Source organism: Schistocerca nitens, chromosome 4 (assembly GCF_023898315.1).
Source record: "Schistocerca nitens isolate TAMUIC-IGC-003100 chromosome 4, iqSchNite1.1, whole genome shotgun sequence".
NCBI classification, from domain to species: Eukaryota; Metazoa; Arthropoda; class Insecta; order Orthoptera; family Acrididae; genus Schistocerca; species Schistocerca nitens.
Window position 1 is genome coordinate 34,371,895 of NC_064617.1, and position 144,179 is coordinate 34,516,073.

The following is a 144,179-nucleotide window of genomic DNA, read 5'->3' on the forward strand; positions in this document are numbered from 1 at the left end:
AGAATTACTTCGAGCAGATAGTTAGAGAACCAACTCGTGAAGCTAACGTTTTAGACCTCATAGCAACAAATAGACCGGAACTTTTCGACTCCGTGAATGTAGAAGAGGGTATCAGTGATCATAAGTCAGTGGTTGCATCAATGACTACAAGTGTAATAAGAAATGCCAAGAAAGGAAGGAAAATCTATTTGCTTAACAAGAGTGATAGGGCACAAATCGCAGAATATCTGAGTGACCACCATCAAACGTTCATTTCTGAGGAAGAGGATGTGGAACAAAAATGGAAAAAATTCAGAAACATCGTCCAGTACGCCTTAGATAAGTTCGTACCGACTAAGGTCCAAAGCGAGGGGAAAGATCCACCGTGGTATAACAATCATGTACGAAAGGTACTACGGAAACAAAGAAAGCTTCACCATAGGTTTAAGAGTAGTCGAATCATAGCTGATAAGGAAAAGCTGAACGAAGCGAAAAAGAGCGTAAAGAGAGCAATGAGAGAAGCATTCAACGAATTCGAACATAAAACATTGGCAAACAATCTAAACAAGAACCCTAAAAAGTTTTGGTCATATGTAAAATCGGTAAGCGGATCTAAATCCCCTATTCAGTCACTCGTTGACCACGATGGCACCGAAACAGAGGACGACCGAAGAAAGGCAGAAATACTGAATTCAGTGTTCCGAAACTGTTTCACTGCGGAAAATCGTAACACGGTCCCTGACTTCAGCCGTCACACGGACGCCAAAATGGAAAATATTGAAATAAACGATATCGGAATTGAAAAACAACTGCTATCACTTAGTAGCGGAAAAGCATCCGGACCAGACGAGATACCCTTAAGATTCTACAGTGATTATGCTAAAGAACTTGCCCCCTTTCTATCAGCAATTTATCGTAGATCTCTGGAAGAACGTAAAGTACCTAGCGACTGGAAGAAAGCACAGGTCGTTCCCATTTTCAAGAAGGGTCATAAATCAGATGCGAATAATTATAGGCCTATTTCACTTACGTCAATCTGTTGTAGAATAATGGAACATGTTTTGTGTTCTCGTATTATGACGTTCTTAGATAATACAAATCTCCTTCATCATAACCAACATGGATTCCGCAAACAGAGATCATGTGAAACCCAGCTCGCCCTATTTGCCCAAGAAATTCACAGTGCCGTAGACACTGGCGAGCAGATTGATGCCGTATTCCTGGACTTCAGGAAGGCATTTGATACGGTTCCGCACTTACGTTTAGTGAAAAAAATACGTGCTTACGGAATATCGGACCAGGTTTGTGATTGGATTCAGGATTTCCTAGAAGAAAGAACACAACATGTCATTCTTAACGGTTCAAAATCTGCAGATGTAGAGGTAATTTCGGGAGTACCGCAAGGAAGCGTGATAGGACCTTTATTGTTTACAATATACATAAATGACTTAGTTGACAACATCGGTAGCTCCGTGAGGCTATTTGCAGATGACACGGTTGTCTACAAGAAAGTAGCAACATCAGAAGACTCGTACGTACTCCAGGAAGACCTGCAGAGGATTAATGAATGGTGCGACAGCTGGCAGCTTTCCCTAAATGTAGATAAATGTAATATAATGCGCATACATAGGGGCAGAAATCCATTCCAGTACGATTATGCCATAGGTGGTAAATCATTGGAAGCGGTAACGACCGTAAAATACTTAGGAGTTACTATCCGGAGCGATCTGAAGTGGAATGATCACATAAAACAAATAGTGGGAAAAGCAGGCGCCAGGTTGAGATTCATAGGAAGAATTCTAAGAAAATGTGACTCATCGACGAAAGAAGTAGCTTACAAAACGCTTGTTCGTCCGATTCTTGAGTATTGCTCATCAGTATGGGACCCTTACCAGGTTGGATTAATAGAAGAGATAGACATGATCCAGCGAAAAGCAGCGCGATTCGTCATGGGGACATTTAGTCAGCGCGAGAGCGTTACGGAGATGCTGAACAAGCTCCAGTGGCAGACACTTCAAGAAAGGCGTTACGCAATACGGAGAGGTTTATTATCGAAATTACGAGAGAGCACATTCCGGGAAGAGATGGGCAACATATTACTACCGCCCACATATATCTCGCGTAATGATCACAACGAAAAGATCCGAGAAATTAGAGCAAATACGGAGACTTACAAGCAGTCGTTCTTCCCACGCACAATTCGTGAATGGAACAGGGAAGGGGGGATCAGATAGTGGTACAATAAGTACCCTCCGCCACACACCGTAAGGTGGCTCGCGGAGTATAGATGTAGATGTAGATGTAATAGAAAGTATTCTAATTTGATCACACAATGCTGAGGGATAAGGGATTAGATTAGGAAATGAGACACTTACAGTAAGTAGTAGGTGAGTTTTGCTACTTGGGCAGCAAAATGATGTCAGAAGTACTGAGGATATAAAATGTATACTGGCAAAGGCAAGAAAAGTGTTTCTGAAGATGAGGTATTTGTTAACACTGAATTTAGAGTTAAGCATTAGGAAGTCTGTAATGTAGGTATTTGTCTTGAGTGTAGTAATGTATGGCGGAAACATGGACAAGAACAGAGTAGAAGCTTTTGAAATGTGGTGCTACTGAAGAATGGTAAAGATTCAGAAGGGTAGATTGTGTACGTAATGAGGAGGTACTGAACAGAATTGGCAGAAGAAGAAATTTATGTTACAACTTGAGTAAATAAGAGAGAGGTTGGTAGAGCACATTATGAGGCATCAAGGGAACACTAGTTTAGGAGCAGAGGGCAGCGGTGGTGGTGGTGGTGGTGAAATTTGACTCTACAGAGAACTATCTTTGTGTGCTTGTCTGTCTCTGTTACACATCCTCCAAGAAGCTCTTCTAGTGCATCATTCGCAATCCATCTTAACTGTAGACCATGGTTAGTATAGCCTTATTGTAGGTTTGCTGTTTCAACATAAATGGATTTATTTAACATCAATTAAGTACAAATAAGTCACAGAAAATAACAGATCACTGCTCTTCTTAAACCAAACATAAACAAGATTTCCTAGAAGTAGATACATCTTGGAAGTTGAAGCACTCTCAAAATTTACCAATAACTCTAACATTAGTGCTGGAGAACACTAACTTTGTCAGGCAATGAATCCTCTAATACGGAACACACATTCCATGCACACAAAGCTGAGAGTGCACTCACAGTAGGCACTACATGCAGTTGAACAGAGGATGAGGACTGCCCCACATTAGGAAAACAGACATGTCCACATGCAAGCCAAACAGCAATGGCTGGGGGAAACAGAGTCCAAATCAGTGTTCACGAATAGCTAAATTTTTTAAGCTCACCGTAAATATGTCCTCCAGACACTACATAACACTCTTCAGCAAGTACATACAAGAGGAGCTGAGGTTGACTTTTGCAGCCCTTTCATCTGCTGTTGGTTTTTAGCCACTTGACCTGATGCTGACACATTTATCACTACATGCCATCCTCTGCTGTGCCTAGCGACCTCACTGGGTGTGTTTATAATCACTCTGATCGATCCATCTTACTTCCAGTGGAATTATAAGAAACCTCATTTAATAATTGAAGCAAGAGGTGCATCACAGATATTAGCCTAACCTACAAAGGCAACACAACAGGTCATTGTGCTGCTAAATCCCAATGAAACACAGACTAGTGTGAGCTGTTGCATGCTACAATCCATTCACGCCATTTTTAAAGCTGTGATTAATTTGTTAGCTAAAACACACTGTTCCTCCTCCTTTAAGCACCTGAACATTCCATTAGAGAAATTGCACAAGGCATGTTATTCTCTGAAACCTGGCTAAGTGTGACACTTTATTTCATGACAATTACATATATGGGACTCCACACCTTTTTTTTTTTCTCTGCTGTGTGTCTTGCACGTCTTCAGTGGTTGTTATCAAGCAGCGAGATTCATTTCTTTCTATTTTCTAACATTTATGACTAACATTAATGATATTCCAATGAGTCTGCTGCATCCCATTTTAACAAAGTTCATAGCCACTTATTCCAGGCAATAAGCCAAACTGTTTGTTAACCTGAATTTCTGATGTGATTTCTATATATATATTTTTTTTTCATTTTCCTTTTTACTTCTTACTCTTTCCCAGTTCCCATTATGTTTTCTTTTGGCAACCTTCCTAATTCTAGCTACATGATTACTAACTTCGCATGATGTACACTAATACTTGTCCTCTACTCTATCCTGCCTAACCCACAGCTGTGAGAGACCATCATCAAGCGCTTTATCCCTACTTGTGACCAAACTCACAACTTGATCCATAATCATTACGCACCTTATTGAAGAGGTGCCTATATTATACCAATAGCTACATTTAGCAAAGAACATTAATTTTATAGTAACAGAAAAAACACACAAACTGCCATGCAGGTAATATTACAACATTGCAAAGTCAAGCACTAAATAGCATTTAGAAATGCTGTGCGAACACCATTACGTGCATGTGGCCATGTTTTCATAGCTAGGAATATAAATACAAATGCCGGTAAGAATATACGATCTGCTAACGATCTTCGAACTGAGGAATGTGGTGCTGTGCTTAACATACTGTACACTCAGTCGAGATGACAGCAGTTTTCTGTCTGCCTGGCTATCCACACTTAAGTGTTCTATAACTTCCGCTAAATCACTCGAGGCAAGTACAAGACTGACTTTCTTGCCCATCCTCTATCAGTCCAAGATAGAGTTCCATTTCAAATGACCCCACTGGTGACAGGATATTCAACCCTAGTCTTCTTTCATTCCTTTCTCCCTCCCTTACTTTTTATCTTAACTGAATATCCACCTCTGACAATATGCCACTACTTACAGCAAACACTCACATGTCAGTCTTTCACACTTAAGGACTTTTTGGGGTTAAGATGCCTAGATGGTTAAATGAAGGGACTAAATCTTTGAACAATACCTGTCCAGTCTTTATATAACGATACCACGCTAGAAAAGTCCAAAGTTCGTGTCTCACTAAACTCAATAAAGTATGTTTAATAATGGAAGCAGCCAAACCACTATGTAAAGTACAGCAGCAAAATTCAGAAGAAACCAGAGGCCTTTTGAGCTCTACGGAAATTGTGTCCCAGTGGTGGGTTAAAAAAAATCTGCCCATATGTGGCATGTCATTCACTAAGTACAGAAATTCATGTCAAGTTTGAAATAAAATGTCACTGACAAGGTGTGACTCATACCTCAAGTCTCTTTCAGTTAGGATATTTTTACAACCACTGTTAACAAGCCGTGCTACAGAGCTATGAATGGTCAGCAGTCCAAGGAGATATTACAGAGGGTATACCCCTTTTAATGACTTTGCTTCAGAGAAAACTGTTTTTACTTCTCTTTATCTTCTATCAAATTTTTAAAACTGTGTACTAATTACTTGTACTAATTAGTATAAACACTCAAATCTGTTTTGAAATTTGTCTCAATCTTTCACATCCAATTATAAACAGGCACCTGACAATATTTCACTAAATACATGTAGTACAACTCATTTATAAAAGGATCACCACTAGTTGACTTGAATCATTGATTTACATGAAAAACACACTATACAGAAGTGCTCAACCTATGGTTTTTATTTTTATCTAAGACTGATGACCTCAAACAATAGTTTACAATGGTATCCAATGCCACTTAAGTCTTGTGTAGGCTTAGCTACAATTTTAAAATATGTTTTATTTATGAATGCATTAAGGGATGTGTATGCTTGATAATTAATATACCGTATTCAATTACAATTTTGTTGTAAACCATAAAATAGACTATTTTTTGGGAGTGTGTAACTTTATCCACACCATTCATATGTATAGATTTTTGTGTTGTTCCAAACTTTAATATTTTTAATATTTTGAATCACATATTTCATTACCTCCTTTATGATAATTGTGTACGGACTGCAAGGTGACTGTTATGCTACCAGCACAATGGCTTCACGCTGACAGTTTGCCTACCCTCAGCCCACAGATGTCTCTCTCCACTAGTGTGTACTTACGAATACCACAAGGACATCCATGTTGCGAACATGATGCAGTATGTAAACAGTTTGTTGATACGCGAATAGTTACATGTGCCACCAGGGGGCACTAGCCACATTTCTGCACAGTGCACTCATCAGGAAAGAGAGGGCAGTGCTATCAAGGAAACACATTCCATCTGCACATGATGTGGTAATGTACATTCAATTGATTTCTGAGTTCCACTCCAGGTGTTGGTTAAATCTCATAGCCACCAATCTCAACTAGCCAAGACCAGCACAGATGCTCCATTCTACACCACACTGCCACTGCACTGCATCGTACCTCTACCCCCCCCCCCCCCCCCTGGCTGGGCACACATAACAAATGGCATTCATATCTGCTGAGGAGAAGATCATGCCAGTGGTGCAGCTGTAGTTAGGCAGCTTCTGCATAGAGGCTCTCAATGGGACTATGTAAAGGTTGCCAGTGGCCTAACCTATTCCACTCTGGTGGATTGGGTTACATCCACATACAGTGGATGGATGTGTAGATTAATAAATCAGACACATGTAGTCTAGTTTCAAACAGACGAGAGATCAGTAAAAGTGGAGGAGGGTGATCTGATTTGCGCCCCAGGAAATACCGCTTTGGACATGTAGGACACTGATGGACTTGATGCAGTGTGTGGCCAAGTAAGATGTGTGGGAGGGCCAAAAAAGTTTCCTAACAAGCACAACTTCCAGGAATTTTGTAGTTTCAGTGAAACAAAGAGAAACGGGTCCAAGATGTAACGATGGTGGAAGGAACCCACTGCACCACTAGAAATTTGTACAAAATGTTTTTTCTTCAATGGAAAAGCAAAAGCCATTTTTGATGCTGCACAAGTAAAGAGAATCAAGACACCACCAAAGATGTCGCTCAAGGAGATGAGTCCAAGGAGAACTGCAATAGATTGCTAAGTCGTCAACTGAAAAGGAAGTCAGAGATACCTGGGGGAAAACGCCTTAGCAGGGTTTATGGCACTTAAGACAGAGCCTCGAGGCACCCTGTGCTTCTGGATAAAGGTATACGCTAAGGGTGAACTGACATGTACCTTGCAAATTTGTACACAATATGGGGCAGGCAGCATGGGAAGCCCCACGTGTATAGAGTACAAAGGGTACCAGTCCTCCAGCAGGTGTCACACGCTTTCTCTAAATCAAAAAGCCTGATCACAGTCTTAATTCTGCAGGAAGCCATTCATGACATGGGATGACAAAGTGATGAGATGGTCAGCTTCAGAGCAACATACATGAAGTCCGCACTGTGCAGTGGTTAGTAGATTGTGAGACTCCAGGCTCCACACCAGCTGGCCATGAATCATACATTCCATCATCCTGCAAACATGGCTGGTGAGGGTAATGGAGTGGCAGCTAGAAGAAAGGTATTTGTCCTTACCAGGCATACGGATAGGTACGACAGTGACTTCTGCCAGTGTCGGGAAAACATGACATCTGCCCAAAAGAGTGTGTTACTATGAAGGAGAAAGTGATTGCATTCTCTTGTGGGCAGACAGTGTCTGGCCCTGGGGTGGAGGATTGGGATGAGGTGAGAGCACATAAAGGCTACATTGTAGTATTCATAATTCTGAGAGGAGAAGTATATCATCCGAGCTGCCTCCACTCATTTCAAAAGGAGGAAGTTGGGGTGACAGTGAGTGTATCTCTAAATCTACAAAAAATAGTGGCCCACACTGTTTCAGACAGGTGTAGGGTCTACAATGATATCATCTGCTACAGTCAGAATGGTCATCTGTCAATAGACCTCCGTCACAGACAGACGTCGCAGGGTGCACCACGTGACAGATGATGAGGATGGAACTGTTGAAAGAATTAGTAAAAGAAATTCATTTAGTTTTCGTGCTACCCCAAAGAATGCAATGGCACTGAACATGCAACAGTTTATAATAATACATTTTTCCATCATGGGATGACAGTTAATAAAGGGGAGAGCACTTCTCTGCATGTAAATTGCATCACAACATGTCTCAGACCACCAGCTGAGCAGGACACAGTGTGGTAAAGAACATTCTGCAGCAGTAAAGATAATGTTCATAAGGTACTGTATCTGGTCATCTTAACTGGGCAGATGATGTCCGTTGAAGGTAGTCAGGGGCAACAAAGTCTCCAGTCGGCCTTGGGAAGCTGCTAATTGGGTTTACACATAGATGGAGGCATGAGTCGGCAAATGGATAGTGCACAGTAAATGGTTGCTCGAGTTTGTGTCAGAGAAATGACCACTGAAGATGACGGGGGCAAGCTGGGCAGCGCAGAACGAGACGTCCAAATGGGAAGAGGTGTGTATGGTGTCTGAAAGGAACTTGGGTGCTGCAGTGTTAAGGCAGATGAGGTTGAGTCAGTTGAGAAGGTCAGTCAAGACGGAACCTATCTGACAGGTTTTCAAAGAGCCCCAAACAGGATGGTGGACATTAAAGTCATTGAGCAGGAAAAAGGGGTGAGGGAGCTGACCATTAAGCTGCAATTGTGACAGCTAATGATGGAGGGACAGACCTTGCAAAGAGAAAAGGTGAAATAAAGAAGGAAAATGAGGACTGCAACAGCTTGCACCTGAGTGTTCAATAAGATTGTTTGGCTATGGTCACACCAAATGAGCAGCACGATGAGTGATGTCACTGTAATTTTCCCATAACTTTGTAAAATCCTGTGGAGATCTGCCCATACTGATATTGGTTTCCAGGAACTAATTAAGCTTGTTTTCAGATTACATAACAATTTGTGGACCTTTAGTCAATATTGCCAGTAGTTTTGGAAGTCATGGATAAAATATTGTAAGTAACAAAACAAATTGTTTCTACCCCACCGAACTCCATATCAGGACCCACAGGCAACTGGGACAATGCAATGGCATTAGCATACCCGGTGTTGGGCCAAAAATGGTTATCATCAAAATAATTGTTGAGAAATATTCCTCAGTGGTGTAGTGTGAGCCATCTTGTCAGGAAGGCTGGCCTTAGGTTTAAACAATGGTACTTCCTGTTTATGATCCGTGACCAACTGAGGTTTGGAGCCATACAGGGAAACTTACAAGCTTTTTAACACCACCTCTGTCAGGGAGTAATTCATTTTGGTGGGTGGAAGAGTCTTAGGCCCAAAGATAATTATCTGCTGTGATGCATCAGTAGCCAATATTAAGGTTTTCTTGGGATCAAGGGTAGTAAGGCAATGAACATCAACAATGTTTTAACCACAAAAAGACATTCTGACAAGTGTCTGACCAAACAAATTTTGCATCTTTCTTAAGGAGCTCATTGAGAGAGTGAGAGACCACAGATGCTTTTGGTTTGGATTTGTTATAATAGTTCCCCTTGGCAAGGAACAACAACAGCTCCTTCAAGTTCTGATGTACAGGCAGCTAATCAATTGGAACAAAGCAGTCATTTAAGGCATGGTGTTAATACTTGGCACGCAAAAATGTACAATTTCCCAACTTACAATGCAGACCACTTTCCTCCACACCTGAACCACCACCTGTAAGTACTGAAAACACTGGTAGCACCTCTGAAAAGTAGATCATCCAGATAAGATGCGCACTTCATGTTATGGTGAGCTCTCTGCTTGATGAAATTCTCAAACTGTAAGAACACCAAAAGGCAATCTGGTAAACTTATAGAAGTCAAATGTCATATTAGTAATGGGCAACTGCAGTTACGTGTATCTCTAATCAGTGTTTGAAAAATAATGTCCACCAGCCACCCTCATTAGTATCTCCTTGGTGCCAGGGATCGGATCAACTTCCACCTCACTCTGTGTTTTAATTGCGGCTTTAAAACTGCCACACGATCCAATTCCTGCACTGGTTTTTTTTAATCAACATTAACGGTATTGCCTACTGACTCAATGCTGCAGGCAAAATAACCCTTAATTCCTGTAGTTTGGCTAATTCAGTGTCAACTACAAAACTCATAGCAAATGGCAAAGTGCAACCACAGGAAAACTTCAGGTTCACAGGTCACTCTAGCTAAATGTGGGCCAGCAAATCCCTTGCTTTATCCAGTATTTGCTCAAAAGACTGTTTATGCAACTGTGAAAATGATTCAATGTCACAAAAGGAAATGACTGGTGACACTAAATTAATACAATCAACAACTTTGAAATCAAAATGTTGTGAAAGCAACTAATCAAAACAAATGTTGCCAAAGAGGGATCGACCACCAAGAATGTTACTCGGTGCTCCAAATTCTCATACTCTGCTGCCACAACCAGCCAACCTGTTAATGGAGCTATTTGGTAACTATAGGAGAGACTTTCTTTGTTAAATGCTACACAGCTCGTGATATGTATGGCACATTTACCAACAAGGCCACAGTGCCAATATCAAGCTGAAACACAACCGACCATCTCAAAATGGACAAGTGCATCATGAGATTGTGAGCTGTTTACCCGATTTGTGAGCTAGGCATGGAAAACGTGTTAATTGACAACTAGTCCGCACTGTAAACACTACAGTCCACAGCGTAGTGATGTGGCTACTGTGGTTGCACCTGACACCACCTTTGTTTACATGCAGACATTTCCAGCACTTATGTTGAGTGTGGCAACTGAGGCATGCCCTACAATCTAAGAAAGAAGCTTACCAGTGCCAAGGAGGTGGCCAGTATCTTCTCCTGTACTGGACCACGAATTGTGATACCACTGCACCTTTCATATGAAGACATGTCCACTAATAGGGAAAGCCTATTCCTACTGTCTGTCTTATTAAGTTGCTTAACAGAGCTGCAGCAAGACTTTTTGACAACTAATGGTGGCACATGCAGATCAGTCCCAAGGAATGAGACCCTGTTGTGTCATCTATCTGACACTGTACTACAGGAACAGCTACAATCATCTCACGCTATATGGCACTCGTCAACAAATGCTTCCCAGGTCTGTGCAGACAGCTTGTATGACCATACCAACTGTGCTATGTCATCTAAAGATAGATCAGTCAACTGAAGACTTCACTTTCAACAACTGATCGAAAACTAACCTCATACTTATATCACAGATAATGGCATCTACATAAGATATGCCACACTGATGACATTCAAACGTACAATTTCTAGGCATACCCTGCAATTCTGCTATCCACTCTGCATCCAATTTTTTAGCACACATCTATCACCAATTTACCTTAAGCTGCATTGCCACAACTTGCAATTTACATTCAACATTTGCAGTTATTGCTGTACACTAACCATCAAATTTCAGTAAGTAGGTTCACACCAAATTATAAAGAAAGGAACTAGAAGGACTGAAGTCTGCACTCGCATCCAGTTCAGGCAATTCTTCCACTTCGTACATGCATAAAAACATCTACAAAGTTGGATGGGTTAGGGAAACGGGAAAGGTGCCTGGTGTCAGTGACATGTGTTTCTATAGTTTCTCTCAAAATGACAACACTTGCAGAAGGTGAACATTTCAGCATGTTGTTACTATAGTTGCTCCTGCTGCTGCCGTTGCCACTGACATAGTTCTGTAAAGTGGCTGCCTGAGATGATGCGATTGAATCGATGGATGCATGATCCACAATTGTCACCACTTTTACAACTCACTCCCAGGGTACTCGTTCAGATACGCTAGGTCACAAACGAGGGTGGGGGGTGATGACATCACACCCTATCCAGCCTATACCAAGTTGTGAACAGCAAGAATTCGAACTTTCGAAGAACTGAACCAATTCAACACTAGCCAGAAAAGTGGGCGTAATACATCAAGAGAGGAAACATGTCACATTTATGAGTGGTAGAATATCAGCAGGCCTGACTTTTAAGCAACCACCCTACCAACAGCATCAAGTCAGTGGTTACCTTCCCTTCCCTTTATGCCTCATAAACCAGAGGCTTTTCCAACATACATGATTAAGTCATGCCCTGTCAGCAGACACTGTAACTGTAACCCATTTGCTGGCTGCTAGCATTGTTGGTTCTGATCTGAGAAGGGGCTAGGCAAGTGAAGGAAAATGACTAACGAACAAAGGTTGAGGCCAGGAGGGTTACAGAAATGTAGGGTACATTCTAGGGAGAGTTCACTACTGTGCAGTTCAGAAAAGCTGATGTTGGTAGGAAAAATGCAGAAGGCACAGGCTGTGAAGCAGTCTTTGAATGGAAGAATATGTCAGGCAGCTTGCCCGCCAACTGGGTGGTCTAGCTGTCTCTCAGCAACAGTATGTCAGTGGCCATTCATATGGAAATACAGCTTGCCAGTTGCCGTGCCCATGTAGAATGCAGCACAGTGATTGCAGCTTAGCTTGTGCATCATGTGACTTGTTGCATAGGTAGCCCTTCCTCTTGATGAGGTAGGTGATTTTGTGACCCGGACTGGAGTAGATGGTGGTGGGAGGAAGTACGGGCCAGGTCTTGCATCAAGGTCTATTACAGAGATATGGGCCAACAGACATGGGATTGGGAGCAGGGGTTGTGTAGGGATGGGTGAAGATATTGTGTAGGTTTGGTGGACAGCAGCATAACACAGTTTGAGAAGTGGGAAGGATAGTGGGTAGGACATTCTTCATTCCAGGCCACAATGAGTGGCAGTTGAAACCCTAGGAGAGTATGTGATTCAGTTGCTCCAGTCCTGGGTCATAATGAGTCGTGAGGGTAATACTCCTCTGCAGCTGGAGAGTGGGACTTTGGGAGATGGTGAGTGACTGGAGACATTGCAGGCCTTATCTCTCCAGTCATCCCATCACCCCCAGTAAGCCCCACCAACCGGCCACAAAGGAACCTTCTCCTCGTGACTCAGTACCACTCAGCAGCGGAGTAACTGAATCACATTCCCTACTAGGATCTATCGCCGTGGCCTGAAATAACCAATGTCCTACCCACTAACCCTCCCACCCATCCCATAGTGGTATTCTGCCACCCACTAAAACTACACAATAACTTCCTCCATCGCTACACAACCCCTATTCCCAAACTCTTGTCTGATGGCTCATATCCCTATAACAGACCAAGGTTTCCCATACACCACCACCACCACCACCACCACCACCACCACCACCACCACCACCACCACCACCACCACCACCACCTACTACAGTCCCATCAGAAGCATTAACTATCCCATAAAATCCCGGGCTACTTGTGAAACAAGTCGTGTGATGTACGAGCTAAGCTGCAGTCACTGTGCTGCATTCTACTTGGGCAAAACAACAGATAAGCTGTCTGTCTGCATGAATGGCCATGAACAAAGTATCTTGAAGAAACAACTGGACCACCCAGTTGTTGAGAACACTGTCCAACACTGTGTTGTAATGACTGCATCCACCAATGTGCTACCTACCAACTTCAACTTTTTAGAACTGTACAGATAGGATATATTGCAGGGTGAATTCCCCTGTTCCCATAAACCTCCTGGTCTGTACTTCACCTGCTAAACTGCTTACCTGTTCCCAGTCCAGCATCACACAACCTTTTATTCCACAAGAGCATTCATGTCTTCTTCCTTCCCTCCTTCCCCCAATTCCCCTCCAACACACCATGTGAACTCCCCATTGCACCTCACTGTCCTACCCTCTCCTCACCATCTCCCTGCATGAATCTTGAAACAACATGGGTTGGACTAGACACTCTGAAATCTTGAGGGTGGCAGGGATGAAATACAGTGAGCAAAAAATTATTTGCAACTTCAGAAACCAGCTGTAGTTGTTAGAGAAAAAACAGATAAAAATGGGCATTGTAGTTGAGGATAGAGGGGGACAGGATTATAGCCTATCCCCAATGTTATTAAGTACACATTTACATCTACGGTTATACTCTCTGCAAACTGCAGTGTAGTGCATGGTAGAAGGTACTTCCCATTGTACAACTGTTGGGGCTTTTTTCATATTCCATTCATGTATAGATCTTTGAGAGAATAACTGCTTAATTCATCTTCCTCAGTATCTATAAATGATATAAATATGGGTTTACCCTTCTTCAAGCTATTTTGATAGGCAAATTCTAAAGTCAGTATTGACATTTCTGCAGAACAAAATCTAACCTTCCAAGAGATAACGTACTATGTGTTTATTGACTGCATATGATTTTGCAGTTCTAATCTACACTTCATAATAAATTTTGGTCAGCAATCACATCTCCCCCTGGAAATGTCAGTTTAAAATGTGGTGTCAAAATAACTATCTCACCATTAGATCAATTAGAAACCTTCCAGTGTTCCCAGATATTTCCCAAATATACAAGCATTTTTTTATAGTAGCTTGCATTTCATCTTCTTCTTCTTCTCCTCCTCCTCCTCCTCCTCTTCCTTCTCATTCATTATTAAACCTATTCCATGATTACTGCTACTTAACTTTGTGTTGACAGCCCTGAAATGCCTTGACCAGATATCCTATTCTTTCTTCCACAGTATTTTACTAGTTCTCACTACATATATCTTTCCATTACAAAGGAAGATACAGAAGAATTGCCACAGTTTCCTTTTTACACCACTGCAAAGATGACTGATGTAGATATTAGTGTCACTGGAATTCAGAAACAGCTAAAATCACTGACATTGAACAAGAATTAAGAGCCTGAAGAAATCCTTGCCGTGCCCTATATACAATTTCCAGCTGAGATAGCTCCTGTTGTCACTCTAATACATTACACGATAAATACATTGAGCTAACGAACTGTGACCAGTGATTGGAAGGAAGAACAGGACATACCTATCTACAAAAAGTGTATTAGAAGTATTTGACAGAACTACCATACTATCTCATTGACATCCATGAATTGCAGAATCTCAGAACGTATTCTGAAATCAATATTTGAACAGAATTACATACTAGATGCAAACTGTAGTGTCGGCAGACTTGCCAACACTACGCACACTAATTGAAAGAGGCGGCCAAGATGCACGCGCTAACTCACGAAGGATGGAGTGAGGTCTGAAACAGGATTCGTAATGAATGCTATAAAGAAAAGTACGTAGCTCCTTGAATACTTAACTTTTAATCCCTCATTGTATACATCGTTCTTGATGAGCCATCTGGAGATTGTGGCGATACAAGTGAGACTCTTTAGATACAAGCTATCTAAGGCTAATGTCGCCTTGCTAGGTCGTAGACATGGACTTAGCTGAAGGCTATTCTAACTGTCTCTCGGCAAATGAGAGAAAGGCTTCGTCAGTGTAGTCGCTAGCAACGTTGTCGTACAACTGGGGCGAGTGCTAGTCCGTCTCTCGAGACCTGCCTTGTGGTGGCGCTCGGTCTGCGATCCTGACAGTGGCGACACGCGGGTCCGACATGTACTAATGGACCGCGGCCAATTTAAGCTACCACCTAGCAAGTGTGGTGTCTGGCGGTGACACCACACAAACCAACAAAGTTTCTGATCATGCATGCTGTGCAAAATGTTGGGTGAAGGATGTAGGGACAATAGGTTACAATAGGTTACCATAGGTTGAGGCCAGGATGATTTCTGGAGCAGTGAATGTGTTGTTAAGGATAACTCCCAGCTTCACAGTTTGGGAAAGCTTGTGGTGGTGGTGACAAACCAGATGGCCCGGGCTGTGAAGCAGCAACTGAAATTTGGTAGGTTATGTTCATCTGCATGTTGCGCACTGTGCTCCACTTTGCTCTTGACCATGTGTTATGTTTACGATGAGCATCAGTCTATCCTTTACGGAACTGCTTTATTGTCATCAGTTATCTGACTGGTTTGATGTGGCTCACCATGAATTCTTCTCCTGTTCAAACCTCTTAATTTCAGAGTAGCACTCGCAACCTATGTTTCAATTATTTACTGGATGTATTCTACCTTCCTCTACAATTGTTGCCCTCTACAGCTCTCTCTAGTAACACAGAAGTCATTCCCTGATGTCTTGACCCATGTCCTATCAACCTGTCCCTCATCAATATCAGTGTTTTCCACGTATTCCTTTCCTCTTCAATTCTGGGCAAATCTTCCTCATTCCTTAGCTTATCGGCCCACATAATTTTCAATGTTCACCTGGAGCACATAATCTCAAATGTTTTGATTCTCTTTTCTTCTGGTTTTTCTGCAGTCCATGTTTCACTATCACAAAAGGTTGTGCTCCAAATGTACATTATCAGAAATTTCTTCCTCAAATTAAGGACTATGTTTGATACCAGTTGACTACTCCTGGCCAGGAACACCATTTTGCCAGATCTAGTATCCTTCTGATGTCCTCCTTGCCCCATCCATCATTGGTTGTTTTGCTGCCTAGGTAGTAGAATTCCTTAATATCATCAACCTCATCACCATCATTTCCAATGTCAAGTTTCTCACTCTTTTCATTTCTGCTACTTTTCATTACTTTCATCTTTCATTTAATTTACTTTCAATTCAAATTCTGTACTCATTAGATTGTTCGCTCCATTCAGCAGATCACTTAATTCTTCTGCACTCTAGCAATGTAATCAGTGAACTGTACTACTGATATACTTTCACGTTCAATTTTAATCCCATTACTGATTTTTCATCATTGCTCCTATGCTGTACAGATTGAACAGTAGGGGCAAAAGATTACATCCCTGTGTTACACCATTTTTAATCCAACCAATTTGTTCTTGGTCATTCACTTATTTATCCATCTTAGCTATTGTAAATATTGTATATTGCCCATCTATTCCTATAGCTTACCCCTATTTTCCTCAGAATTTCAAATGTCTTGCACCATTTTACATTGTTGAACACTTTTTCCAGGTCGACATATCATACAAACATGTCTCTATTTTTCTTTAGTCTTACTTCCCTTATGAACTACAACATCAGAAATGTCTCTCTCATGCATTTACCTTTCCTGAAGACAAACTGATCATAATGCAATACATCCTCAATTTTCTTTATGATTCTTATTCTTGTCAATAACTTTGATGCATGACCTGTTAAGCTGATTGTGTGATAATTCTCACACTTGTCAGCTCTTGCAGTCTTTGGAATTGCATGGACGATATTCTTCTGAATGTCAGATGGTATATTGCCAGACTCATACATTCTACACACTAACGTGAATTATTGTTTTGTTGCCACTTCCCCCAATGATTTTAGATATTCTGATAGTGTGTTATCTACCCACTGTGCCCTATTTTATCTTAAGGGTTCCAAAGCTCTTAAATTCTGATTCTAATACTGGATACCCTATCTTCTTCTACCACAGCTTGCAAATCTATCCCTTCACGGAGGCCTTTGAAGTACTTTTCCACCTATTTACTCACTTCCCTGAATTTATCAGTGGAATTCCCATTGCATTCTTAATGTTACCACCCTCACTTTTAATTTCAGCAAACATTGTTTTTCCTACATACTGATTTAGTCCTTCTGACCACAATTTCTTTTCCGATTTCTTCACATTTTTCATGCAGTTATTTCATCTTAGCTTCCCTGTTCCTATTTATTTCATCCCTCAGTGAGTTATTTTTGTATTCCTTAATTTCCCTGAACAGTCCTGTACTTCCTTCTTTTATTGATCAACTGCACTTCTTTGTGTATCGAGTCTTCACGACTTATCTCTCTAATGTCAGCCTCCTCTTCACAACAGCTGACACTATCAATTAAGTAACTGAAAGACGAGTAGATTCTGAATCTTTAGTTTAGATATTCAAGAAAATGCTTCTGTGATACTAGACAATCAATTTATTTCTCTGTAATGGGGAAGAAATGTAAATTATGAACTTCATAGTTTTTCTGGTGTAAATTACAAAGAGTTACTCATCACGTTGTCCTTATTAAATCTAATACAAATTTGAGTTAGCATTTACAGACAGAAATAATGAAGAAAGCAAAATAAATGAAAATTTCCAAATGGCATTGAAATGTTCAACTGTCATTTTACAGATAATCCACATGACCAGGATAAATAAAGGTTCTTTATCTTCAGAACATAATAAATCTTGAAATCTGATGCTGCTCTCTCTTGGGTACCATTAAATCCTGACTGGTTTTCCAAGCAGGTTACCTCATTAGGCTGTGACATTCTGTTTCTTTGCTTGGAAAATATTTTTGGTTTTGTTGTGAACCATAACATTTTGTTGGTGTTCCTTTTCTGCTAACAAAAAATTCAAAATAACTTTTGACCTGAGTATTTTGAGACAAGCAATGAGATGGTGTTTTTTTTGCCATAGTTGTGGAGTAGATATAATACCATGAAATGCTCTAGCATGTGTGTTAGATACTGTGGCAATTTATTGGTCATTGTTTGGCAGTGTTCTGTGAATGTTCTGGATGAATTCTCCCAACATTAGAGGCATAACTGGGGAGAACTGTTAACTGCTGAATGATCAGATAAAAAGTTAGAGGGATCATGGGTGAAATCTGACGCTCTGTACAAACTGAAGGTGCAAGTCTAGACTTGGGAATAGCTTGAGGATTTGAAGGAAAGATTCCTGTTTCTTTGAAACAGTCAGCTCAGCTGGTGTCATTTCTTTCAGCCAGGCACTTCCAAAAATGACACATGTGACTGTTTTAACTCTTCCAATTGTCCAGAACTTAGGTCAGCAACATCCCAAAATATTCAAATGGTTTGAAAATACGCTTGTCAAGTAGGAAATATTCACATTTGTAATTTCTTTAGAAGCAATATAGTATCTGTTGTTTCCTTAAGTAGCAGCAACAAGAATTGGCATCAAGACATGATTTACCTCCATTAACAATGAGGAAGGTTTTGTGAGGATACTGGCTATCACTGAGCCTTTTCTGTTACTTCATACAAGTGTTACCAGGTTAATTAATATGCCTTTCATCTTTATACATCTTTCCTCTAAACAGAATCATGGGAGGAATACTTTTAAGTACAGCATTTACATGTTCAGCTACTGTTACATTCTCAGCTTGTTCATGAGCAATAATCTAAAGTCCTTTTTACAACAAATGTATGAAGCAAGTGCCATCAAGGTTTTATTAGAGACCTACTTTTCCTCATTCAGCTACTCACTAGCTTCATACCCGTAGTAAATTTGCAAATTTAATAACTGTGTCCTAGTAACAAAGAAATGAGCTTTTGAGGCATATATAATGACAGATTTCTTACAAATTACTTTGGATATCTAAAGAAGTCTCATTATTTGAAGCTGGTCAAATGTAGCACTCTAAACCAATTTCTCAAGGGGGGTTTGGGGGGGGGGGGGGGGGGTGAGGAGTGATATCATATCTGAAATACATCACTAGTGCCTCAAGCATATACAAGCAGAAGATTCAGTGCAAGCTGCAACCTTCCACATCTCACTCATACTTTCAGAATTGTGCGCTGTGGGTTTCATTTGAAACTGGAAACTTACTTCTTCATGCCACATTCACTCATAATAAATTACTCACAGTAATCAAGTTAAAATCATTGGAAACTAAAACAGTTTCCACAATGAAACTTTGTCTTGAAACCTGGCAGAAAATCCAAAGTGATTCTGGCTGTATGTGAAGTATGTTAGCGGCAAGAAACAGTCAATGCTTTCTCTACATGATTGCAATGGAGATACTACTGAAGACAGTGCTGCCAGAGCAGAGTTACTAAACACAGCCTTCCAGAATGCCTTCACAAAAGATGATGGAGTAAATATTCCAGAATTCGAATTGTGGAGATTTGCCAAAATGAGTAACATAGAAGTAAATATCCTCGGAGTAATGAAGCAACTTAAATCATTTAATAAAAGCAAGTCTTCTGGTCCAGACTGTATACCAATTAGGTTCCTTTTGGAGTATGCTGATGCATTAGCTCCATACTTAATGATCATATGCAACCGTTCACTCAATGAAAGATCTTTACCCAAAGACTGGAAAGTTGCACAGGTCACACTAATATTCAAGAAAGGCAGTAGGAGTAACCCACTAAATTACAGGCCCAAATTATTAATGTCGATATGCAGCAGGATTGTAGAACATATATTGTGTTCAAACATTATGAATTACCTCAAAGAAAACGATCTATTGATGCACAATCAACAAGGGTTCAGAAAACATCATTCCTGTGAAACACAACTAGCTTTTTTTTTTTTTTTACATGAAGTGTTGAGTGCTATTGACAAGGGATTTCTGGAAGGCTTTTGACACTGTACCACGCAAGTGTCTGGTACTGAAATTGTGTGCTTATGGAATATCATCTCAGTTATATGACTGGATTTGGGTTTCCTTCCAGAGAGGTCACAGTTTGTAATAATTGATGGAAAGTCATCGAGTAAAACAGAAGTGATTTCTGGCATTCCCCAAGGTAGTGTTATAAGCCCTTTGCTGTTCCATATCTATACAAATCATTTTGGAGACAATCTGAGCAGCCATCTTCTGTTGTTTGCAGATGATGCTGTCATTTATCGACTAATAAAGTCATCATAAGAATAAAACAAACTGCAAAATGGTTTAGAAAATATATCTGAATGGTGCAAAAAGTGGCAGTTGACCATACATAATGAAATGTGTGAAGTCATCCACATGAATGCTAGAAGGAACTCATTTAGTCTAATCTAAAAGCCATAAATTCAACTAAATACCTAGGTATTACAATAATAAACAACTTAAATGGGAAGGAACACACAAAAAATGTTGTGGGGAAGGCTAACCAAAGACTGAATTTTATTGGCAGGTCAGTTGGAAAATGTAACAGACCTATTAATGAGACTGCCTACACTACACTTGTTCATCCTCTTCTAGAATACTACTGTGCAGTGTGGGATCCTTACCAGATAGGATTGATGGAATACATCAAAAAGTTCAAAGAAAGGCAGCACATTTTGTATTATTGAGAAATATGGGAAAGATTGTGAAAGAAATGATACAGGATTTCGGCTTGAAATCATTAAAAGAAGGCTGTTTTTCGTTGCGACAGAATCTTCTCACAAAATTTCAATCATTATCTTTCTCCTCTGAATGCGAAAATATTGTTTTGACACTGACCTACATAGGTAAGAACAATCACCACAATAAAATAAGGGAAATCAGAGCTCATATGGAAAGATGTAAGTGTTTTTTATATGAGATTGGACCCCCCCCCCCCCCCCCCATGAACCATGGACCTTGCCGTTGGTGGGTGGTGCCTCAACGATACAGATAGCCATAATACCGTAAGTGCAAACACAACGGAGGGGTGTCTGTTGAGAGGCCACACAAACATGTGGTTCCTGAAGAGGGGCAGCAGCCTTTCCAGCAGTTGCAGGGGCAGCACTCGGGATGATTGACTGATCTGGCCATGTAACCCTAACCAAAACAGTTTTGCTGTGCTGATACTGAGAACGACTGAAAGCAAGTGGAAACTACAGCTGTACTTTCTCCCAAGGGCATACAGCTTTACTGTATGGTTATATGATGATGGTGTACTCTTGGGCAAAATATTCCGGAAGTAAAATAGTCCCCCATTTGGACCTCTGGGCGGGGACAACTCAGGAGGACGTTGTTATCAGGAGAAAGACAACTGGCATTCTACAGGACGGAGCGTGAAATGTTAGATCCCTTAATTGGGCAGGTAGGTTAGAAAATTTAGAAAGGGAAATGGATAGGTTACAGTTAGATATAGTGGGAATTAGTGAAGTTCGGTGGCAGGAGGAAAAAGACTTTTGGTCAGATGAATACAGGGTTATAAATACAAAATCAAATAGGGGTAACGCAGGAGTAGGTTTAATAATGAATAAAAACAATAGGAATGTGGCTAAGCTACTATAAACAGCATAGTGAATGCATTTTTGTAGCCAAGATACATATGAAACCCACACCTACCACAGTAGTACAAGTTTATATGCCAACTAGCTCTGCAGATAACGAAGAAATTGAAGAAATTTATTATGAAATAAAAAAATTATTCAGATAGTGAAGGGAGATTAAAATTTAATAGTCATGGGTGACTGGAATTCGGTAGTAGGAAAAGGGAGAGAAGGAAACGTAGTAGGTGAATATGGACTGGGGGAAAGAAATGAAAGAGGAAGCCGCATGGTAGAATTTTGCACAGAGCACAACTTAATCATAGCTAACACTTGGTTCAAGAATCATAAAAGGAGGTTGTATACATGGAAGAACCCTGGAGATACTAAAAGGTTTCAGGTAGGTTATATAATGGTACAACAGAGATTTAGGAACCAGATTTTAAATGGTAAGACATTACCGGAGGCAGATGTGCACTCTGAGCACAATCTATTCAGACGTTGAAGAGAATTTCAGTGAGAGCATTAGGGAACAATTGACAAGAATGGGGAAAGAAATACAGCAGAAGAAGAATGGGTAGCTTTGGGAGATGAAATAGTGAAGGTAGCAGAGGATCAAGTAGGTAAAAAGATGAGGGCTAATAGAAATCTTTGGGTAACAGAAGAGATACTGAATTTCATTCATGAAGCGAGAAAATACAAAAATGCAGTAAATGAAGAAGGCAAAAAGGAATACAAACGTCTCAAAAATGAGAACAACAGTAAGTGCAAAATGGCTAAGCTGCAATGGCTAGAGGACAAATGTAAGGATGTAGAGGTGTATATCACTAGGGGGTAAGATAGAAACTGCCTACAGAATAATTAAAGAGACCTTTGGAGAAAAGAGAACCACTTGCATGAATTTCAAGAGCTCAGATGGAAACCCAGTTCTAAGGAAAGAAGGGAAAGAAGAAAGGTAGGAGGAGTGTACGGAGGGTCTATAGATGGGCGATGTTCTTGACGACAATATTATGGAAATGAAAGAAAATGTAGATGAAGATGAAATAGGAGATATGATACTGTGTGAAGGGTTTGACAGAGCACTGAAAGGCCTAAGCCGAAACAAGGCCCCCAGTAGCAGTAGACAGCATTCCATTAGAACTACTGATAGCCTCGGGAGAGCCAGCCCTGACAAAAATCTACCATATGGTGAGCAAGATACATGAGACAGGTGAAATGCCCTCAGGCTTCAAGAAGAATATAATAATTCCAATCCCAAAGAAAGCAGGTGCTGACGTGTGTGAAAATTACCAAACTATCAGTTTAGTAAGTCACAGCACCAAAATACTAACATGAATCCTTTACAGCCGAATGGAAAAACTGGTAGAAGCCGACCTTGGGGAAGATCAGTTTGGATTCCGTAGAAATGTTGGAACACGAGATGCAATACTGACCCTATGACTTATCTTTGTTGTTGTTGTTTTCAGTCCAGAGACTGGTTTAATGCAGTTCTCCATGCTACTCTATCCAGTAAAAGCTTCATCATCTCCCAGTACGTACAACAGCCTAAATCCTTCTGAATCTGCTTAGTGTATTCATCTCTTGGTCTCCCTCATGATTTTTACCCTCCACGCTGCCATCCAATACTAAATTGGTGATCCCTTGATGCCTCAGAAGATGCCTACCAACTGCTCCCTTCTTCTAGTCAAGTTGTGCCACAGTCCCCTCTTCTCCCCATTTCTATTCAATAACTCCTCATTAGTTATGTGATCTACCCATCTAATCTTCAGCATTCTTCTGTAGCACCACATTTCAAAAGCTTCTATTCTCTTCTTGTCCTAACTATTAATCATCCATGTTTCACTTCGATACATGGCTACAATGGATACAAATACTTTCAGAAACGACTCCCTGACACTTAAATCTATACTCGATTTTAACAAATTTCTCTTCTTCAGAAACGCTTTCCTTGCCATTGTCAGTTTACATTTTACATCCTCTCTACATCAACCATCATCAGTTATTTTGCTCCCCAAATAGCAAAACTCTTTTACTACTTTAAGTGTCCCATTTCGTAATCAAATTCCCTCAGCATCATCAGACTTAATTCGACTACATTCCATTATCCTCGTTTTGCTTTTGTTTATGTCCATCTTACACCTTCCTTTCAGCACACTGTCCATTCCATTCATCTGTTCTTCCAAGTCCTTTTCTGTCTCTGACAGAATTACAATGTCATCGGCGAACCTCAAAGTTTTTATTTCTTCTCGATGGATTTTAATACCTACTCCAAATTTTTCTTTAGTTTCCTTTACTGCTTGCTCAATATACAGACTGAATAACATTGGGGATAAGCTACAACCCTGTCTCACTCCCTTCCCAACCACTGCTTCCCTTTCATGACCCTCGACTATTGTAACTGCCATCAGGTTCCAGTACAAATTGTAAATAGCCTTACACTCCCTGTATTTGACCCCTGCAACCTATATAATTCGGAAGAGTATTCCAATCAACAATGTCAAAAGCTTTCTTTAAGTCTACAAATGCTAGAAAAATGGGTTTGCCTCTCCTTAATCTTTATTCTAAGATAAGTCGTAAGGTCAGTATTGCCTCACAAGTTCCAGTATTTCTACGGAATTTAAACTGATCTTCCCCAAGGACTGCTTCTACCAGTTTTTCCATTCGTCTGTAAAGAATTCGTAATAGTATTTTGCAGCCGTGACTTATTGAACTGATAGTTCGGTAATTTTCACATCTGTCAACACCTGCTTTCTTTGGTATTGGAATTATTATATTCTTCTTGAAGTCTGAGGGTATTTTGCCTGTCTCATAAATCTTGCTAATCAGATGGTAGAGTTTTGTCAGGACTGGCTCCCCCAAGGCTGTCAGTAGTTCTAATGGAATGCTGTCTAATCCCGGGGCCTTGTTTCGACTTAGGTCTTTCAGTGCTCTGTTTAACTCTTCACACAGTATTGTATCTCCCATATCATTTTCATCTACCTCCTCTTCCATTTCCATAATATTGTCCTCAAGTACATCGCCCTTGTATAGACGCTCTATATACTCCTTCCGCCTTTCTGCTTTCCCTTCTTTGCTTAGAATTAGGCTTCCATCTGAGCTCTTGATATTCATACAAGTTGTTCTCTTTAATTTTCCTGTAGGCAGTATCTATTTTGCCCCTAGTGAGATAAGCCTCTACATCCTTACATTTGTCCTCTAGCCATCCCTGCTTAGCTATTTTGCACTTCCTGTTGATCTCATTTTTGAGACGTTTGTATTCCTTTTTGCCTGCTTATTTTAATGCATTTTAAATGTTCTCCTTTCATCAATTACATTCAGTATTTATTCTGTTCCCCAAGGATTTCTAATAGCCCTAATCTTTTTAACTACTTGATCCTCTGCTGCCTTCATTTCTTCATCCCTCAGAGCAACCCATTCTTTTTCTACTGTATTTCTATCCCCCATTCCTGTCACTTTTTCTTTTACACTCTCCCTGAAACTCTGTACAACTGCTGGTTTATTCAGTTTATCGTACAACTGCTGGTTTATTCAGTTTATCCAGGTCCCATCTCCTTAAATTCCCACCTTTTTGCAGTTTCTTCAGTTTTAATCTACAATTCATAACCAATAGAATGTGGCTGGAGTCCACATCTGCCCCTGGAAATGCCTTACAATTTAAAACCTTGTTCCTAAATCTCTGTCTTACCATTATGTAATCTGTCTGATACCTTCTAGTATCTCCAGGATTCTTTCAAGTATACAACCTTCTTTTATGATTCTTGAACCAAGTGTTGGCTATGATGAAGTTATGCTCTGTGCAAAATTCTACCAGGTGGCTTCCTCTTGCATTTCTTACCCCCAATCCGTATTCACCTACTAGGTTTCCTTCTCTCCCTTTTCCTACTATTGAATTCCAGTCACCCATGACTACTAAATTTTCGTCTCCCTTCACTACCTAACTAATTTCTTTTATCTCATCATACATTTCATCAATTCCTTCATCTGCAGAACTAGTTGGCATATAAACCTGTACTACTGTAGTAGGCGTGGGCTTCATGTCTATCTTGGCCACAATAATGCGTTCACTATGGTGTTTGTAGTAGCTTACCCGCACTCCTTTTTTTTTATTCATTATGAAACCTACTCCTGCATTACCCCTGTTTGATTTTGTATTTATAAACCTGTATTCACCTGACCAAAAGCCTTGTTCCTCCTGCCACCGAACTTCACTAATTCCCACTATATCTAACTTTAACATATCCATTTCCCTTTTTCAAATTTTCTATCCTACCTGCCCAATTAAGGGATCTGACATTCTACGCTCCAATCCATAGATTGCCGGTTTTCTTTCTTCTGATAACAATGTCCTCTTGAGTAGTCCCCGCCTGGAGATCAGAATGGGCGACTTTTTTACCTCCGGAATCTTTTACCCAAGAGGACGCCATCATCATTTAACCATACAGTAAAGCTGCATGCCCTGGGGAAAAATTTTAATTGTGTCAGAGACAGCAAAGGGCTTGGAAGAGCAGTTGAACGGAATGGACAGTGTCTTGAAACGAAGATGTAAGATGAATATCAACAAAGCAAAACGAGGACAATGGAATGTGGTCGAGTAAACTCAGGTGATACTGAGGGAATTAGATTAGGAAATGAGACATTTAAAGTAGTAAAGGAGTTTTGCTATTTGTGGAGCAAAATAACTGATCATGGTCAAAGTAGAGAGGATATAAAATGTAGACTAGCAATGGCAAGCAAAGGGTTTCTGAAGAAGAGAAATTTATTAACATCGAGTATAGATTTAAGTGTCAGGAAGTCATTTCTGAAAGTATTTGTATGGAGTGTAGCCATGTATGGAAGTGAAACGTGGACGATAAATAGCTTAGACAAGAAGAGAATAGAAGATTTTGAAAGGTGGTGCTACATAAGAATGCTGAAGATTAGATGGGTATATCACACAACTAATGAGGAGGTATTGAATAGAATTGGGGAGAAGAGTTTGTGGCAGAACTTGACTAGAAGAAGGGACCGGTTGGTAGGACATGTTCTGAGGCATCAAGGGATCACCAATTTAGTACTGGAGGGCAGCACGGAGGGGAAAAATCATAGAGGGAAACCAAGAGATGAATACACTAAACAGATTCAGAAGGATGTAGATCAGTAGATACTGGCAGATGATGAAGCTTGCACTGGATATAGTAGCATGGAGAGCTGCATTAAACCTGTCTCTGGACTAAAGACAACAACCACAACAACAACATATGAGATGTGAATAATAGAGAATTGTGAAGGTGGTTCTATGAACCATCTGCTAGGGACTTCAATGTGATTTGCAGAGTATGCATGTAGATATAGGTGTAGATGTAGATGTAGTGACACTCGATGGAGTGTCTCATACTTTACACGACCCTCAGCATAAGACAGTGGATCCAGAGGTGAACCATTGATATTCAACAACTTTACACAGACATTTTATGTCCCATACAGAGGTGACAGTTCTCAGTAATATAACAGCAGTCTCTCTACAATTTAAGTTGTAGTTTTTATGTACAAGTGAACATAGTGAAAGAAGCAGAAGCATAATCCATAAACACGGCCAGAATGATGAGAGACCAAACTGAAAGCCAAATGGTGGATGAGAGATGGGTAAAAATTTGTGAGCAGAAATTCAAGTGAAAGAGGAGGCATTTCATTTCAGTTTATGTAACACTGGCTGAAAAATTTAAGAATGATGAAGTTATGCATTTCATTGGTTACAGTACTCCAATGACATTTTCCAGAAATATATTTATACAGAATCACAATTTACTACAGTATCACAACACAAACAGATGAACAATTTTTGTAAACAGCAAGACATGTCAGTACATTCATACATAAATATTTGAACAATGAAGAAAACCAGGACTGAATATTGATGATAATAATAATAATAATAATAATAATAATAATAATAATAATATGAAAATAGTGGATTGCACTTGCCATAGACTGGAGATACGATGTATACAGGCACAACAAGAAAACTACCAAACATGTGAACTTCTGGCAAACAACTCACATGCAAATAACCACTGTCTCTGACCACCAAGGTGGGACTGCAGGCAACTGCACATGATGAGAAAAGTGGTCTAGGTGGTGAGGGTAGAGGTGAGGCTGGGTCAGGAAGGGGGGTGATAGCAGGGTAGGGGTAGGTGACTGAAGTGCTGGTTGTGGATGCATACAGTGATGTGGTAGTGTGGTAGGAACAGGGCAGGGGAATTATATGCAATCAGAATTTGGGATGGGGTGAAAAAGGGGGGGGGGGAAGGAGATAGGAAAAGGAGAGTATTAGAGGAGGGGGAAAAAGAGACTCTGCATGTACTGCTGGAATAGAAGGCTGTGTAGTGCTGCATTTGGAGGACAGGTTATAATAAAGTTTGATGCTGGTGGGTGGGTGGGTGGGGGGGGGGGGGAGGTGAGGGGTGGTCTCCAGGAACATAGGACATATTGCAATGGGGAGGGGGGCATTCGCACCTATGCAGTTCACAGAAGCTAGTGTGGGAAAGAAGGATACAGATGGTGCAGGCTGTGAAGCAGTCATTAAAGTGATGGATGTTCTGTTGGGCAGCATGTTTGACAACTGGGTAGTCCTGTTATCTCTCTGTCACAGTTTGTCTGTGACCATTCACGTGAACCTACAGCTTGTTGGTTGTCTCATCCAATAGAACATGGCACAGTGATCAAAGCTAAACTTTTAGATTACATGATTGCTTTCACAGGTAGCCTTGTCTTTGATGGGATACGTGATGCTTTCGAACGGACTGGAGTAGGTGGTTGTTCAGTTGCTACACTTGACAGAGTCAATGGAGAGCACTGCCCTCTCTCAAGTCATTTCTATCTGAGGGACATTGGCCAAGATGCCACCACTCCTAGTGTGGCTAACAGGACACTTGCCACAGCAAGAGAGGGAAAATGTTGTGAAAGAGTACTTGACCTGGCATCTGTCATAGGTCACTGCATATGCACCTCTTACACTAAAGGGTGAATGTGTGTATTTTCTTTTGTGTGTGTCAAGTTTTAATTATAAGTGATTCTCTACACACACCCTCATTCACTGCCGTCTGAATGGATCTGAACCATTATACATCCTTTAAATTGCTGGTCCTCAGAAAAAATGGACGATTTAAATTCCTGTCTGTGGACACCAACATTTTGGTCCATGTGGGTTGGACTGTGATGGATTCGATGAAATAGCAAGCAGGGCAGCCACCTGTGGGTGAAAATGCAGTGAGCTTCAATGCAGCAGCATGGGGATGAAGCCACATTAAAAGCTAAGTACCTGGTCTGGTTATTCTGCTTCCTGTAAATTCCCACTCATTCTGAGTGCTGTGTCTGCTTATACATGCTACTGCTAACCTTCCAAGATTGATGAATTTTTAAGAAAGGAACTTGTTATTACAACCTTGGTGGTGAATTTGCAAATGAATTTGGCATAAAGGGGATTTTGAACACTTTGGGTACTACTGTCAGGCTGGAACAGCTCCCAAAGATAGTGGATAAATATGAACATGCACAGCCACAGATGGAATTGTTTAAGACATAGACAGACAGACAGACAGACCACAGGGAAACCTTCAGAAACATGCTCTTTGAAGTTTCAAAATAACAGATCATGCCAATGCAGGTGACAGGGTTTCATTACATGATCGATCTGACTTGACCGATTGATTCATTGAGAGGGGTTATGGGACCGAACAGCAAGGTCATCAGTCCCACAATTCCAAAGTTAGACACAGAAGAAAGAGTCCACTGAAAATGAATGGACCCAGTCAGGGGAGTCAAATGATAAAATAATGAAGATTAAACACACACAGTAAAAGGCACAAAAGGTTAGACCAAATCTAAAAACTGGAAAAAGAAAGAAAAAAAAGCAGAAAACGTGGAGTGGTCTTTCCATGGGGGAGTGTTCATGGGGTCCCACACCAAAAAGACTGTAAAAGAGGTCCCAACCCCTGCTCTAAGACTACTGAAGTAGAATATTATATCTGGAAATAAAAACCACTTTCACAGAGGCAACTGAGGACCAGTTCAACCATCCAAGATTCGTCTGGTAATATTAAATTTAAGGGGAGCTGAAACGATTCATCTCCTCCATGTTAATTTTAGCAAATAGAAGGAACATTTTTTCTAAAATCATTAAACATATTGCTCTGAAATTTCGACTACGTGTTCAGTGAGTACTTCTCTACAAACTTATAATGCCATGTTAATTAATATTTATTGGTTTTTCTTTTTTAAACAGACGCTTATTTTTTCTCTAAAATTTTGCACTTTTTCTTCTTTAACTCTTGATATATACAATATTTTTTTACAATTTGTTATAAAAATGAAGGCAAAGAAGTAAACAATATTGTGTATAAATTTCATTGATATACTGTTAGCAGTTTTTGAGAAAATGTTCCTCAAAGACGAAAATTTTGAAGTTACGGGAAATGGCTTCCAAAGTTTTTTAGTACATTCCTACCCCATATGATGGATTATCAGCATCCTCTTCTTTTAGCAGTGTTAGTTTCCTTTTCACTGGTCTTTTCTTTCATTTTGATGCATGTTTTAGGCTTTTGTCTCTTCTTCCTGCACCTCTTAGTCTTTCTTCATCAATTAGGCACTTTGTGGAAATGGTGGTGTGTCCTGGTTGGAAACCTAAACGTTTCAGCGCATCACATTTGATAATGTTTCATTCATTGTATGTTGCCACTGCATCATACACTTCAATATGCAATGTTTTTATCTGTACAAACACTCTTTTGGGAATCCTAATCCAAATTAAATTATTTACACTTTCATTTGGTTTTTGAGTTTTCCCATGTAAACACTTTTCCAATAAACGTGGCTGTGATAAATCTCTGAATATGGGCTTAGTTAAATCAATTACAGCATTTGTAAAACTGTTTTTATGGGCATATTCCTTTCTTGATAGGTACTTACACCATGAGTCATCACCTGTGGGGCACAGTGCATGTTGTGGATGTTCATTTGTTGATGCAGTATGAAAAAATAATGCCCATACCACTCTCCTCATATGAACAATGCTTCTTGTATTTTGGCTAATTGCACACCCATAATACCTCTGCAATCTATCAATTGCTTTGTCTGTCAATCTTCCTCTTCCTCCAAGCGTCTTACCATCACCAAACTTCTGGGATCCTAACGTTTGCTTTAGTTTGCGCAAGTGAGCCCCCATGCATTTCTGCACATGTCCAATGCACTCCTGTTTTTTAATGTGAATTTCATTGCCATAAGGTTTGAGTTCCTCTACAGCTTTATATCCCTTAGAATCACTATCTCCTAGATAGTTAGTGTATCATACATCATACCATTCCTGTGATCTGGAAAAAATTGCTTTCACTCCCTCTACTTCCATCACTCCACTCAGGCAATGAAAATTTGCTTCACAACTTTCACTATGTTCGTCCTTGGTATTACCCTTACATCTGCAATGTTTTCAGAGAATAGCATCATCAATTACTTTGCGACTGTTTCCACTTGAAGCTGTCACAACACCATTTAGAGATTTATGACCTCTACATTGCCATGATCCATCTAAAGCAACAGTTAAATTTCTACAATTGCCATTATCTGTCACAGATTCTGAAACTGCTTTCTTCATTGTTGCTTGAGCAATATCTTCAGCAGAAGATCCCACCAATTCATTATAAAATTCAAACTGCCAGTAGTTTTAGATCATCCATGTATAGCAAATGTGTGATTTTGTGTGGGTATGTTCCAGTAATATTATATCCATAATTTGTACTATTTAGCATGTTGGATAGTGGGTTCAGAGCAAGGCAGAACCAGAAAGGACTTAATGAGTCTCCTTAGTATATTCAACACTTAATATGTATTGGCTGTGATGTGATATTATTTGAATTTGTTTGGATATTAAGTGTGGTTTTCCAATTTTTCATTACCATGTTTACGAACTGTTTCAATTTAGGATCTACTTTGTATATTTCCAATATCTGTAGTAACGATGAGTGGGGTACACTATCCAAAGCTTTTTGGTAATCAATGTATACGTAGTGTAGTGAGCTTTTAGTTTTAGCTTGATATGTCACCTCTACATCTATTATCAGTTGCTCTTTACATCCTCGTGCTCCTTTGCAACAGCCATTTTGTTCTTCATTTATAATTTTGTTCTGTGTTGTATGTGTCACTAATTTTTGTGTAATGACTGAAGTTAATAGTTTGTATATTGTTGGTAGGCATGTTATGGGGCGATATTTAGCTGGGATTGCTGTGTCTGCTTGATCTTTAGGTTTCAGATAAGTTATTCCATGTATAAGTGTATCAGGGAATGTGTATGGGTCTGCAATGTAACTGTTAAATAATTTAGTTAGATGTGAATGTGTTGAGGTAAACTTCTTTAGCCAGAAATTTGCTATTTTATCTTTTCCAGGGGCTTTCCAATTGTGAGTAGAATTAATTGCTTGGGTGACTTGATGTTGCAAAATTATCACTTCAGGCATTTGTGGTATCATCTTGTATGTATCTGTTTCTGCTTGTACCCACCATGCATGTCTGTTATGTTGTACCAGGTTTGACCATATGTTGCTCCAGAAGTGTTCCAGGTCTGTTATGTTTGGTGGATTGTCTATTGTAATGTGTGAGTAGTCTACTGTCTGGTAAAGTTTCTTTTGGTTTGTGTTGAATGTTTGGTTTTGTTTCCTTCTATTTTCACTTTTTTTGTATCTTCTAAGTCGTTTGGCCAATGCTTGTAATTTCTGCTTCTTTTCATCGAACTGTTCTATCGCTTCTTGTTGTGAGATTTTACCTAACCTTTTTCGTTTTTTGTCTGATATTTCATTTCTTATAAATTGAGTTAGCTGTCCGACGTCTTTTCTCAGTTTCTCTATTCTGAGCTGTAGCCTGTGTTGCCATGCTGGTTTTGTGGGTATCTTCTGTGTGTTGGTTGGTTCTGATCTCTGCCTACTGTGTGTATTTAGTGTAGTGAGTGCTCCTACATAAACCAGTAGTTGCAACTCTTCCATAGTTGTATTTTCATTTATTTTGTTGTGTACGATTGTGTTGATAGTTGTTATTGTTGTTTCGACTTGTGGGTTATTTGGTGGTCTATGCAAGAATGGTCTAATTTCTGTATTTGTGACTTTGTATTCTATATATTTCAGCTGAAATTTTTCTTCTATATCTAACATATGTGTTCTACTTGTGCTTGTTCTGGTAGCTGTCTTAAGATTTCATTTTCCTCTGATTGTTTAATTGATGCGTGTTGTTCTTTGTTTTTTTGCTCTGGGATGTAGAGTGATTATTGAGGTTATGCCATGGTTCTTCCTCTTTTTACACGTGGCAGCAGCGGTGTGTATCGATATTTGCACCGTATACCATCTTTGGTCTAGTGCTTATAGTTCTAGCTGAAGCAGATCAGCAAGCAAGCCTCTGACGGCACAGTTGGGCGGGCCCGCTGGTGGTCTCTATGCAGTGTCGGAGCATGTGGGGGTTGTTCAGAGTGCTACGAGGTTCGTGGCTCACCGACCCAGGACTTGAAAGTTGAGTGGTGATTTATTTACGGAAGCCATGTCTGTTCACGTTCTCCCCTCACTTGGTGGTTCGCTGTTGGCAGTATTCCTGTGAGCAACAGCGAGTGTTGGAGTTGGTGAAGGTTTAGCTTCCGTGTGGTGGAATTAACTATATTTGTCGGTTTGAATTTAAAGTGCACCAGCAGAATTTTCTGCCTTGGTCACTGACTTAAATTCGGGCAGTGTGCTTTCCTCACCTGTTGTTGCTGTCCAACATGGTGTGTACTTTTTGACAATTTAATGTATTTTTGGTTGTGGGCGGCTATGTCCGTAACGTTTTGGCTTAGGAATTCGCTTATACTAGTCAGTGGTTAGCAAGTCATGTTGTCGGGGGGTCACTGTCTCTTGGTTGTTGCCGGCGGATCAAGTATAGTTGGGCCGACTTCTTGTCTCACCGAAGCAAACATTAAGATTTCAAGGGCAGACGAAGCCCCCTGAAAATTTCTGAGCACCATTGCCTATACTGCCTTTCTTGTTGGTTTTTGTGTATTTTTAATGGCTCAATTTCTATGCTTGTAATTGTTTCTAAAATCAAAGGCCTTCATCCGTTTTAAAAGTACGTTTTTCTAAATTGGGCAAGTCTCACATTGTCTGAAGATGAATCTTGGGCCTTCTGCCTATTGAAAGGTGATTGTAGTTATGTTGTTTTAAAATTATCAGCCTTCAGCCGCTTTTTAAAAACTTAATCTGACTAGTCAAATCTTACATCAGTTAGCCTTAAATACCATTTCAGGTTAAAGCCTAGAGCCTTCTGTCTTAAAAAAAAAAAATATTTATAGCAGTTGTATTTAATTCACTGGCCTTCACCCGTTTAGGATTTCTGTCGATAGTCAAGCTTACAAGTTGTGCTGTAATGTTTGGGCAACTAAATAAAGTGTTATGTTTAGAGTGTAACTGACAGCCGCTCATTCTGGCCCCCTTCCACAATTCCTACTACTAGTCCTGTCCTGTGGGTTCAGCAGGGCGTTTCAGAGGCTAATGGAATGTAATCGAATTACATGAGGTGATACTGAGGGAATTACATTAGCGAATAAGACAGTTCAGGACTGAAAATAACAACTGCTTAAGACATGGACAGAGCTTCGAAGCAGCTGAAGTAAGTTTTGTTTCATGAACTAACTACATAGTTAGCTATGAGCTGTAAATATGTCCTGAAGAGTACAATAGTTAATCCAAAATAATTTGAGAAAGCACTACTTTGTCAATTACGTGATAAGTGAATGAATATTAAAATGTGCACCATGAAACGACAATTTTGCTGCAAGCACAGCCAGTATGGGTATGATATACTAGCAAGCACAGAGAAATAAAAAAGCGTTACCTATGTTGGTTATCGGAAGTCTTGTTAATCTCTTAGGAAAAATTTCTGTGTGTGTGTCTGGGTGCACATGTTTGATTCGCGCATGTCGTGGACAATTTATTTACCCACTTTTTGCTCTGTCGTCTTAAACATCAGGCCATTTAGCCTTGGAACTAAGTACATGACCGAACATTAAGAAAATACAAAAATCTTGCTTATGTAACTCCATTGGTAAAATAAAAAAAATGGTTCTGAGCACTATGGGACTCAACTGCTGAGGTCATTAGTCCCCTAGAACTTAGAACTAGTTAAACCTAACTAACCTAAGGACATCACAAACATCCATGCCCGAGACAGGATTCGAACCTGCGGTCTTGCGGTTCCAGACTGCAGCGCCTTTAACCGCACGGCCACTTCGGCCGGCAAAATCAAAAAAGAGCTTTAGTAAATACGTAAATAATTTTGGTGTTGTATTGTTTCACGTTCTGTGAAAACAAAATACTTGCACAGTAACTATTTGATTGTCAACGTACATAGCAGCAGGTGTCATCACACTTTTTAAGTGATACTGAAATATAAAACATTTGAAAGCCCACAGTAGTACGTGAATTTGTACTCACCTCTGCTGCGTCTGATGATGTAAGTAATAGGGTGAAGGATCCACGAACGTTTTTAATCCAGTGAGTCTTCATAAGAGTTGTTGCATTTTACCAGAAATAAACGCATCTGACGAACGTGGTACTGCGAAAGCTAACTGATGTCTGCCGTTGTGGTATTCGGTCACAGTGCTTAACATGTCCACTACTGTTGTCACGTATGATTGTTCTTGTTTAACGTACAAAAATTTTAAATAAGTAACCTGTGCCCTACAAGAACGCACAACTACTGTTTGTCGTGGACACTTCGGTAATATGCTTAGCTGAGAGCTGAACTGTGTGCTACAGGCTAACAGCGATTCTTTAATGGTGTGGTAGCCATGTGGAGCTCTGACCGGTGACAGTCTTGCCAACGTAAAAGTAACTGGACAACATGTTCTCACTTTGAAATGAATCAACAGTAGTAACTGCATGTAAACCTCATTAAACTTCTGACAAGACGAGTATGCGAAGCCTAGCTCTTTTTCAGGGCTGCATAGCGCGTAACAAATGTTTTGTCTCTCTGATGGTACCCTTAATTTGTTCCATATAAACGATGCTGAGCTGAGAAGCCGAAGCGCAGCCCTCGGGACATCGTGCGAACCCTGGCGCGAGCAGCAGGCATTTGTTCGTATCAAGCAAGCAGCTGGTGTGACGGGGGAGCTGCAACAGAACAGATGCCAGCAGGGCTCGCCGACCGTGTGACGTACGCTCCTTACCAGTTACATGAGAGCTGTAACAAATGAAATTTACAAGTAGAAGAATGCTGAGGTGTGTCAAGAGTTCAAGAACTTTACTGCAATTTGTAAACGGTTGAGCCAAAAACAGCTCGGACTTGAAGACAATCAGCATAATGATTTTGATAACACAAAGCAAAACAATCAAGTATGAAATTCTGCTTTATGTAACGTTTCCTTTGGATAAAATTGTAAATATGGAGCTAAACTGTTTGTTAAACAAATTAAACTGGATGGGAATTTTATCCCTCACTGCGGGTATTTTATTATTTTTTTTTTTTTTTGGGGGGGGGGCTGCTTTTATTACATGACTAAAGCAAAAGAGATTGCTTCGGAAAATATTTTTTTATTGGAAAATCAATGCTAATAATTCAAAAAAGAGTAAAATTCTTTTGTGAAATATTTAAACTAAAACTTGCTTACTAGTTCGTAACTGGCTAAATGCATGAAGTATGTTCCGTTCATCACATAACTTCACGCATTCTAGGGGACTATAAAAAGTTATATATCATCGTTATTTGTGAAAGACATTTATGCCGAGCGCCCAAAGTGATTTCAAAAGCGCATTTATCGAAATCTATCAGTAGTGTAATGTATAGTAAAATATTGTTTTCTGATTTTTATGCAAGGGTGATGCTGAGGGAATTAGATTAGGAAATGAGACACTTAAAGTAGTAAATGAGTTTTGCTATTTGGGGAGTAAAATAACTGATGATGGTCGAAGTAGAGAGGATATAAAATGTAGACTGGCAATGGCAAGGAAATCGTTTCTGAAGAAGAGAAATTTGTTAACATCGAGTATAGATTTAAGTGTCAGGAAGTCGTTTCTGAAAGTATTTGTATGGAGTGTAGCCATGTATGGAAGTGAAACATGGACGATAACTAGTTTGGACAAGAAGAGAATAGAAGCTTTCGAAATGTGGTGCTACAGAAGAATGCTGAAGATAAGGTGGGTAGATCACGTAACTAATGAGGAGGTATTGAATAGGATTGGGGAGAAGAGAAGTTTGTGGCAGAACTTGACTAGAAGAAGGGATCGGTTGGTAGGACATGTTTTGAGGCATCAAGGGATCACAAATTTAGCATTGGAGGGCATCGTGGAGGGTAAAAATCGTAGAGGGAGACCAAGAGATGAATGCACTAAGCAGATTCAGAAGGGTGTAGGCTGCAGTAGGTACTGGGAGATCAAGAAGATTGCACAGGATGGAGTAGCATGGAGAGCTGCATCAAACCAGTCTCAGGACTGAAGACCACAACAAAACAACAATGCAAGGAAATATGTTTTGCCAAACGATTTTAATTACAAGAGACATTTGCGAAGTGAGCGAAGCGAAAATGCAAAATGTATAGCGACGGTAAAGAAATACGCGGTCATTATGTCCTTCATTTATCCTCGCCTGATGGTGGCGCTTTCTTCTTTTGGATACCTCAAAGTGTAACCATCTGCTGCTGCGTTCATCTGTATTTAGATCAACTTACGATTTTTAACGCAAATGTGAGAGTCGAGTTTATTTAAAAATGAACACCTCATTGATTCCTGTGATAAATATTACTATGTACGAATATTTATGTCTTTCTGTTCACAGCCATTAGAAAAAGGATTACTGACGGGTTGTTCGATGTTACAACCACCGGATATATTGCGTGTTCTTTCGTCACTTATTTGAATATCTCGAAGTCGAACCACTCAGAGATCGAACTGTCGACAATTTCTTTTCATTTGATGCGTGTATCTATACGCAAGAATAACGTTCAGGTGATCGGTCGATGACCGTCGTACAATGACACTGGCAGTCGTTTCAGTGGCCTGACGGTCTTCTGCCTCGAGATATTATTGGCCGGTGACGTAAAAGGATGCTTATTTCGCATGTGTTGTCAGAAATAATTAATTTCAATTTCTCATATCTTTTTGCTTCCGTTTGTCGTCTATGGACGTTCGTCCCGCCCGTCGCCGACGTGTACAACAGCCGGTAGTTTTCTTTACCGTGACACACTGGAAAATAACACCCAGAATCTTTTCATTCACTATAAATTCATAGAGACAGAGAGAAACGTTTCCACTTCTTCAGTCTTTTCATCATCTGTGGAGCTAGTTGGCACAGAGATTTGTACTGTTGTGGTAGGGCCGGCCTCGGTGGCCGAGCGGTTCTAGGCGCTTCAGTCTGGAACCGCGCGACAGCTACGGTCGCAGGTTCGAATGCTTCCTCGAGCATGGATGTGTGTGTGATGTCCTTAGGTTAGTTAGGTTTAACGAGTTCTAGGTTCTAGGGGACTGATCACCTCAGAAGTTAAGTCCCATAGTGCTCAGAGCCATATGTACCATTTTGTTGTTGTAGGTTTGGGTTTCGTCAGTACACGGGGGTGACAAAAGTCCTGAGATACCTCCAAATACGGTGTCGGGTCTCCTTTCTCCTGACATAATGCAGCTATTCGGTGTGACGTGGACTCAACATGGTGTTGGAAGTCCCCTGCTGAAATAGTTAGCCACGCTGTCTCTATAGCCGTCCATAATGGCGGCAATAATGCCGTCGCCCACCGCATTGTGCGCGGTAAGAGGTAATGCCTGAAATGTGGTGTTCCCGGCACACTCTTGACACTGCGGATAGCGGAACACCGAATTTACTAACTCTTTCTGGAATGGATTCCCCATGCATCTAGCTCAAAGTACAATTACGCGCTCAGTGTCAGTTAATTCCCGTTGTGCGGCAATAATGAAGTCTGAAACCTTTTCACATGAATCAACTGTGTACACACGACAGCTCCATCAATGTACTGCCCTTTTATACTTTATGTATGCGATACTACAGCCATCTCTATATATTCATGTTGCTATACCACGAATTTTTTCAATCCACTGTATCTTGGCTACGATAATGCATTCACTATACTGTTGACAGTATCTTACCCGCATTCCTATTTTCTTATTCATTATTAAACCTACTTCTGCATTACCCATATTTGACTTTGTATCTATAACTCTCTATTCAACTGACCAGAAGTTCTGTTCCTCCTGCCACCGAATCTCAATAATTTTCACTATATCTTCAACCTATCCATTTCCAATAATAAATGAAAAGCACCAGTTTGCTTTTGTTCTACAATATTATTTTTATTGCAATAAAAATAATATTGCAATAAAAATAATATTGTAGAACAAAAGCAAACTGGTGCTTTTCATTTATTATTATAATGTTGTTCTACCAAGAACCGACGGAAGATTCTGTTACTATCCATTTTCTTTTTAAAATTTTCTAACCTACCTGCCAAATTAAGATTCCCACATTCCAATCCGTAGACAGCCAGTTTTGTTTGTCTTGATGACGTGAAGTAACAGCTTTGCTAACCTGATGCTCGAGCAACAATAGCTAGCTGCTAAGCGGTAGCTCATCAAGGTCTGTGGCCAATATTGAACTGTACACTCAGACTAGGGCTACTGATAAAATATCCATTTATCTATAGTTCTTCCAAAAAGTATCGATATTTATCGCCTACAGTTTTATTCCCGATATATCGATAATGAAATGTGAATATCGAATGACGATATTTTTATTTTAAATTATATTTTTTTCGCATTTTTCGGTAAATATTCGAACCTTTTCATCTGAAATTGTAGTTGAACATAATTTTTCTTTAACTATGTGAAGGAGTCTCCTATTTTTGAGCTTTCATCACGTCCAGTATAGCTGGCACCATGTTGTAGTCCGATTGCACTGGGGCAGGGGAGATGTGAATGGAATAACAAGATTTCCGATGTGAAAAAACAGCGCATTAGTCTTGTTAAAAAAACCATTGTTAACGCAACTAACGTGCTATTTCTTCACATCGGCCATCTTCAAGAACGAGTGATGGAAGTGATGAACAAAAATCTAAATGGCAAGACAGGTGTTGCGGTGGACGGAGAATTGTGAGGGGAAATGCCGACGTAATCGACGCTCCCCGCTACCAAAAGAAACAACAACATTTGACTTCAACCACGCAATTTTGACACTAAAACTGTTGGGTCGCTGGCGTTTGCAGAAATGAAGAAATAGGGAAGTCGACATGAAGTGTTCCGGACAAATCAGACAAGTGACAAAACCGAACAACGGACCCGTCAGACACCTTGGATTGTGCCACTTACATGCAATTGCAACTGTTAGCGCAGTGGTTATTACCAAGTTTGAACGTTCATTGATTTCCTTCCAATTCTTGCTCTACGGGGTGATCAGCAGGCTGCTAGCTTCTTGATGTACAGAACATCAAACAATAAATCAATATTTAAATATGCAGCTCTAGAGCGGCAGACTGTGCAGCCGATATGTTTATAGCCTGGGACGTCGGTATTCTTTCCGTCGATATATCGATACTTTTTAGAAGTGCTGAGTGTCGACAACGCTACATTTTTAAATATGGATATATCAGATTCCCGATATTTTAAAAAATGTCAGTAGTTCTAGCTCCGACACAGGCTGCTCGCCTGTGAGTGGATGCCGAGGAAGCCGCTGACGCCAGGGCGCTTGCCCCAGTGCCCTGCACCAGGGCAACGCCGCAGCCAGACACAACTCGCGGCCCCGCCGACGGTAAGTGAAAGCGGCGGAGAAAGGGCACGACATGGGACAAGTGCCGGGTAGAACCAGTGTCAGACTGGTGCATCGCTGTCAGTGACGGCCGTAAAAAGAGGTTAGTGACTCAAAGGTTAGCAAAGTGGAAGAGGAAAAGTCTCCAATTCAAGTGCAAAGCGTTGCACCGCAAGTTAGTTGAATTAGATACAGTTTTGTAGAGAGTTCTTAGAGATGGCACAGTCGTCTCGAGGGTCGAAATTATGATAAAAAGTCTTCTCAAGTGGAAATCTGTTTCAATTTTGTAAACAGTTTAATGTGACTGAAATTGATTTTGTTGTCGTATCGAGGTAGTCTCAGAGGGTAAATGCCTTCATAGTATTGTTTGTTTTATAGTAAGGTTCAGTGTTCATGTATTATAGCAAAGGCGTTTACAATTTCTTTAATGTTTCATATTATTTCGAATATTGGTGGGAATTTCATTGTCCCAGGGCCGTGCTGACGTGTTCATCCTTCGTGGGAAATAGATATTTGAGTAGGAACTTTTTTTTCTCCACTCATGTGACCAGAATTGGTGGGATACGTTCAGTCTACGCTGCGTGTCGTTGGGGAAGCATCGTGATATGTTCGATCAACGAGATGAATGTGAAGGATAGAGCAGCTTTAAATAGCTGTATTACAGGTACACATTCCAAGCAGGACTGCAGCAACAGTTCACTACATGTGGAATGGAAGTCTATGGTAATGGAAGAGTGCAGGAGAAAGAAGCAGAAGACATCAGTTCAGCAAATTGCGACAGTGCAGAAGAATGGAGCCACGATGAGTGTCGTAACCGATACGTGCTCATGCTCGTGTGCAAACTGCCGAGATATTCCACATGACGTATTCACTCTTCCAAAACGGAATATTAGGGCAGTTGATGCTAAATTCCCTTCAGTGGAATCATTTTCGTGTACGTGCTATATACCACTGAAGAGCAGGTACTCACCCCCATCCAGTATCCCTCCACCAACCCATCCCCGCAGCTGTGTGGAATGTGTTCTATCAAAGAGCTATTGGTGTCTGGCCGGAAGCAGTTTAACAGCCATGTTGCCTGTAAGCATACAGCCGAGGGCTGCACCCACAGCGGAATGGAAAGGAGTTACGTTGGATGAGTGCTTGGTGAAGAGATAATGGCTATGCAGCAGAATGGTACCAAGGTGCATTCTGTAAGTAAGGCGGACCAATGCCGTTGTTATAACTGCCAGACATTTTTGAATTTCAGTCAGTTTTCCACCTCAAAAGACATCTACCTCCGATGAAGTGGACCAAACAACTCGTCTAGTTCACATTTAGACCACCGGAAGCATCGGAAATTGGCAGTAGCCAATAAGAACGCAGCATCCGACCACAAGGGGGATGTAAGGCGGGCCCGGCAGCTCTGCAGCCTCGGCTACAGTCAGTCACCCGGAATGAAGCGCCAGTCGAGATCGTCCAGCTGCAGCAGCAACGGAATACGAAGAAGCCGCGGAAAAGTGAGTCACCCCCCGCTTAATGTCGGTGTTTACTGGCGCGTGAGGGTCTTTGTGCTTCTGTCACGGCTTGTAACGGTTTTGCTTCTTTGCTCACCAGCGGATGCGACGGCCTGCAGCCTGTCGGGATCTGCAACAGCGACGTGTCGCAGCCCGTCGGGACCCGCAGCAGCGGCAGCGTCCTGGGATCCTGTCGCGCATCTGGTCAGCCTGGTGGGGCAGGACAGTCAGCTGCTGTCGTCGGCTGAAGACACCCAGCCAGCCCCTGGCTCGCTGAAGTGCACTGGGGGTCCTAATCAGCATGACGCTGTTCGGTACTGGGTTCCATCGTACGCGCCATCGCAGAATACTCCGGTGATACTGCGTGGACAGAGTACAGATGATGTGGATGAGAAGATACCATACGAGTCCTGTGCACCACTGTTCTTCTCTTCAGTGTATAATTTAACCGCTAGCGGCTCGAAACGTTTCCATATTGGTGTAGAAGTAACCACAGACACAGAGTGGCGTATTGTGATACAGATACAGAATGCAGCTTAAAAGTCTTAAGTGCGGTTTACGGAGGTGGAATGGGATGAACTTTGTCGTGCAAAAGCGTATATCGAGCAGCAGTTGACCGCCGAGTATCAATCTAGCCGTCCTCCTCCGGACATTTACTGTCGTGCTCTAACCCTATCCATTACAACAGTGTACAATCGCTCTGCACCCCATGTGAAATCAGGTGACACATCCGTTTACTTACAGCACTACACCGTTAAAAACTTTTTCGATGTACAGATGGTGCTATCCATTGTGTTGGAAAGACTGAACAGACGGCTGCCTTGTGTTAAAGCTGTGTATAGCGACATTGCAGAATATCTGAGAACGAACACTGTTCATGTAGAAGACTTCGAAGGGTGGGTCAGTATGGTGCCGGCGATAACTACTGTACTACCAATAAGTTTGATAGAAATACGTGCTGAGACTGAACAATACACTGAATGATCGGGTTAATGCACTTGAGAACAAAGTAAACGGTTTAACTGAAGGGGAACAGCTGTCATTGAGAACGGCACATTGTACGAACGGGTTAACGCAACTGAAAAGAAAATAGTTGTTACCGGGAAGGGGAGCTCCATACAGGGTGTATACACGGACAAGGAAAAAAAGTTCCCTGATTTCCCGGTTAAAAATGGAGTTTCTCCCAGGTGAAAACACATGTTTTCCATGTTGAATGACATTAGATTTTCCCTCGGAATTGTAAAAATTATCAATCCTTTGTATGATTATGTTTTTAGACACGGGCGTAGAATTTCCCGGCACTTTAGAAAACGAAACTCATGGAAAAAACATGTTTTTGAAAGATCTTTGATGCGCAGCAACATGTACGCTGCATATTTTCGTATTACGAAAGTATAAATTCGAATTCCACCAAACACCGCATGTTACTTTCCGAACCATCGAAAAAAAAAAATTCATCGTACATTCGCGCACATAGTCCAATTTACATAAAAGGAAATTTACTTTTAAAGTAACGCTTTTCAAACGACCATTCGAAATATTTACCGCCGACCTGTTAGAAATAGGTTCGTTTCAGCAGTTGCCAGAGAGCGCCAGATAACAGGTGCCACCATGCTTGCGCAGCTATGATGGCGCAGGAAGCCCGTATGTATGCACCAGTGAAACATTGAAAGATCTTACATTAGGTCATAAAAGAAACAACACATCAGAGGATACTCCAAAAAGCATCGTAATTTCGTGAACCATACTAAAATGTGCACATTTAAATTGCTTACTTTAAGTGCACATTCGTATGTCCAGATTCCCAATGAAGTAGGTCTCGACTTGATATTAAGCTTTTCAGTGTGGTTTTCGGGATGTAAATTTTCTTGGAATACCAGTACTGTAATGTCTCATGTTTGGTTCTGTATTATGGAATCATGTCATGCGTGCTAGAAGATGAAAACATGCACTTGAAATGCAGCGAGCATTTGAAACTAGCCAATAGTGTGGAATTAAGCACTTAGTTTAAAATACATTCACTGCCTCAGAGGGAAAGATTAGTAAAAGGCAAATTACTTTAGCAAACGGACCAAAATAACTTCATTGTTCTGCAACGCGATTAATGCTTGACTGTCAGAAAGGTGGAAATAAAATCTGAAACTAATAACATATATTAGCTTTCCTTAATTATGTGAATGTATTTTAATTCACTCGATAGCTCCCGGCCACAGATATCCGCTTTGCTTTCATTTGACGAGAGAGCAGTAAACGAAGAAGAAACAGGAAAATCACTAAATGTAAACATGAGTCACGTCGAGACTACACTCTCCCCCACTATAATTCAGACTGCTCTGCGCACCAGCTCCGGATCTACAATATTTCCGCACCTCGGAAATACTAGATAGTGGAGCCCTCCCCACCCTCCTACATCGAGCGTTTGACATAGGACGACAAAAATAAAAAAAAAATGAATTTTCGAAAATATTCATTTGTAGCGCCCATCTTTCTGACGAGTCTGATATATAAAATATATGTGCTCGATATGTGGCCTTTAGTGTGCCAAAGTGCAGTGCCACGCATCTTCACACAGCGTTCTTCTATCGCATGTCGCTGTATATCGCTCTGTGGAATTGAAACGCGTGGTATATTTTGTAACGGATGCCATCAAAGTATATTCAGGACAGTGGAAATTAAAATGTCCGGTGATGCCTCTCCTGCTCCCAGTCGGCCGGTTTGACACCTTGCGCCTCAAAAAAACCCTCGCAATTAATGTTTGATGGGATTATTTGTAATCGAGAGAACCAGAGCTCAGAAAATTTGCGCTCTTTATTGACCATTAGGCAATAACTCTCACTTTAACTTGACGTAAAACTAAATATAGGATACCTAAAACCAATAAAGAGAAGACATAAGCACGACAGTACACTTTTCTTCGATCCTTAGCTCCTAGCATTTTTTCTCTCTGATCTTGCTACGGTTTTACATGGCGTGCTTTCCTTTCTGCGAAGGAATATATTACCTCAACAAAGTTCGTCAAACGTTTTGCTACATGAAAAATCGAAATGTCGGTGTCCAACACTGCAAAAGCTGTTAATACATATAGTACCCAAGAACGGTGTGGTCTCTCGAACTGATTACGTGTATTTTGTCACTCTCTGCTAGATAAAACAAAATGGGCTTTCTAATGTTGCAGTAATTGCAACACACATGAAATAAACCAGCCTGTTTTGGCACAAATCGTCATTTTTATAACACGACAGGATATAATTCTGACCTATTAATCCTACTACAAGCAAAAAGCTTAGTTAGCTTCACCATTCATACGTTCCAGTTTCTCAAGCACGAGATCGAAACGTAGTATACGAAATTTATATAAACATTTGAAATTGTCATATTCTTCCATAATTTTTTTGATGCCCCTGTTTCTTCTCCTTTCTCATTCTAACAAACAATCTTGTCATCACTAATTCCGGAACTATTCCTTCCACTGTCAAAACTTATTCGCCGGTTAATTTCACTAACCCTGCCAGAATCACCGGTTTAGTTATAGCGCGATTATTCTCCGGCTAGGCGTATTTTTACATGCTCGTACAACGCGTGCTCCGCGCTACCTTCAGGACAGAACTTCTAACCGGGGACTGTGCAACTGGCTCTTACCAGTGTAGCGATCTGACCAGAAATTTTCTATCAGTTTCATTTTCTTGGATACACCGAGGAGATAATACGTAATCTGTCTTAGCTGTTATTCCTGATAGTCGTTCATTTCCACTCTGGTAGTCTGAATCTATGGATTTCGCTATTAATTGTAACAACGCTGGTCATTTGCAGACCCAATCAACCACATAATCAGACAGCGATTCGCATTCACCCTTTGGGCTTTACTCCGCTCAGCTCGAATAGCCCCATCTTCTTTTGCCTGCAGGAAACTTAATTTCTAGATACGACGAGGATTCCCCTAACATACACATCACGTACACTATGTACGCATTCAAAAATCTACTTATGATTCGTTCAGAAATCGATTAGAATGTGTTCAAAAACCAACAGGGATACGTTTCAAAATCATATGAGTAATCGACACACGAACGTGCGCTGGATGCTAGGCGCTTTGTGAAACGAGGTCTTTTTCATCGAGAATATGATTTGCCCCCCCCCCCCCCCCCCCATAGATCCGGGCGAGATGCGCATGCGTGAATCTGGCAGGTTGGGCGCGGGAGTAAAATTTTTCGACTGCTTACACAGCCAACAATCACATTTCTGTGGCCAGAAGCGGGAGGAGGCATGTGCATGAGGGCGCTCGTAACAGTTAAAATGAACCTAAATGTAAACAGTTGTGACGTCACGCTCATCGGAGGGAATTTGTTGTTAGGAAGCATTGCATAGTCTCCCTAAAGCCTTTGACACATTTTGCTGTTGGCAGATGCTTGTATGAGCACTGTGTTTTGTTGTTGTATATGGCGCATTTCCTTTGCAATTTAAGTTTTATTTCCAGTTTTTTCCCTAGTTGCTGAAGTATTATTCTGCAATAGCGGGATACAGTAATATCCTTTGTTAGAGTATCGGTTCTTACCATACAAAATTACAAAAAATTAACTGAAAACTAAAACAATAAAAATTACCGAAATTTTAAAAAATTCCCAGATTTTTCCCGGTTTTCTCCAGGACGAAAAAATTTCCTGGTTTTCCAGATCTTCCCGTTGTCCCGGGTCGTATACACCCTTGAAGAAGAAGAAGAAGAAGAAGACAAGAAGAACGGATATATAAAACCTCACGCTGCACAGAAGTCCAGTTAGTATACAACGAGATGTCGAGTAAGCATAGAGTCATCGAGGCACGGAAGCTCGTTCGTGAGAAGTTACTGTTGCTTAGGTTAGGGCATTTCAAGCGGGAGCAGAGACTGCGAGAAACCTTTAAACCAGTTAATGAATCTCCAGATGAACTCTCAGTGAAATTCCGCGACGACGACGAGATGACGCTATTGCCGATTTCATTAACCGTCACAACGACACTAGGATAGACAAGACATTCGGTGTCAGTGGTGAGAAACCATACATGTTGCGCACACAGCCTATAACTTTAAATGGAAAAACGATAGAGATCGGTGAGAAACAGTTCCAAAGACCACCTGGTCTACTGAACCTTGTTTTCCTAAGACCCCAAAAACTGTAAATTATTCGCCTAAAGATGTGGAATTGTATCATGAAATACTGCTTTTAACTGACCTGCATAAGAATGCAAAAAGTCGAAGCAATGTGAAATACGAGGGTCACTCCAAAAGAAATGCACACTATTTTTGTAAAAATTCAGTTATCATTCTGCATGTGTGAAAGTTCTAGTGTGTAGATACATCCTTCCCGCTTGTTTTCAAACTTAGTTCAACCTGTTCCCGTGAGTGGCTCCGTCACAGCACATCTTCAAGATGGCTGCTACACTTGACGTTCGTCAGAAGCAATGTGCTGTCATAGAATTCCTCTGCTGTGAAAACGAGACAGTCGCAAACATTCACAAGAGGTTGAAAAAGATGTATGGAGATGCTGCTGTCGATCGCAGTACAGTTAGTCGGTGGGCAAGCAGGTTACGTGATGAAAGTGGGCACGGCAATATTGAGGATTGTCCTCGCAGCGGCAGGCCTCGTACTGCACACATTCCAGACATTGTGCAGAGAGTTAACGAATTGGTGACTGCTGACAGACGCATCACAGTGAGCGAATTGTCACGCTACGTTGGGATAGGGGAAGGAAGTGTCTGCAGAATACTGAGTGTTGGCGTTAAAAAAAAGGTTTGTGCCAGGTGGGTTCCCAGGATGTTGACAGTGGCTCTGAAAGAAACAAGAAAAACGGTTTCCAGAATGAGATTTTCACTCTGCAGCGGAGAGTGCGCTGATAGGAAACTTCCTGGCAGATTAAAACTGTGTGCCGGACCGAGACTCGATCTCTGAACCTTTGCCTTTCGCGGGCAAGTGCTCTACGGACCGAGCTACCCAAGCACGACTCACGTCCCGTCCTCACAGCTGTACTTCTGCCAGTACCGAGTTCGAGTCTCGGTCCGGCACACAGTTTTAATCTGCCAGGAAGTTTCAAGAAAAACAGTATGCAGTGAACAGTACGAGAATGGTGGACATGAATTTCTTGGGAGAATTGTGACAGGTGATGAAACATGGCTCCATCATTTTGCACCAGAGATGAAGAGGCAATCAATGGAGTGGCATCATGCAAAGTCACCCCAGAAATAAAAATTCAAAATCACAGCTTCTGCTGGAAAAGTTATGGCTACGGTATTTTTCGATTCCGAAGGACGCTTGCTTGTGGACATCATGCCAAGTGGAACCACCATAAATTCTGATGCATATGTGACGACATTGAAGAAACTTGAAGCTCTACTGTGTTCGACCACATCGGTAAAAGTAGGATGTTTTGCTGCTGCACGACAATGCACAGCCACATGTCAGTCAAAATACCATGGAAGCGATCACAAAACTCGGATGATCAACACTGAAACACCCACCTTACAGTCCTGACCTGGCTACATGTGACCATCATTTCTTTGGGAAACTGAAAGACTCTCTTCGAGGAACTAGGTTTGAAGATGATGACTCCCTTGTGCACGCAGCCAAACAGTGGCTCCAACAGGTTGGTCCAGAATTTTACCGTGTGGTTATACAGGCGCTGGTTCCCAGATGACGTAAGGCAGTTCAGAGGGAGGGAAATTATGTGAAGAAATGAAAATATTGTTCCTAAGGGATGTATCTACAAGCTGTAAAACTTTCAAACATGTGGAATAAAAGATGGATTTAAAGAAAATAGTTTGCATTTCTTTTGGAGTGATCCTCATACAAGTCCAATCCATTATAAGACTTATTTTGGATGGTGGGAAAAATAGCAGTGGTGATGGTGACATTGAGCGTAAACGAGGGAGCAATCGACTCCCACAGTATTACGACCGCCCCTATGAGCTAATAGACCGGCTATGACTGGTCATGGCATCAGCTGCCTCTGGTAATATAGCTCATTTGAATGAAGTTGTTTCAATAATTTCTGAGCAGAGAGAGAGAGAGAGGCATCATCGAAGAAGTACGGAAACTGTAGTTCAAGAACTGCACAAACCAGCACACAAAACATACCCTCGAAGCATTGATTAAATGTTTGGACGACCTGTGGCCGGCCAAGCTTGTCGACATGAGGGAATATTCACGTGTGAATATAGGATTCAAATACATTTTCATGGTCATTGATAGTTATTCTAAATATTCCTCAGGATTACCCGTGAAAGGGAAAACAGGGAAGAAAGTCGCGCATGTGTTTGATGGATTGTTGCAGATGGGGACGAATCGAAGCCGAGACAACCTTCAGACATGTCACAGTGGTGAATTTTACAATAGATACGAAGGCTATTCAGAAAGTAGGGAACTTATCTGTCTGACGCCGCTAGGTGCGCTCCGATCGCGTAATTTGGCATGTGCGTGCTCGGCAGCTCAGTCGGCATCCATCCATGACAGCAGGAACATCTCTGCACGTCAGATTTTTTCGATATTTGAATTTGAAATGTGCGCTGCAATCGAAAATCCCGCCAGTTGTGAGGTGCGATTGCCTGCCGCGGTGGTCTCGCGGTTCTAGGCGCGCAGTCCGGAACCGTGCGTCTGCTACGGTCGCAGGTTCGAATCCTGCCTCGGGCATGGATGTTTGTGATGTCCTTAGGTTAGTTAGGTTTAAGTAGTTCTAAGTTCTAGGGGACTAATGACCACAGCAGTTGAGTCCCATAGTGCTCAGAGCCATTTGAACCATTTTTTGAGGTGCGATCCGTGATACGGTTGTTTTTGGCAAAAAACCTAAAACCTATATAAATTTATCGTGAGCTGTGCGAAGTGTACGGAAACAACGTAATGAGTGAATGTTACGTCCGGAAATGGTGCATTCGGTTTAAAAATGGCCGAACCAACGTTCATGATGAAGAGAAGAGTGGACGCCTGAGCATTGTGACTGACGATCTTGTAGCTAAAGTTGATGAAACGATTCGTGAAAACCGTCGGTTCACAATAAGGGAGCTTTCGCTTTCTTTTCCACAAGTTTCACAGACTTTGTTGTTTGAAATTGTCACTCAAAAGCTAGGCTACCACAAATTTTGTGCACGATTGGTGCCAAAAATGCTTATAGAGCACCATAAAGAACAGCGAATGGCGGCAACGTTGACATTTCTGGAGGTCTGTCACAAAAATGGTGATTCATTACTGGATCGAATCGTACCGGTGACGAGACTTTGGTGAAACACCTCAATTGCGAGACAAAATTACAGTCCATAGATTGGGGACACGCAACGTCCACCAAAAAAACAAGAAAATGTTTGCAAACCTTGTCATCTGGGAAGTTGATGGTGACACACTGTTTTGGGATAGGCAAGGTGTGCTTCTTATTCATTTTCTCGAACGTGCAGCAACCATAAATTGTGCCTGCTACTGTCAAACTTTGCACAGCCTTAGAGCAGTTCAAAACAAACGCCGAGGAAAGCTGACGTCCAAAATCATTTTTTTGCACGACAATGCCCGACCTCACACGGCAAACCTCACTAAAGAACTCGTTAATTCATTCAAACGGCAAATTTTCCTTCATCCTCCCTACAGCCCCGATCTTGCACCAAGCGACTTCCACTTGTTTCCCAAGATGAACTGGCTTGCAACGCAGCGCTTTGTTGACGACGCGGATCTGAAAGCGGGCGTGACTCACTGGCCGAAGTCTCAGGTGGCAGAATTTTAGATGAAGGTCTTTCACAGCTTGTCCACCGCTGTGAGAAGTCCCTCAATGTGTTTGGTGACTATGTGGAGAAGTAGTATGTCAGTCGCTCTTTCAGATGTATATAATAAGATTTGTTTCTTGTACCTAGTTTTTTTTTAATTCCAAAACGTTCCCTACTGTCTGAATAGTCCTCGTATTTTAAGACGGTGATGGAGCTGTATGGAAGGCATCACTATTCGACATTCACCCACCAGAAGGTGAGTATCGTCGAATGTCTGAATAGAACAGTGAAAACCCAAATGTGGATGCAGTTCAATATTCGTTGCTCACACAAATGGATCGATATCCTCCCACAAATAATTGCACAGTAAAACCGAACCAAACATGGTACAATAAAAATTAGACCAATGGATGTTCGTAATAATAGACTTCTAGATACAGTATACAACGGTATTAAAATGTGAGATCCGAGCAAACAGCAATTTAATGTAGGTGGTTTAGTACGTATTTCAAAACACAAGACAGCATTTGAGAAATACATGCCAAACTGGTCAACCGAGATAGTTTCCGAAGTGCGGAGAACGAATCCTAGAACCTACGTCTTAAAGGACAGCAGTAGTACTGAAATTGCAGGATGCTTTTACACACGAGAGTTACAAAAGTGTTCGGAACCAGATGTGTATCTCGTAGAGACGGCCATACGGCTTCGAGGGAATATAGCGTTGGTTAAATGGTTTGGCTGGATCGACGCTGACGATTTGTTATGTAACAGGGATCGCAGAGCACAGGCACCTCAGTAGCATAACATGCGTGATAGAAGACGCATTAGAGGGGGAGGCGGTATTCTCGGCAAACTGCCAGTCTAATTACACATTCCTGGATATGGTTACTGTCAACCTGGAACGAAACTTCAAAAACGATTGGCACGCGGTGATAAGGGGATAAATCTATTCGATGATGACAGTATGAGGAGGGTCTTTCACTCTCTAATTTTACCCTAAGACAGCGAGAATGCTCTGTGACTCCCATACGCAGAGAGATAGATCGTAAATTAAACACTATGCTCAAGGTGATAGAAATATGTGGAGCGCTGTCTGGTATACTTCGATGATTTATGTGTTTGAGAATTAACACTGAATGGACGTACTGCACAGTCATGTATCCATGTTCGCAATGATACTCGCAAAGTGGAAAAAGGGTGGTTTAGCTATGATACTGAAATTGGGGGAACATGCTGTCACATAATTGGACGGTGCTGAAGCTACTGTAAAATTGCTACAATTGTTCTCGCTATCAACTGTGATGCTTATTCTTAGGGTACATCGATGGTGTCTTTTCCATCCCACCTGTGCCGTGGCACGCTGTTGGTTACCACATAATGATTGACTGCTATCGCTTGTTTGATCTGAGGAAAGAGTTTTGGTGGATGGACAGCACGTTCTGCGGTGGATAGCACCGAAACACTGATCGCGTACATGAGTGCAATATGAGGAATCAGTCGAAAGGGAAGCCAGAGCCATCAGCTATTCCGTCAGTGTGAGAGACGAGTCTAAATGTAGAGCTCGTGAATCACCTTTGGACTGTAGTTTGGAAACCCATGCCTGTTCGCCAGTTTGCTTATGTTGTAACTGTCTTTTATTTAAAATCAGCCGATGTGTGGCGTGTTACGCTATCCGCCGTAAGAATATGATTTACACTGTTCCACGTCTATTTTACTGCGAAAGGCCATGGATCAGAACTTCTTAACGTCAGTATAGAACCTGGCACAGGCCTCGAAGTCGTTGCAGAAAAACGAAACGTTTGGCATTCTACAAAAGCGTTTCAAACAACTAAACAGGACCAGAGGGAGCGTCTCATGCGATTTAGTATAGTCTGTGGGATACGATCATTCGCCTATGGTATAGGTGATCAAACTTAAAAGTCGCCTCTGCGGTGCCTGTACATTTAATAGGATTGTGGCACACAGGCGGCAGTAGCAGCAGCAGTTTGAGGTGTAATTTCGGTGAGGGACGCGGTATACCGTTAGGAATGCTTGGATGGCTGCAAACTGCGCTATTCTCGGGAGCATTGAGAAATGTTTCTCCGCGCTGGACCGCACTGCAGCGATGCGTCACTGCGCCAGCGTCAGTGCCTGGCTGACTTCTACATCGGATGAAGTTAGCTGAGCTTTTATAGTTCGTAATTTTTCTCTATCCGGGGGAGGAGGGTTAGAGAATGACGATGATAGCATGTTGGGCTCACTGATTTGAATGGACGTGAATATGCTTCAGGCTGTAGTATCTGTGTCTAGTTTGGAGATGTACCACACTGCGCGCATTTCCACCGAATGGTCAAAACATGGTCCTGCTGCTGTAACTCAGGTCGTTCTGTTTCTACATGGATTACAGAAGGTGGTGGATACGCCTGTCTCCAACATCTGCTCAGTTCCGACTTTAATTGGAACGATCACATGCGGAGAACTGTAGAAATGAGAGCAGTTGAAAGGTGCGTAGGGGGTGATTAAAACCACGTTGGAATTTTACTATAGCAGCCAGTTTCGGGAAAGGTGACTCGTTTAGAGATATGAGAGTGCCACAAATATGATTGAGTAGTGGTTGTAATCATTAAAGGAATTGTCAATAGGATCCAACGCAGGTATGTGCTCGAATGGAAAGACCCGATTCAAAATCATGGAGAACATTTCTAGCGGATAGCGTAACACTAAAGATATAAGAAGCTAGGGTACATTTTCTTACGACCTCAATCGCCTCATCGTCAACCACTACTACTATTGCTCGTGTTCCTTCTCAATCAGTCATCGCCTATAACTCAGTGGATATATCGCAGAACCACTGACACGATATCGAGACAGAATGCGCCACAAATACTATAGAATTATCTAGCTGGGGTGGTGTGAGGGAGTCGCAGACACTGCTTACATACCGCGTTCCTTAGTTGAATCACTTTCAAAATGCGGTAATTTTATCACGAGGTTGCATCGTGGGCTACGTGTTGGTTTGATAACAGACATTCCTACGATCATCCTCACGGTATTTGTCTGGTAAAAAACCCGCCTCATTCAGGGATAACGTCATACCTCGATTCGTAAAGCGGGTATAGCTTTTAACATGGATACTTGTGTGCACCTGCAGAACCAAGATCACTTGTGACAGTAACATGAAGTAATTGTTTCGATCGTTTTTTTTTTAACATCTGGCCGATTACGTCTCTTTTTCTGAGACACAGTGGCAGCACTCACAAGAAAAAACGTAAGACACATGGCCACCCATGCATTATTTTGCATCGTGTGGAATCATTTATTGGTCAAGTTTTATACAAGGGTAACCCCAAAAGTAAGGTCTCCTATTTTTTTATAAGTACAGTCGTGGACAAAACGAGCGAGACCCCTCGCCTTTTCGTTATGCTGATCCGCACGGCTTTAAAGTCTGCTACACAGCATAACAGGCAAGGCGACGAAGTGCTGCCAACATACTATGCACAGGCGTGAAATTGACATACTATCTGAACTTTTTTAGGCTGTTTTCAATAATTTTTAATACTATATTAGTGCTGATTAGTGTGTTAAATACAACACGTAAATATAAGACAAAGCTGAAAGAAGAAACGCTAATTGGTATGAACTGTACCAATAAAAATAAATTTCAACTTATCGAGATAACGTAACTGTTTTAGTAAGACAAAGAACCCCAGATCGTTACGAATTAGCAAAATATTATCCGCATTCGGCCGCGAAACGGTCTGTGTCACCGGTCAGACCAGTCATACTGGATTACCGTTGCTGACCTACCATGAAAGTGTGCAAATTTAGCAATGCGTGAAGATTCATAACGAAATTCAGTTAAAAATCATTCAGTGCCACACTTAAGTCAATTCCATTATTGACAGAAGCGGAAAAAGTAGGCAGTAACATGTATGAAATTCTACAAGAGTGTCATATTGACATCCACAGGGCGCCAGTATAGAATAAAGGTAGCGATAAAACGTACTGGGGGCGCGAGAACATCTTAAAATTGCTTTACTGACATTCTACCTGCCTCCATCGAGATTAGAACCGAAAACAAACCAGACCTTCCTTTCACTTCGCTAGCAGACAACCCACGCAAACAGCCCTCTATTATTACCCCAGACATGAATAAGCCGGCAATTTCGAAATGAAAATGGCAAAATGATCTGCAGTTTCTGTTGCATGGAGCTTTCTGGACTCAAAAACATGAATTTTCTTCCTTTATGTCACCGCTTATGTGACAATCATTCGGGATGTTTATCGAAATAACAAAATACTGTTATTAGAGAGTAAATTTAGTAGGATAATTCTGCACCACCCCAGGAAATAAACGGCTACATAGCTGCCAAACGTATTCTACACTGTTTAGAATTCTCCACTAGACTCGCCACAGCCAGAAAACGTTCATTAGCCGTAGTGTTTCTTAAGTTAGCTAGCAATGGGAATGTTCGCACTTCTAAAACGCGGTGGCATTAATACTGGGATGTGAATTACCACGTGTATAGGCAAATGGATTCTATTTGCATTCCTGTAAACGTGATTTGGATCGAAAGCGTAGCTACGATTAATATGCTGATGTATCGACTGCAACTAGCACGTTTCGAATAAAGAGTAGGGCGTGTTATTTATGCGGCCCTCATCTTCAGTAGCTGTCGTATCTGTTTTCGTTGTTAGGATTTCGTCACCTAAACCGGTAAAAACGGAACCCTACTAGTCTCACTTTCTTGTCCGTCTATCGGTCCACCCAACCCTTAAAACCCGTTTACATCCAGAACGGGTAGACATAATAAGCGGAAATGTATCGCACTTCTTGCGATAACCGGTCCCTTGATGTGTAAAAAAGTGAGCTTCTATGTCAACGCAAATTAAAGATACGGCCGTTTATGTAAAGAAAATTTACGCGAAAGGTCAAAAAATGGCTTCAAGAAGTATGCGACCAAACTGCTTATGTCATCAGCCCCTAGACTTAGAACTACTTAAACCTAGCTATCCTAAGGACATCACAGAAGTCTATGCCCGAGGTAGGATTCCAACCTGCGACTGAAGCAGCCGTGCGGTTCGTGACTGAAGCGCCTGGAACCGCTCGGCCAGCGCACCCGGCGAAACCCTATTCACCTCATGTATAATTATAATATATACTGTCTAGTGAGGATAAACTGTATTCGCCAGCAACTCAGATCGTTTGATCACGGAACTTCTACGAAGCTACATTCAAACTTTGTTCGAAGTCGTCTGCAACATCCATTTATAAACACTCTAGGAACGTCGTATGCGATACCCACTTCTGAAGACGCTGGCAGATACTGCAGTACCATAACAAGTAGGTAAGAATTTATTGTTATTGGTCCATGCATGACACTTTATTTCAATATCAATTTAACGCGCCTAGGTGTTCGTATATGGCTGAAACTAATGTCGTCGTTGTTGTGGTCTTCAGCCCTGAGACTGGTTTGATGCAGCTCTCCATGCTACTCTATCCTGTGCAAGCTTCTTCATCTCCCAGTACCTACTGCAACCTACATGCTTCTGAATCTGCTTAGTGTTTGCGTCTCTTGGTCTCCCCCTACGATTTTTACCCTCCACACTGCCCTCCAATACTAAATTGGTGATCCCTTGATGCCTCAGAACATGTCCTACCAACCGATCCCTTCTTCTGGTCAAGTTGTGCCACAAACTCCTCTTCTCCCCAATCCTATTCAGTACCTCCTCATTAGTTACGTGATCTACCCATCTAATCTTCAGCATTCTTCTGTAGCACCACATTTCGAAAGCTTCTATTCTCTTCTTGTCCAAACTATTTATCGTCCATGTTCACTTCCATACATGGCTACACTCCATACAAATACTTTCAGAAAAGACTTCCTGACACTTAAATCTATACTCGATGTTAATAAATTTCTCTTCTTCAGAAACGCTTTCCTTGCCATTACCAGTCTACATTTTATATCCTCTCTACTTCGACCATCATCAGTTATTTTGCTCCCCAAATAGCAAAACTCCTTTACTACTTTAAGTGTCTCATTTCCTAATCTAATACCCTCAACATCACCCGACTTAATTCGACTACATTCCATTATCCCCGTTTTGCTTTTGTTGATGTTCATCTTATATCCTCCCTTCAAGACACCATCCAATCCGTTCAACTGCTCTTCCAAGTCCTTTGCTCTGTCTGACAGAATTATTAAACTGATTGTTCGGTAATTCTCACATCTGTCAACACCTGCTTTCTTTGGGATTGGAATTAATATATTCTTCTTGAAGTCTGTGGGTATTTCGCTTGTTTCATACATCTTGCTCACCAGATGGTAGAGTTTTGTCAGGACTGGCTCTCCCAAGGCCGTCAGTAGTTCCAATGGAATGTTGTCTACTCCGGGGGCCTTGTTTCGACTCAGGTCTTCCAGTGTTCTGTCAAACTCTTCACGCAGTATCGTATCTCCCATTTCATCTTCATCTACATCCTCTTCCATTTCCATAATATTGTCCTCAAGTACATCGCCCTTGTATAGACCCTCTATATACTCCTTCCACCTTTCTGCTTTCCCTTCTTTGCTTAGAACTGGGTTTCCATCTGAGCTCTTGATGTTCATACAAGTGGTTCTCTTCTCTCCAAAGGTCTCTTTAATTTTCCTGTAGGCAGTATCTATTTTACCCCTAGTGAGATAAGCCTCTACATCCTTACATTTGTCCTCTAGCCATCCCTGCTTAGCCATTTTGCACTTCCTGTCGATCTCATTTTTGAGACGTTTGTATTCCTTTTTGCCTGCTTCATTTACTGCATTTTTATATTTTCTCCTTTCATCAATTAAATTCAATATTTCTTCTGTTACCCAAGGATTTCTACTAGCCCTTGTCTTTTTACCTACTTGATCCTCTGCTGCCTTCACTACTTCATCCCTCAAAGCTACCCATTCTTCTTCTACTGTATTTCTTTCCCCCATTCCTGTCAATTGTTCCCTTATGCTCTCCATGAAACTCTGTACAACCTCTGGTTCTTTCAGTTTATCCAGGTCCCATCTCCTTAAATTCCCACCTTTTTGCAGTTTCTTCAGTTTTAATCTACAGTTCATAACCAATAGATTTTGGTCAGAATCCACATCTGCCCCTGGAAATGTCTTACAATTTAAAACCTGGTTCCTAAATCTCTGTCTTACCATTTTTCATTCATTCATTTCATTGTTGCCCTTATGGACAGTGTTTGAACTCGAAAATCACATGATGACACAATTTTCACTTCTTTCCTCTCTTCCTCTTCTCTTCCCAAAATCTCTTCATCCTTTGGCTGTGCTCCTGTTTCCTTTGCTCTGTCCATAATGTTCCTGTCTTCTTTCTCTCCTTTACAATAAATTTTGCACTCCTAACTTTGTTTCTGAAGTATTTCCTGTCTCCTATCATTTGCCTGTTGATCCCTATCTGCCTTAAGTCTTCGTCTATTTCATGATACCAATTTGTTTTCTTGCTTGAGCTGTTTACTACATCAAAAATTTTCTTTGTAAGTCGGTTGTTGTCCATTCTCTGTATGTGCCCATAGAAAGTTAATCTGCGTTTTCTGATCGCGTCTGTTAGTCTGTCAGTGTGCTGGTACAGCTCTTTGGTAGATCGCTTCATCCATATGCCATCTCTGTGAATTGGTCCAAATATTTTTCTGAGAATTTTGCGTTCTATTTTTTCTGTGTCTATGATGCCTGATGCTCCAATTGTGGTTGTTTCTGACGCGTACAATGCTTCTGGTAATACAACTGTTTTGTAGTGCCTAAGTTTGGCCTGCCTCGATATGCTTTTCTTATTATAATGTGACCATGTGAGTTTGTATGCCTTCTGGAGTTTCATCGTTCGTTCCATGTTAGCCGCCTTGTTTGATCCTCCCATTTGTATGTACTCCCCTAAATACTTAAATTTTTCGACTCTTTCTACGGATCCATATACAGTATGCATGGTGTGTACATTGTTGGTCTGTCGTTCCATATATTGTGTCTTCTCGTAAGATACCTGCAGACCTGTTTTGGCAGCTATTTCATGCAAGCATTCCAGTGCTTTCTTTGCCTCTTGTGTATTATTGCTGAGTATGGCTATATCATCTGCAAATGCCAGACATTTTATGATTGTTTTGGTTTCACGTGTTCTTCCCAGCTGTATTCCTTTAACTTGTTCCTCCCACTGCTTGATAATTTTGTCTAACACCATGTTGAACAGGATTGGTGAGAGCCCGTCTCCTTGTCGGACACCTGTGTGTATGTGGAAGGGTTCCGAAATTTCTCCCATGAACTTAATCTTGGAGATAGTGTCTGTAAGCGTCTGTTGTATAAGTGTCCTGGTTTTTCTGTCGATACCATATTCTTCCAGTACGTCAAAGAGTGTCTGTCTGTCTATGGAATCATATGCTTTTTTAAAGTCCACAAAGGTAACTACAGTGTTTCTTGCCTGTCTGACTTTCAAAAGTGTTCTCAAGTTCCAGATCTGTTCGATGCATGATCTCCCTTTTCTGAAGCCCGCCTGGTATTCCCCAATTTGCAGATCTGCTTGTGGTTCTAGTCTGTTTAATAGCACCTTAGAGAAAATTTTGTATGTAACTGGTACTAGCGAAATGCCTCTGTAATTGTTTGGATCTGACTTATCACCCTTTTTATGTAACGGATGGATCAATGCACATTTCCATTCCTCTGGCACTTTCTCTGTGATCCAAATTTCGGAGATAATCTTATGGATTTTTTTGGTGATGTTTTCATCTTGGAGTTTCCAGATCTCGGCGATAATACCATCTTCTCCGGCAGCTCTGTTATTTTTCATTTGTTTTATGATTTCCTCTATCTCTTCTATTGTGGGTGGATCAGAATCGGCATTAGATGTGGTCTTTTGGAATGTTAATTTTCCTGTAGGTTTTTTGCAATTAAGAAGTTTATCAAAGTAATGTTTGAGAATTTTACAGTTTTCTTTTGTGTTTGTTTCCAGGGATCCATCTGTTCTTCGGAAGCAGAGGCTAGGGGGTTGATAGCCCTTAATATTTTCTTTGAAAGTTCTGTAAAAATTTCTTGTGTTATTTCTTTTGAAATCTTCCTCAATTTCTTTTAGTCTGTTATTGTCATATGCTCGTTTTTCCCTTCTGATTTCCTTCGATGCTAGTTTCTGAACTTCGTGAAATTCTTTCCATGTTTCTGAATTTCTGTAGCTACTGAACTTGTCCCATGCTTGCTTTCTTCTCTCAATGGCTTCATCACAATTTGCGTTCCACCACCTATGTTTGCGTTTTCTAGGTGGTTGTCCCCAGCACATAGTCTTCTGAACTGCCTTCGCCAAATCTGTCCATGTGTCTATTGAATGCCTATTAATTTCTTCAACGATTTTATCCCTGTTTATCTTCAAGTATTCCGGATCAGGTTTGACTATTTTGTTTTGCGCTGTCTGTTTCAGTCTTGGGATTGGCCTAATCTTAACTTGTAGCAAATAATGATCAGACTCGAAGACTCCTTTACGTGTTCTGACATTTAGAATTTCCCGCGAATTTTTCTTGGATATGGCCACATGATCAATCTGAAATTCTCCCCACACTGTGTTGGGTGCTTTCCATGTTGTAAGTTTTCGTCTTGGTTTTTGAAATTGTGTTGACATGATTTTGAGGTTAAAGTTTTGACAATATTTTATGAGGTGTTCCCCATTTCTGTTCGTGCGAATATGTGCTGAGTATGGGCCTGTTATTTCTCTGAATTTTCTCTCCTTACCAAGCTGCTCATTGAAATCACCCATTAAAATTTTCACATGTCTTTCTGGTACGTTGTTAGTTACTTCCTCCATGTCTTCCCAGAAGTCTTCAATTTCTTGTGGCTTCTTTCTGTTATGGTCATTTGTAGGTGCATGTGCTTTGATAATTGTGTATGCTTTATTACCTGATTTGAAGGACAGTGTCGAGATACGTTCTGATATTGAATTGAAGTCTATGATGTTATCCATGACTGATTTGTGTACTGCAAACCCTGTACCAAACAATAATGGTGTTCCTCTTCTGACCGCAGGTTTACCTTTGTAAATCCTGTAATGTTCTGTGTCGAAATGGTTTTCATCTACGAAGCGCGTCTCTTGAATGGCAAGAATTTTGATGTGAAATTTATCTAGCATGTCTGTCAGTTGTTTTAGTTTTCCAAGTCTGAACAGAGTGTTTGCACTGAGAGTGCCAAGGTAGTGCTTGCGAAGAGGTTTTGAGAAGCTCCGACTCTTCTCCTCATGATGTTCCTGGTCCCCCAGAATCCGATGACCAGGAAAGTCCAGTCCGTTGACTGGGGCCTGGGGTAGCGGATTTCTTTCCATTTGTTCCATCATGATTACTTCAAGTTGAAGTTGGTTGTGGTGACCTTTAACACGATCACGGTAATTGCAGACTTGATTGTTGAGATCAAGCCATATTTCACTGCCGCACCAACTAGGTAAACAGACGCAGACCACTAGTCGCTGGATACCAGAACAGACGCTAATGGATTTCTTGATGTTGTGTGTTTGGTCCGCGAGAGCTATTTTATTTCGCTCAAGTCCGCCGGCAAGCCGGTGAGGACCCCCCTATCCGCCACCTGGGACGCGCCACGTCGGAGTATCACCTCTCCGCCTGCTACGACACCGTAGTAGGTTCGTGGTGTCTTACCATTATATAATCTATCTGATATCTGTCTTACCATTATATAATCTATCTGATACCTTTTAGTATCTCCAGGGTTCTTCCATGTATACAACCTTCTATCATGATTCTTAAACCAAGTGTTAGCTATGATTAAGTTGTGCTCTGTGCAAAATTCTACCAGGCGGCTTCCTCTTTCATTTCTTAGCCCCAATCCATATTCACCTACTACGTTTCCTTCTCTCCCTTTTCCTACACTCGAATTCCAGTCACCCATGACTATTAAATTTTCGTCTCCCTTCACTATCTGAATAATTTCTTTTATTTCATCATACATTTCTTCAATTTCTTCGTCATCTACCAGGCGGCTTCCTCTTTCATTTCTTAGCCCCAATCCATATTATATAAACATGTACTACTGTAGTAGGCATGGGCTTCGTATCTATCTTGGCCACAATAATGCGTTCACTAAGCTGTTTGTAGTAGCTTACCCGCGTTCATATTTTCCTATTCATTATTAAACCTACTCCTGCATTACCCCTATTTGACTTTGTGTTTATAACCCTGTAGTCACCTGACCAAAAGTCTTGTTCCTCCTGCCACCGAACTTCACTAATTCCCACTATATCTAACTTTAACCTATCCATTTACCTTTTCAAATTTTCTAACCTACCTGCCCGATTAAGGGACCTGACATTCCACGCTCCGATCCGTTGAACGCCAGTTTTCTTTCTCCTGATAACGACATCCTCTTGAGTAGTCCCCGCCCGGAGATCCGAATGGGGGACTATTTTACCTCCGGAATATTTTACCCAAGAGGACGCCATCATCATTTAATCATACAGTAAAGCTGCATGCCCTCGGGAAAAATTACGGCCGTAGTTTCCCCTTGCTTTCAGCCGTTCGCAGTACCAGCACAGCAAGGCCGTTTTGGTTATTGTTACAAGGCCAGACCAGTCAATCATCCAGACTGTTGCCCTTGCAACTACTGAAAAGGGTGCTGCCCCTCTTCAGGAACCACACGTTTGTCTGGCCTCTCAACAGATACCCCTCCGTTTTGGTTGTACCTACGGTACGGCTATCTGTATCGCTGAGGCACGCAAGCCTCCCCACCAACGGCAAGGTCCATGGTTTATGGGCGGGGGGGGGGGGGGGGGGTCGTATGCGATACCCACTTCTGAAGACGCTGGCAGATACTGCAGTACCATAACAAGTAGGTAAGAATTTATTGTTATTGGTCCATGCATGACACTTTATTTCAATATCAATTTAACGCGCCTAGGTGTTCGTATATGGCTGAAACTAATGAACAAAAAGTAAATAAACAGCAAACAACTTCGATGTTCAAATCAAATGAAAGTCACATGTCTCAATTACAACATAATTTCGTTGTTACATCTACATGACTACATCAACAGGATTTCTTTGCAATCCAGACTTACGTGCCTGGCAGAAGGTTCGGACTATTTCTCTACCGTCCCACTCATTAACAGTGTGCGGGAAAAAAGACCACTTAAATCTTTTCTTGCGAGCCTTGAATTACGTTATTACTATGGTTTCTTCCTGTGTAAGTTACCGAGGAAATAATGTTTTGGCATTCAGAACAGATGTTGGTGATTGAAATTTCGTGAGAAGATCTCGCGGCAACGAAAAACGCTTTTGTTTTCATGAATGTTACCCCAACTCGATTATCAAATCTGGGACCCTCTCTCCCCTATTTCGTGACATTACAAATCGTGCTACCGTCCCTTGGAAGTTTTCGTGTGTACAGTCAATCACGTCTGTCAAGGATATTATAGCAGTGGACGGACAAACGTGGTGTAGGCAGTGTTTTCAGTTGGCCTGTTGCGTATTCTTAGTGTGCGGCCAATAAAACGCAGTCATTCGTTTGCCTTCCCCACAAAAGTATGTTTTCGATCGTTCCAGTTTAAGTTTTACTGGGTACTGAGATGAAGTGACAGTGCTTCGACTTGTGTTTTGTCATGTAACCGAAATTTAATTATTGTTATTGGACGCAGCTTTCGTGTTTAATGTATTCCTCATTCAACAGAGTACACTCCTAGTACACCACACATAACTGTTTCAAAGTTTAAATTGTTACTGATGTTACCAAGTTGCGGTGGTCATCTTAACTTACCGTTTTGAAACAAAGGAAAATATTATAGCGAAATGTAGCAACTAATAAGCGGAGTATCCAAATAAACAAACATTTCCGGTTTAAGTAGTTGCAGTAGGTCTACTACACAGTAACGTAAATAAGGAGCAAAGTCCATTAGTAGATCGTTATCAGGAAAACCAGCCCTCATAATGCAAAGTGCCACTACAAGAAAGAAAGTTTCCAAACAAGTCAATGAGTAGTCGAGGAAAGTGGACGCATTCTGTCTACTGAATCCCAACGCACGCCACTTACGAGGGGACCCGCCAAGTGTCATACCTCGATCTTGCTGAAACTTGGCTCAGTGAAAGAGGGGACAAAATAAGCGAACACGTGTCTCGGCTTATCTGCTTACACTCTACCGCTTCTGAGAAAACGACGGTCAAAGTTTTCAATGCGCTGTTGCTATAGTGTAGATACCTCTTAGCGGGTAAGGATTCAACTGAAGCGGTGGCTCTGCGGCTACCATAGCGACTTCGGAACTTTGCGCTGCGAGTTCGAAACCCGGTTTTTCCTTTTTCCCCCCTCACTCTCTGAATTATCAACGAATGTTTATTCCAATTATGTTGAAACACTGTTGTCGTTATTCGTCAGTTAATTTACTGTGTAAAGAAATAAGAAGGGAGCACATAGTGCGTAGTGGGGCGATGACTCTGTTGTAGAAATAATTCAGAAGCCAAGATCGCTTTAATACTGTTTATTGGATAACCGGTTTCAACACACTAAAGGTGCCATCATCGGATCTGAATGTAGATTAACATTTATAAACCATTTGGATATAACGATACATGAGGCAGACCAGATGATTTTAGATCAGCTTGTCTCATTCGTTTATTATTTTTTTAATTAATTAATTAACATAAAGTTAATTGGCGAATAACAACATTATTTCAACATAAATTGGAAAAAAAACATTCGTAGATAATTCTGATAGAGAGGCAGGAAATAATAATAAAAAAAAACCAATATGGCCTCGAACACGGGAATCAAAGTTAAGAAGGAACGACGGTAGGCACTGAGCCACCGCTTCAATTGCGTTCTCGGCTGCAGAAGGTATCTACACTATAGCAACAGCGCGTTGATAACTTTGACCGTCGTTTTCTCGGAAACGGTCGAGTGTCTGCAGATAAGTCGAAACACGTGTTCGCTTATTTTGCCCTCTCCTTCACTGAGCAAAGTTTCCGGACAATCAGCCTATGACACCTGGCGACTTCCCCTCGTTAGTCGAGTCGCTTCTTACGCGCGGTGAGAGTTATGTATGCCTCAGAGTAAACTGCGCCACTTGGAAACACGGCGAGCGGGGATAAACACGTTTTCCTTCTTATAAGGCAACCTCCTACAGCTAAAATTCACGAAGTGTTCTTCAGGTTGCCTCAGATATTTCAGAAGTGTTTCTTGCGTTAGGCCTGCCGCATATGCAAAACGTAAATATTTCATTTCATGTAATATTTATCAGGATAAGACATGACAAGAGTGGACCAGTCCCTTCTGAGAAAAATTACAGATTCTAAGTTGCTCCACTATGTAATGACACGGGTACGGGCTTGCGATCTCTCGTTTATGCCATCGATTTCCGTGTTACACATACGTGGACACTGCGTTGTGGCTCCCATAGTGGAGGAGGCAGTCTGTTTCCTGCTAGCGCTGTTTCCGCAGCAGATATTAACCGCGACGAATCATTCAGTCAACGCTAAATAGGCCATCTGGCTGAGGCAGACAAGGGCGCTATAATAGCAATCCATGCTGAGGGATCTTCAAATGGCTATATAGCAAGAACTATGGGTCTTCACAAGTCGACGGTAGCCAGGTGGATCAGACGAAAGGAAGAGAGTGGTAACCTGAATGGGAGGCCTCATGGCCGTCGCCGCAATACAACAGCTGCTCAGGATCAGCAGATACGCCGTTTCAGTGAGAACCAGCCATTTGTCAACGCACGACAAATTCAGCAAACTTTGGGTCTCAATGTTAGCAGTAAGACCGTCACTCGTCGTCTAAGGGAAGGTGGACTGAGAGCAAGAAGCGCTGCTGTGAGAGAGACATTGACTGTTTCCCACAGAGAAGCTCGCCTGGCTTTTGCTGCTGAAAATGTCGACAAACCTCTCCAGTTTAGGAGGCGAGTGATTTTCACGGACGAAAAAGTTTTCTCTACGGCATCAACCGGAAAAGTACTTTTTTACCGGCCTAAAGGTGCTAGGTATAATCGAAAACATATTTACAGTTGCCGAAGGAGTGGCAGGGAGTCGGTAACGGTTTGGGCATGGATATCGGCCGAAGGTGTGGGTTTATGTGGGAATTGGAAGGAAGATTCGATGTGTGCAATTACATATCAATTCTGGAGAACGTGATGTTGCCTTCTGTGACAGCAAGGTTTGGCGATGATCAGATCATGTTCCAACAAGATCGCTACCCTATTCATATGGCACGTGTGGTTAAGAGGTGCTTCGACGACCATAGTAATATTACTGCAATGGAATGGCCACCTAAAGGAGCTGACATGAATCCCATTGAGAATATTTGGGCAGAAATGGTCAGAGTAATACGAGAAAAGTGGCAGTCACCGTCGACTCGCCGACAGCTTTCTGATGTGATTCATGACGCTTGGAATGAGTTACTTGAATCTCCTAGTTATGTGGCTCGAGTTGTGGGCTCAATGCCCAACAGACTTCGAGCTGTTGTGGAAGTCAAAGGAGGCTATACGCGATACTAAGCAGCATCAGCAGAGGAGTTTTTTTTTTTCAGCCCTTCACCAATCAGCTGCAACAGCTGTTTCAAGTTTTTTTTTTTTACGGACGTATATTTTATATAATTTCAAGGAAACGCAGTAAGTGGAATGTGGACAAACAAATTAATTCACAGCAAGATATGTAATATTTAATTTGATAAGAGAAGAAATACTAACCTTATATATTCATGCAGTCTCTAAAAAATACATGACACACGTGTATATGCAAGAAGGGTACAAAACAATTCAGCACAAATGAAAAATATTGAGGAGAAGCTCGCCGATGAAGGCGTAATTGGAGAACAAAGGTTGGGCTAGAAGGAGAGGTAAGGAGGCCCGAAAAAGCAGAGCAAAATCAAATACCCAATAGACTTTGAGTCGTTGTAGCAGCAGTGGACGGTTGTTATATGCGATTCGGAGCAACAGTCGAAGAATAGTTTTATTTACTGATTTTTGAGGCTTTATTTTGTGACGGCTAAACAGTTCTGCATCATGAGACCCACAATTTGTCCACATGTAGCTAAACATCAGAGGTGTAAAAAATTTTGAGAGGTGCCGAAGTTCTCTTGAAGAGTAACGTGTTTAAGACAAGAAGATGATTTTTGGTTCATTTCATTTTAACCATTCACAATATGCTTTAACATTCTAGTCTTTCAGTTCATTTTATTATTATGTATCTTTTTTTTCAGTGAAAGTCAACGGTAGTAAGTTTCAAGATATGAAGAATAACTGGAAGTTTTTAATTTGTGGAATAGCGTATTTAACAGTTAATATTTTCAACAAATCTGTAGTTATAGGACATATTAAGAAGCAAGTCAAAAATGGCATTGTGGAAAGATCAGGTTGGTCTCTAAAGGGTAACGACGGTAAAATAGCAAATACGAAACTATGGGTAACAACTATTGTTGATGGTGAGGAGCCATAATCGATATTCCACTATTCTGTAATTGTATTTCTGAAGTTTATCGTCAATCCTAGGACTGAAGCCGATACTCTGTTTTACATAAAGAATATAACCTTCAAAATTTATTTAGCAGCACAGAATATTAAATCGTAGTTTATAGATCAGGAACCTAATCCAACTGCCTTTAATTTTATTCTCACGGATGACATTGAGACAGTAAATAACAAGAGAAATAAAAAAATTCTCAGAATCAATATAGAGAATTCAAGTGTCCAGTGGATTCAAAAGTTTGCTATAATAGCGAATAATTGCTTTTACTGACTCCTTCATGCCTACGTTTTCTGCCAGACAATGTTTGAAACTATGACTAGCAAGGTGAACCATTTTTCCACAAATTGTCAAATTAGAAGTTGGAGAGCCAGTTACATAAATTACGATGACAACAAACGTTTTTCAAGTAAACTGGTCACAGGAGGCATCCAACGCATTTATTGTGTGTTACATGCACAGTATGTAAACTGGCAACGCCACCAACACACAATACCACTAACAAGGGAACATCCCCATCGCACCCCCCTCAGATTTAGTTATAAGTTGGCACAGTGGATAGGCCTTGAAAAACTGAACACAGATCAATCGAGAAAACAGGAAGAAGTTGTGTGGAACTATGAAAAAAATAAGCAAAATATACAAACTGTGTAGTCCACATGCAAGATAGGCAACAACAAGGATACGGTGAGCTCAGGAGCGCCGTGATCCCGTGGTTAGCGTGAGCAGCTGCGGAACGGGGTCCTCGGTTCAAGTCTTCTCTCGAGTGAAATGTTTAATTTTTTATTTTCAGACAATTATTATCTGTCCGTCCGTCCGTCCGATGCGAGGTAACTGCGCCGTAGTATGATGACGCTACACCTAAACAAACATCGAAACACATGACGTCAGTCGACTACAGCGCACGGAAGAGAGAGTATTCCTGCTAACGAGGCTCCCTGGCTGGCCGTTGGCTGTTCGCTACTTTGGACGAGAGTGCATTAAATACGTGAAATGCATTCCGTGGGCAATATGAATCCAGCAAATATAGCTCGCGACTTCAATAATAATGTCAATGAATATTTTCCGAACTGTAAGGCATCGGAAAGTTCCTTAAGGCATCGAACGATTGTCGAAAATTTGTATGATTATTTCCTATATTTGTTGATAAACAGTACGTGTGCTGATGATTGTTTGAAAATAAAGAAATTAACGATTCACTCGAGGGAAGACTAGAACCAAGGACCTCTCGTTCCACAGCTGCTCACGCTAACCACGTGACCATTCTTTTCTTTATCTCATTTTGTTTTATATTGTTCGTGGAATTTCTTCGAGGCGGACGTCCGATGACACCGGTTTAGGTTCTTCGTTGATCCGTTCACTCAGTTTTTTATTACAGAGAGTAGCTAAACCTCTGACCGAACACGCTGAGCTACCGTGCCGGCTATCCACGGTGCTCCCGAGCTCACATTATCCTTGATGTTGATTATCTTGCGCATGGACTACCCAGTTTGTATATTTTGCTTATTTTGTCCATAGTTCCACACAACTTCTTCCTCTTTTCTCGATTGATCTGTGTTCAGTTTTTCAAGGCCTATCCACTGCGCCAACTTATAACTAAATCTGAGGAGGGTGCGATGGGGAGGTTCCCTTGTTAGCTATGAAACAACTGTAGCAAAACGGAGCATCCTTGTTAAGCATGTGATGGAAAAGACGACTATTTCGCAACATAAATGTCAATGTAAGCATCAATTTCTGTTGGAGCGAGCTTCCTGGACCAAATAACATACATTTCCTACGTCTTCAATGCGGGTCATGTAGCAAATGTAATTTAAAGGACATAAAAATATCGAGTGAATTTACTAACATAATTATGAACCACTCACGAACATAAATCGATGGTCACATAGTTGTCAAAAGTATTCTACAGTATTACCATTGTCCATTAGACTAGCAACAGGAAGAAAACGTTCGCTCAGCTGTGCTGAGATATCTTGCACTGACGAAGCTTGGGCTTCGAAGACGCCACAGCATCGTCTGCCACCATTTCATGAGAAATGTTATTTTCGAATTTGAAGTTCTAGTTATCATCTTGCTGTTAAGCAGTGTATTTTGCATCCTTGAAAATTATGAACTACAGTTACGCATTGTAAAATTGAGTCGCAAGTGGAAAAAGGTGTAACATCTGCAACACAACGTTTACTTTTGGTATAACAGAGGGGTGAATGCAGAGGAGGCAGCTAGAAAGATTTGAACTGTGTTTGGAGCGAGTGCTTTATTGAAAAATACGCCAGAAAAAGATATTCGTGTTTCAACAAAGATCGTTCTGGCATGAATGATTTTCCACATTAAGGAAGTCTCGACTACTGATATATGTGATAGATTACCATTTTACCATCATGCGACATTTGCATTCAACAGGCAAAGTTCAGAAGTCTGGTGTAGGAGTACTGCATGCTCTAATTCGAAACAACAAAAATCAACGGAGTGACTATTATTGAACGTCATCAGGTCACTCATCGAGCATTCCTATGCAGTTCTGTTACTGGTGACGTGTTATGATGCCTTTATCGTTAACTTCCTAAGAAGAAATGAAATGCTGACCCCACCAAAAGACGCAAACTCGAGGAAAGAGTAGTGTGAACATAATATTTTACATCTGATAAATCCAAAAGTGTGTTTTGGGCTACGAATTCTGCCCCCAGGGTGTGTGCAACACAGCTGGAATTTGTTCCCAACAACTGAGACACCATTCGGTCGCAGTGTAAGAAAATCGAGCAACAAAACTACATCACCTATACTACTGCATGATAACGCACTACGCTGATTTGAGAAACAAAACTATCGAGATTGATAGGAAATTCGTCTCTCAGGCACTTGTGTTCATAGGGAAGTCCTCTCTCGAGCACATGTCCCTCTCGTCATATATTTGTAAAATTTTACCTTTCCCGCTCTTGATCGATCAACCGTCAAGGCAATTCATTTCTAGACGAAAATTTAAAATTACTCTGGTTTAATGACATCGTTAGAACTAGTGGGTTTCAACAGGCGTAGAATTCGTAAACAACGTTAGCATTGTCAGAGCGTTTTAGATATCGTGAAAGAAAATTCTGCTGCTGATTAATTTCTCTTTGATAATTACTGTTGCGTTTAGTAAACTAATGGAAAATGCAATTAAAATATTCACTAAACTAATACAAATTAAATTCAGCTTGCTACGGAAACATCACGACGGCAGTCTATCTTAATAAAGCATTAAGTGTCTGTGAGACGATTGAGCCTATTTTAACACGAGTTAGCAGGATATTACCGACTTTTGACTTCGAAAAGATCTGTATTTATTTCATTTCCTGTACCATTCGTATTATGAAAACGTGACATTTCATAGATAAAATTATGTATTCGCAACAACAAAAAATATGTCGGCAAGAAACAAAAGTGGCATTATGAATTTGGCAGTATCGTAAGATCTTCGCTCTGACACTAAGGGTTACTGAAAGTAGCAAGACGAATTTTGCTCGAGCGTTGTCTTACGATCGCCTTATTGAGTTTTTATCTGCCTGCTTGTAGCTGTGCTACAAAAGAATTAAAAATCTGGCTTTCAGCGACTATCGAAAGGCGAACGAAAGCAGCTTGCACCTGGTAGCTAAGCATGTTACCTGGGAACAGGTTTTTTCCTAAAGTGGGAAGACATCCTTTTGTGGTTGAATTGCTGGCAAATGTCAGTCAGAGGTGTGCCGTTGGTCTAAGCATTTCGGTGTGTTGAATTTGTACCAATGATTTTTCTACAGGTTTTTTCTGTCCCATTAGTATTTTCACGTCATCTTGGTGAATTTTGCTCATAGTATTTTAGAGTGTGTTCCAGAATTTTTTGACGTTTTCGGTGTTTTTCTTATTTTCGATGTTGGTGGGGACACGTGCATTGATGAGTGTATATTTTTTACTGGGGCTCTGAATGAGCATAGTCATAAGTCGCTTGTTGATGGGCCGGCCGCGGTGGCCGAGCGGTTCTAGGCGCTTCAGTCCGGAACCGCGCGACTGCTACGGTCGCAGGTCCGAATCCAGCCTCGGGCATGGATGTGTGTGATGTCCTTAGGTTAGTTAGGTTTAAGTAGTTCTAAATTCTAGGGGACTGATGACCTCAGATGTTAAGTCCCATAGAGCCATTTGAACCATTTTGAGCAGCCTTATTTGATCTTACGTCCTCCATAGCTCTTTTAAATTCTAATACTACATCCCCCATCTCTTCTAAATAGACTCCTGTTTCTTCTTCTATCACGTCAGACGAATCTTCCCCCTCATAGAGGCTTTCAATATATTCTTTCCACGTATCCGCTCTCTCCTCTGCATTTAACAGTGAAATTCCCGTCGCACTCTTAATGTTATCACTCGTGCTTTTAATGTCACCGACGATTGTTTTGGCTTTCCTGTATGCTGAGTCTGTCCTTCCGACAATCATTTCTTTTTCGATGTCTTCACATTTGTCCTGCAGCCATTTCGTCTTAGCTTCCCTGCACTTCCTATTTATTTCATTCCTCGGCGACTTGTATTTCTCTATACCTGAGTTTCCCGGTTTATTTTTGAACTTCCTCCTTTCATCAAATTCAAATGGTTCAAATGTCTCCAAGCACCATGGGACTTAACATCTGAGGTCATCAGTCCCCTAGACTTGGAACTACTTAAACCTAACTAACCTAAGGACATCACACACAGCCATGCCCGAGGCAGGATTCGAACCTGCGACCGTAGCAGCAGCGCGGTTCCGAACTGAAGCTCCTAGAACCGCTCGGCCACAACGGCCGGCCCTTCTTTCATCCATCAGTTCAAGTATTTCCCCTGTTACCCACGGTTTCTTCGCAGTTATATTCTTAATACCTATGTTTCCCAATTTCTATGATGACCCTTTCTAGAGAAGTCCATTCCTCTTCACCTATACTGCCTACTGAGATATTCCTTATTACTGTATCCATAGCGTTAGAGAACTTCAAGCGTATATCCTTATTCCTTAGAACTTCCGTATCTCACTTCTTGATTCTTCCTGACTAATATCTTAAACCTCAGCCAGCTCTTCATCACTACTATATTGTGATCTGAGTCTATCTGTTCCTGGGTATACAATCCAGTGTCTGATTTCGGAATCTCTGTCTGACCATAATGTAATCTAACTGAAATCTGCCCGTATCACCCGGCCTTTTCCAAGTATACCTCCTCCTCTTGGGATTCTTGAACAGAGTAATCGCTAGTACTAGCTGAAACTTGTCACAGAACTCAGTTAGTCTTTCTCCTCTCTCAATCCTTGTTCCAAGCACATATTCTCTTTGACAGAGTTCATGATAGATCTGTGTTCGAGAAATGAAATGCCGAAGATTGGTACACCTTTCGCTACATTTTGTTGTATTTTGCTCTTGAATATGCAATGGTTTCCCTAATGCGAGGTTTCATTGTCAGTAAGTCGTGGTTCTTGAAAAGCAAGGATGAGAATTTTTTGTCGGTCGATTTCTTCTGTGAGATTATTTAGTTTTCGTGTTTGGATCAATGTATCGATGTTTACTTTTAAATGCATGTTTTTTGTTTGTAGGGAAATTTACCAGAGATCTTCGATATTCTCTGCCGTGCTAACCTGGACTCCCCAGAATACGAAAATCCAACTGCCGCCTGTCGACAGCCGGGTTGTGTACCACCTGGGGTAAAGTTGGCTTTGCTTGCATAGTTCATGTTTGCATGTGTTTCATTGGTTTGGCATGGGTGATACCAGGACCGGACAGGACCAGAGGGTCTTGAAGCCTTTGAAAGCAAATATTTTCAGCCAAGCTCAATGAGTTAACAGACGGTGGCCAGAGTAGCGGTGATTTTCGCTCAGGCGTGTCTGGATTTTGGGTTCAACGGAATGAGTAGCCATTCAATATTGTGTTAGTATTTGGTTCACACCTAGTATTTGATTTCCTCGGTACCACCCATATGGGGAAGGGTTTCCCCTATCCGCCACACGCGATTATTATTATTGTCACTATGTCATCAGCAAATCCGATATGGTGTATCTTCCCACCACTGAAATAGATGTGTATTGTTCGATTCAGTATTTCCATCACATAAATGTGGGTTATAATTACGTTACATTGCTGCTAGTAGACATATTTCTCACTTTTTCTTAGACAGTTGCTACCTGTTACTCCATCATAGGAATTTATGTGCGCAGCATTGTTGCAATACAGACGTTCAAATTATCCGATTTCTGTAATTTCATTTCGATACAAGATCGTCCTAATGGGATTCAGCCAGTCAGTCTTAATGTGGATATCCGACTAAGACTCTCATCATATGATAGACTGGGTGAACCACATTCTTAATCGGACTGTTGAATATAGATCACTTATCTATGACAGGGCCTGAATTCTTAAACACTGTGGAAAATAATAATCCAATGTGCTTATTACAAATACGTTATTTAAATATAAATATTTGAACTAACGAGATAACAGTTTATTTACAGGAGCAGAGCCCTATCCATCATAGCAGAGCGGTGCGAATTTGGTTTCAGGGCCAAGAGAGGATAAAACTGTTGCCGTTTGTTCCACAATCACCAAACATCAACCAGTTAGAGAATATGTGGGCAGAGGTAACAAGGCCATTGCCACGTGGATCTACAAAAGCAAGCGACCTTGGGACATATATAGAAAACATATGTTGGGAAGTAAACCATCACGCTACACTCTCGACGACATAATGAAATTGTTATATCCTAGCCAGTAATGCCACCCGAGCCCGCTGCCAAAAGGTTGGCAGCATCAAAGTCCGGACGCCGTCCGCATAAGCAGCGCCAGCGAGACAGAGAATCGCCGCAAGTCTGCGCGCGCCACCGCTGGCTTCTGGTTTCTTAAGCGCTGGAGTCGCGAGCGCTAGGACAGTTCTGTACTCGCCGCTCAGTTGTATACTCGCCACCGAATGGTGTACTTTCTAGTCAGTTGTGTGTTCATCGCAGCAGAGTTGTTGTTTGTCGTCAGCCGACGCTGACCTAGCCGCTCCGACTCGAACTAGACAGATCTCTGTAGACACGGAGTTCACTACTGTGTTTCTGTATCTTCGTTAATAAAGATAAGTACCGACTTTATTCAATCAGAGTGTTTGGGTTTTCATCTTTCTGTTCACTGTTCCAGCGGACCGGTCGGCCCGCTATTAAAAGTGTGGCGGTGACTTCGTAAGCCGTTTCTACAGCGAATTGTTTGTCGCTATGAACGCCGCCACAAAACTGGCGACGAGGACTTCCGAACTCGTGTGCAGGGCTGGTTCAACTTGTTTCTGGTTATACTAATTATAGCGATAAAATTTTGGGGGCTGGTTTAATTTGTGTTCACTATGTCTGCCGAATTACAACAGTTGATCTTGTTACAGAGTCAGCAAATACAAAGTCTGGTGGAAGCAATCGCCAAACAAGCGGCTAATCCTCCAACACAAAAGGAACAAGCACAGGCAGCACCGCCTTTCCGTGCTTTTGATGCATCAAGAGAAGAATGGCGAGAATATTTCGCGCAGTTGCAGGCGCACATGACAGTCTACAAAACCACGGGTACTGAGCGGCAGCTTTATTTAATTTCCACTGCAGGCGTGGAAGTCTATCGACTACTTTGTAAGTTGTTCCCGGAATCCAAGCCAGAAGCTATAGACTATGACGTTGTTGTTAACAAGCTTGCTGAGTATTTCGAGTCGCGAGTTCATGTGGCAGCAGCCAGATTCAAGTTCTTCAGATTAAAGAAACTGCCACATCAATCTAATAAACAGTGGTTAACAGATTTACGGGGCCTCACCCGTCAGTGCCGATTTAATTGTGTGTGTGGAGCTTCCTACAGTGATGTCATGTTACGAGACGCTATTACTCAAAACATTGCAGATTCTCGTATTCGTGCTGCTATCTTAAAGTTGCCTGACCCGTCATTAGAGACTGTGATGAACATTATTGAAGCCCAAGATACTTTTGACTATGCTGAGTGTGAGTTAGATCAGCCATGTATTTCTCAAATTGCCTGTGCTAAGCAAGTTATGTCACGCCCGCGGCCCCACCGGCAGAGTCAGACTGTAAACACTAGCCGGCCGCGTCATGTTAAACACATTCGTCAGCCGCGTGTGCAAAATGATAGAGTTAAGTCTTGCCCTAAGTGTGTTCTTGCTCATCCTCGTGAACGTTGCCCGTTAAGAAACGCGGTTTGTCACTTTTGTCAAAGGAAAGGACACATCCAGACTGTTTGTTTGCGTAAACGCAAGAACAATTCTAGTGCTGCCCAGCCCATGGATATTCATGTTCTTCAAAGCCAGCCCGCCCAGAAGGTCGCGTTTAAAGACTCTTCCACGGTTCGTGTGGGTAATAATCTTGTTCGCAATAAGCCACCCACCCAGCCCTCTGCTATGCGACCCAAGCGTAATTCAAACGCTGTAAAAAGTAATGTACAGACTGCAAGTGAAGCGGGAGTTGTTGTTCCACCCGCCCAACCCACGAGTTGTCGTAAGCAGCGAACACGTGCTAAACGCGCTGATTTTGTGTCTTCCGCCTCCGCTGCACCGATCCAGAGACAGTGTAATAAACTATTTGTGAAGCTACGCATCCAGGATAAGACCTTCAATTTTCAATTAGACACTGGTGCGTCTGTGACTCTCATAAATGGTGCTACGTATGCGGCTATCGGCCGCCCTAAACTTTCAGCGGCAAAACATTCTTTGGCTACTTATAGTGGAGAACAAATTCCTGTGTTAGGTGTATGTAGCGTGCCAGCCACATTCCGTGGCAATACAAAAACAGTTTCATTCACAGTGCTCCGCGCTACAGACAGTGTAAACATTTTCGGATTAGACTGTTTTGACTTGTTTGGCCTGTCTATCCAAGACAATGTGTTGCAAATTAATTCTGTTGTTGTTCCTCAAGACAGCATAACCGATTTGTGTAAACAATACAGTGACATATTTAAAGACGAACTAGGTTGTGCTGCGAACTTTGCCGCTCATATTACGTTAGATAATGCTCAGCCTCGATTTTTTCGTGCTCGTCCAGTGCCTCACGCCCTCCGGGCACCTGTAGCAGATGAACTTCGTCGTTGGCAAAACAACGGTGTTATTCAACCCGTTTCAGCGAGCCAGTGGGCTTCTCCCTTAGTTATTATAAAGAAACAGTCTGGCAAGTTACGTTTGTGTGCTGATTTTAAGTCGACAGTTAATCCTCAGACTGTCATTGATTCTTTTCCTTTGCCTAGACCGGACGAGCTGATGGATAAGTTAGGGGAAGCTCGTTTATTTTCCAAAATTGATCTCCGTGAAGCATATTTGCAATTGCCCCTCGACGAGCAATCACAACAGTATTTTGTCATAAACACGTCGTTGGGGTTGTTCCGTTTTCTGCGTTTGCCTTTTGGTTGTACGTCAGCTCCAGCTGTTTTTCAGCGTTTTTTGTCACAACTTCTGGCTAATGTGCCATCGTGTTGCAACTATTTAGACGATATTGTTGTGTCCGGTCGGACGCCTGCTGAACATTTCCGTAATTTGGAGTGTTTGTTTACAGTGTTGTCTCAGGCAGGCCTACGTTGCAACATCGATAAATGTTCATTTTTCCTTACGGAGATGGAGTATCTGGGACATGTTATTAATGCTCAAGGCATTCATCCCTCCCAGTCACATTTAGCAGCTATTCGTGATTTGCCCGCCCCTCGCAATCTGCATGAATTGCAAGCAGTTCTTGGCAAATTGACATATTGTATTAGGTTTATACCTAATGCATCACAGATTGCTGCACCGTTGCATCGTCTCCGCCGTAAGAATGTTCCGTTTGTGTGGTCAGCTGATTGCCAATCAGCCTTTCAGCAGCTCAAAGAGGCTTTATTGAATGATCGTTATCTGGTCCATTACGACCCTAACAAGCCTCTGGTGTTAGCTTGTGATGCCTCTTCTTTCGGCCTCGGTGCTGTGTTGTCTCACCGAGTCGGTAACACCGAACGTCCTATTGCGTTCGCATCTAAATTGCTAAACAAAGCTCAGTGTAATTATAGCCAATTGGACAAGGAAGCGTTGGCTATTGTGTTCGGTGTCACCAAATTCCATCACTACCTCTATGGTAGACCTTTCTATTTAGTAACAGATCACAAGCCCCTGACGTCACTGTTTCATCCGTCTAAACCAGTTCCTCAGCGGACAGCTCAGAGACTACAACGTTGGGCTCTTTTGTTATCACAATACCAGTATGAGATACTGTATCGCCCTACAGCTCAGCATGCAAACGCTGACGCGCTTTCTAGATTGCCGATTGCTGCGGATGATGTCTTCGATTCCTCTGACGACTCTTGCCATCAGATTGACGCCGATGAGCATCAATCCCTCCGGGATTTTCCGATTGATTATCGTCAGGTGGCACGTGAGACAGCTACGGATCCTCATCTGAGTTTACTATTACGTTTTGTTCAACGTGGTTGGCCGTCCAAGGCAAAGGACATATCGGATCCTGTGGTTCGTCGCTATTATCCGCAACGTCATCTGTTGTCTGTTTCGCACGGAGTTTTGCTGTTACGCACCGAGAATGACCAGCTTCGTGTAGTGGTTCCCCAAGTGCTCCAATCCAAGGTCCTCATCTTGTTGCATCAAGGTCATTGGGGAGTGGTCCGCACCAAGCAGCTTGCCCGCCGTCATTGTACATGGATCGGCATTGATAAGCAGATTACGCAGATGTCTACAGATTGTTCGACGTGTGCCGAACACCAAGCTGCTCCGCCTCAACGCTATTTTGAGTGGGCACGCCCTGCCGGTCCCTGGCAGCGAGTACATATTGATTTCGCTGGTCCATATTGGAATTCTCGTTGGCTCATCGTGATAGATGCGTTTAGTAATTTTCCGTTTGTGGTGCCCTTGCAGTCTACAACGTCTGCACAAACTATACAGGCGTTGACTTCAATTTTTTGTATTGAGGGTCTTCCAGAAGTTTTAGTGTCTGACAATGGTTCACAATTTACCTCTGCTGAATTTGAAAGTTTTTGTTCTGCCAATGGCATTCGCCATGTTCTTACTCCGCCGTTCCACCCTCAATCGAATGGTGCAGCGGAACGTTTTGTACGCACATTCAAGGATCATATGGACCGCCTTCGTGCTACGCACTCGTCAGCAGGCCCTCATCACGTTCCTGTCGTCGATCCGGACCACGCCACGCGACGGCCCTTCGCCTGCGGAGCTTCTCCACGGCCGTCGTCATCGCACCCTACTACGGTTGTTGCACCCCCCGGATCGACCCGCCGCTTCTGAGCATCGCACGCGTTTTCAGCGCAACGACGCCGTTTTTTTTTCAGAGTTTATCACGGTCGCCGTCGTTGGGAACATGGTACCGTGATAAGTGTCCAGGGTCGCGGTTTTTATACTGGGGTGCACAGGAGGCATCAGAACCAGTTGCGCCGCGCTGGCCGCCCGGATTCTGCCGCTCGTTCTTTGTCCACAGATTTGGTCCGCGGCGGGTTCCAGCCGCGCCTTCCGACTTCGCTGTCGCCCCCACGGCAGCAGCAGCAGCCGTCGCCGCTACCACGCCGACAGCCCGTCCCGTTGATGCCTCCCGCGCAGCTTCATACGGGAGCGCCCGGGTGGTCGCTCCGGCGCCTGCGGTCCCTCTTCAGTCGCCACCGCCTTCGGAGCTGATGGACGTTGACCCCTCAGCCGGGCCGCCTTCCCAAGCGGTGGCTGTGCAGCCTGTACTGCAGCCGCTTTCCTTGGGAACCCCCAAGGAGTCTGACACCGCAGCGCCTTGTCCGGCGCCCACTCAGCAGCCGTCGACGCAGCGTCAGGAGACGCTGCCTCTCTTCGTGGGTCCCGACGCCCCGTCGCGTCCAGTACCAGAAGCTGCGCCCGTGGTCACAGGCGTGCACCCTGACCTCGGTTTTCAGTCGGTGTTTCCCGAGGCCCCGCGCAGCCACTGCTGGGGTGCGGACCGGGGACTGCCATCGACAACAATCTCCGCCCCAGTCTCTTCTGCTACGCCTGCGGCCAGACCCCTCCCCCGCCGTCGACGCTCGCCACGTCATTATTCAACGACGGTGCGGCGATTTGGGGGGGGAGTAGTGTTATATCCCAGCCAGTAATGCCACCCGAGCCCGCTGCCAAAAGGTTGGCAGCATCAAAGTCCGGACGCCGTCCGCATAAGCAGCGCCAGCGAGACAGGAAATCGCCGCAAGTCTGCGCGCGCCACCGCTGGCTTCTGGTTTCTTAAGCGCTGGAGTCGCGAGCGCTAGGACAGTTCTGTACTCGCCGCTCAGTTGTGTACTCGCCACCGAATGGTGTACTTGTTAGTCAGTTGTGTGTTCATCGCAGCAGAGTTGTTGTTTGTCGTCAGTCGACGCTGACCTAGCCGCTCCGACTCGAACTAGACAGATCTCTGTAGACACGGAGTTCACTACTATGTTTCTGTATCTTCGTTAATAAAGATAAGTACCGACTTTTATTTAATCAGAGTGTTTGGGTTTTCATCTTTCTGTTCACTGTTCCAGCGGACCGGTCGGCCCGCTATTAAAAGTGTGGCGGTGACTTCGTAAGCCGTTTCTACAGCGAATTGTTTGTCGCTATGAACGCCGCCACAAAACTGGCGACGAGGACTTCCGAACTCGTGTGCAGGGCTGGTTCAACTTGTTTCTGGTTATACTAATTATAGCGATAAAATTTTGGTGGCTGGTTTAATTTGTGTTCACTATGTCTGCCGAATTACAACAGTTGATCTTGTTACAGAGTCAGCAAATACAAAGTCTGGTGGAAGCAATCGCCAAACAAGCGGCTAATCCTCCAACACAAAAGGAACAAGCACAGGCAGCACCGCCTTTCCGTGCTTTTGATGCATCAAGAGAAGAATGGCGAGAATATTTCGCGCAGTTGCAGGCGCACATGACAGTCTACAAAATCACGGGTACTGAGCGGCAGCTTTATTTAATTTCCACTGCAGGCGTGGAAGTCTATCGACTACTTTGTAAGTTGTTCCCGGAATCCAAGCCAGAAGCTATAGACTATGACGTTGTTGTTAACAAGCTTGCTGAGTATTTCGAGTCGCGAGTTCATGTGGCAGCAGCCAGATTCAAGTTCTTCAGATTAAAGAAACTGCCACATCAATCTAATAAACAGTGGTTAACAGATTTACGGGGCCTCACCCGTCAGTGCCGATTTAATTGTGTGTGTGGAGCTTCCTACAGTGATGTCATGTTACGAGACGCTATTACTCAAAACATTGCAGATTCTCGTATTCGTGCTGCTATCTTAAAGTTGCCTGACCCGTCATTAGAGACTGTGATGAACATTATTGAAGCCCAAGATACTTTTGACTATGCTGAGTGTGAGTTAGATCAGCCATGTATTTCTCAAATTGCCTGTGCTAAGCAAGTTATGTCACGCCCGCGGCCCCACCGGCAGAGTCAGACTGTAAACACTAGCCGGCCGCGTCATGTTAAACACATTCGTCAGCCGCGTGTGCAAAATGATAGAGTTAAGTCTTGCCCTAAGTGTGTTCTTGCTCATCCTCGTGAACGTTGCCCGTTAAGAAACGCGGTTTGTCACTTTTGTCAAAGGAAAGGACACATCCAGACTGTTTGTTTGCGTAAACGCAAGAACAATTCTAGTGCTGCCCAGCCCATGGATATTCATGTTCTTCAAAGCCAGCCCGCCCAGAAGGTCGCGTTTAAAGACTCTTCCACGGTTCGTGTGGGTAATAATCTTGTTCGCAATAAGCCACCCACCCAGCCCTCTGCTATGCGACCCAAGCGTAATTCAAACGCTGTAAAAAGTAATGTACAGACTGCAAGTGAAGCGGGAGTTGTTGTTCCACCCGCCCAACCCACGAGTTGTCGTAAGCAGCGAACACGTGCTAAACGCGCTGATTTTGTGTCTTCCGCCTCCGCTGCACCGATCCAGAGACAGTGTAATAAACTATTTGTGAAGCTACGCATCCAGGATAAGACCTTCAATTTTCAATTAGACACTGGTGCGTCTGTGACTCTCATAAATGGTGCTACGTATGCGGCTATCGGCCGCCCTAAACTTTCAGCGGCAAAACATTCTTTGGCTACTTATAGTGGAGAACAAATTCCTGTGTTAGGTGTATGTAGCGTGCCAGCCACATTCCGTGGCAATACAAAAACAGTTTCATTCACAGTGCTCCGCGCTACAGACAGTGTAAACATTTTCGGATTAGACTGTTTTGACTTGTTTGGCCTGTCTATCCAAGACAACGTGTTGCAAATTAATTCTGTTGTTGTTCCTCAAGACAGCATAACCGATTTGTGTAAACAATACAGTGACATATTTAAAGACGAACTAGGTTGTGCTGCGAACTTTGCCGCTCATATTACGTTAAAAGATAATGCTCAGCCTCGATTTTTTCGTGCTCGTCCAGTGCCTCACGCCCTCCGGGCACCTGTAGCAGATGAACTTCGTCGTTGGCAAAACAACGGTGTTATTCAACCCGTTTCAGCGAGCCAGTGGGCTTCTCCCTTAGTTATTATAAAGAAACAGTCTGGCAAGTTACGTTTGTGTGCTGATTTTAAGTCGACAGTTAATCCTCAGACTGTCATTGATTCTTTTCCTTTGCCTAGACCGGACGAGCTGATGGATAAGTTAGGGGAAGCTCGTTTATTTTCCAAAATTGATCTCCGTGAAGCATATTTGCAATTGCCCCTCGACGAGCAATCACAACAGTATTTTGTCATAAACACGTCGTTGGGGTTGTTCCGTTTTCTGCGTTTGCCTTTTGGTTGTACGTCAGCTCCAGCTGTTTTTCAGCGTTTTTTGTCACAACTTCTGGCTAATGTGCCATCGTGTTGCAACTATTTAGACGATATTGTTGTGTCCGGTCGGACGCCTTCTGAACATTTCCGTAATTTGGAGTGTTTGTTTACAGTGTTGTCTCAGGCAGGCCTACGTTGCAACATCGATAAATGTTCATTTTTCCTTACGGAGATGGAGTATCTGGGACATGTTATTAATGCTCAAGGCATTCATCCCTCCCAGTCACATTTAGCAGCTATTCGTGATTTGCCCGCCCCTCGCAATCTGCATGAATTGCAAGCAGTTCTTGGCAAATTGACATATTGTATTAGGTTTATACCTAATGCATCACAGATTGCTGCACCGTTGCATCGTCTCCGCCGTAAGAATGTTCCGTTTGTGTGGTCAGCTGATTGCCAATCAGCCTTTCAGCAGCTCAAAGAGGCTTTATTGAATGATCGTTATCTGGTCCATTACGACCCTAACAAGCCTCTGGTGTTAGCTTGTGATGCCTCTTCTTTCGGCCTCGGTGCTGTGTTGTCTCACCGAGTCGGTAACACCGAACGTCCTATTGCGTTCGCATCTAAATTGCTAAACAAAGCTCAGTGTAATTATAGCCAATTGGACAAGGAAGCGTTGGCTATTGTGTTCGGTGTCACAAAATTCCATCACTACCTCTATGGTAGACCTTTCTATTTAGTAACAGATCACAAGCCCCTGACGTCACTGTTTCATCCGTCTAAACCAGTTCCTCAGCGGACAGCTCAGAGACTACAACGTTGGGCTCTTTTGTTATCACAATACCAGTATGAGATACTGTATCGCCCTACAGCTCAGCATGCAAACGCTGACGCGCTTTCTAGATTGCCGATTGCTGCGGATGATGTCTTCGATTCCTCTGACGACTCTTGCCATCAGATTGACGCCGATGAGCATCAATCCCTCCGGGATTTTCCGATTGATTATCGTCAGGTGGCACGTGAGACAGCTACGGATCCTCATCTGAGTTTACTATTACGTTTTGTTCAACGTGGTTGGCCGTCCAAGACATAGGACATATCGGATCCTGTGGTTCGTCGCTATTATCCGCAACGTCATCTGTTGTCTGTTTCGCACGGAGTTTTGCTGTTACGCACCGAGAATGACCAGCTTCGTGTAGTGGTTCCCCAAGTGCTCCAATCCAAGGTCCTCGACTTGTTGCATCAAGGTCATTGGGGAGTGGTCCGCACCAAGCAGCTTGCCCGCCGTCATTGTACATGGATCGGTATTGATAAGCAGATTACGCAGATGTCTACAGATTGTTCGACGTGTGCCGAACACCAAGCTGCTCCGCCTCAACGCTATTTTGAGTGGGCACGCCCTGCCGGTCCCTGGCAGCGAGTACATATTGATTTCGCTGGTCCATATTGGAATTCTCATTGGCTCATCGTGATAGATGCGTTTAGTAATTTTCCGTTTGTGGTGCCCTTGCAGTCTACAACGTCTGCACAAACTATACAGGCGTTGACTTCAATTTTTTGTATTGAGGGTCTTCCAGAAGTTTTAGTGTCTGACAATGGTTCACAATTTACCTCTGCTGAATTTGAAAGTTTTTGTTCTGCCAATGGCATTCGCCATGTTCTTACTCCGCCGTTCCACCCTCAATCGAATGGTGCAGCGGAACGTTTTGTACGCACATTCAAGGATCATATGGACCGCCTTCGTGCTACGCACTCGTCAGCAGGCCCTCATCACGTTCCTGTCGTCGATCCGGACCACGCCACGCGACGGCCCTTCGCCTGCGGAGCTTCTCCACGGCCGTCGTCATCGCACCCTACTACGGTTGTTGCACCCCCCGGATCGACCCGCCGCTTCTGAGCATCGCACGCGTTTTCAGCGCAACGACGCCGTTTTTTTTCAGAGTTTATCACGGTCGCCGTCGTTGGGAACATGGTACCGTGATAAGTGTCCAGGGTCGCGGTTTTTATACTGGGGTGCACAGGAGGCATCAGAACCAGTTGCGCCGCGCTGGCCGCCCGGATTCTGCCGCTCCTTCTTTGTCCACAGATTTGGTCCGCGACGGGTTCCAGCCGCGCCTTCCGACTTCGCTGCCGCCCCCAGGGCAGCAGCAGCAGCCGTCGCCGCTACCACGCCGACAGCCCGTCCCGTTGATGCCTCCCGCGCAGCTTCATCCGGGAGCGCCCCAGGTGGTCGCTCCGGCGCCTGCGGTCCCTCTTCAGTCGCCACCGCCTTCGGAGCTGATGGACGTCGACCCCTCAGCCGGGCCGCCTTCCCAAGCGGTGGCTGTGCAGCCTGCCCTGCAGCCGCTTTCCTTGGGCACCCCCAAGGAGTCTGACACCGCAGCGCCTTGTCCGGCGCCCACTCAGCAGCCGTCGACGCAGCGTCAGGAGACGCTGCCTCTCTTCGTGGGTCCCGACGCCCCGTCGCGTCCAGTACCAGAAGCTGCGCCCGTGGTCACAGGCGTGCACCCTGACCTCGGTTTTCAGTCGGTGTTTCCCGAGGCCCCGCGCAGCCACTGCTGGGGTGCGGACCAGGGACTGCCACCGACAACAGTCTCCGCCCCGGTCTCTTCTGCTACGCCTGCGGCCAGACCCCTACCCCGCCGTCGACGCTCGCCACGTCATTATTCAACGACGGTGCGGCGATTTGGGGGGGAGGAGTGTTATATCCTAGCCAGTAATGCCACCCGAGCCCGCTGCCAAAAGGTTGGCAGCATCAAAGTCCGGACGCCGTCCGCATAAGCAGCGCCAGCGAGACAGGAAATCGCCGCAAGTCTGCGCGCGCCGCCGCTGGCTTCTGGTTTCTTAAGCGCTGGAGTCGCGAGCGCTAGGACAGTTCTGTACTCGCCGCTCAGTTGTATACTCGCCACCGAATGGTGTACTTGCTAGTCAGTTGTGTGTTCATCGCAGCAGAGTTGTTGTTTGTCGTCAGCCGACGCTGACCTAGCCGCTCCGACTCGAACTGGACAGATCTCTGTAGACACGGAGTTCACTACTATGTTTCTGTATCTTCGTTAATAAAGATAAGTACCGACTTTTATTTAATCAGAGTGTTTGGGTTTTCATCTTTCTGTTCACTGTTCCAGCGGACCGGTCGGCCCGCTATTAAAAGTGTGGCGGTGACTTCGTAACCCGTTTCTACAGCGAATTGTTTGTCGCTATGAACGCCGCCACAAAAGAAATCAATTCCCCTGCGCCTTCGAGAAATCTTACTTAATGATCGTGGGTGGGTTGGTTACTAAAAGTATAAAAAAATGTTCAAATATGTGTGAAATCTTATGGGACTTAACTGCTAAGGTCATCAGTACCTAAGCTTGCACACTACTTAACTTAAACTATCCTAAGTACAAACACACACACCCATGCCCGAGGGAGGACTCAAACCTCCGCCGGGATCAGCCACGCAGCCCATGACTGCAGCGCCCCAGACCGCTCGGCTAATCCCGCGCGGCAACTAAAAGTATACTCGTCCACAAAACCCATGTGGACAATTATCTGGTAATCGATCAAGCTTTGCTTTGTCGCAGCTCTTTAGAATACAAGTCCATTTACTTTCAAGCTACTCCTTACAATTCTTGCAATGCAAGGTAATTGAAAAAACTCATCCACCCGACGCCAACTGAGGAACTGACTGGTGCATGTGTTGTTCAGCACACAATAGTTGTCACCCTCACTGGAATCAGTGACTGTGTGTGTGTGTGTGTGTTCGTGTTCATGCACAATCTGAATCAATACTATTAACATTAGAGAGACAACCAACAATAAATATTGCATCAAATATGACTGTAAAGTATTTTAATGCGATGGGAAGTTTCAAACTGAATTTTCACCCAACCCACATCCTGCATATTACTTTAAGTAAGATGTATTAACTCCACAGTATCGCTATCAGAGACAGTGCACTCTTGTTGTCGAGGCTCGCGACAAGCGCAGCGATCAGCAGTGCCCAATGCCGCCGCGATTTGTTTATGTTGGCTGAGCGTGGACACTGCAGCAGACGCTTCGCCATAAACAGAAAGAAATCACCTTGGCTCCGACTGCACGTGAGCGGATATCACTGCCTGCGTGTTCTTATAGAAACCAACGGCAGACTCTACTCACAGGTGCCATGGAGCAATTGCAACGGGTATCATGTCATTAGTCATCAGAATATTAACCAGTGATGAAATGTCCACTGTATTTGAATCCAAAGAAAATAGGAACCTTCTCACAAAGGAATGTGAGGTGAAATCAAAATTTATCCAACATACAAAAATTAACTGCACGGCTTTCATGTATGCAGTAGTAGCACACAAGAAAATATTATGTCTTGGAAGCATATATTTCATTTCCTCTTCTCATATCATAACTTTTGTTTTAGTATGATGTTAAAAAAGTAAACAGTTTAGGGTTCTGAAACATAATATGACACCAGATTCTTATAGTAGGCGCTATCGGAAACGCAAAAAGCAGGGAGCTATCCATTCTTTTGTCCAAAAGTCTGTTTCCCTCCATGCATTACTCACGCTAGGAGATTCTTATTTAAGGACTTGTGGGCATCAAGTTCTTCAGCAGAACAAGCCTTATGTTATTGTGCTAATTACGGTATGGAAAAAATGCAACAAAGACGAGTTCCCCTAGAGCAGTGAGGATATTTGCACATGCCTGTATTCAGCAATGACTGCCAGCTGCCACAACACTTCACAGAATCCTTGCGGCAGGCAACACAACTGTGCGTGCACTTCAGACTTCATTCAGTAAGACGTCAGGAGATGGATGGAAACGTCAAATTAACGTTGGTTTCCGAGTCGTATTCAATCAATAACGAGGTGTTATTAAGGTAGTGGAACTTTCTAGCAATTACACTTCTATAATTCCCATATGAGTATTCCGATAGCCAAAAGAACCCGTTAGTGTGAAACCATCTGGAACTGCATTAACATCAAACTGCAAGAACTTGAGACAATACGTGGACTCTTCTCTTCGCTAGGTGACCTATTACTGATATTTAGGATTCTCTCCGTCCTAGGCGTAATGGAAATGGAACTTCAGAGGCGCTTTCCGCTATTCTTGACAAACATGAGAAACTTGTAATCACTGCGAGTTACAACTGCGTGATGATAATGGTTCAGGTTGTCAGTAGTTGTGGTGGTGTTATGCTGTCAAACTTAATTTAGCGCTGACAACATACTTAAGTAAAGATAGTGTTGTGGCGTCGTCGCTTGTATTTATTTGGCCTCAGCTTGAGTAATCCGACTTAACGAACATAGTACTACATTCGCGGGCTGCTAATGATACAGTATGACTACAGAGATCATCGTGCGGGTATTACATTAACTCTGCAATGAATTGCTTAAAAAATATTACCCTCAGCTATGCAGCTGGAATGACTCATTACACAGGTACTCTATGTTGCACTTGGTTAAGTGATCAGTTCGCTGCAATCCTGCTTCTATTGTTTGTAAATACTTGTATACATCAAAAATGGTTCAAATGGCTCTGAGCGCTATGCGATTTAACGTCTGAGGTCATCAGTCCGCCAGAACTTAGAGCTACTTAAACCTAACTAACCTAAGGACATCAGACACATCCATGCCCGAGACTGGAGTCGAACCTGAGACCGTAGCTGTCGCGCGGTTCCAGATTGTAGCGCCTAGAACCGCTCGGCCACCCTGGCCGGCATACTTGTATACTGACCATTCGTTATTTGACTAAATATGAACTACAATCTAATTCGCATGTATATGACATGGGTCAGCTCCGGCACGAAGGTGTGACTAAGGATTGGATGCCGTTGGAGTCCCGTTATTCTGATGGCAAGACAAATGTTGGCAAGTCACCTCTATTGCCTCAAAAAACAATTGCATCATAAACATCGAAGGACCGACGTCCACACTGTCACAGCGCGTTGAAATACACCAACGACGGCAGATGAAAATTTGTGACCTACTGAGCTTCGAACCTAGACCTCCTGCTTACTAGACAGACGTGCTGACCATTGCACTATTATTTTTTTAAAAAGTTTGAGAAGACTTTCAGCACCAGGTAGGCGGAGGCAAAGAGGGCAGGGGTCGAAAATCCGAGGCCTGGCCACAATGCCTCCCCCATACCTGTCACTGGGCAGCTACATTATTCACAAGTATTCCATGTTTGCACTCATACATTTCTTTAAATTGCTGATCAAAATTGAAGTAGTAATTAAGGTAAAATAAATTACAGATTGTCGCCTCCAATGGCGTGCGTTCCTTGTGGAACATAACTTATGACAGTGAACAGGGTGACGGAAAAATACATAACAAACATTCATTCAGAAATATATTCACAATTACAGTTATTATGCTCTGAATGCATATGAGGTCTGTAAGGAAGCCATATATTTTTCAACAAATGGAAGAAGTTCGGAGCCGGAGGGGTTGTGCCAAATTGGAACAGTTCTGATTTTAGAACCAACGTAAAAGAATATTCCAGGAATAATAAAAAGTGAAAGCATAATATTCGGCTTCTAATCAATAAAACTGTCCACCTCTTTGTAGCCCACATAAAGCAATAGATAAAAAAAATTTTAAACCATTCCTTATATTTGTAATTCTTCTTCAGCTTAAAATGTTCTTCTGCAATATAAAACATGCACTCTTCTAAGTTCTAAGTTTTGTTTATTACGACGTAAAACACAAACTGCCCCAGAAGCCACGAATAACCGTTATTCTTTGCGGACGGGTAACATTTCCAGTCGGGTAGTAAAGCTTCAGTTATCGGTATATGACTTTCTGCGGTTCTGTTGATAGTGCTAATTTCTTCCTCGTCCAGTTCCAAATTCTGATTCTATTTTCACATAACAAGGTGTGCGCTACAGTTTCTACAAGCTCACGTTTGTCGCAGTATGGAGATGGTCTCAAACTGATTTTTCATAATCGTTCCGCTGTGGGTATGGTTTCGTTTACGACGTCGCACCATACGGCACTGACTCTAGTTGGTATAATTTTGTTGTTGATATTTTTCCAGACCATCCTCCAGTTTTTTGTAGGTTAATTTACCGGAATTGGTTTGTGTAGACGATGTCTGGTAATATAATCATAGACGGTTCAAGTGTTGGTTTGTGCTGGTAGAAGTCTTATACAGCTCCAATCGCCATAGTACTTTCGGACGTAATGTAGGCTGGCGTGCTACATTAACAGGAGCGTTCGTATCCCCAGGATCTAACGAGAGGAACAGAAGTTTCGTGATGCCTGTTTTAGTGGCGTGTATTAGTTTAAAAGGACGTCTTTAATTCCAAGTCCTCTGTTTTGCATCTGCAAAGTCGCCGTGTGGAAGGATACTTTGAAGATATTTTGTTTCCACACATACCAAGAGGCTACAGCTAATATTTTATGTGCAGTGACCTGCAGTATTGGTAAGACTGCTGCGACATGATAAATTTTGCTAAGTAAGTATGTATTTATAAGCTGAACTTTCTTAAGTCAGTCTAACGATCGCATGTCATGGTCCTTCAACAAGGTTCCGATGACATTAAGTTTCCGCTCCCAATTTTTCGTGGCCATGCGCTTGGGATTCGCCCTTAACCACAATCCGAGATGGAGTCTCTCTTCAGTTACATCTAACCAGTGCGCACCTATTGCACTATTGTAGGAACCGAGATGCAGTATTTTGGATTTAAAATTTTGCAAATTTGTGGTAAGAACTTATGGGACCAAGTTGCTTAGGTCATCGGTCTCTAAGTTTACACACTACTTAATCTAACTTAAACTATGGACAACACACACACCCATGCCCGAGGGAGGATTCGAAGCTCCGACGGTGGGCACTGTCGGGACACAGCAACCAACCTCTCTGCAGTACCTATATACACACGCTTCTCATCATACACCCCCCCCCCCCCCCCCCGGCCGTTATTCCACTCGTTCGCGGCCACACTGTATTCCCGCGTGGGTTCGGACGATGTCGTGCGTCTAGCACTGAAAACTTTAGATGACCCCTCGTGTCCCAAATAATTATACAGGATGTTTCAGGAGAAATAGTAAATATTGTAGGAGATGGTAGTATAGACAAATTGCAGGAAAAATGACATATAACATGTGTCCAGTTTTTATAGTTCAAATGGTTCTGAGTACTATGGGACTTAACATCGGAGGTCATCAGTCCCCTAGAACTTAGAACTACTTAAACCTAACTAAACTAAGGACATCGCACACATCCATGCCCGAGGCAGGATTCGAACCTGCGTCCGCAGCAGTCGCGCGGGTCCGGACTGAAGCGCCTAGAACCGCTCGGCCAGAGCGGCCGGCTCCAGTTTTTATTAAAACATACATATAGCTGGGTTGTAGTGTATCTAGAGGTAGCCCTGGATGGATAAATATTATGAACACCTCACATAAAGAATGTGTTCCACTGCGAAAGGCAATCTTATTTGCACCAGAAGCTGCTGTAGGGTAAACTGGGGTCTAAACCCAGTACTTACTGGATATACACCTCTGCAAAAAGACCATTGATAATTTATAGGCCTATAATATGAACAAAGTCGAACAGAAAGTGGCTGCTAGGGAGTCTGGCAAAGTGCAGAGACTGACCTGCTTTCACAAACAGATGGAATTAGCAGGACATCCACTCCTGGATTGATATTACGCTAGACATGCCCGCCTTACACCTGTGGCTTAAAATGGAGGCAGCGGCAGGGACATAAAGGCTAAAAATTGGAAATAGCTGGATGTAGTTAGAATATACGGAATCCCAAATCAGTATGGCGATGGTTGGGGAAATGCCGACTAACTATACAATAACTTCTAGCTGTTTCAATAAACCTTGCCATGTAACAGTTGGAGGCAGGGAGCAGTGGAAGAACGAACCACTACACCGCGCAGGAGACATAATATAGTGGTTTACTGACAGGTCGAAAATAGATGAAAGTACCGGGTCTGGTGTACTGCCTAGTATCTCTTTAGGGAAGGTGGCCACAGTATTACATGACATCTTCTATCAGCTTGTGCACGAAGGAGAATTAGAGTAGACCCTACAAATATCGTAGCATCTACTTTTATTCAGACAGGCAAGCAGCTCTGAAATCTCTATCAGCCCGTACAACTAGACCGAAGGTCGTTGCAGAATGCCATGAAGAATTTTCCTTCGGACATGTCCGAAAGAACAGACACCACACATATATCCATATAAAGGGTGTTTCAGGAGGAATAGTAGATATTTTAGCAGGTGGTAGTACAGACGAATTGCATTAAAAAATTCCATATAAATGCGTCCACTTTTTATTGAGGACAGAGATACAGCTGTTAATACGTAATCCTAACAAACTCAAATCAAAGGCAAATGAGGACGTTCAAAGTTGATTTTCAAAAATTCACCCACCAACTTCAATGCACATTTGACTTCTCTTGGTAACACCACGCGTAGCTCTTCTGAGGTCGTCTTTGCGTTCTTTTATGAGGGCTGCACTATTCATAATCCGAACGATCAAATCGGCTCTTGGGTTTACTTTTTCTTTGAAGACTTCGCCTTTAACCATCCCCGCAGGCAAAAATCCAAAGAGAGAACGTCCAGGGACCTTGAAGGCCAAGAAAAGTGCACATATCTAATGATCCATCTTCCAGAAAATGTTAGGTTTGGTGAATGTGTCACTTCACGACTAGAATTTGCAGGAGCCCCGTCATGCTGGAGGGACATAGGCATTCCTGAAGCCAAATGAACCTCTTCCAATAACGCTGGAAGTCATTTTCAAGGAAGTGTAGCCAACTTGGTCCTGTAAGGAACAACATACGAAACGGAAATGCATTGAACCCAGCTGTATGTACGAAATAAAAATTGGCCACATGCTATATGGCATTACTTCTGCATGTTGTCTATACTACCACCTCCTACAATATTTACTATTCCTCCTGAAACATCCTGTATAATTATTTGGGTCTCGGCGGCTCATCTAAAGTTTTCAGTGCTAGACGCACGACATGGTCCGAACCCTTGCGGGAATACAGTGTGGGAGCGAACGAGTGGAATAATGGCCGGGGGGCTTGGTCTCATAAGTTCTTATGACAAATTTACAAAATTTTAAATCCAAAATACTCCATCTCGGTTCTTACAATAGTGCAATAGGTGCGCACTGGTTAGATGTAACTGAAGAGAAACTCCAACTCGGATTGTGATTAAGGGTGAATCTCAAACCCATAACCACGAACGATTGGGGGCGGAAACTTAATGCCATCGGAACCTTGTTGAAGGCCCATGACATGCGATCGTAAGACTGAATGCAGAAAGTTCAGTATATAAATACATACATATTTGCAAAATTTACCGATACTGCAGGTCACTGCACATAAAATATTAGCTGTAGCCTCTTGGTATGTGTGGAAACAAAATATCTTCAAAGTATCCTTCCACACGGCAACTTTGCAGATGCAAAACAGAGGACTTGGAATTAAAGACGTCCTTTTAAACTAATACACGCCACTAAAACAGGCATCACGAAACTTCTGTTCCTCTCGTTAGATCCTGGGGATACGAACGCTCCTGTTAATGTAGCACGCCAGCCTACATTACGTCCGAAAGTACTATGGCGATTGGAGCTGTATAAGACTTCCACCAGCACAAACCAACACTTGAACCGTCTATGATTATATTACCAGACATCGTCTACACAAACCAATTCCGGTAAATTAACCTACAAAAAACTGGAGGATGGTCTGGAAAAATATCAACAACAAAATTATACCAACTAGAGTCAGTGCCGTATGGTGCGACGTCGTAAACGAAACCATACCCACAGCGGAACGATTATGAAAAATCAGTTTGAGACCATCTCCATACTGCGACAAACGTGAGCTTGTAGAAACTGTAGCGCACACCTTGTTATGTGAAAATAGAATCAGAATTTGGAACTGGATGAGGAAGAAATTAGCACTATCAACAGAACCGCAGAAAGTCATATACCGATAACTGAAGCTTTACAACCCGACTGGAAATGTTACCCGTCCGCAAAGAATAACAATTATTCGTGGCTTCTGGGGCAGTTTGTGTTTTACGTCGTAATAAACAAAACTTAGAACTTAGAAGAGTGCATGTTTTATATTGCAGAAGAACATTTTAAGCTGAAGAAGAATTACAAATATAAGGAATGGTTTAAAATTTTTTTTATCTATTGCTTTATGTGGGCTACAAAGAGGTGGACAGTTTTATTGATTAGAAGCAGAATATTATGCTTTTACTTTTTATTATTCCTGGAATATTCTTTTACGTTGGTTCTAAAATCAGAACTGTTCCAATTTGGCACAACCCCTCCGGCTCCGAACTTCTTCCATTTGTTGAAAAATATATGGCTTCCTTACAGACCTCATATGCATCCAGAGCATAATAACTGTAATTGTGAATATATTTCTGAATGAATGTTTGTTATTTATTTTTCCGTCACCCTGTTCACTGTTATAAGTTATGTTCCACAAGGAACGCACGCCATTGCAGGCGGCAATCTGTAATTTATTTTACCTTAATTACTACTTCAATTTTGATCAGCAATTTAAAGAAATGTATGAGTGCAAACATGGAATACTTGTGAATAATGTAGCAGCCCAGTGACAGGTATGGGGGAGGCATTGTGGCCAGGCCTCGGATTTTCGACCCCTGCCCTCTTTGCCTCCGCCTACCTGGTGCTGAAAGTCTTCTCAAACTTTTTAAAAAAATAATAGTGCAATGGTCAGCACGTCTGTCTAGTAAGCAGGAGGTCTAGGTTCGAAGCTCAGTAGGTCACAAATTTTCATCTGCCGTCGTTGGTGTATTTCAACGCGCTGTGACAGTGTGGACGTCGGTCCTTCGATGTTTATGATGCAATTGTTTTTTGAGGCAATAGAGGTGACTTGCCAACATTTGTCTTGCCATCAGAATAACGGGACTCCAACGGCATCCAATCCTTAGTCACACCTTCGTGCCGGAGCTGACCCATGTCATATACATGCGAATTAGATTGTAGTTCATATTTAGTCAAATAACGAATGGTCAGTATACAAGTATGCCGGCCAGGGTGGCCGAGCGGTTCTAGGCGCTACAATCTGGAACCGCGCGACAGCTACGGTCTCAGGTTCGACTCCAGTCTCGGGCATGGATGTGTCTGATGTCCTTAGGTTAGTTAGGTTTAAGTAGCTCTAAGTTCTGGCGGACTGATGACCTCAGACGTTAAATCGCATAGCGCTCAGAGCCATTTGAACCATTTTTGATGTATACAAGTATTTACAAACAATAGAAGCAGGATTGCAGCGAACTGATCACTTAACCAAGTGCAACATAGAGTACCTGTGTAATGAGTCATTCCAGCTGCATAGCTGAGGGTAATATTTTTTAAGCAATTTATTGCAGAGTTAATGTAATACCCGCACGATGATCTCTGTAGTCATACTGTATCATTAGCAGCCCGCGAATGTAGTACTATGTTCGTTAAGTCGGATTACTCAAGCTGAGGCCAAATAAATACAAGCGACGACGCCACAACACTATCTTTACTTAAGTATGTTGTCAGCGCTAAATTAAGTTTGACAGCATAACATCACCACAACTACTGACAACCTGAACCATTATCATCACGCAGTTGTAACTCGCTGTGATTACAAGTTTCTCATGTTTGTCAAGAATAGCGGAAAGCGCCTCTGAAGTTCCATTTCCATTACGCCTAGGACGGAGAGAATCCTAAATATCAGTAATAGGTCACCTAGCGAAGACAAGAGTCCACGTATTGTCTCAAGTTCTTGCAGTTTAATGTTAATGCAGTTCCAGATGGTTTCACACTAACGGGTTCTTTTGGCTATCGGAATACTCATATGGGAATTATAGAAGTGCAATTGCTAGAAAGTTCCACTACCTTAATAACACCTCGTTATTGATTGAATACGACTCGGAAACCAACGTTAATTTGACGTTTCCATCCATCTCCTGACGTCTTACTGAATGAAGTCTGAAGTGCACGCACAGTTGTGTTGCCTGCCGCAAGGATTCTGTGAAGTGTTGTGGCAGCTGGCAGTCATTGCTGAATACAGGCATGTGCAAATATCCTCACTGCTCTAGGGGAACTCGTCTTTGTTGCATTTTTTCCATACCGTAATTAGCACAATAACATAAGGCTTGTTCTGCTGAAGAACTTGATGCCCACAAGTCCTTAAATAAGAATCTCCTGGCGTGAGTAATGCATGGAGGGACACAGACTTTGGGACAAAAGAATGGATAGCTCCCTGCTTTTTGCGTTTCCGATAGCGCCTACTATAAGAATCTGGTGTCATATTATGTTTCAGAACCCTAAACTGTTTACTTTTTTAACATAATACTAAAACAAAAGTTATGATATGAGAAGAGGAAATGATTTATATGCTTCTCAGGAACTTAAGTTTTTCGTGTTTATTTTCTCACTTCATTCTAAAACAAGGGCGTTAATATGAGAAGAGGAAATGAAATATATGCTTCCAAGACATAATATTTTGTTGTGTGCTACTACTGCATACATGAAAGCCGTGCAGTTAATTTTTGTATGTTGGATAAATTTTGATTTCACCTCACATTCCTTTGTGAGAAGGTTCCTATTTTCTTTGGATTCAATTACAGTGGACATTTCATTACTGGTTAATATTCTGATGACTAATGACATGATACCCGTTGCAATTGCTCCAAGGCACCTGTGAGTAGAGTCTCCCGTTGGTTACTATAAGAACACGCAGGCAGTGATATCCGATCACGTGCAGTCAGAGCCAAGGTGATTTCTTTCTGTTTATGGCGAAGCGTCTGCTGCAGTGTCCACGCTCAGCCAACATAAACAAATCGCGGCGGCATTGGGCACTGCTGATCGCTGCGCTTGTCGCGAGCCTCGACAACAAGAGTGCACTGTCTCTGATAACGATACTGTGGAGTTAATACATCTTACTTAAAGTAATATGCAGGATGTGGGTTGGGTGAAAATTCAGTTTGAAACTTCCCATCGCATTAAAATACTTTACAGTCATATTTGATGCAATATTTATTGTTGGTTGTCTCTCTAATGTTAATAATATTGATTCAGATTGTGCATGAACACGAACACACACACACACACACACACAGTCACTGATTCCAGTGAGGGTGACAACTATTGTGTGTTGAACAACACATGCACCAGTCAGTTCCTCAGTTGGTGTCGGGTGGATGAGTTTTTTCAATTACCTTGCATTGCAAGAATTGTAAGGAGGAGCCTGAAAGTAAATGGACTTGTATGCTAAAGAGCTGCGACAAAGCAAAACTTGACCGATTATCAGATAATTGTCCACATGGGTTTTGTGGACGAGTATACTTTTAGTTGCCGCGCGGGATTAGCCGAGCGGTCTGGGGCGCTGCAGTCATGGGCTGCGTGGCTGATCCCGGCGGAGGTTTGAGTCCTCCCTCGGGCATGGGTGTGTGTGTTTGTACTTAGGATAGTTTAAGTTAAGTAGTGTGCAAGCTTAGGTACTGATGACCTTAGCAGTTAAGTCCCATAAGATTTCACACATATTTGAACATTTTTTTATACTTTTAGTAACCAACCCACCCACGATCATTACGTAAGATTTCTCGAAGGCGCAGGGGAATTGATTTCTTTTGTGGCGGCGTTCATAGCGACAAACAATTCGCTGTAGAAACGGCTTACGAAGTCACCGCCACACTTTTAATAGCGGGCCGACCGGTCCGCTGGAACAGTGAACAGAAAGATGAAAACCCGAACACTCTGATTAAATAAAAGTCGGTACTTATCTTTATTAACGAAGATACAGGAACACAGTAGTGAACTCCGTGTCTACAGAGATCTGTCTAGTTCGAGTCGGAGCGGCTAGGTCAGCGTCGGCTGACGACAAACAACAACTCTGCTGCGATGAACACACAACTGACTAGCAAGTACACCATTCGGTGGCGAGTATACAACTGAGCGGCGAGTACAGAACTGTCCTAGCGCTCGCGACTCCAGCGCTTAAGAAACCAGAAGCCAGCGGTGGCGCGCGCAGACTTGCGGCGATTTCCTGTCTCGCTGGCGCTGCTTATGCGGACGGCGTCCGGACTTTGATGCTGCCAACCTTTTGGCAGCGGGCTCGGGTGGCATTACTGGCTAGGATATAACAATTTCATTATGTCGTCGACAGTGTAGCGTTATGGTTTACTTCCCAACATATGTTTTCTATATATGTCCCAAGGTCGCTTGCTTTTGTAGGTCCACGTGGCAATTGCCTTGTTACCTCTGCCCACATATTCTCTAACTGGTTGATGTTTGGTGATCGTGGAACAAACGGCAACAGTTTTATCCTCTCTTGGCCCTGAAACCAATCTCGCACTGCTCTGCTATGATGGATAGGGCTCTGCTCCTGTAAATAAACTGTTATCTCGTTAGTTCAAATATTTATATTTAAATAACGTATTTGTAATAAGCACATTGGATTATTATTTTCCACAGTGTTTAAGAATTCAGGCCCTATCATAGATAACTGATCTATATTCAACAGTCCGATTAAGAATGTGATTTACCCAGTCTATCATGATGAGAGTCGTAGTCGGATGTTTCTGCAGTAAGCTGAATTTAATTTCTATTAGTTCACCGAATATTTTAATTGTATTTTCCATTAGTTTACTAAACGCAACAGTAATTATCAAAGAGAAATTAATCAGCAGCAGAATTTTCTTTCACGATATCTAAAACGCTCTGACAACGCTAACGTTGTTTACGAATTCTACGCCTGTTGAAACCTACTGGTTCTAGCCGGCCGCGGTGGTCTAGCGGTTCTGGCGCTGCAGTCCGGAACCGCGGGACTGCTACGGTCGCAGGTTCGAATCCTGCCTCGGGCATGGATGTGTGTGATGTCCTTAGGTTAGTTAGGTTTAAGTAGTTCTAAGTTCTAGGGGACTTATGACCTAAGATGTTGAGTCCCATAGTGCTCAGAGCCATTTGAACCATTTGAACTGGTTCTAACGATGTCATTAAACCAGAGTAGTTTTAAGAGTATTTTTGTCTAGAATTGCCTTGACGGTTGATCGATCAAGAGCGGGAAAGGTAAAATTTTACAAATATATGACGAGAGGGACAAGTGCTTGAGAGAGGACTTCCCTATGAACACAAGTGCCTGAGAGACGACTTTCCTATCAATCTCCTGGATAGTTTTGTTTCTCAAATCAGCGTAGTGCGTTATCATGCAGTAGCACAGGTGATGTAGTTTTGTTGCTCGATTTTCTTACACTGCGACCGAATGGTGTCTCAGTTGTTGACAACAAATTCCAGCTGTGTTGCACACTCCCTGGGGGCAGAATACGTAGCCCAAAACACACTTTTGGATTTATCAGGTGTAAAATATTATGTTCACACTACTCTTTCCTCGAGTTACGTCATTTGGTGGGGCTCAGCTTTTCATTTCTTCTTAGGAAGTTAACGATAAAAGCATCATAACACGTCACCAGTAACAGAACTGCATAGGAATGCTCGATGAGTGACCTGATGACGTTCAATAATAGTCACTCCGTTGATTTTTGTTGTTTCGAATTAGAGCATGCAGTACTCCTACACCAGACTTCTGAACTTTGCCTGTTGAATGCAAATGTCGCATGATGGTAAAATGGTAATCTATCACATATATCAGTAGTCGAGACTTCCTTAATGTGGAAAATCATTCATGCCAGAACGATCTTTGTTGAAACACGAATATCTTTTTCTGGCGTATTTTTCAATAAAGCACTCGCTCCAAACACAGCTCAAATCTTTCTAGCTGCCTCCTCTGCATTCACCCCTCTGTTATACCAAAAGTAAACGCTGTGTTGCAGATGTTACACCTTTTTCCACTTGCGACTCAATTTTACAATGCTTAACTGTAGTTCATGATTTTCAAGTATGCAAAATACACTGCTTAACTGCAAGATGATAACTAGAACTTCAAATTCGAAAATGACAGTTGATACATACACTGACAGCGTGGCGCCGCGTTCACATGGGCGGCGCCGAATTTCTGGCGGCGGGTGGCGTCTGGCCGGTGGCCGGTAGCCGCTGCAGCGCGAGGAAACCCTCGAGCGTAAGCTGTTATGATGGCGACGCAGCCACGAGCTGTTCTTCGGAGTTGTTTCTGGAATACTTGTTATTGCTGGTGGGTAGAATGTTAAGCGAATTATCTTCGATGCTCAATCAGACTCATAACTTTAGACCGAAATGTGGTAAAAAATTAAAAAAAAAAACAAAAAAATAAAAAAAAACAGTTGGACGCGAACAGGCGACCATAAGATTAGAATGCACGAAGATTACCACTTTTTTTATCACATTTTGCTCGTTATAGTTTGTTCTATGTGTTCCGGGCAGACGTCGTATGACGTCCGTTTAAGTTCTTCGTTGAGCCATTCACTCAGTTTTCTTATTGCAGAGGGCAGCTAGCCCTCTGACCGAGCACGCTGAGTCACCGTGCCGGCATTTTTTTCACTCAGTTTTTTTATTACAGAGCGCAGCCTGCGCTCTGACCAAACACGCTGAGCTACCGTGCCGGCATGGGGCGGTCAGTTTTCTTGGCCACGTTAAGTGAACGACTCTGTGGCGGCCGGCCGGCGGTCAGTTTTTATGTCTAAGACTGTACACTTGAGATACTTCGTTTCTCATGAAATGGTGGCAGACGATGCTGTGGCGTCTTCGAAGCCCAAGCTTCGTCAGTGCAAGATATCTCAGCACAGCTGAGCGAACGTTTTCTTCCTGTTGCTAGTCTAATGGACAATGGTAATACTGTAGAATACTTTTGACAACTATGTGACCATCGATTTATGTTCGTGAGTGGTTCATAATTATGTTAGTAAATTCACTCGATATTTTTATGTCCTTTAAATTAATTTGCTACATGACCCGCATTGAAGACGTAGGAAATGTATGTTATTTGGTCCAGGAAGCTCGCTCCAACAGAAATTGATGCTTACATTGACATTTATGTTGCGAATTAGTCGTCTTTTCCATCACATGGATAACGAGGATGCTCCGTTTTGCTACAGTTGTTTCATAGCTAACAAGGGAACCTCCCCATCGCACCCTCCTCAGATTTAGCTATAAGTTGGCGCAGTGGATAGGCCTTGAAAAACTGAACACAGATCAATCGAGAAAAGAGGAAGAAGTTGTGTGGAACTATGGACAAAATAAGCAAAATATACAAACTGGGTAGTCCATGCGCAAGATAATCAACATCAAGGATAATGTGAGCTCGGGAGCACCGTGGATAGCCGGCACGGTAGCTCAGCGTGTCAGTTCCGCTTGGGACGCGGCAGCGACCGGACGTGTCGGTACTTCCGCGTAGTCGTAGCGCCGCAAGCCGTGTTTATAATAATTCTTGGATTGTGACCTGTGATATTCTCAGTGCTTCTTCACTACCGTCGTACACAAGCTTCTTAATTTACTCACAGCGGCCCCGACCACGCATATAGTGCAGTTATGGTTCCCAGTGTACCTCGTAAGAATACCCTGTGTTTTGCATTTGAGAAATCTTCCAGGAATGTGCAACCGAGTTCTCTAGAAATCCATGACTGGATAGTAGATATTATTGGCATCACATCTGATCAGGTCCACACAGCATATTATGACATGGCGGAATACTGTTTCTTTGTGAAGTTTTTAGACCAGATACAACTGGAGAAAATTTTGGTGAATACTGGTGGGAAAGCAGAGTTCCGACATCGTGATCAGTCGGTGAGTACAGTTTCAATAACTAACGCTGACATTGAGTATAAACAAGTGCGAGTGTTCAATTTGCCACCTGAGGTTGAGAATTGTTTTCTTAGAGATGTCCTCTCCAAATACGGTGACATCCGACAGATTAGAAACGAAAAATGGTCGAGCCGTCACAAACTCCAATGTTATAGTGGGGTTCGCTCAGTTGACATGGCCGTTAAAGTCAATATCCCATCCTATATATTGGTTTGTGGTTATAAGGCTCATGTCATTTACGAGGGGCAAGTAGGCACTTGTTTTATCTGTAACACGAGTGGACATTTACGAGAGGATTGCCCACGGCGAGTTGTCGTACTTCGAAACAATCTGCAACAACGACAGAAATTAACATTGGCTGATGTCCTAACTCAAAATCAGGCGCCTTCTGTGACTGACTCCCAACCGAGTGCATCTGTGTCAGAGGACAACGATCTCGGTAACAGCACCTTCCCACCCTTGCCTCAAAAACCCGTGGCCGGTCACCCCTTAGCCACCGGTGTTGCATTATCTGTCGGTAACAAACGACGACGTACTATAAGTGACGGTAGTGGTTCCGGCGAACAAGTAGTAAAAAATCAAACCGATGACGCGGATCCACGGGCCTCCACACATGACACGCATGTGTCGGATGGCTCAGTTACGACCCGCCAAATTCCCATTCAACCGCCCGACGCAGAAACTGTCAATGCGAGTGCAGCCGAGTGTTTACAGCAATCCGTTCCGATGCCGCTTGCCGACTCGCCGCAGGTGTCCAACACGCAAGAGGCGGCAGGCAGTCAACTGCAACTCGTAAACACGGCGGATGAAGCACGCGGTGTAGAGCATAACATAAACAGCCGACACCTCGAAACTGCTTCCAAACAACACGAGGACCCGGACAGCTGCATACAAACAGCCAGTGCGGCTCCAAACAAACACAGTGAGCCTACTGAAGCCGCGTCTTCGGACTTGCCGTCACCCGTTCCGAAGCAAGGACTTTCACATACTGCCTACAGCCACGACTCGCCGACTCCGCCGTCTTCAATGACACTTCGGACGCCTTTGCGACGGCAAAATAAGGTTAAACCAAAGGACTCCGTGGCTGGAAGTAGCTCAAAAAGTAAAGTCAGCGCAAAAACTGGCACAAAACCTGCGGATGTAGGTTCGAAGTCCGACGGTGAGATGGACTGGGCTTCCTACGCTTCCCATCACCCACAAGTCTCGGACGATCATGAGTCAAGCTTATAAGTTTTTGTCCCTGAACATTAATAGAGTTAGGACAGATTTAAAATTAGCAATGCTACGGCAGTTTATCTATGAGTCCGAAGCTGATATAGTTCTGTTACAGGAAGTGTCTATCCTAAGTTTCCATGTATCAGGATTTGCAACAATCGTAAACACCGTGGCGGACGGGGGTACAGGTACGGCCATTCTATCACGAGACGGAATCCCAGTGAGCAATATCGAAATGTTGGACTCCGGTAGAGGCATAGCTTGCCAAATTTTTGACGTCACCCTCGTCAATATTTATGCTCCATCTGGAACGATCTTAAAATCAGAAAGAGCTAACTTCTTTAAACAAGACATCATATACTTGCTACGCCGCAACCCAACCCAGTTGATAATTAGTGGTGATTTCAACTGTGTGATCCACAGGAAAGACCAATCGCCAAACTTTAATTACTGTAGGGAACTACATGATCTGGTGCGTCACCTGCAGCTGAAGGATGCGTGGGAACTAAAATTTCCTACCCTGGTAAAGTACACGTACCTGACCACCACCGCATGTAGCCGTCTAGATCGTTTGTACATCTCTGAGAACATTTGCCAACATGTTCTGGACGCCGATGTCATTCCGGCTAGCTTCTCCGACCACTGCGCCCTCTGTGTCACAATAAATCTGGACAAACAGCATACTAAATGGCATAGGATTCCGTGGAGTCTAAATGTTTCTATTCTCGCCGATGCCTTGCTACAAGATGTCATCTCCACGACATGGACGGATTGTCTCAAGCAATGCTGCAGATATCCGAGCAAGATAGCCTGGTGGAATGCTGTGGTCAAACGGAAAATGCGATTATCTTTAAGAAACTCCAGTAGGCAACGGGCGCAAGATGTCAAACGCACGATTGATTTTTACCAAACAGTTCTGCGAGAGTTTTATGCGACTACGACACCAACCAACACACAGCTGACGACCATCAAACAAATAAAGGCGAAGCTTATAGGCATAAAGCGAACGCAGCTTGAAGGACTGAAGATCAGATCTAAAGCAAAATCGCTTCAAGAGGACGAACTTGCATCGCTGTATCACCTCATAAAACATCGTGCCCATCGCAAGCGAGCTTTTATCGGGGAGCTGGACACAGATGATGGACTCCGTTTGACCCGACAGAGTGATATTCTTACTGCAGTTTACCGGTACTTCACGGATCTGTACTCACAATGCGATACATATGGTGATGACGGCGGCGATATCGTGAGTGCTCTGCCCACCGTAGGCACGCCTGCGGACAACTTGGCGGTCGTACACGATTTTGCTCCAGACGAAGTCCTTGAACTGATTTCTGGCTCGCCATCAAATAAATCCCCTGGCCCTGATGGTTTGCCACGGGAATTTTATGTGCGCTTCTGGCCCATAATCGGACACGCATTTACAGATGTTCTCAATGAAGTGATGCGAGGGAGTGACGTGCCGGCCGAAATGAAGGAAGGCCGAATTGTATTGATACCAAAAAGCAAACACCGAAAAACCTTAGATAACTTCCGACCTATTACTTTACTCAATTTTGATTATAAAACCTTCGCCAGAGCACTCAACAGCAGATTGTCCCCGTTAATGAAGCAAGTGATTCACAACCATCAATCATGCATCCCTGGCCGCACTATTATGACGCCCCTTTCGGAATATAGAGATGTAATAGCCATAGCGTCAGTCACTAACGTGAATCTCGCATTGCTGTTTATCGACTTTTGCAAGGCTTTTGATCGCGTCCGCCACGAGTACCTCCTACAGCTACTGCAGCGATGTGGTTTTGAGCAACGGGTTATAAATGTCGTGCAACATTTCGTCACGGGCATTACAACCAGAATCAGCGTAAATGGACAGCTTACTCAACCCATCGAGGTCCAAAGAGGAGTGCCGCAGGGGAGCCCTCTCTCCATGATGTTATTTGTTTTATCGCTCGAGCCGCTCTTACGCTCTATTCATGACAAACTTGCAGGCCTTTCGATCGCCGGGACGTCCTTCGTGGTTCGTGCTTACGCCGACGACGTCGGAGTGTTATTGCGCAACGACGGAGACGTATCAACCCTCAAGACCGCGGTAGACGAGTACTGTCGTGCTTCCGGTGCTAAAATCAACTCCGGTAAATGCACCTTTGTCAACATTCGAGGATTCGACGCAGTTATTATACCTTGGGCGAAGCGTATCGAAAACCACACCACTCTGGGGATGATTATCGGCAAATGCCCGCTAAAAATGAATGCAAAAAATTGGAAGCAGGTCACCAATAAAATGCAAGGTGCCATCTATGAAAACAATTGGCGGTCCGTTAACATTCTCCAACGCATACGACTCCTCAGCAGTTATATATTCAGTAAAGCGTACTATATGGCCCAACTATTTCCAGTCCCCAAGATGCAGGCCAAACACGTGATGAAACTCTCTAATAGATTTAACTGGCAAGGGCATCTGTTCAAAGTGAAATACACCACGCTGACGTCTTCCAGACAGGCCGGCGGACTAAACATGCCCGACATTAACCGAAAGTGTACTGCGTTATATATTAAACGAATCACCCATTTGTTGGACAAGGAACCTCTCAGCGTAACCAGTTGGCTCTTCCGAACCTTACAGCCCACCGATACGCATCCACCCATTGATGTAGGTAAAATACATTACAAACTACGACATGTCAAGCAGTTTTTTCTTGAAGTAAGCTATATTGATGGACATTATTGCACGCAGGATTTACCGACGACGCACCTGTTATTAAAAAGATGGACATCTCCAATAGTCCGGAATCCCATTGAACTTAAATACCCGAGTGTTCATTGGAAGGCAGTTTGGGACAACATAAGTTTAACCGTCCACACTGCTGAAGTGGCGTCCACATGGTATAAAGTGGTAAACGATGTTATACCCACTAATGAAAGGTTGCATAGAATCGGTTTAAGTGACAGTGATAAATGCGTCCGCTGTGGCCTGGTCGACACCTTACGCCACCGTTTCACTTGTGGCGGTCATCTAATTAACTGGAAATGGGTGCAGCAGAGGCTGGGCCTGATTACCCGCAGCAGCCCAGCCAGCCACTGCACCGACATCCTGCTCTGGCCGGACGCGAAACATTTTCCCGCTACCAAGAACAACACCGTGATGTGGATGTTAGGACAGTTTGTGACATATATCATCATCCACAATAGTGAAGATAATCTCATTAGTTTCGAGGCTTACATGAGAACGGCACGCTGGAAGATGAAACGTTACCCAAATTTCAGGAAGATGTTTGCTAACATGTTAGACATAATTTTTGAAAAACAAGGCGTAGGGTAATTCTCGATGCCGGTAAGGACACAAATCACATGCAAGACTATGTAGCGAACAAAATACACAACGAGTAAGGTGTTATACCAGTTCCTAGGACTACTCCCGACTTCTTAATGGTGTTATTAACTTCATTATGACATTTTCATTAATTTATGTTCCTGTGCATCTCTTGTTATCCGTTTGTGTGCTCCAAATGACTTTGAGTTTGGACGGTTATGAATCAAATGATAGAACTGTCATTCCAGTTAAGACAATCAATTATATATATGTTTGCGTTTCGGATCTATGTCTCTGTCTGAAGAGGCTATTGTCAGTTTACTATTTATGTTCTATTTTGTAAGCTTACAAATAGCACTATTTTGAAATGTGTTCTTCAGTCTATTGTAGGATACAACTTGTGTTGAATGAGTTCCAGCACTTCAATATTTTGTTTTTGTGCTTATGTAGATATATGGTTGTTTTAATAAAGGATAAAAGATAATAAAAAAAGCGTGTTCGGTCAGAGGTTTAGCTTCTCTCTGTAATAAAAAACTGAGTGAACGGATCAACGAAGAACCTACACCGGTGTCATCGGACGTCCGCCGCGAAGAAATTCCACGAACAATATAGAACAAAATGAGATAAAAGAAAAGAATGGTCACGTGGTTAGCGTGAGCAGCTGTGGAACGAGAGGTCCGTGGTTCTAGTCTTCCCTCGTGTGAATCGTTAATTTCTTTATTTTCAAACAATCATCAGCACACGTACTGTTTATCAACAAATGTAGGAAATAATCATACAAATTTTCGACAATCGTTCGATCCCTTAAGGAACTTTCCGATGCCTTACAGTTCGGAAAATATTCATTGACATTATTATTGAAGTCGCGAGCTATATTTGCTGGATTCATATTGCCCACGGAATGCATTTCACGTATTTAATGCACTCTCGTCCAAAGTAGCGAACAGCCAACGGCCAGCCAGGGAGCCTCGTTAGCAGGAATACTCTCTCTTCCGTGCGCTGTAGTCGACTGACGTCATGTGTTTCGATGTTTGTTTAGGTGTAGCGTCATCATACTACGGCGCAGTTACCTCGCATCGGACGGACGGACGGACAGATAATAATTGTCTGAAAATAAAAAATTAAACTTTTCACTCGAGAGAAGACTTGAACCGAGGACCTCTCGTTCCGCAGCTGCTCACGCTAACCACGGGATCACGGCGCTCCTGAGCTCACCGTATCCTTGTTGTTGCCTATCTTGCATGTGGACTACTCAGTTTGTATATTTTGCTTATTTTTTTCATAGTTCCACACAACTTCTTCCTGTTTTCTCGATTGATCTGTGTTCAGTTTTTCAAGGCCTATCCACTGTGCCAACTTATAACTAAATCTGAGGGGGGTGCGATGGGGATGTTCCCTTGTTAGTGGTATTGTGTGTTGGTGGCGTTGCCAGTTTACATACTGTGCATGTAACACACAATAAATGCGTTGGATGCCTCCTGTGATCAGTTTACTTGAAAAACGTTTATTGTCATCGTAATTTATGTAACTGGCTCTCCAACTTCCAATTTGACAATTTGTGGAAAAATGGTTTACCTTGCTAGTCATAGTTTCAAACATTGTCTGACAGAAAACGTAGGCATGAAGGAGTCAGTAAAAGCAATTATTCGCTATTATAGCAAACTTTTGAATCCACTGGACACTTGAATTCTCTATATTGATTCTGAGAATTTTTTTATTTCTCTTGTTATTTACTGTCTCAATGTCATCCGTGAGAATATAATTAAAGGCAGTTGGATTAGGTTCCTGATCTATAAACTATGATTTAATATTCTGTGCTGCTAAATAAATTTTGAAGGTTATATTCTTTATGTAAAACAGAATATCGGCTTCAGTCCTAGGATTGACGATAAACTTCAGAAATACAATTACAGAATTTAATATTCTGTGCTGCTAAATAAATTTTGAAGGTTATATTCTTTATGTAAAACAGAGTATCGGCTTCAGTCCTAGGATTGACGATAAACTTCAGAAATACAATTACAGAATAGTGGCATATCGATTATGGCTCCTCACCATCAACAATAGTTGTTACCCATAGTTTCGTATTTGCTATTTTACCGTCGTTACCCTTTAGAGACCAACCTGATCTTTCCACAATGCCATTTTTGACTTGCTTCTTAATATGTCCTATAACTACAGATTTGTTGAAAATATTAACTGTTAAATACGCTATTCCACAAATTAAAAACTTCCAGTTATTCTTCATATCTTGAAACTTACTACCGTTGACTTTCACTGAAGAAAAGATACATAATAATAAAATGAACTGAAAGACTAGAATGTCAAAGCATATTGTGAATGGTTAAAATGAAATGAACTAAAGATCATCTTCTTGTCTTAAACACGTTACTCTTCAAGAGAACTTCGGCACCTCTCAAAATTTTTATCACCTCTGATGTTTAGCTACATGTGGACAAATTGTGGGTCTCATGATGCAGAACTGTTTAGCCGTCACAATTCCACTTACTGCGTTTCCTTGAAATTATATAAAATATACGTCCGTAAAAAAAAAAAAAAAAAAAAAAAAAAACTTGAAACAGCTGTTGCAGCTGATTGGTGAAGGGCTGAAAAAAAAAACTCCTCTGCTGATGCTGCTTAGTATCGCGTATAGCCTCCTTTGACTTCCACAACAGCTCGAAGTCTGTTGGGCATTGAGCCCACAACTCGAGCCACATAACTAGGAGATTCAAGTAACTCATTCCAAGCGTCATGAATCACATCAGAAAGCTGTCGGCGAGTCGACGGTGACTGCCACTTTTCTCGTATTACTCTGACCATTTCTGCCCAAATATTCTCAATGGGATTCATGTCAGCTCCTTTAGGTGGCCATTCCATTGCAGTAATATTACTATGGTCGTCGAAGCACCTCTTAACCACACGTGCCATATGAATAGGGTAGCGATCTTGTTGGAACATGATCTGATCATCGCCAAATCTTGCTGTCACAGAAGGCAACATCACGTTCTCCAGAATTGATATGTAATTGCACACATCGAATCTTCCTTCCAATTCCCACATAAACCCACACCTTCGGCCGATATCCATGCCCAAACCGTTACCGACTCCCTGCCACTCCTTCGGCAACTGTAAATATGTTTTCGATTATACCTAGCACCTTTAGGCCGGTAAACAAGTACTTTTCCGGTTGATGCCGTAGAGAAAACTTTTTGGTGCGTGAAACTCACTCGCCTCCTACACTGGAGAGGTTTGTCGACAGCCCGCATCTCGTGGTCGTGCGGTAGCGTTCTCGCTTCCCACGCCCGGGTTCCCGGGTTCGATTCCCGGCGGGGTCAGGGATTTTCTCTGCCTCGTGATGGCTGGGTGTTGTGTGCTGTCCTTAGGTTAGTTAGGTTTAAGTAGTTCTAAGTTCTAGGGGACTTATGACCACAGAAGTTGAGTCCCATAGTGCTCAGAGCCATTTTTGTCGACATTTTCAGCAGCAAAAGCAAGGCGAGCTTCTCTGTGGGAAACAGTCAATGTCTCTTTCACAGCAGCGCTTCTTGCTCTCAGTCCACCTTCCCTTAGACGACGAGTGACGGTCTTACTGCTAACATTGAGACCCAAAGTTTGCTGAATTTGTCGTGCGTTGACAAATGGCTGGTTCTCACTGAAACGGCGTATCTGCTGATCCTGAGCAGCTGTTGTATTGCGGCGACGGCCATGAGGCCTCCCATTCAGGTTACCACTCTCTTCCTTTCGTCTGATCCACCTGGCTACCGTCGACTTGTGAAGACCCATAGTTCTTGCTATATAGCCATTTGAAGATCCCTCAGCATGGATTGCTATTATAGCGCCCTTGTCTGCCTTAGCCAGATGGCCTATTTAGCGTTGACTGAATGATTCGTCGCGGTTAATATCTGCTGCGGAAACAGCGCTAGCAGGAAACAGACTGCCTCCTCCACTATGGGAGCCACAACGCAGTGTCCACGTATGTGTAACACGGAAATCGATGGCATAAACGAGAGATCGCAAGCCCGTACCCGTGTCATTACATAGTGGAGCAACTTAGAATCTGTAATTTTTCTCAGAAGGGACTGGTCCACTCTTGTCATGTCTTATCCTGATAAATATTACATGAAATGAAATATTTACGTTTTGCATATGCGGCAGGCCTAACGCAAGAAACACTTCTGAAATATCTGAGGCAACCTGAAGAACACTTCGTGAATTTTAGCTGTAGGAGGTTGCCTTATAAGAAGGAAAACGTGTTTATCCCCGCTCGCCGTGTTTCCAAGTGGCGCAGTTTACTCTGAGGCATACATAATTCTCACCGCGCGTAAGAAGCGACTCGACTAACGAGGGGAAGTCGCCAGGTGTCATAGGCTGATTGTCCGGAAACTTTGCTCAGTGAAGGAGAGGACAAAATAAGCGAACACGTGTTTCGACTTATCTGCAGACACTCGACCGTTTCCGAGAAAACGACGGTCAAAGTTATCAACGCGCTGTTGCTATAGTGTAGATACCTTCTGCAGCCGAGAACGCAATTGAAGCGGTGGCTCAGTGCCTCCCGTCGTTCCTTCTTAACTTTGATTCCCGTGTTCGAGACCATATTGGTTTTTTTTATTATTATTATTTCCTGCCTCTCTATCAGAATTATCTACGAATGTTTTTTTCTAATTTATGTTGAAATAATGTTGTTATTATTCGCCAGTTAACTTTATGTTAATTAATTAATTAAAAAAATAATAAACGAATGAGACAAGCTGATCTAAAATCATCTGGTCTGCCTCATGCATCGTTATATCCAAATGGTTTATAAATGTTAATCTACATTCAGATTCGATGATGGCACCTTTAGTGTGTTGAAACCGGTTATCCAATAAACAGTATTAAAGCGATCTTGGCTTCTGAATTATTTCTACAACAGAGTCATCGCCCCACTACGCACTATGTGCTCCCTTCTTATTTCTTTACACAGTAAATTAACTGACGAATAACGACAACAGTGTTTCAACATAAATTGGAATAAACATTCGTTGATAATTCAGAGAGTGAGGGGGGAAAAAGGAAAAACCGGGTTTCGAACTCGCAGCGCAAAGTTCCGAAGTCGCTATGGTAGCCGCAGAGCCACCGCTTCAGTTGAATCCTTACCCGCTAAGAGGTATCTACACTATAGCAAAAGCGCATTGAAAACTTTGACCGTCGTTTTCTCAGAAGCGGTAGAGTGTAAGCAGATAAGCCGAGACACGTGTTCGCTTATTTTGTCCCCTCTTTCACTGAGCCAAGTTTCAGCAAGATCGAGGTATGACACTTGGCGGGTCCCCTCGTAAGTGGCGTGCGTTGGGATTCAGTAGACAGAATGCGTCCACTTTCCTCGACTACTCATTGACTTGTTTGGAAACTTTCTTTCTTGTAGTGGCACTTTGCATTATGAGGGCTGGTTTTCCTGATAACGATCTACTAATGGACTTTGCTCCTTATTTACGTTACTGTGTAGTAGACCTACTGCAGCTACTTAAACCGGAAATGTTTGTTTATTTGGATACTCCGCTTATTAGTTGCTACATTTCGCTATAATATTTTCCTTTGTTTCAAAACGGTAAGTTAAGATGACCACCGCAACTTGGTAACATCAGTAACAATTTAAACTTTGAAACAGTTATGTGTGGTGCACTAGGAGTCTACTGTTGTTGACTGAGGAATACATTAAACACGAAAGCTGCGTCCAATAACAATAATTAAATTTCGGTTACATGACAAAACACAAGTCGAAGCACTGTCAGTTCATCTCAGTACCCAGTAAAACTTAAACTGGAAAGATCGAAAACATACTTTTGTGGGGAAGGCAAACGAATGACTGCGTTTTATTGGCCGCACACTAAGAATACGCAACAGGCCAACTGAAAACACTGCCTACACCACGTTTGTCCGTCCACTGCTATAATATCCTTGACAGACGTGACTGACTGTACACACGAAAACTTCCAAGGAACGGTAGCACGATTTGTAATGTCACGAAATAGGGGAGAGAGGGTCCCAGATTTGATAATCGAGTTGGGGTAACATTCATGAAAACAAAAGCGTTTTTCGTTGCCGCGAGATCTTCTCACGAAATTTCAATCACCAACATCTGTTCTGAATGCCAAAACATTATTTCCTCGGTAACTACACAGGAAGAAACCATAGTAATAACGTAAATCAAGGCTCGCAAGAAAAGATTTAAGTGGTCCTTTTTCCCGCACACGGTTAATGAGTGGGACGGTAGAGAAATAGTCCGAACCTTCTGCCAGGCACGTAAGTCTGGATTGCAAAGAAATCCTGTTGATGTAGTCATGTAGATGTAACAACGAAATTATGTTGTAATTGAGACATGTGACTTTCATTTGATTTGAACATCGAAGTTGTTTGCTGTTTATTTACTTTTTGTTCATTAGTTTCAGCCATATACGAACACCTAGGCGCGTTAAATTGATATTGAAATAAAGTGTCATGCATGGACCAATAACAATAAATTCTTACCTACTTGTTATGGTATTGCAGTATCTGCCAGCGTCTTCAGAAGTGGGTATCGCATACGACGTTCTTAGAGTGTTTATAAATGGATATTGCAGACGACTTCGAACAAAGTTTGAATGTAGCTTCGTAGAAGTTCCGTGATCAAACGATCTGAGGTGCTGGCGAATATAGTTTATCCTCACTAGACAGTATATATTATTATTATACATGAGGTGAATAGGGTTTCGCCGGGTGCGGTGGCCGAGCGGTTCCAGGCGCTTCAGTCACGAACCGCACGGCTGCTTCAGTCGCAGGTTGGAATCCTACCTCGGGCATAGACTTCTGTGATGTCCTTAGGATAGGTAGGTTTAAGTAGTTCTAAGTCTAGGGGCTGATGACATAAGCAGTTTGGTCACATAGGTCTTGAAGCCATTTTTTGACCTTTCGCGTAAATTTTCTTTACATAAACGGCCGTATCTTTAATTTGCGTTGACATAGAAGCTCACTTTTTTACACACCAAGGGACCGGTTATCGCAAGAAGTGCGATACATTTCCGCTTATTATGTCTACCCGTTCTGGATGTAAACGGGTTTTAAGGGTTGGGTGGACCGATAGACGGACAAGAAAGTGAGACTAGTAGGGTTCCGTTTTTACCGGTTTAGGTGACGAAATCCTAACAACGAAAACAGATAGGACAGTTACTGAAGATGAGGGCCGCATAAATAACACGCCCTACTCTTTATTCGAAACGTGCTAGTTGCAGTCGATACATCAGCATATTAATCGTAGCTACGCTTTCGATCCAAATCACGATTACAGGAATGCAAATAGAATCCATTTGCCTATACACGTAGTAATTCACATCCCAGTATTAATGCCACCGCGTTTTAGAAGTGCGAACATTCCCATTGCTAGCTAACTTAAGAAACACTACGGCTAATGAACGTTTTCTGGCTGTGGCGAGTCTAGTGGAGAATTCTAAAGAGTGTAGAATACGTTTGGCAGCTATGTAGCCGTTTATTTCCTGGGGTGGTGCAGAATTATCCTACTAAATTTACTCTCTAATAACAGTATTTTGTTATTTCGATAAACATCCCGAATGATTGTCACATAAGCGGTGACATAAAGGAAGAAAATTCATGTTTTTGAGTCCAGAAAGCTCCATGCAACAGAAACTGCAGATCATTTTGCCATTTTCATTTCGAAATTGCCGGCTTATTCATGTCTGGGGTAATAATAGAGGGCTGTTTGCGTGGGTTGTCTGCTAGCGAAGTGAAAGGAAGGTCTGGTTTGTTTTCGGTTCTAATCTCGATGGAGGCAGGTAGAATGTCAGTAAAGCAATTTTAAGATGTTCTCGCGCCCCCAGTACGTTTTATCGCTACCTTTATTCTATACTGGCGCCCTGTGGATGTCAATATGACACTCTTGTAGAATTTCATACATGTTACTGCCTACTTTTTCCGCTTCTGTCAATAATGGAATTGACTTAAGTGTGGCACTGAATGATTTTTAACTGAATTTCGTTATGAATCTTCACGCATTGCTAAATTTGCACACTTTCATGGTAGGTCAGCAACGGTAATCCAGTATGACTGGTCTGACCGGTGACACAGACCGTTTCTAGGGCGAATGCGGATAATATTTTGCTAATTCGTAACGATCTGGGGTTCTTTGTCTTACTAAAACAGTTACGTTATCTCGATAAGTTGAAATTTATTTTTATTGGTACAGTTCATACCAATTAGCGTTTCTTCTTTCAGTTTTGTCTTATATTTACGTGTTGTATTTAACACACTAATCAGCACTAATATAGTCTTACAAATTATTGAAAACAGGCTAAAAAAGTTCAGATAGTTTGTCAATTTTTTTACACCTGTGCATAGTAAGTTGGTAGCACTTCGACGCCTTGCCTGTTATGCTCTGTAGCAGACTTTAAAGCCGTGCGGATCAGCATAACGAAAAGGCGAGGGGTCTCGCTCGTTTTGTCCACGACTGTACATAGACCTGTTTATTTTTACAATGGTTTACATCAGTTTACAGCTTGGACATTTAGCTATTTTTATGCCTAAATATCATTTCTGTCGGTGCATTTTTGTAGACGCTGTGGCAGTTTTTGTATGCCCATGTCATACCAGCTCGCTGCCATGCTGTTCAGAAAGTTGAGAACCTCTTCTTTCGCCTCGTCGTTGGAGCTGAATCGCTTTCCAGCCAAATGTTCTTTTAACCTAGGTGGTAGTCACTGGGCGCCAAGTCAGGACTATAGGGTGGGTGGGTGATAATGTTCCACTGAAACTGTTGCACGAGGCCAACGGTTTGCCGAGCGATGCGTGGGCGAGCGTTGTCATGGAGAATCTGTACGCCCTTACTCAACATTCCTCTTCTCCAGTTCTGAATTGCCTGTTTGAGTTTTTTCAGGCTCTCACAGTACGTGTCAGCGTTAATTGTGATACCAGCGATTCAGCTCCGATGACGAGATGAAAGAAGAGGTTCATAACTTTCTGAACAGCATGGCGGCGTGCTGGTATGACATGGGAATATAAAAACTGCCACAGCGTCTACAAAAATATATAGACAGAAATGGTGATTACGTCGAAAAACAGCTAAATGTTCAAGCTTAATCTGACGTAAGCCATTGTAGAAATAAACAGGTCTATGTACTTACAAAAAAAATAGGAGACCTTACTTTTGGGATTACCCTCGTTCTTATTATTAGGGGGCATTTGAGCATCACGCTGATAATGTATGTGTTTGTGTAAAGGAAATGACTATGTCCAGTCGTAAGGAAGGAGCAGATATTTCTGTTTCCAGAGCCACATCCGTCAATAGTGTAGTTCCGATACTTCGCTCATTGTCGAATGCCGTTCAATTGAGACCGCAATCGTAACATTTAATTGTAAGTACATGGATAAAATATGTGAACGAATTTGTAGGATGATTGATTCTACCTGTACGTGCTTGGTCTGCAGCGCCGGTGACCTGTGCGGGAATGATTCCCGTTTCCTGTTAACGGCAGCAGCCGTCCAAATGCAAAGGCCTGTTGGAGTGCAGGAATGTAGATGAATTACGGTGTTGTCCTCTAGACTACCGAATAGCGAACTAATACATAGTATGTGTTGGATAGCTTCCGTGAATGCATGGAAATTTGAGAGTGAATATGGAGGTGTGTTTGCGTTGGACTATTATCCCCTCCCATGTAAGTTGTTTGGTTGACTGCTTCTGCAAATTTCGCGCATTTATTTAGTTGAGAGAAGACCGATTGTGGGGCATGCATCTAGCAGGTGAAAGAGACGTTTGCTTGTCCTCTACACATGAGAAAGACCTTAGTTGACTTTGTAAATTATAGAGGTGATTTCGAATCTGTTACATCAGCGAGGTCAATATTCGCAGGTGGAAATATGATTTTTTGTCTGTTTGTTTCTAGTTACTCAGTGGTCTAGAGCACGCTCCACCTAGCTAAAGTTTCGGGTTTGTAGAGAAATAATTTCCAGTCTATATCTTCAGACTTATTATGTTGCATGATAGATAGGGAGGCTACTGCTGTGGGCTCGATATCGACAAGTACCGCGAAAATGATATAATACACTCCTGGAAATTGAAATAAAAACACCGTGAATTCATTGTCCCAGGAAGGGGAAACTTTATTGACACATTCCTGGGGTCAGATACATCACATGATCACACTGACAGAACCACAGGCACATAGACACAGGCAACAGAGCATGCACAATGTCGGCACTAGTACAGTGTATATCCACCTTTCGCAGCAATGCATGCTGCTATTCTCCCATGGAGACGATCGTAGAGATGCTGGATGTAGTCCTGTGGAACGGCTTGCCATGCCATTTCCACCTGGCGCCTCAGTTGGACCAGCGTTCGTGCTGGACGTGCAGACCGCGTGAGACGACGCTTCATCCAGTCCCAAACATGCTCAATGGGGGACAGATCCGGAGATCTTGCTGACCAGGGTAGTTGACTTACACCTTCTAGAGCACGTTGGGTGGCACGGGATACATGCGGACGTGCATTGTCCTGTTGGAACAGCAAGTTCCCTTGCCGGTCTAGGAATGGTAGAACGATGGGTTCGATGACGGTTTGGATGTACCGTGCACTATTCAGTGTCCCCTCGACGATCACCAGTGGTGTACGGCCAGTGTAGGAGATCGCTCCCCACACCATGATGCCGGGTGTTGGCCCTGTGTGCCTCGGTCGTATGCAGTCCTGATTGTGGCGCTCACCTGCACGGCGCCAAACACGCATACGACCATCATTGGCACCAAGGCAGAAGCGACTCTCATCGCTGAAGACGACACATCTCCATTCGTCCCTCCATTCACGCCTGTCGCGACACCACTGGAGGCAGGCTGCACGATGTTGGGGCGTGAGCGGAAGACGGCCTAACGGTGTGCGGGACCGTAGCCCAGCTTCATGGAGACGGTTGCGAATGGTCCTCGCCGATACCCCAGGAGCAACAGTGTCCCTAATTTGCTGGGAAGTGGCGGTGCGGTCCCCTACGGCACTGCGTAGGATCCTACGGTCTTGGCGTGCATCCGTGCGTCGCTGCGGTCCGGTCCCAGGTCGACGGGCACGTGCACCTTCCGCCGACCACTGGCGACAACATCGATGTACTGTGGAGACTTCACGCCCCACGTGTTGAGCAATTCGGCGGTACATCCACCCGGCCTCCTGCATGCCCACTATACGCCCTCGCTCAAAGTCCGTCAACTGCACATACGGTTCACGTCCACGCTGTCGCGGCATGCTACCAGTGTTAAAGACTGCGATGGAGCTCCGTATGCCACGGCAAACTGGCTGACACTGACGGCGGCGGTGCACAAATGCTGCGCAGCTAGCGCCATTCGACGGCCAACACCGCGGTTCCTGGTGTGTCCGCTGTGCCGTGCGTGTGATCATTGCTTGTACAGCCCTCTCGCAGTGTCCGGAGCAAGTATGGTGGGTCTGACACACCGGTGTCAATGTGTTCTTTTTTCCATTTCCAGGAGTGTATTATGGTAAAATACTTGTGTTCTTGTAACCCTAGAGTCTGGAGATGGGTGCAGAAACGCGAGCAAGCAGGCAGGTTTGAACCAGAGATAGTAATGCGTTTGTACCGTCAACAGTGACTTCAATCCACTGACGGCTTTCTGATGTAAAAGGAATGATTTAGTATGGTGGAGGATATGAATTGTATGTTTAGTACGTCGACATGGTGCATGGTGATATATTGCTGGGTTGGAGATCTGTTTCACACTCTAATATTCAAGCTCCTGTCCCCAGTGGGAGAGCATTGTAATTGAGTAAGTGTGTTTCCATATCTGACAATATATATGGCACTTTGCGAGGTTTAGTTGTCGCTGCAATATGACGATCCGTGTAAAATAGTTTATTGCCACTGAATGTCACGTCTATAGAAAGAAAGAAAAGGTGGGTGGTGCTTCCCTAGGACTGAGGAGCATTGTGACATATAGCTGGTGAGAGTCTAGGTATAACATAATTTTTTCGGGTGCTGTACAGATATAAAAGATAACTGCTTTGTTTGTGGAAAATGTGTATATATGGCATTGTAACGTTAGCGTGGCTTATGTTGTGTAAAATGTATATATATGGCATTGAAAGTTACTGTGGCTTATGTTGTGGCATGACTAGAGAGTATGTCTGTGTGTCCTATCATGAGGGATGTATAGATTTAGCATATCAATAACTGCGAGGGTATGAGAGAGATTTTTTGTGTGGAAAATTATGTGTGCTATAGATATTGACATTCGTTCCAGAAGCACACCCGTCAAGTGGAGACATTACCTGTACATCAATCGGTGCCAGACTGTAGCAGCAATTGTAATATTTAGTTGTAGTTACACTCGTAAATATGTTCCTGGCCTCCAACATTCTTGTGAGTCTCATACGTATCTGATGATCTATAGACAACTTTATGATCTGTGCAAAATAATTTTACCACTGAAAGTCCCGTCTGCAGAAAGAGAGAAAGAAAAGGTGGAGGGTGCTTCAATACTGGAGGGTAAATTTGATAAGAGCCAATCATAATGCTCGATTTATTCACATCCTTTGTGCTGGGATAAAGGAGCCTCTACGTAGCAATGGGAACTTTCGTGTGTGTTGAGAGCAGGAAGGGTAACAGGTGATGGACTGGGATATTACGTTAGGACCGCTGGGAAGAGTGCATTCGATGTTTTTCTGCGCTATTTGCAGTTAGGCACAGTTAGATGTGTCCCTCATGTCGCGCTAGGAACAATGTGCCCTGTGCTACTCTGTCATCAATAGTAAAGACAAGTGCCACCTGGAGGTGTCTCGCATATGGGGGCTGCATGAGCGCACCTTGGAGTTCTGTGATGTCAGTATAACACTGGCTGTATACCTGAAAAATAGATGTAACTTTCACCTGCATCCGAAGGTGGCTCACGGCTGTGACAGCGCGCGCGTCAATGGCCAGTCATGTCAGCATTAGTGCCTAGGTGAACACATTTTCAAGAGGAATTTCTCAGGTATCAAGTATGAAAGGGATGTGCCTGCCTCATGCACGAGGGCATCTGTGCGTGGTTTGACAGCTCACGGCCGTGTCACTTTGCGGGGCTGCAGGTAGCCTCATGTGCACTCTAGGGGACAGGGGGTGGCGGACGACAGTGCTTGTGTGTTTTGATTGCATTATTTTGCGAGTGGGTCTGTGGGCTGTGCTCTGTGCTATTTGGACAGTTTACGAGTACTGTGCATGTCTACACATCAGTGTACTGCATTATTTAGGAGCAGTTTGCAGGTCTGTCCTGAAATCATTTCAGTAACTTAGTAGCTGTTTGAGTTTCTGCAGAGCATTATTTAGGATTAGTTTATGGGTCTGTGGCCTGTGTGGTGTGACCCCAAGCATTTATTTTGTACCACTGTGATAAATATACTCCATCCCAAAATAATTTGTTCAAAAAAAAAAAAAGTACACTCCTTCCTTACTCTCCCCTTAAAGCCCAGCGCAGAGTGAGTCATTTTCGCGCCATTTTCACCCTCCAGACCACCATTTTGGATTGTGTCAAAGTAGGGATGACAACACCCTCTGAAGGCAGTACTGTGTGTTGGCCAGTTGGGGTCTAGATCTTGTGGTGCAGACATTGCCTGCAAAATAAAAACTTATGTCCATCACAGGCTGGGTCGTTTTCGCGCTATTTTCCCCCCTCCCCCCTGCCTTGGATTATGTCACAAAACGGACAACAGAGCTCTCTGGTGGTGGTACTGTGTACTAGGTCTAGACCTCATGGTGAACACAGTGTTTACCGCAAACTTGGATAACAGTACTTGTGTCATCAGCTGATGTCATGGCTGCCATCTTGGACAACAGTTCCCTCTGCTGGTGGTTGTGTGTACTAGGTCAGTTGGAGTGCAGACCTCCTGGCTGACACCCTGGATGGTGGTGCTGTCTCTAATTGTTTAAATAAAGACTGGTGCATGACTTCGACAGCTGACAATTAGCAAGCATGTTTGCAGAGTCTTTTAGATGGATTACTATTTTGAAAATTTACAAGTTGTTTGACTCTCTGGACGTAAATGTATTGCATTATTTATGAGTGGTTTCCATGTCTGTAGTCTGTGCAATGCATTATTTTGACAGTTTAAAATTAGCAGATGTGTGTGTAAAGTATTATACATGAGCTATTTAGGAGTAGTTTGCAGGTCTGTATGTTGTGTCGCATGTCAGAGTGTGTGTTCTGTATCGCTGTGATAAATATACTCCATCCCGAAATAAATTGTTCCAAAATAAATAAAGTACACTCCTTCCTCTCTCCACCAGCCCAGTGCAGGCTGAGTTCTTTTCCCACCAATCCCTAGGAAGAGGTGGCTGTTGGGTGACTTATGTTAGTGGAGGTGAGCTTTGTTTTCGTAGGCTGGTAGCGAAACCCCAAGTGCCTTTTCTTTACTATCAAAATTCAAACTTGGCGCCGGTTCATAGGAGGAAGTGGCTGTCGGATGACTTAGGTTAGTGGATGTAGTCCAAGTGGCCTATCTCCCTGCGATTTTCTTAGGTTAGTAGGGATATGCGAATTGACCTTTATTTATAGCCAAAATTGAAACTTAGCACCGGTTCATAGGAAGAAGTGGTGGTCGGATGACTTAGGTTAGTGGATGTAGTCCAAGTGGCCTATCTCCCTGCGATTTTCTTAGGTTAGTAGGGATATGCGAATTGACCTTTATTTATAGCCAAAATTGAAACTTAGCACCGGTTCATAGGAAGAAGTGGTGGTCGGATGACTTAGGTTAGTGGAGGTAGCCCAAGTGACCTATCTTCCTGTGATTTTCTTAGGTTAATATAGATAACCATTAGTAGAGATCCTGCTGTAATCTGAACTTCCCACCAATTTTCTGGGAGAGGGTGGCGTGGAACTTTGCCGCCAAAAGCCGCCATTTTGGATAATGGTACTAGCATCATCAGTTGACGTCATGTCCGCCATCTTCAATGAAGTCATGCGCTGTTGCCAAGTCTACATGCCGCCATCTTGTATGGTGTCATCGCCGCCATCTTGTATAGATCTGGCAACAATGCAGAGTGTGCATTGTATTGTCCCAATACTGATGTACCCTCCTAATTATTTTCTGAACACAGACACATATTTCTTATGCTACTATGTGCCACTGAAGAGCTAGAGAGAGAGGAATGCGTCTATCTGTACATGGTCCATTTTGTCTTAAACTATGTTGCCTGTGAGTGTTGGTTCTCAATAGGGTTTTCGAGCATGTCAACTGATTGTATCAGTAACAAGTCCAACATTACGCTACTGACTTTTTGCAGAAGTCATCCACTTAGGATGGAGTATATTACAGCGAAAAAAGAGTCACTGCAACCTTATAAAACACATTGGTTAATCATAGCTCTTTTTTCCTCCTTTGGTGCAAACAGCATGTGAGTGTGTCTTGTGAACATCGATCGTTTGTTTAATAAGTACCGCCACGATGGCAAGCACGACACAAATTACTGCACATTCGCCTGAGAACATTTTTCTCCTAGTACAACTGACTTTATAAAATCTCGATGTGCAGGTAGCCCCTGCTACAGGACATTCCAGAAGAGCTAGCCTCCTTATTTGTGATGTATCATTGATAACAATGCGATGTCGCAGTTCTAAACCTATGAGAGGAGGATGCGTCGTAGAATCTTAGCGTCCAACATCTGCTGATATTGTAATACGTATGCAGCACCTTACGGGTGTGTAATATAATTGTAAAAGAGTACGTGGTTTGGGGATGGGGAGAGAAATTTCTGACACGAGTGTTAATATATAAAATGGCAGGGAAGGGGGAAGAAGGTTGTTAAATATGCCTGATGGCGGCATTGTGCACGAGATTGAGCGGTCAGGATTTGATAGTGGGCATCCAGGGCTGCCTTTAAATGACAAAACAGAGAATTAAGTACAATAAAGAGGGTGTATTTCGATATACGGTGTACCAGCGGCGCGCAGAGGGTCGGAAGTTTAGGCCAGTCAAGGAGGTCGAACAATTAATTGCAATGGACAATGGATGGGGAAGCGATTCATGTTAACTTACGTTGGTGGTCGGTCGTGAAAAGAAGAGCCCGAGGGTGTTCCTTCCAAACAGACGTCTCTTCTGCTTGAGGTCTGGATTACAAGAGAGAAGCAACTGTGTTCGGCTCCGCAGAAGACTCCAGTGTCGACACATGTGATCTTTATCCGGCGCACGCTATTGGCGTAAACCAATGGCGTGAATTCGCAAGCAGATTCAGCAGAGGTCTGAAGGCGTCTCTTGTCAGCAGCTTTAACTGGACAAAACTGATTCGGTTTTGAAAGACAAGCGACTTGTGTCACGCAGCCACGGCATAAGTTACTCGGGGAGAACACTTGTAAAGGTTTGACTGGGCCTTTGAAATAAATTTTTTAAACCAATTCCCTAAAATATTCCTTGACTGGCTGCCACCATGTACATAATTTAATTATTTAATTTAAGTGAGATTTTAGTCCTCTGGCTGTTAAGACTCGTCGCCAGGTAGCAGACACTGTCAGTATATATTAATTCGCCGGAATCCTCTGATACCAGCAGCAAGTTGGCGATCTACGGATCCTGTTTCTTTCCAAATGTCTCTGGAGGATTTGTCTTAAGAGGCGAAGGCTTTCTCATGTGCTGCTAAGCGTTACAGTAGATTCCCCCCATTTCTCAGTTTGCATGTGAGTTTTCCCAAGTCACTTGGAGCTAGTGAGATTGTCCCCCCACCCCCTCCACCCGCAACTGGCAGGGGAGGTGTTGCACAGACGAAGTTTAATCATCACTCCCATGTCTGTCTGCAGGCTCACAGTGGCTTCTGCAGGAGTCGTGGTTCTGCGTCGACAGAGACACAGATCTTCTCGTCATAAATGTGGTGCTGACTACACTGTTACCAGGAACGTTCCAGCAGTTTTTCTATCTATTACTGTGCGTATGTCGTTCGTATTTAAGAATGACGTTGGTCAGTGGTCTTCAAAGAATCGGTTTATCGGTATACGGTGCTTGGTATCTAAAGTCGCATTTATTAGTATCGTAACCTCTGAGACTCTATGACTTTGTACAGAGAGATGATCATATTGCAGCAGAAAAAATAAACTCTTCCTGTCTCCTTTATGTGTGCCAACGTCGTATATGATTATCCCCGCATCTATTTGCGAGTGTTATGGCGAAAAAAAAAATGGTTCAAATGGTTCTGAGCACTATGGGACTTAACTTCTATGGTCATCAGTCCCCTAGAACTTAGAACTACTTAAACCTAACTAACCTAGGGACATCACACATCCATGCCCGAGGCAGGATTCGAACCTGCGACCGTAGCGGGCGTGGCGTTCCAGACTGTAGCGCCTAGAACCGCTCGGCCACCCCGGCCGGCCTATGGCGAAAAAGTTTTGCTAGTATTACATGCATACCGTCGACATGATCCTCGGATTGTATTTGGTCGCTAAATTTTTATCCGCGATGTGCCACGTATGTATCACGTCTGTTGCACCACTCACACTCCCGCTCACGTTTGAGGGGTACTCACGATTAATGCGCAGATAGGTTTTCGTAGCAAATAAACCAGTATGATCACTGTACAGCGTGTGCTTTTAAAATGCTATAGATCAGTCGAAATTACATACCATGGTTAGTATATGGAGCTATCGCATATGCTTACACTATTTATTTTCTTACCCGTCTTCATTCCACCTTGAGGCTGCAAAGCTGAAAATGGAATCCCCACATTACTTTCAAAAGTATGAAGGTCAGACGGAGGGGGAGAGTTGTGTGTTTCTGATTGGCCCAGAAAGATAGGTGGTTGGGGAGAGATGTGCTCGGTGCTTAGACTGTTAGCAGCGATTATCAGCAAAGGAGTGCACAGATTACGTCTGGTGAGCTTGTAGGTGTTAAGACTGGTTTGTGTAGGTGTTCCATATAGAAATTATACAAGAGCGCTTAGAATGCTAATAGTGTTTATCAGCAAAATCGTCGACGTTTTTGCATTGGCGGGACGTCCTCTGCCTGGACTATTGAACACCGTCTGTGACAGCTGCACAGACGTTGTGCAAATTTCTCTGCCACCTCTGGGGAGACGTTCTGCCGTAGTGTTAGACGGAAATGTGGATCTCTCCCGTTCGCGACCTGGTGGCCACGATGGTATGAGGAGCTCCATTCAGCATCGGCATTAGCCAACGAATATAAGTATCGAGTTCCTCGTACTACAAGAGTGTAGCGTTCTTTAATACTTCGGCTTATGACTTGGTATGTGTTTGCAGTTACTACTGATGGTGGAGATCTCACGGCCATCAGTGTTAGGCACCCACCGAAGCTTGTTCTGTGATTGCTTGGCGCTGTCGCCGCTAGAATCGGCATTAGAGGCTATGCCCATCACGTCGCAATCTGAAGGGTGATCTACTCTCCAACAGGCGAGATACTGCTCGCCTCTCTCTCTAGAGGAGTATTCTTGTACCACAGGGCTAAACATAAACTACCTTGGGTTGGAGGCATCAGAATTTTATTATGATGTCACACAATCAAGTAATGGAGCTTGGTATTCCTTATACAATGTCTTTGGCTTACAGAATCCTCTATGCTGTCACAATCCCAGTCGACGTGTTTGTTTCTGCGATTATAACGTTACTCACAAGTAATGGAATGGTACCTTAGCAATGATACATTAATATGGACCAAAACTGATAACATCATGATGTTCATGACGTCGATGAGACACAACATGACGTGACATCACGCGATGCGACACTAGTATTGGGGTTAGGCTGGTACGGCCCCAAAGTTCCGATATTCTCGATGACGGCGATGACGTCAATCAAGATGGCGGATTTTGGCAGCAAGTTTCAATTTCGGTAGGAAAGTGCCACGCCGCTCTCGCCAAGAGAAATGGGGTGAAGTACATATTCCAACATGATAATGCATCACACCTCCGTTATCTATACTAATCAAAGAAAATGGCGAGAAAAAAAGACTTATCTTTATTATTTAACCAATTTCAAACAGGTGTGTTCTCCACTGGGCCTGGACGCCAACTGGCTTAGTTCATATCGTCGCCACCTGTGGGCGCTCTCCTGACGTGAGATCATGAGGCAAGTACTAGTATTCAAGATGACGGCACCCACTGTGTTCACCGCGAGTTCCAGAGCCCAACTGACTTAGTTCATACCGTGGCCACCAGAGGGCGCTACCGTGAAGTCGCGTGATGACACAAGATCGTCTGCTCTCTCTCTCGCGCGCGTTATTACGAGACACGCGCCGCGTCAGTGCCTGCGAGCGACTGCTTACGTCACAGCCTCAGGCCGCACCTTTGTACTCATGCCAGACATAGTCTTCTGTAAATATACCAACTGAAGTAACACCCACACCGCGCATCTAACTTATCAATTATCTAAGTACTTAATTCCATTTCAATTTTAATCATGTTCAATAAGTCAATTTACAAGTTCATTATTCAATGATCAAATGAGAAGTTCCACATTTTCCCACTATCAGCACGGTGTTCATTAATGACCTAGGACCCCCCACCCCTAGAAAGCTGCACTCCTATTGGCTACTGCATTAGTCATGCGATTCGACTTCATATAGGTAAGAAAAGGGGTTCACTATACTTTCAACTACCTAGTTTCAACTACTATTCAAGGTCCAGATAGCCACCTCTTCCTGGGAACCAGCGCCTAGTTTGAATTCTGGCAGTAAAGAAAGGTCACATGGGCTTTCGCTACCAACCTAAGAAAATCGTTGCAAACAAAGCTCACCCCCACGAACCTAAGCCTGCAGAGCGCAACCTCTTCCTAGGGGGCCTGGTAAGAGGACTCAGCCCACACTAGGCTTATGGAGAGAGGAAGGAGTGTACTTTATTTATTTGGGTGCCGTTTGTTTAAGGATGGAGTATATGTATCACAGAACACACGCTCTGACATGCCCTACAGCATATAGTCCTGCAAACTACTCCTACATAACTCATGTATAAGGCGCTACACAAACTCTTGCTACTTGTAAACCGTCAAAAGTAACGTATTGCACAGCCTACGGACATGCGAACCACTCCTAAATAATACAACATATTTACGTCTAGATAGACAAACAACTCGTAAATTGTCAAAATAATAATCCATCTAAAAGACTCTGCCTGCAAGTCGTCAACGGTCGACATCATACACCAGTCTTTATTTAAACAATTAGAGGCAGCACCACCACTACCACCACCACCACCACCACCACCACCACCACCAACTGTATTCGCCACTGAGTCCATAGCCCAACTGAATTAGGTCATATCGATCACTAGAGGACCCTGTAGTTACGTCAGGTGATGACGCAAGTACCGTAATCTAAGATGACGCCACCTAGTGGGTTCACAACGAGTTGCAGGTCCCAACTGTCTAGGTACATTTCGTCGCCGCCAGAGGACGCCACTGTCACACCAGCTGATGACGCAAGTACAGTTATCCATGATGGTGGCAAACAGCGTGTTCTCCACAAGGTCTAACATTCAGTCCCACCAGCAGAGGAAGCTGTTGCCCGTTTCCGGACATAAACCAAGATGGCTAGGGAAAATGATGGAATAACGACTCAACCTGCTCTGGGCTGCTGATGAGAGTAGGGATTGACTGCACTCTATTTTGAAACAACTTATATATAGAGTATATCACACTGACTTTTTTCAGTACACACTAGCAAACTGCTCCTAAATAATTCTTCACACTGATGTGTACACACGTTCAGTACTCGTAAACTGGCCAAATAGCGCATAGCGCGACATACAGAGCCGCTCACGAAATAATGCAATGAACGCGCGCAAGTACAGTCCACTGCCCCCTGCCCCGTAGAGTACACGGGAGGTAGCCATAAGCTACGCATCAGTCAGATGTTAAACGGTGCACAGGCCCCTGCTCGGCTTCTGAAAGCATGAGGTGGTGGCACCCCCCTTCATACTTAACACCTGAGAAATTCCTATCCGCTAGACACCAATGATGACGCGATCGCACGTACAGTCGACGCGGCTGTCAGCTGTCAAAGCACTCACAGACCTCCAGTTAGGGTCGCACGTGCCACAGCCCTTGCGAAGTGAGGCAGCCGCAGCTCGGGTCCCGCGTGCTCCGTCAGTCCCCGAGCCGTCGTCGTCGAACACCGGTGAAAGTTGCACGGCTCTATACAGCCACGGTTATACTGTCATAGCATTCCAAAGCGCGTTCACGCCAGTCTCATATTCGAAGCATCTGCAGACGCCACTTGTCTTTGCCATCGAAGGAAGAATAGCACAGAGCGTGTTGACACACGTGTTCAACCGCACGTGTCCACCCTGGCGTGACTGACACGTTGCTATCTAAAACATTCTCAATCTTAACCTTACGTCACATCGCTTTGTGGTCCAGCTCTCCGTAATTTTATAGTGCCCCAGAAAGAGTTAACGCTCGCTTTCTTGTTGTCTCAGCTTGTATGCGCCAAAATCCATGTCCTGTTTACCAAAATATCGATAAATCCAGTCTTCCTCCTGGACATAACGTGATAGTCTTCCTACATCAACATATGCAATCGTTCTCACTGCTCCTATATCCCACCACAATCAATCGTGAACTCTCATTGAATCTTATCCAACTTACCAGTCGAATTACTAACGCCGTCGGTATCGAAGCACTATCCACCTTTTCTTTCTGGAGCTTTCTGAAGTCATTTTGCAAAGATTGCTAAATTGCACCGACGGTTCCTCCAATTTATACACCCCCAACCTGTCCATTCTTTCTACAGACGCTACACTCAGTGGTAATAAACTATTTTTCACTGATCACCAATCTGCACCGTCCGCCCCCGGTAGCTGAGTGGTCAGCACGGCGGACTGTCAATCGTAAGGGCTCGGGTTCGATTCGCGGCTGGGTCGGGGATTTTCTCCACTCAGGGACTTGGTGTTGTGTTGTCCTAATCATCATCATTTCATCCCCATCGACGCGCAAGTCACCGAAGTGGCGTCAAGTCGAAAGACTTGCACCAGGTGAGCGGTCTACCCGACGGAAGGGCCTCGTCACACGCCATTATTATTATACCAATTTGCACCGACAACTAAACATCGCAAAGTGGTCTACAGGTTATCAAATATCTACTATACTCGCAAGAATATTGGAGCGTCAAACCGATCTCCAACCAGCGAATAAACCACCGAGTACCGTCTCGATCTAGTAAACATGCAATTCATATCCCACACCATACCAAATCACCTCATTACATCAACGAACCGAAGTCACTCTCAGAACTGATGTGCAAAGACAGGCTCGTTTCCCCTCGGCACAAACTCGTTACTGTTTCCGCTTTCTTGCTCGCATTTCCACAGATGTCTTCAGATTCATCGATTACAAGAACACCTTTATTTTCGCCATAATATTATACAATTTTCGCAGTACTTCCCGATATCAAGCACACAGCAGTAGCCTCCCAATCGCTAACGCGACATAATGCACAAGACATAGACCGTAAATTATTTCTCCACAAACACCAAATTTTAACGACGTGCAGGGTGCCGTAAACCATAGAATGACTAGAAACAAGTAGAGTAAACTGATATTTGCACTCTCGAGTACCGAAGTCGGAGATGTAACAGATTCCAGATGATCAATATTATTTACAAACCAACTAGGTTGTTTCCCTGATGATGATCAATATTATTTACAAACTAACTAGGGTGTTTCCCACGTCTACAGAACAGGCAAACATGTGTCCAAACACACCACTATGGTTCTTCTCTCAACTAAATAAAGGCACCAAATGTGCAGAAGCAGTCGACTGAACAATTTACATGGGAGGGAATAACGCTACACCGCAAACGCACCAGCTTCTCAAAGTTACACTTTATCACGAAAGCCGCCCAGCACATACTTAGTATTAGTTCGCTATTCGGTCGTCTGGAAAATGGTAAAATTAGCTCTGATACATTCCTACACTCCAACATACCTCTGCATTCGGAAGACTGCTACCATTAACACGGGAACGCGAATTAATACCACCACAGACTCTGCATACATGGACACATTCTAGAAAACCCCTCACATGTATCTTCTATCGTAATACTGCAATTAAATCATACGATCGCGATTTTAACAGAACGGTATTCGGCAATGACCGAAATATCGGAAATACACTCTGTTGACCGCTGTGGCTCTGGAAATACCTGTACCTTCTTTACGACCAGACATACTCTTCCATTCGCTATCAGAGCACTCCAAGTCAAATCCATACCCTCCCTACAACAGCACATAAACATTTCCTTTACACAAACACAAATACTTTATAAGCCTGATGCTCAAATGCGAACATATCACACACCCAGCACTAATACTAAGTGTAATATGACCTCGTCAATAACTGGATGCATACGACATCAAATAACACTGACCGAAAATCATCGATGGGTGTACACGTCTCTTACGTTCTTCCTGCGAGTCATGCCACCGTGTCATAGACGTAATCGAGCAGATGTTGAAGAAGAAATCCCGATCCCAACAAATACTGCATGTTACTCTCACAAGCGCTCTTCGTTCTACACGTGCACCCAAGTATCCATGTTAAAACCTATAACTGCTTTACGAGTCGAGGTACGACATTACCTCTGAATGAGGTGGTGTTTTCTGGACTGATACCGTCACCGCGATCGTAGAAATGTGTCTATTAACACCCAACTATGCACTCTCACAATAAACTCAATGAACTTTGAAAGCCATTCGGCTAAGGAACGTGGTATGCAAGCGCTATTTGCGACTCCATCACACCGCACTCAACTACATAATTCATTAGTTTTTGCAACGCAATCTGTCTAGAGACCATATCAGATGTTCCGCGATATATATGCTGAGTTATAGGGGATAACAGACAGTAGTACTAAATGAGGTGCTGATTGAGGCCCTAAGAAGGAAAATATACACTAACTTCTCAGATCTCTAGCCTTACGGTATATATTACAAATTACGTCCATTCAAACACATACTTGCGTATTCTTACATCAACGAGTCAATCTTATTTCACGCACTCTCATATCTCTAAACGAGTCACCTTCCTCGAAGCTGTCTGCTACAGTAAAATTAAAAACCATCTTAATCACACCCTACACATCTTGCACTCGCACCCATTTATACAGCTTTCCAAAAGTGCTAGTTCCAATTTAGATTGGAGAGAGGCATATCCAACACCTTCAGCAACCCGTGTAGAGACAGATCGAGCTGAGTTACTGCAACAAGACCGTGTTTTGAGCATTCGGAGGAAATGTGCGCAATTTGGTACGCACCCGAACTACATACAAGGACTACAGATCCCCAACATGCTATTTTCGTTATTCTATACCCCTTCCAACATAGAAAAATTATGAACTATAAAAGCTCATCCTATTTACACGTCACCTAGGCGTCGATGCTGGTGCAATGACGTATAGCTACGGTGTGCCTCCAGCGTGAAGAAAAAGATTTTACAATACTTCCCCAGAATAGCGTAGCGTGCAGCCATCCAGGCATTCCTAACGGTTCACCAAGTCCTACACCTCAAACTGCAGCTGCCTATGTGTACACGATCATATTAAATATACAAACACCGCAGAGACCACATTAAACTTACCTCACCTATACTCTAAGCAATTTATCGTTTGAGACGCTCCCTCTGGTCCTGATTCAAACACTGTTTTCTAACACGCTTTTGCACATGGCCAAACATTTCGTTTTCTGCCACGACTTCGAGGTCTGTATCAGATTCTAAACTCACATTAAGACGCCCAGGTCCACGACCACTCACAGGAAACTATACATACAGCACACGGTGTAAATCATATTCTTATGTCGGATAGCATAACACTGGATCATTTTTAAATAAAACACACTTTCAACACAAGGAAACTAGAAGTGTTTGGCGGCGTTGTGGAGAGTTTCCAAACTACCGTCCGAAAGTGACAGAATACATCTGCATTTAAACTCGATGTCACAGTGACAGAGTAGATGATGGCTCCGTGTTCCATTTCGAGTTATTCCAAATTTTGCACTCATGTACGCGATCGCTGTTTAGCTGCTAGCAACCCCCAGAAGTAGTCACCCATCCACAATATTTCTTCCCCAACTCAAACTAGCGATGTCACTCAATCGTTATGTGGTAACCATCAGCGCACCAATGCAAAGATGTGATGGAAAAGGCACCGCAGATGTACTGTAATATTAAGCAACAGACTTGATAGCGCGAAGAATTTTACACCAATTTCAGCACCAGCCAACGATGTGACAGCATGTTTCCCCAGTTTCAGTATCATAGCTAAACAATGCCCTCTGCGCGTTGCGAGTATCATTGCGAACATCGATAGATGACTGAGCAGTACGTCCATTTACTCTTAAATCTCGAACACCCAAATAATCAAACTATACCTAACAGTGCGCTACATATTTCTATCACCTCGAGTATAGTGTTTAAATTACGATCTATCTCTCAGCGTATGGGAGTCACAGAGCATTCCCGCCGTCTGAGGATAAAAGACAGTTTGTACATGGGATCAAGTATGCGCCAGCAAGAGGAATGCTACAAAACGTTGACGTCGAAACGAAGAGGAATCGGGGAGGTAGTCAATTTCTTTCCCATTGAGTCAGTATTATACTGTATGCCTACTGAGGAATCAGCGATACACGCGAGTTGACTACTGTATTTGGTGCTTATGAGGAGTGCAGAAATCATTTCACCTTTAAACTTACTTGCATCTGCGTTATAGGATAACAGAGTGTGGAGGGGCTGATCGATTGAGAAAGAGCTGTAACGAGGTACGATTTAAAGGTTGACTAATAAATTCTAGAGAAGGAGAAATTGCTGCAGGTCAGTTTTTTCCCAGTGTTCTATCCGGATGCATGAGTCACGTAACATAGCCTGCGTTCTACTCGTATACAGCTACATGTTCGGTATGTGGTTTAAAGCAGTGTCTACTTGCGATCGTTAACGGTAAACCTCTCGGTCATCAGATGACTTCCATCTCATGTGTAATGAAACTTCACATTCCTCTAAACGAATTTTGATTTTATGCGATCCCCCTGTCGCATCTTGGGCGTACAATCGAGATTTCAGGGTCATAGCTAACTTAGCGGTATGAGCTTGTGATGCGCTGCAATCCCTGTGTACACATTTGCCCGACTGATGTGCTGTTTACAGAGTTAGTGACGGAATGACTTGTAATTTTCACATGTCAGACGCTGCTGCTGCTGTGCGTCTATCTGTTTCCTTGTAGGATGTATCCCGCGCTACCAACTACCATTTTATATATAGGGCTGATGCAGGCATCGTATAATTTCTGACCCATGATCGAATGTGAACAGTGGACATTATACGTCTCCACAAAGCTATATTGTGCACGTATAATGCAAAGCAAATGTTTTACGATTCGATAAGATAGTTCAGCGTAAAGAAACCGGGAAGAAGTGTGTGTGTCATAGGTCGGAAAAACGTGCGATCTAACATTATAGCCAGTTTTTAAGTGCAAAACGCTGTATTCTTAGGAGTGTGTGTCTTTATGTTCTCTCTCTCTCTCTCTCTCTCTCTCTTAGAAATAACTTCCAGGTGCGGATCCTAGACTCTAGAACAATACTTTAGAGTTGATAGCTTTTTTGATTTATGTAAAAATGAGTCGAGCTCCATCCATCTGGGGCTCCAACACATATAAAAATCAAAATCATTTGTTGTTGTTCTTAACTGTATGCTATTATATGACCGCACTTTCGAATCTGTTACCATACATCGATAAGGGGTGCTAAGCTCCTCGACATGGTCGCATCTCGAGAAATCTCGTTAACTTTGACGGGTTACGACCTGGAAAGCTCAATTCGTCCACTAGATGTGGAGTGTAGAGGTCTTCTTTTGGTCGGTTTTAGAATAATTCGCTAACTGTGCTGCAGGTCTGGTTGGTCAATGACAGTGTGTAAAGGTCTTTTACCCTAAGACGGCGGGAATGCTCTGTGACTCCCATATGCTGAGAGATAGATCGTAATTTAAACACTATGCTCGAGGTGATAGAAATATGTAGAGCACTGTCTCGTATACTTTGATGAGTTATGTATTTAGAGTTAAGAGTTAGAATAAAGAGTTAATCGACGTACTGCTCAGTCACCTGTCGATGTTCGAAATGATATTCGCAACGTGGATAGGGCATGGTTTAGCTATGATACTGAAATTGGGGAAACATGCTGTCACATTATTGGCCGGTGCTGAAATTAGTGTAAAATTCTTCGCGCTATCAAGTCTGTTGCTTAATATTACAGTACATCGGCGGTGCCTTTTCCATCACATCTTTGCACTGGTGCGCTGATGGTTACCACATAACGATTGAGTGACATCGCTAGTTTGAGTTGGGGAAGAAATATTGTGGATGGGTGACTACTTCTGGGGGTTGCTAGCAGCTAAACAGCGATCGCGTACATGAGTGCAAAATTTGGAATAACTCGAGATGGAACACGGAGCCATCATCTACTCTGTCACTGTGACATCGAGTTTAAATGCAGATGTATTCTGTCACTTTCGGACGGTAGTTTGGAAACTCTCCACAACACCGCCAAACACTTCTAGTTTCCTTATGTTGAAAGTGTGTTTTATTTAAAAATGATCCAGTGTTATGCTCTCCGACATAAGAATATGATTTACACCGTGTGCTGTATGTATAGTTTCCTGTGAGTGGTCGTGGACCTGGGCGTCTTAATGTGAGTTTAGAATCTGATACAGACCTCGAAGTCGTGGCAGAAAACGAAATGTTTGGCCATGTGCAAAAGCGTGTTAGAAAACAGTGTTTGAATCAGGACCAGAGGGAGCGTCTCAAACGATAAATTGCTTAGAGTATAGGTGAGGTAAGTTTAATATGGTCTCTGCGGTGTTTGTATATTTAATATGATCGTGTACACATAGGCAGCTGCAGTTTGAGGTGTAGGACTTGGTGAACCGTTAGGAATGCCTGGATGGCTGCACGCTACGCTATTCTGGGGAAGTATTGTAAAATCTTTTTCTTCACGCTGGAGGCACACCGTAGCTATACGTCATTGCACCAGCATCGACGCATAGGTCACTTGTAAATAGGATGAGCTTTTATAAAATGGTTCAAATGGCTCTGAGCCATGACGTAACTCCTGAGGTCATCAGTCCTTTTATAGTTCATAGTTTTTCTATGTTGGGATTGTTATAGAATAACGAAAATAGCGTGTTGGGGATCATTAGTACTTGTATCTAGTTCGGGTGCATACCACATTGCGCGCATTTCCTCCGAATGCTCAAAACACGGTCCTGTAGCAGTAACTCAGCTCGATCTCTATCTACACGGGTTGCAGAAGGTGTTAGATATGCCTCTCTCCAACCTAAATTTGAACTAGCACTTGCGGAAAGCTGTAGAAATGGGTGCGAGTGCAAGTTGTCTAGAGTGTGATTAAAAAGAAGTTGGCCGCCATCATGGGTAACTGTACCTGCGTCATCAGCTGGTGTGATGATGGCGTCCTCTGGCGGCGACGAAATGTATCAAAACAGTTGGGGTCTGGAGCTCATGGTGAACCCACTAGGTGGCGCCATCTTGGATTACTGTACTTGCGTCATCACCTGACATAACTACTGCGTCCTCTAGTGGTATCGATATGGGCTAAGTCAGTTGGGCTGTGGACGCAGTGGCGAATACACTTGGTGGTGGTGCTGCCTCTAATTGTTTAAGTAAAGACTGGTGTACGATGTCGACAGTTGACGACTAGCAGGCAGAGTCTTTTAGATGGATTATTATTTTGACAATTTGCGAGTTGTTTGTCTATCTAGACGTAAATGTGTTGTATTATTTATGAGTGGTTCGCATGTCTGTAAGCTGTGCAATGCGTTACTTTTGACGGTTTACAATTAGCAAGAGTTTGTGCAGAGCCTTATACATGAGTTATGTAGGAGTAGTTTGCAGGTCTGTACGCTGTGGGGCATGTCAGAGCGTCTGTTCTGTGATACATATACTCCATCCTTAAATAAACTGCTCCCAAATAAATAAAGTACACTCCTTTCTCTCTCCATCAGCCTAGTGTTGGCTGAGTCCTTTTACCAGCAACCCCTAGGGAGAGGTCGCGCCCTGGAGGTTTTGGTTAGGGGGGGTGAGCTTTGTTTGCAACGATTTTCTTATCTTGGTAGCGAAAACCCAAGTGACCTTTCTTTACTGCCAGAATTCAAACTTGGCGCCGGTTCCTAGGAAGAGGTGGCGGTCTGGACCTTGAAAAGTAGTTGAAACTAGGTAGTTGAAAGTGTAGTGAACCCCTTTTCTTACCTATATGAAGTCGAATCACATGACTAATACAGTAGTCAATAGGAGTGCAGCATTCTAGGGGTGGGGGGTGCTAGGTCATTAATGAACACCATGTTGATAATGAGAAAATGTGGAACTTCTCATTTGATCATTGAATATTGAACTTGTAAATTTACGTATTGAATATGATTAAAATTTAAATGGAAGTAAGTACTTAGGTAATTGATAGGTTAGATGCGCGATGTGGGCGTTACTTTAGTTGGTATATTTACAGAAGACTATGTCTGGCATGAGTACAAAGGTGCGGCCTGAGGCTGTGACGTAAGCAGTCGCTCGCAGGCACTGACGCGGCGCGTGTCTCGTAATAACGCGCGCGCGAGAGAGAGAGAGAGCAGACGATCCTGTGTCATCACGCGACTCCACGGTAGCGCCCTCTGGTGGGCACAATATGAAATGAGTCAGTTGGGCTCTGGAACTCGCGGTGAACACAGTGGGTGCCGTCATCTTGAATACTAGCACTTGCCTCATGATCGGTCGTCAGGATAGCAACCTCTGGTGGCGACGATATGAACTAAGCCAGTTTGAGTCCACACCCAGTGGAGAACACACATGCTTGAAATTGGTTTAATAATAAAGACAAGTCCTTTTTCCCCGCCATTTTCTTTGCTTAGTAGAGGTAAGTGTTGGGTGACACATTATGATGTTGGAATTTGAACTTCGCGCTATTTTTTGGTAGGTCTTAGGAAAATAAGCTTCATTAAGCCTGGTGTTCTCTCAAACCGTCTATTACCAATCTGTATTGTGTCTTCAGTTACAGTTATAGAATGCGTACCCAACATGTACGTTCTTCCCCTGCTAACACCAAAAGCTCTATCTAATCGTGTTTTATTTTTTTATTATTATTATAATTTTTTTTTTTCTGAGAGCTGTCAGAGGGATTCATTAACCGGCTTAATGGTCTCTCTTAGCGTTTGCTGTCGATCCATATGACCTAACCTCAGCAGCCGTGATTTCTTACAAACTGCTTCACGCATCTGAATCACTTTCTGCTTCGTGGACATCATGATGTAAACTGTCAGACATCTCTGCGGTGTGAGGCTGAATATACCCAGTCATCCTGACCAACCTTCTCAACAAGGAAGTCTACATCTATTTTCCCCTCAACAGCCTGGACCTTTTCAATTAATTCGGTTACTTTCTTACTGACTTGATTAACTAACTCATTTAATGCACTCACCATTCTCAGAAGAGTCTGGTAATACGTCTCTAGTTCTGTGCGCATAGCTGCAAGTTTATGCGCAATGGTCTGAATTTCCGCTTCAAAGTACAGGCGAATGTTCTGTCTGTGTACAGGCGAATTTGTCCATGGTGTAGCTTAGACTGATGCACTAACCTCTCTTACAGTGCTATATATGCAAAAACTCTTGAAAGCTTGGCTGTACGTACTATCACCCAGTTTTCTTGTTTTATCAATAACGAGAAACCCAAATTGTGAATGATTCCAGCAATCTGCATATATCTTTACAAAATTATTGCATGATATTAGTTCCGACATGTGCCTGGTAAATGTGTTTTAAATTCTGGTTGTCTTGTTTGAAGGCTATAATGAGGTTTGCGTTATACGTAAAGAACTCTCTGGGGATTCTGGAATATGCTTGACTTGGATAAAATACATCAGCACCCATATGACGACCGTAACAGAAATATTTTCGAATTTGGTCTTGGTTTTCCACGGCGACATGGTCGAATATGTAGACTGTGTTTGGCTTAGCTTTATCAGGTGGAGGGATATCACTGCTTTCACTGAATTTCATGTATGTAACACCATCTACACCGCACAATATCTCATGCAATAGCTGATACTTGGGTTTAAACAGTGTTTTTGAGAATACACAAATATGTTCAAATCGGGCCCCATCTACATGTGTTAGCAGAGTCATGAGGACATTAGTCTTCCCACAATTGGGTGGACCCACAATATTTGCTCTTATATTATCAGGAAGGAGAATTCCGTTCTTCTTGTTCTTCTTCAGGTCTTCATTTGCATCTTCACAGGACCAGTCTCCAACAACAAAGTCTTTGTGGCAAGGGTGCTCCACCCAGCCCGCCATGATACTAATTGCACCAAGTACAGACATGTAGTTGACATATATAGAAAAATAAGCTTGAAAGGGTAATAATAGGATGTGTAGCCACTATAGTTCCATCACTTAACCGACTGAGCTATATTGACTACACAGAGAAAACAGCTATATATTTTACACATGAAGAGTAACTTGATCAATGATCATCTCAGTTACTTGTATAGCATTGAAAAAAATTGTAATACTTTGATTATAATGACAGAGGTATGAAATAATACACAAACACTGTTCGAGACTATACATAAATTATTTATTTAAAAATCATACATGGGATGTAGTATTTCAGGACTATCATTACAATCTGTATGTATCTTCTTCTTCGCACCTATACAGTATTTACCAATGAAGCTTTTTGGCAAGCAATAAATTCAGCGCATATCTCACTCAAGCTAATAGATAACTCACAGTACTCAGGTTCTTCACAGACACATTTCATTTGTTTCTCTTTAGGTTTAGCGTTCATGTGCGAACATAGAGGTTGCTTAAGATCATCAACATGTATGCTATGCACACGTAGGGAGTTTACAACATCATTGTGTGCAGAGCCTGTGCTAGGCAGCCAACGATTCAGTCTGTCCAATGCAAGACGTATGGCAATGTCCAGATCGTATAACTTCATAACTGAGGCATGTTCAGATAAACACAGTTGTCACCCGATTTCGCACATAATGCACAGTCATCATATACTGTTGTAACAGAAAGTATCACATCAGTAAGGCAAATGTCTGGAGGAGAATGAGTTGGATAATATTCTGTAGTCATCTGCTGATTGATGTAGCGCTCTGCACGACATATTTCATCCCAGTAGAACTCGGAAATTGGCACTTTAACACATTTGGATACATTTTCAATCTCCATTCTAGCATGCAGCCCCCAGACATGATGCACTTTTATAGCAATGTTCACACGTTTCGATCCACTGGCAGTTAAATTGTATGTGGGGGCGAAAAGCGTAGGTGCACTCGATGACTTCTTATCCACAGTATCTCCACTCTGTGGGTGCGCTATCACAGGGATGTTCTGCTGGGATGGGTCATATGTCGGCAACCAGTACCCATCTTGTTGTTTAACACCGCCAGCGACAGCATTCGATGTGTCGGGGGCAGATCGCATGTCCTCATCACACAAATCGATGAGTGGGATGGACAGAAACTCCTTGTCCTGCTCCAGCAAGTGAGCTGTGTGTGCTACCAAGTCCCACGTGGCTGCTACTGGTTCAGACATGCTGGAGGCTGCATCAGTAGGTAGCGACAAGATGGCAGGCCAGGTTGCAACACACCGGATGTGTTAGCAGAGCTAGGCAAGTTGACGCTCGACCCTGTTGAACGAAGATGAAGAAGCATTAGATATGGACCAAGATGTGAAAACTTTAAATAATAATAGTAATAAGGCGAACCAGAGATAAAGATGTAATATGGGATACTTACTTTTCTGATTAATCCTGTTCTGCGTGATTGTGCTAGAATGTGACTGCTGTTGACGCTTCATGGTTTTCGTTCTTCTGCTGACTGACTGAACAAGACTGAGGCCCTTGAGCTGCTTAGCCTCACCTATATCTCCTACAATGACGTCTTCAGATACTTCCATTCAACTGGCTTAAGTCCAGCATGTGACTGGATTAAGGGTTCCTATTGGTTCCCACTGATGTCACAACAGTGCCCTCTAGTGCCAGTGCTGGGTACTAGGCTACATGATGAACTGACTGTTCGCCGCCATCTTGGATAACGGTATTTGCGTCATCAGCTGATGTCATGGTAGCACCCTCTGGCGGTGGCAATATGTACTAAGTCAGTAGGAGTCTGGAGCTCGTGGTCAACACACCGGATGGCCGCCATCTTGGATTACGTCACAGATGAGAGCGCCCTCTGGTGGTGGCGATGTGTATTAAGTCAGTTGGGCTCTGGACCTCGTGGTGAACACAACGGATGGATAGCACTGCTTGTAATTGTTTAAATAAAGTCTTATGTCCAAGTCCTTTTCCCACAAATTCTTAGGAGGTGGCTGTTGGGCGACTGAGGTTAGTACAAGTGTCCTTTCTTTGGCTCCATTTTCTTAGCTTAGTAGAGAAACCACAAGTGACCTTTGTTTACCACCAAAATTCAATCTTCGCCCCAGTTCATAGGAGGAAGTGGTGGTCGAGTGACTTAGGTTAGTGGATGTGGCCCGTGTGCGCTATCTTCCCACAATTTTTTTTGCTTAGTAGGGATAACTGTGGTATGATGGATTATCCTGTTGGAATTTGAACTTCCCACTATTTTTCTGAGGTGATGGGGGCATGGAACTTTCCCACCAAAATTCAAACTTGCCGCTAAAATCCACCATCTTGAATGACGCCATGGCAGCCATCTTGGATGACGTCATGTGCTGTTGCCAAGTCCACACGGCGCCATCTTGGATGACGTCATCACCATAATCCTGGATACATCTGGCAACAATACAGAGTAGGTGGTAGATACTTTGTTCCAGTATTACTGAGCGCTTATTCCACGGCGTTTTTCAACTGCAAAATGTACTAGTTACTGAAAGTCATGTAATCAGAAACATTGAAATTAAGAAAGTCTAAAGGTTCAGATTGATGTTTTTAGGTCTGGTTTTCTCAACATGCTTCCAAATTGGTGATCAAACCAAAATATCAGTCCAGATCAAGGACAAAATATTTCCACACTTCTGGAACGAATCACTAAAGGCACAAACGTTTTGCTCAAAATAATCATTTTTTGTTAACTTGCAAGTATGTGTGAATGAAGGAATCTGTGTGTAATCTAGTCAAGTAACCACTCCAATTTCACTTGAATGCTAGAATGAGATACTGTTATACAGTAGCTTCCAGAATTCAGAAGGTTACTGAAGTGTATCTTAAAAAAAAAAAAAAGAAGCTATCCAATCTTGAAAACTCTTGTGTCACGAATAATATATATAATGTCAATGATTAAGTAACAGATGTTAATGAAAACTCAGAGCTTGTATGTGTGAAACGTAAAAGGAGGTCCCCGTAGGAAAAACTAAATTAAGTTTTCGAAAAAACCAAGCGATTTTGTAAAGAAACGGAGACTTTCTCTTTTTATGATTCACTTCTGTTTTGACATTCGATGTACTAAGAGGTAGGTTGCCGAAATTCCTATGTCTTATGTTTTTTATGGAATAATAAGGTTATCATTCATAAATATCGGTCTCTGCAGTTATTGTAGTGAACCTTTTAATACTACCACACTGACTGCTGAAATGATTTTATATTTTTTAGGTAGATGTTTCACGAAATTGTGATCACGTTATTTGAAAGCAAGATGAACGACTGCTTATCGCGTTGTGCCGTTTAAGTACATTATTCTCCATAGGTCGGACCTGAAGACCTGTTTTTACGAAGACCCGTCGATTATCGACAGCAGTGTCTTGCAGTCAACGAGCCTTCAAACAGCGGTTGACGAAGGTGTTCAGCAACACCAGGGTCTCATACATCGAAAGAATGTAACAGCGTTGGCCTCAAGGGTAAATTATACTAATGGTCCAGCATATTAAAAGGATTATATATATATTTATAATTTTATACGCGTAAGGATACTAACCACACCGTGGCATCGCATTTGTAACGTGTCCTTCCTGTGGCAAACTCATAATAATGAGCAGAATATTTTTTCATTAATTTGAATATTTCTCTCACTTTTAATTACCAATAAGAAAAGAAACGTTACAATGGACGCTAGTCTGCCATCTTTCTTGCTGAAGTGGAATATCGCGATTATTAAATTTCCTTGATAGGTTAACTGAAACTGTTTTCCCTAGCCCAGCGAATTGCTGGAAAGTCTGCCCTGAGAGTTCTCTGTCGACTTGTAGATTGTGAGTCTGTCTGATATCGAGAAGTGATCAGTGTCGATTGCTGGTGCGGATTGCGCTAGAGTAGATTACACGTGGTATCTGTCACATGATGTTACCCCATTAACTCTCGTAGCATTGAGTGCCGCACTTCGGGTTTGTGGCGTGAGGCTTTCTTTTCACTTAGGAGTGTAAGCAACAGCACCACAGTTTACGGTGGAAAGTGCGTGTTTTGGACCGTAGTTCCATTTCTGGGTGTTCGGTCGCCTGCTGCGAATCATTTTATTTGACCCCGACCCGGCGACTTGCGTGTAGATGACAACGAAATGGAGACGAGAGCGACAGCTACGGAGGCGGCTGTCCGTGTTCTGCGAGCGGAGCGTCCTGTGTCTGTATTTCGTGGCTGTTGACGGTCCGACGGCGCAGTTCTTGGTAAGTACGGAACGTTCTTTGGTGATATCCCGCACAGTGCAGCTGTTGCAAAGCACTGACTTTTTATTGGCGCGCTACGAAAAAGCTAATTCGTGATGTCAGTACATGCTGTGTGTAGCGAACTTTGGGCCACTTTAATTGCTTAAAGAATTTTCACTTACATTTTTGATAAAGTTGAAAAGTTAGTAGCTTCAGCATACTCTTAGTAGCTAAATGAAAATTGTTAGAACAAATGTTAATTCGGCGTTTATGGCGGTTTGTGGAATAACTGTTTAGGGAGAGTAAGCTTCGTAGTTCAGCTCTGTAGTCAAATTTCGTAGAATATGCTCACTGAGATCAACCACAACTGGCAAGTCTTGGAAGTGGGGCGCAAAGGGTGTCCCATAACTGCAAGTAACTGACGATGCGCAACATGCTGACTGTTAACAGCTTCTGCGAATAGCTATGAAGTGGCGACTAGAGCGTGTCAGTCTATGACGGGATACTGGTTAGACTACAGTAGCGTGAAGACGCTGCCCCTCCGTACGGTACCTAAGGATGTCAGACTTTAAGATATTTAATAAACGTAAACTGTATTTTTACGGTGCTGTCTAACTTTAAGCATACATCGTGTTTTGAGAAATTTTTGACAAGCTTGAGAAGATGCAGGATGTTGTCTGTTTCGCCGCACATGTTTAGTGACGTAGTTTGATTAGAATTTCTCACTGTATCGTGAGTCTCCACAAGTATGGAAACTACAATCAACGGTAAAAACAAAGTAGTACTGTAAATTACCAAAATGAGTGCTGTATCTTTCAGGAATAGGTTAAGATGGGAATATATATTCTACCCGTAATACAGACGGAAGCGTAACGAAATAAAAAGTAATAAAAGTTCCCCGGTTCTTCTACGCGCAACGTGGGCTGTATGTTCCAACGTTTTAATTTAAGGAACTGTCATAAGAGGACGAAATATGAGGATAAATCGCCGCGTCCCTGTGCCTTCACACCGTGAGAGCGGAGTAAAATTAGTCATTACAGGTTTCATTGACAATTCGACTAAAGTTCGTGTAATCAGGTTTTAAGAGCAATATTTCCTTTCGAGGAATTTCGTATGTAAGTCTCTACCGTTGAAAGCCATTCCCTGGACCAGCGTCGAAATCGAAGTGACAACTGCTTTATCTGTATTAGTGGCCTTTCTGTCAAAATACGAGCAGGGTATGCTTCAAAGTGAGGTGAAAGTGACAAACTTCGTACCTGTACACGTTTTTTTAATTTGCCCTTGTCTGGCTGCGGATTCGTCCGAGCTTTATCGTTTATTGGGGGGGGGGGGGGGGTCTTAACTGTCAGCACTAGGGATCGGTGGTCCCTGTGGCAGTGATTCATTCCGTTTTCGCAGAAGCACGGGACACGGGTGTCGGCAGCCAGCGACACGGAGTGAAGGCGAGCCGTGGTCTGTGGTGTCACCCACACCACCTGTGGGAAGGACTAGCTCACATTTCCGCCACTTTTGGCGTCCGCACTATGGGCGGGATTCGTGGTTTCGGTGAAACATTTGAAACTGTGACCACGTATGAAGTGAAGTGCTGAAGGAGATTTTGCGAGGCCCCCCCCCCCCCCCCCCTCACCGACCCGCCAACCACCCACCCTCTGCGAAGTCCACCGAAATCTTGGTTGTGACAGATTGATCTGCAGCATGGCTAGAGGTTGAAAGGTGAACTGGCGAAACTAATCCATGTGAATAAATGCCAAAGTTTGTGGTAAGGCCCCTGCACGCGCAACGACCAATCGACATATTGAACATGTGTAGGCGTTTTGACCGACAAACTTTCCTTGTCTGGATATTGGGCCGTTGTGCCAACTGCATGCCAGACGTCTGTCTTTAGTCAGTGTTTCTGCAGATGTTTGTGGAGCACGTCGAGGAATATATCAATATAGATGCAATAAATAAGCTTTCCTCAGTTTTCAACGAATCCATAGTGACTTCTTGCAGCACAGAGTACGTCGGCCGATCTTCTGTATTTCTGATTGTCTTTTAGTTCCGATACCTAACGGAAATGATTCTGAAAAAACGAAATATCGACACCCAGTTGACGTTAATGCGTGAAATATCCCTCCTTCATCGTTAGTCCAGCCTATATCCAAGCCCTCAATGAAGAGCAAACTATGGGATAATTTTCTGTTCCAACAGATGCTTAATTCTTCGTTTCTTATGTATGTTCTATTTATTAGACTTGCGTCACTGCTCCGTGTAGTGTTTTCCAAATGAGTCTTAAACTTTGCTGCGTACATAAACTAATCGGTGGCGAAGCCTACCCAAAAAAAAAAAAAAATCAAAATAATTCTCCCATACTGAATTTAATCATATCGGGCAATGTAAACTTCTGAATGTTTCACGTTAGAACTTCATACATGCACCCGCCGGTAGAATGCATCACTCCCAGCTTTGTAACCAATAGCAGCTCGAAATTCTGTGCTGCTTATGAGCATGCACAGTAAGCCCGTTTCTTTTCCGTGGCGGGCTGGGGCTTCTACAGCGTGGATACAGTTTTTAAAAGCTGGCGTTAGATTTTTCTGGTTCTCGCCAGCAGGTGGATACACGCCTGTGTAATGTCTTCCACAAGTTCACTAACAGTGCTACCTGGGCCGCTATTACACTATCCCATTCCTTTGTCAAAGTTGATATGTCAAACATTTGTCAAAGAAATCTGATGGTGTAATAGGAAACTTTGTCAAAACTGGCATGTCGTCAAGTATGATCAAATCTAAAGCCTCGCCATAGATTTGATCATAGTCGTTAATCATCTGTTCACTGCAATGTGAAATGTAACAACTTCGAGCGCTGGCGTCGCTACAGCTGTCGGACGTGTCTGTAGTGTTTGTAAACATGGATTCAAAGTTAGTTTCGTCGACTTTTTTAAAATAAACTAGCTTGGGCTATGGGAAGGGGGGGGGGGGGCGGGAGCAAGGGGCATAATGCATGCTATCAATTGTGCGTTGATGGGAGGTGCAATATACTGTAGGTGACTTCATGTCCACAATCACAGCTACAGCCATCCACCTCTACATTTGGAAACATACATGCAGCAAGCCGGAATAGAGGATGTGGTCACACTCAAAAATTCTTTCTTAGCTTTCCTTTCTACTTTGTCTGTTTCTGGATTCTGGATGCGACAAATTAAAAAGCGCATTATCTGTTTCGTACTTTGTATTAATTTTGCCGTTGTGGGAACACTAATTCCAGAAATTAAATTATTTAAAATTAAAAATTGTTCTTATAGTCCATAAAGTGCACTAAACGTTTATTTACCTTCACATATTCCACCTTCATCAGTTTATAAATCGTTTCACACGTTTCTGACATTATTTTGGTTGATTACAATTTGATATTAGTGTGCTGTGTTGTAAACCAGAGTAGCTCTCGTGTATCAAGAAATCGCAGTGACACAGTTGGTCTTCTGGACGTACAGCATTTCTAAGAATATTGTTTTGTAACATGAGAAGCCACTTTACTGAGCAAATACTGAAATACTCTCATCCATTCGTAAGTAATTTATATGTTAAGACTTGACTTCCTCCTCTTGCAGCTCTCGTAACAAATTTTCCTGATTTCTTTTACTATCTAGACGTAATACCTAGGGCTTCATTCAGCTGTTTACTCTTTCTCTACCGCGTTTCTTCCAAATACACACACACACAATGCAATTGTGGTATTAGCAACTGCAG

The 144,179-nt window shown here is 42.9% G+C and overlaps 1 protein-coding gene across 1 annotated transcript; it reads left to right on the forward strand.

The window, feature by feature from the left end:
* Positions 1 to 34,187: 34,187 nt before the first annotated feature.
* On the forward strand, positions 34,188 to 101,593 carry LOC126251419 (proline-rich protein 36-like). The gene is made up of 4 exons (XM_049951833.1): positions 34,188 to 34,213; positions 78,411 to 78,886; positions 83,753 to 84,270; positions 100,745 to 101,593. The coding sequence occupies exons 1-4, from the start codon at positions 34,188 to 34,190 to the stop codon at positions 101,591 to 101,593; spliced, it is 1,869 nt and encodes a 622-aa protein (XP_049807790.1).
* Positions 101,594 to 144,179: the final 42,586 nt, after the last annotated feature.

What these genes read in the sequence shown, in the direction of transcription:
- LOC126251419 (XM_049951833.1), top strand. Translation starts at nt 34,188, where the DNA reads ATGGACAGAGCTTCGAAGCAGCTGAA. An exon ending in AGAGCTTCGAAGCAGCTGAA is followed by an intron (nt 34,214 to 78,410) that starts GTAAGTTTTGTT and finishes CTTTGTCCACAG; the next exon opens with ATTTGGTCCGCGGCGGGTTC. An exon ending in CCCGCGCAGCCACTGCTGGG is followed by an intron (nt 78,887 to 83,752) that starts GTGCGGACCGGG and finishes CTTTGTCCACAG; the next exon opens with ATTTGGTCCGCGACGGGTTC.